General features: G+C 34.0%; 1 protein-coding gene across 1 annotated transcript; it reads right to left on the reverse strand.

Moving 5' to 3' along the window:
* Nucleotides 1-26366: 26366 nt before the first annotated feature.
* Nucleotides 26367-107585, reverse strand: LOC149565585 (coatomer subunit alpha-1-like). Its single transcript, XM_089816350.1, has 5 exons — nt 107466-107585; nt 107230-107344; nt 30082-30342; nt 29393-29878; nt 26367-29296 (listed from the first exon to the last, which is right to left on the reverse strand). The coding sequence occupies exons 1-5, from the start codon at nt 107583-107585 to the stop codon at nt 26367-26369; spliced, it is 3912 nt and encodes a 1303-aa protein (XP_089672476.1).
* Between the last annotated feature and the right edge of the window lie 36594 nt (nt 107586-144179).

Genomic DNA, 144179 nt, shown 5'->3' on the forward strand with positions numbered 1-144179 from the left:
ACCAAAATGTGCCTAAGAAAGACTATGGAAAGTGTTACATTCCAAGTAATGATTGGTTGGGATGTACATCATAGACTAATGAAGATGATATTCATGAAGGGTTTCAGATAAAAGGCTACTATAATTATCAAAACAATGTTAATGATAATCAATGCATAAGATAAAGGCATTACAAAGGAATGAGATCAAAAGGAAAATATTCAAGGCAACAATAGTGAGTGTGATGAACAACTTTTTAAACCTTTGTCATAGTGTAACTATCAATATCTCTAAAAAAATTTGTAAATCTTTATCAAAATGCTAATTTCCATGAAAACAATGACATGGTATTAAACTTAATATTCATGTTCATTTCTAGGGCTTTGTGGTAGGGTTAAAGAAAGTTGAATCATTTCTTATGTAGATGGAATAAGTAAAAGAATGTCAGGTGGAAAAGTATGATCATGACAATCTTTAAAATTGTTCTAACTTTTCTTTCAACTAAGGACAACAACAAACAAGTGAAAAAGTACATGTGAGAAGCCTATGTACTAGTTATGTGTAAATGGAATAGAGATGTCCAATTGAGATCAATGATTGATTAAAGTATAATGAAAAACCTCTTAAAAGCTAGTTTACTACTATATCACATAGATTATAACCATATGGTAAAAAGCATGGAGAACCTTTATGGTAGAGGTATATAAGAACTAATTTAATGGATCATATGATAGAAAATTTAAAAAATAATAAGACATAGTGAGACAACAATCTTAATAAATCTAGTAATCATGTGTAATAGAATAGAAGACATTTAGTACTATTTATAGTAGCAGAAATAAATTCAAATGTTTCAAGGATCTTTTAACAAAACACCTAGTTCTGTATGTACAAGATGATTCACAATCAAATACTACAATGAGCTGTAAAGTTTTGAGTTAGTTCATAAAGGGATAACCACAGAGGAACAATCACAGTTCTAAAGCTATGAAGAGGAGCTCCAAATGCCATTTAGGTGGTGGTAGGTTGGTAGTTTACGGAAACTTATTATCTACTCCTATTTTTTCAATGTTGAACCCTATTAGAATAATTTTACAAGTTTCACCTAGCATGAACTGAGAATTCAACAAAAGCTTTCAAATATTTTTGCATACATGTCAGTGCACTAGTGATATATGGTGATTTTGAGGCTATACTATATCAATATATTATTATATTATTTTGACGAATGGTGATTTTTTCAATAAGAACCTAACAAATCTAGAGGTCCAAAGTTGTGCAATTGTCATAGCATTAAGGACAAGACATTGAAATAGTGAGGTTTTCCCTTTGGAGAATGTGATAGTTATAGCATTATGGCAATAGTAGTGTTAAAAAATATGACAATAGGTGCTCCAAAATTCTCAACCTAAATGAGCAAAAGGATTCCAAAAGTTGTCAAAATAATGAAGTTCATGGTTGTCTTGTTGGTAATGTGAAAGATGATTTGTATAGTAGACAAAGTGTAAAATTCAAGAAGTCAAAGAACAAAAAGGTTTAGGAAAGTAGTTTGTCATAGATGAACATTGGACATGCATCCCATTATCTTAAAGCACTGGCATAATACACTTTTAAGGATATTAATGCCATGAAAGTAGAGCCTTAAGACAAGAGACATGGATTGAATGAGGTCAAGAAATAGATATATAAAAGTTCTCTGTAATAGCTAAAAAACATTAGATACTTGCAGCCTGTATATTCACCATGCATTAGTTATAGTTTGTGACCAATTTTTGGAAGGTTTTGTAAATTTCTTCAAAGATACCTGTCTAATGCCAGTTTTGGAGTTGTTTATCATAAAAGGGCTGTAAGTCTTGTCTCCATCTTGGAATTTTCATGGTCTTTTGGATTTCAAGGCTACAGAACCTAATGTATTATATTATGCAAGCAAGGGCCTTGGAAGTGAGTGCAAAGAATTCTTTGACCAATCCCTAGGCAAGCTAGGCAATGCCCAGCTAGGGACTGTCAGCAAAGAAAGAGCTCTCGAGAGAAAAGCTTGAAGAATGAAGACTTTACCTTCTAAGGGATTGAAGAGGGGTATGAGTAGGTTATAACTTGTGGAGGAGGAGTCTTGATGAAGCATGGAAGGTTTCTTAAAAGTGGGGACAACAGGCAGCCAAGAAAACCCTACCAAACCCTCAATTTTGCTATTTTTGTTGTACAGCTTGTACGCACCTTGAGACCCTAAAAATCCTTGAGCATGGGTCCTATGTAGTAATTTTTCTTAAGGCTAGATGTGTTGAAACTTTAAGCCAAAGGGGCTATTGGCATTAGAAATCCAGGTGGAGGCCTAATTAGGGGCTCTCCTTATAGCCCTTTTGTGAAGAAATCTTGAAATTGGGTACAAAACCATTGTTGTTATCCATTCAAGCATAGTACAAGTGTTCCAATAAAAACTTATGATATCATGGAAACCATTTTTGGACTAGGAAGTGCTATGGTACCCTAGTAGACCTATAAAACCTTTGGAGGGATATTGTTCCTAGAAGAGTAAGGGAGTGATGCTACAAGTTTGGATTAGTTAACCTGGTGAGGAGGTTGGGCAAGGTCAGGGGATGTTCTAAGTAGCAAGAGATCCTATAGACCACATAGGTGTAAAGAAAACACCAAGATCCACATATAATATACAAGGTTGCACAAGGACAGGGGTACTTGGGGTACTTAGGGCATAGGTATGGGTACAGGTATGGGTACAACTATTTTTTATAATAAGGGATGGGGGTACTTGGGTATGTCAAACTTTATTTTTAATTATACTTTTATATTTATAGAAAACCTGAATTTATGAGTCATGACAATGATTTTTCAAATCAAGAACAATGATAAAGTTTGCAACTGTAATGTACTATTTTAAGTTTCAGATTTGTTATATGTTTGTAATAATAATTTATGATAAATTTTTAGATGCATAACATAGAAGGTAGGTTTAAACATGAACAAGAAGATCATAAATCATATGAAAATGACATATTTCAAATGATAAATTTCTAGCTTTAACACTAATAAAGTTTATTGTTGATCAATATTGTATCAAAGTTTCAAACTAATTAGGTATAACAGAGAAGGAAAACTTTAAACATGAACAAGAACATAAATCATATGACGATGACATATTGGAAATGATAAACTTATGCTTAAATAGTGATAAAGTTTATTGTTAATTAATATTCTATCAAAGTTTCAAATTGATTAGGTATTGATTTAAGCTTGATAAACAACGAGCTAATACACAAACAAAAAACTGAAAAAAAATTCCAAAATCTCAATCAAGGTCCTTAGCTACGATGCTCTCCACTGAGTACCTAGTACATGGGATACATGTACCCATTACTTGGGTACGTGGGTATGAGTACCAGGGGTGTCATACATGAAGGAACATATAATATATTATGATAATCAATAATGTCATCCATGAACAAACAAATAATATAAAATGATAACCAATAATGCCATAAATTAACAAACACATAATATATTATGACAACCAATAATGTCATACATGAAAAAACATATCATATATTAACCAATAATTTCATAAGTATCCATTGTTGTTATCCATTCAAGCATAGTACAAGTGTTCCAATAAAAACTTATGATATCATGGAAACCATTTTTGGACTAGGAAGTGCTATGGTACCCTAGTAGACCTATAAAACCTTTGGAGGGATATTGTTCCTAGAAGAGTAAGGGAGTGATGCTACAAGTTTGGATTAGTTAACCTGGTGAGGAGGTTGGGCAAGGTCAGGGGATGTTCTAAGTAGCAAGAGATCCTATAGACCACATAGGTGTAAAGAAAACACCAAGATCCACATATAATATACAAGGTTGCACAAGGACAGGGGTACTTGGGGTACTTAGGGCATAGGTATGGGTACAGGTATGGGTACAACTATTTTTTATAATAAGGGATGGGGGTACTTGGGTATGTCAAACTTTATTTTTAATTATACTTTTATATTTATAGAAAACCTGAATTTATGAGTCATGACAATGATTTTTCAAATCAAGAACAATGATAAAGTTTGCAACTGTAATGTACTATTTTAAGTTTCAGATTTGTTATATGTTTGTAATAATAATTTATGATAAATTTTTAGATGCATAACATAGAAGGTAGGTTTAAACATGAACAAGAAGATCATAAATCATATGAAAATGACATATTTCAAATGATAAATTTCTAGCTTTAACACTAATAAAGTTTATTGTTGATCAATATTGTATCAAAGTTTCAAACTAATTAGGTATAACAGAGAAGGAAAACTTTAAACATGAACAAGAACATAAATCATATGACGATGACATATTGGAAATGATAAACTTATGCTTAAATAGTGATAAAGTTTATTGTTAATTAATATTCTATCAAAGTTTCAAATTGATTAGGTATTGATTTAAGCTTGATAAACAACGAGCTAATACACAAACAAAAAACTGAAAAAAAATTCCAAAATCTCAATCAAGGTCCTTAGCTACGATGCTCTCCACTGAGTACCTAGTACATGGGATACATGTACCCATTACTTGGGTACGTGGGTATGAGTACCAGGGGTGTCATACATGAAGGAACATATAATATATTATGATAATCAATAATGTCATCCATGAACAAACAAATAATATAAAATGATAACCAATAATGCCATAAATTAACAAACACATAATATATTATGACAACCAATAATGTCATACATGAAAAAACATATCATATATTAACCAATAATTTCATAAGTCTAATGATGTCATACATCAAATAAATGTCATACATCAAATATAAAATGTCATATATACATCAAATGTATATCAAATATGTCCACTGACATAAAACCAACATATATGTCCACTGATGTCTATACATGTATGTCTATCAACTATATCTTCTCCTTCCCATGAGGGGAAGGAAACAAATATCTAGAGGTCTTCGGTCATCATGTGGAGGGAGATGATGGTGATGATGGGGTCTTCCTCACATGCTCACTCGTCCTCTTGTTGAGGCTCTTCTCCAACTCAAGAATATACGAACAAATTAGAAATGAATCAATAATTATTATACATTTAAATCAAATATATGTACACACAAAATTAATTATTTTCTTACGAACATCATATAGTCACTCTACAAGTCCACTCGAAGGCTCATGGACGATCGGGTGTAACAAGATCCTACAAAAATTTAATCAATATAATCACTTATAAATAAAATTAGAAATTTTGATCCTAACTATTATAAACAATAACTAAAACCAAAAAAAACTTTGATACCTCAATCAATGGCTGTGAACTAGCCATAGCTGCAACCACTCCACAATTGACAGACTGCTGAAGATGAGGAGGAGTCTAAGATGTCAAGAGTTTCATGTCATACAATAAACATTACATGTAGCACAAAACATGAAACAAATATAATCAAATGAATTAAATTAACATGAAACAAATGTACCTCTATGAAGCTCATATCATGTCTAGGCTCAAAGTTCGTAGTGAATGCCGACAATCCTGTAGAGAACTGATGCACATGCATAATTTTTTTTGTCAACCCTTCATATGATTACTTAATAAATATATGTATTAATTTAAATGATTAAATTGATACATACCTTTGGACTCATCAACAAGATGAAAAATGGGGCCAGGGGATCGCTACTAGGCCTGCCAACAATCTAACCTTGAATTTTGAACAATGTCAATACATGCTAATTAATTAGTCATTTACTATACATATGAAATGTGATCAAATTAGTTTATTATAATTGTAATTTACCTATGTGTCAATGCCAAATGTCTCATTCAGGAACTTATCAGTCACTAGCGCATCATCCGCACCATCTCCAGCATGACTGCCAAATGTGCATAAGGCTTCACATGATGTGCACATGTGACCGCAATGTGTAGAAGGATCCTCCTCAACTAATGGAATCGTGCAATGAATGAGGGTCTGTGTCAAAGTACTAATAGTCCCTAGAGTGTTGGCCTCTACACATTCCTTTAGAACTGAAGGAATAGTCATATGCTCACCCTGTGGCTTGACCACAGGTGCCCTAACTACATTAGGGTCACAATGTGCCCCCAACCTCTCAAATGATGACCCCCCACCTCTACCCTGAGAGTCTAATATATCAAAATAATTGGGGATCTCCCCAAAGAAAAAATCAGAATACAATTTCCTTAAGAAATACATTGGGACCTCGTGATTATTGCAAGGAGAGGCATCAAAAACCATCCACCATCTATCCCAAAAATTATTTCTAATACCATCATGTAATCACCAATGGATGGGGAATCATTTAGTTGTCTCTCTAACAATATCTTGTTCACTAGGATTTCTAAATAATGCACAAATCCTCCCTTTTGGTATATCATTTAAAAAAAAATCTTGATATGATAATTTATTTGCATAATATCTTTTTTGTTCATCCCTCTTAACTTGCCAAATCTCTAACTAACCACTAATAGAAGCTATGTGGGTCTTAATGGACTTGAGGGAGGATGTCAATTGAGCTCTCATTGGATTGGTTTGTCCACAAGCTTTCAACCTACCAATGAGTGCTTCTAATTCAGTTTTTCCTCATTCTATTTCATTTATTATGTTTTCTTGTGTGCCAAGAGGAGGTCTTCCAATTGGTGCAGGTTGTAGAATTTGTTGCTCTTGTTGTGGAGGGTTTTGGTTTGGATCTTGTTGAGGGTTTTGGTTTTGATCTTATTGGGGATTTTTCAGTTCATTATTTACATTTTTTGATAAGAAATCAATTGAAATATAAATAAATAAACAAATTTAAAGAAAAACTTTAAAAAAACCTACAAAAAAATACAAAAAACATATTAAAAAATGGAAAAACAAGGTCAGACAACACACAGTGTGCTTGTGATCTTGAACTTTGACGGCAAGGAGGCATATTGACAAGGTAGGTGGTGAAAACCTTCAATTTTTTGAAATTGCATACGTGCTATGAGAAGAAGTTGGAAAATGAAGATAAAATGAATGGGCTGCACGTTTGCAGCCCATTTATAATAATTGGGGTTTTTTAAAAGCATGTACGTCCTATGGCTCGAAATACCCAAGCCATAGCATGTGCGTGCTATAGCTCGTACGTGCTATTTAATGTTAGAAAAAAATGGTGTCACCTTTTTGGCACCACAACTTGGTGCACTTACGCTGTAGTTTAATAGTTTGCTTTGATTTGGAAATACATAGTTTGAGTTAACAATAAGGTTTAAGTTTTGGTTCAATGTAAGTTTTTGGATATATGAGATTCACAATTTACCCTTACAAATTAGCCCATTCTCGTTTTAGAACAATTTGCACAATTTACCCTTAACCCATGAAATTCCCAAGTTCACAATTTAATATCATAAGATGACTTTTAAAACTATTAATTTAAAAAAAAAAATTATTATTATTAGTCATCAAATAAAATTACTACGATCTTATTAATAATCCAAAATCCTCAAATAATGATATCTTTAAATAAATAATTTTAGACTCAATAAATTCTATCTTTTGTTAATCAAAACTTAACTTAAAATAAATAAATTAAGTAAAATTAATAATTATTTAAACAAAACTATATTAATAAATTTATTAATTATTAATTATGTTAATAATTAATAAAACTTAATAATAATATTAATAATAATTAATATTTAAATTTTATAATAATTAAATTTAATAATAATAAAAAATTAAAACAAAACATACGATTCATATTATTAAGCCTGCAAGCTTACTCATTGTCACAACAACCCTGCTACCATGATAGTAGGTGTACTTGTTGTTCACGATAGTAAGCCTGTTGTGCGACCTTTAATGGCCGTCGACAGTCCCACACTGCCATGGTGGGGAGAATGGTGAGAGGTGGGAGTTTGATGGCCCCGCCTCCCCACTAAATATTATTTTATTAATTTTTATTAATTTTTTTAAAATAAATTTGTTTAAACAATCCTCCCCCCCCAATATCACATTTTATATATATAAGGAATTCTATCAATATTCTGATAGAGAAAATACGACAAAATAATTGAATTTGCAATCTAAAATTTCTATTTCTTTCAAAAACCTTCCTAGTTTTATTAACAACTTATAAATCTACAAAATGAGGGTTTTAATGATATTTTTAATCCTCATGTATATAGAAGAAATCAATATGCATACCAGTAATTTCAAAATAAAATATTGAAAAATTTGTCACAATGAAATTTGGACAAACAATTTAACAAGCATGATGATGACATGAATTCAAAGAACTGTAATTCACTAGGTAAATAAAACATGAAGTTCTACCTGGTTCTAATGCTAATTCACAAACACCTAAAGATTGTGAGAGAAATCTCTTCTCTCAAAACTTTCTCTCTGAAAATTTTCTCCAAAATTCTCAGTCCCTACGAAATGAACTCTCAATCTCTGATATGGAGTTCTTCCCTAAAATTGGGGCACTGATTGTGCAATCACATGAGGGAACTCATTGATCACAATCTTTTAACTCTTTATTAACTTTTTCAAATATTCTTGCATACTTTATGCAATTTAAAATATCTTTAATAATTTAATTACTCTTTCACTCTTTAATTTATTTTCAAAGCATTTTTTTGATAAAATATTTACTAACTAAAGTAATAATAATATTTAGCATTTATTTAAAAATGATCTCCTAAATATATTATTATTAAATTAAATAAATATTATTACACTCTAAAATTAGACTATATTTTTCTCTTTAAATTTAATTCTTTTTATTTATTTAATTTCTCAATTAATTAAGTATAATTAAATATTAAAATTATCATAATAGTTTTCCATTAAATCAAATCATTAATTAATCTTTTAATTTGACTTTAATTATAGAAAAATACCAAAGACCTACAAGATGAAATATGGAAACCCATCATAAAATACCACATACAAGATCAAACTTAAGGGTTATAATCACGAATTTACGTCATATGAAAAATTTGGAAGGTAATCATCTCAGATACTTTTCCTAATTTTCTAGGACAATTGTTTTAAATGTTAGGATTTGGACTCAAGAATTTATTTCCCCTCTTTTACCATTGAGATATTGTGATAGGGTATGCTCATCCTGGAAATTCAGAGAAGTCAATACCCAATACTTGTAATCTATATAGAATCCATGCATGTACAAACACATATATTCTAAACTAAACAGGCAATGGTAGGAAGTGGTGCATTGTGTAGATCCCGACTAGCAGGTGACTATGACTCCCTTCTTTAACTACATCAGAAACATCATAGATAAAGAAAATATACATGTGCACCATACACATCAGTATGGGGTAAGTATCCATAAGAAAAAACATATAATAATCCATATAACTAATATCATCAAATAACTGAAATCACTGTAATAATCATCATCAAGATATAATCATGCATACATGAAGTAACTAGTACCAAGTAGTCTCATCATAAAATCAACTGAATATGAAACAATATCTAATAATATGAAAGATAATGCTACTAATCATCAAGCATAAACTGGCCTAAAAGAGCTTGGCAATAATAACAAAATGTAAATTAGGGGTAGGCACTATATCCACCCCGTAGACTCAGGCTTAATTTTGAAAGCCTATAAACAAGTAGGGATATAAATCTCGTAAGCCAGATGCATCATCCCATGTAGCTGATGACTCATCAGTAGGGTCCCGTTGGACCCTTACCTACTCTATGGTTTGACCCTTAGGGGTCAAATCCTACTGCTCTAGAATGCAAACTAGCTCCAAAGCCAACTGCCTATCCTCTACTTGTAAAGTATTCCAATCAAGAAAATGTATTGCATCAGGGATACATTGTCTAAATACAGAAACATGAAAAATATTATGAACACGAGCTAGGTTGGGCAACAATGCAAGATGGTAGGCAATTGGACCTATCCTCTCAAGAATTTCAAATGGTCCCATAAAGAGAGGTGCTAGCTTCAAAGCCTTTCCATAATGGATTAGACTCTTCCATGGATGCACTCTCAAGAAAAAATTCTCTCCCATAGCAAACTGCTTATCTGTCTTATGAGCATTGACATAGTTTTCTATCCATCCTGTGTTGTAGAATGTGCTCACAGATGCACACTACCTATTGCTCCATATCTCTAAGCATCTCAAGACTTAATAGGATTTGATCCTAAAGACTATCCCAACTCAAGGGTGTATGACAAGGATGACCATACAAGGCCTGAAAAGGTGTCATGCCAATAGAACTGTGATATTTGTTGTTATAAGAAAACTTCACTAGGTAAAGATAATCCTCCCAAAGAGTTTGTCTATCCATCACATACATCCTCAAAATATCCTCCAAAACTTGATTCATTCTCTTGGTCTACCCCTTTGTCTCTGGGTGATAGGTTGAGTTGAAGTTCAACTACACTCCAAGATCATGCTATAGTGATGTCCAAAATGTAGAAGTGAATATAGGATCCCTATCTAAAATGATCTTATGGGGAATTCCATGTAGTCTCATGATATCACACATGAAGACATTAGCTATAGAAGTTGCGGTGTAGAATGACCTCATCAGTGAAAAATGTGCCACCTTAGTTAACTGATCAATAGTAACCATGATAGCGTCATGTTGATGAGTAGTCATAGGCAATCCTATTATGAAATCCATAGAGATGATATACCACTTCCATGAAGGAATGAGATTTGGCTGTAAAAGCCCTACTAAATGCCGGTGCTTTGCTTTAACTCTCTGACACTTAAGACATCTAGCCACAAATCAATGAAATAACACTTCATCCCTATCCAATAGAATAGACGTTGCAAGTCTACATGCATCTTTTTGACACCTGGATGTGTTGAGTAAGGTTCATGATGAGCCTCTGATAGGATCAATGTACAAAGCTCATCCAGTAGTAGTACATAGATCCTTTCTGAATTTCACAAAAGACCATCTAACTCCAACACATAATCTAAAAACCTGCCCTCCAACAGTCTCCCTGAATCTATCTCTTTACTCACCTCCTATTACCAAATATCTGTAGGGAGTGCTTGAAGTATACGACTCCTCAAATCCACACTAAGAGTCATAGATAGAGTCACACGTCTCTTATGATTCAAAGCATCAGCTGCCACATTCTCCTTTCTTTGAATATACTTCACCTCAAAGTCATACTCACAAAGAAAATCCATCCAACGCCTTTTCCTAGCATTTAGATTAGGTTGTGTAAATATATACTGTAGACTGCGATTATCACTATGAAGTTCAAATCTATGTCCCAGCAAGAAGTGTCTCCATCTTAGTAAGGCATGAACTATTGCAACTAACTCAAGATCATGCATAGGATAGTTCAACTCATGATCCTTGAGCTTGCACAATTCATATGCAATCACCCATCCATCCTGCATCAATACTACTCAAATCCCCTCAAGGGAAGCATTTGTACACACCATGAAGTCACTTGTTGGATTAGGTATCGATAAAATAGGTGCATTGGTCAAAAGCTCCTTGAGCTTCCAAAATGCTTCCTCGCATTTCTCCATCCATAAAAACTTCTTTCCTTTCCTCTAAAGGGAAGTGATAGGATGTGCTATTTTGGAGAAGTTTTGGATGAATTTGTGATAATAACCAGCTATACCCATGAAACTATGAATTTTTGACATGGTAGTAGGTGTGGGCCAATCTACCATTTCCTGAATCTTTGCAAGGTCTATAGAGATACCTGCACCTAATATGATGTTCCCTAAATACTGTATCTCTGATTGAAAGAAATCACACTTTGCCGAGTTGGCATAAAGTTGATTATCTCTCAAGCACTGCAAAACCAAATGCAGATGTACCTCATGCTCCTTTTGGGATCTAGAATATATCAATATATCATCTAGGAATATGAGTACAAATTTGTCAAGATAGGAACGAAGCACTCCATTTATCAAACACATGAAAACTGATGGAGTGTTCATCAGCCCAAATGGGACTATTGTGAACTTGTAGTGCCCATAGTGGGCTCAAAAGGTGGTCTTATGAATATCACCATCGTGAATGTGAAGCTGATGGTATCCTAACTTAAGATCAATTTTGGAGAACATTATAGCTCTCTTAATCTGATCAAATAAATTGTCAATTCTTGGTAAAGGATACAACCTGTTCTTTATTGTCACCTTGTTCAATTGTCTATAATCAATACATAGGCACAATGAAACATCCTTCTTCTTCAAAAAGAGCACTGGAGCTCCCCATGTTGATACACTCAGCCAGATACTACCCTTGGCCAAAAGGTCCTCAAGCTATAGGCACAACTCACTCAATTCCTAAGTGGTCATATGATAAGGAGCCCTAGAAATAGGCTTCGCTCCTTGAATGAGATCAATGCTAAAATCAATATCTCTCTTTGAGGGCATGCCCATAATCTCAGTAGGTAAGAAATCTGCATATTCTTGTAGAACAGTGTGGTCTATAGTCTTTCCCACAAGGTCTTCTTCTTCCAATTTGCTTATCGTAATAGCAAACACCTGACATCCCTTATAGAAGCTCTACTTTAATTGCATAGTGGATATAATTTGTACAAAAAAACCTAAAGTACAAGAGAAAAAGGAGGTTAAGAGTCCTTATACCATATATTAATTTTTTTTAAAGACATTTATAATGTGTTTGAGTCCATAAGCTGAAACGTAAAGGCTAGAGAAGCCATTTGTAATAAGTGTCAAAATTGTGCAAGGAGGCCTCAAATTGGTCAAGAAGGTAAAAATATGAATGAATTCCTTATAAATGATGAAATTGATGTAAAATGTCCATTTAAGTCCATTTTAGGGTTATTCAAGTGCCCATGCAATTCTTTGTCAAATCTAGACTTACACTTCAAAAGTTGTAATGTGAAAAGTGCATAAAGTGCATAAAAATTGTCAAAGTTGCATAACAACTTAAAAGAATATAAGAAGATGGTTTGGAAGTTAGAACCAACCAAAAAAACTATAAAAATGGATGTATGGTCAAACCAAATGAATAATGGAAGGAAAGAGATACATTTGAAATAAATTTGGTGAAATTCTAAGTTGTTATTTTTATTGACTTTTCAGTTTTAGTGTTGGTTCTAGGTCTTGTATAGCCATGCACGACTTGGAAACCATGTATAATCTATATTTTTGGATATAAGGATGAATATTTTCCCTTCTCATTTTTTTTGGATTAGTTTTATTTCTTTTGAAGAAGTTAGGCACATTTTAGTGAAAGTGGTTATTTATAGATTTTGGATTTCTTGGCAGTAGTCATGTTGTAGCATTTGGTACTAACACATATGGAATAGTTAAAATCTCTAAATAGACTCATTGGATAGATATGTGAATATAATTTCATTTCCTTTTTGGTTGAGTCATTTTCAATCATATTTATGGAAGTTATGACTGTTTTAGTGTAAACTATTTTTTGATATCTTCAATGAAGTTGTAGACATAGATTTGCATGCATGTAATGATTTATAGATTGGAATAATTAATGGATTATAGATTTGAAAACTAGACTCATAAATTTTCATTTCTAAATTGGTTTGGTTTCATTTTGAGTTTTTTTGAGAAATATATCGTTTTCCCTAGGCAGGGTTTTGAGTTTTACTTCTGCATTTTTACAGTAAAATTGGGTCTTGATACAGAGATGGGCTCAACTTTGGATATGATTTAGAAGGAATAATTTTAAATAATTCCTCCAAAGGGTTGGAAAGAAAGTTTTTGGAACAAATGTTATGAATAATGGAACTCAAAATAGAAACTAGGCTATGGGAATGAGAGAATATTAAGCTTGGTTGTGTTTAACCTCATAAAATGCCTCTATGTTGAATGTTTAATGTTAGTCCAATTTACATCAATCATTTTTAGAGATATAGGTATTTGTATCCCCATAATCTCTACATCCTTCCCTTGATCATCCTAACACACAATGGTCTTTTTCCTGCAATTCATACTAGCCCTATAAGAGCCAAGCTAATCCATACCTAAGACCACATCGTAAAAGCCAAGAGGAATTACTCGAAGGTAAACTGACATCAAAAACCCTCCTAAGCTTAGTTCACACTTCTAAACTATGGAATTTATGAAAACCCTAGCACCTGAGGCTAGTTCCACTTGTCAACCCAAATCTTGCTTAACCACTTCTAGCTTACACTTAGCAACTAATGATGGTGAAATAAAAGAGTTTGTGTCACCTAAATCAAAAAATACAGAGAGAGGTGTACCTTAGATAGCTCTTGTAGCCTCAACCATGGTCCCCTAATGGTCTACTTGATGGTGGTCTATCGCTGCAAATACCCTATGAGCTCTACTTACATATCTAACTATGGGCTTAGATGCTGCTAGCCTAGAACCTGCATACTGAGATGCATGCTATGGGTAGTGGGCTACAATGTGTTCAAACACAAGAATAACATCTGATGCCTCTTTGAGATCCCCTCCCTACTAGAGGTGCACTTGACTACTAGTGACTATCCCTACTAGAAAAAGACTAGTTTCTCTATACATGCTAAGTGTTCTGATTTTTCCTATTGTGTTGTGCATTTTGATTGTGATAGTTCTTAGAGTTAGAACCACCGCCACCACTCTATGCCTAAGGGTATGATCCCTTCTATTTCTATTTTTGCTGAGGTTACTCTTGGTTCTAATTCCCTTTAGGAAAATGAGGTTTCCTATTCCCACTTGAGTTGTGGTTACTCTTAGATCTTGATACCATAGGTCCTCCCACAAAACCCCCATTTCCTAGGTTAACACTCTGTCTACAAGAATGGATCGATGTATTGCATCTTTGAGGGTTTTAGGTTCAAATACCTTAACACCCCCAACTAGATAGTTGTTCAAGCCTTTGATGAAATGTTGTGCCAACTATGCTGGGTTATCACTAATTCCCACATAGGGCATGAGCTCATAGAACTTGCACTCATACTTTTCTATGATCATCGTGAACTATCTTAGGTTGTGAAATTCATTTCCTCTCTGCTAGTTTCATTCCTCTGGTAGGAATTGCTCATGGAAGTTTTCCAAGAATAACTCCTATGTGACATTGTTCATGTTTATACCCAATTTCTTCTCTTCAATAGTCCACCAAGTGGCTCCAAAGATTTCCAAGTTGGTAATAGAAACCTTTCTTTGACATTATTGTCAAAATCCTGAATAGCAAAAACCTTATCAAGAGCAATAAGCCACTACTCAGCTACATAACCTAAACCAATCCCATTAAAGGGCTTAACCTTGGACCTTTGAAGGTCTTACATTTGAGTAGCTACAATTGATCTCTGACGGTCCCTCCAAGGGCTCCTAGATCTAGGTCTATGCTCATATCCTACCTGGTGTGCCCCATCCTAACCAACACCCTAAAGAGGAGGTAGGTGGTTAATGATGGTTTTCATCATTTATCTTAGGTCAACTTCCTCTGAGTCAGCCTAGTGCTCTCTATGGTTCTGTTCCTGATGCTCACTATCATGCTCTCCCCTATCCTCTTCCTGATTAGACCCTTCATGGATAGACTTAGGTACATTGATGTTTCTAGCTTGTCCATGACCTCTACCATGACCAAGGCTATGGCCTCTAACAAAAGATCCTGTCCTAGATACCATCCTACAATAATATCCAAGATACAAGATGCTATAATAACCATAAAACATACTATTGTATAACATACATAAAAGACACATGTTTTGAAAATAGTATAAGTTCAATTTTCAGTTTTACATAATTTAGGTTAGGGTATATTTGAGTTTTGAAGTTTAAGTGTTCAAGTTTGAGAGTATATAACTAATAGTTAAATTTTGTTTTAGTTCAACTAGTTCAAGTTTTTAGTTTGAAAAAATATACATATCAGTTTAAATTTTGTTTTAGTTCAACTAGCTAACAACTAGTGGCATTCCAATATGCCTAGAGCTCCCAATGTAGAACTTTGGCTGATACTAGATGTAACACCCTGCCAAGGGATCCAAAAGAACTAACCTTAAGTTTTGCTAAGTTTGCCAATTTTGTTTTTTTAAAAATAATAACATGCACAACAATCATAAAGTAGCAGAAGCAATACCATACAATCCTACATAAGAAAACATAACAGATTACATTTCTTAAGGATCCCAAGATGTTGAATCACATTTAGATTTAAATAATACTAAGTCCAATAATTAACACATCCACATAAAAGAATAACTATGAGTTCCATCCATTTAAGTAATATACATTTGTTTTGAATGCCACTTGGCAATAAAATTTGGAATGAACAATCATCCATTGTACATGTCATGTGGTATGAAAGGCTAAAAGAATATACATTTATAAAAATAGATTACGTCATCATTTTCAGATTCATGAAACAAAGTAAAATACAATAAGTGAAATCATCCATCATAAAGATATAACCATCCATCATAGAATGAAAGGAAATGCAGACAAGGAACTCTAGCCATGGCATCTATACACAAATCTCAATGGTAAAAGTAAAAAGCACTACTACCCAGACTTGTGGTAACCCAAAAAGGTCCACTCCCATTGCATTGAGGAGATAGTCTCAAGTCCCAAACATGATATCAATCCAAAAATAAAAAGTAATATCTATGTCAAAGAAAACCCTAAAAGTAATCTAACTCAAGGGCCCCAAGATAATACGACATCTAGACCCAGAGGCATGCAAAGACACGTAGAAAATCTACTATGCAAGTGGACAAGTGTCATCACATGAATCAATTCTAGAGTAACCTTGGCAGTCTAACTTGACCCCAACCCCTAGTGACTCTATGCAATACTAGTATCCTTTCATACTAACAAGGCATACTAATGATGCATGGTCGCAACCAAGAATCCTCTCTACTTCCATCCTATTTTATACTAGCCCTCGAGGCATGGGTGAGGAAAGACAAAGACTCTTATTAGGTTCATTTTACTCTCATTTAGTGTAGTGTTTTCACTTATTAAACAACTTACAATGGGTTACCCTGGTAGCCACTTTGGGCCTTAACCTCCATTGCAAGACACTTCCCAACATTACATATAGATAGCCTACCCTAAGCTCATAAAAGTACAAATCAAAGAATCATAGTATTTCACCTCATTCCTATACAAGTGACTGGAAAGCATCAAAAGACAACTCATAATAACACCCCAGTTCTTTACAAGGAACTAGAAGACATCCCAAAAATAATTGATCGATGTCTCAAGCTTAAGTCAACTATGCCATAACATTCATCTTGTTATCACACAAGAAAGTAGAAGCAATAATGAATAATAGATCTAAAACTCATCATAAAGCATACCAAACACATTACCATGGTTGAGTTTAATAAATCAAGATCAAATCATCATAATATCACAAACACATAACTCCCAAGCCTCTGGTAGATGTCCTAAGACTGGTCAAAACTCTTGTCAACCCAAACCCAAAACATGAGACAACATACAAATAATAGTGTAGTTTCGTAGTTTGGTTTGATTTGGAAACACATAGTCTGAGTTAACAGTAAGGTTTAAATTTTCGTTCAATGTAAGTTTTTAGATATATATGAGATTCACAGTTTACCCTTACAAATTAGCCCATTCTCATTTTAGAACAATTTGCACAATTTACACTTAACCCATGAAATTACCTAGTTTAGAATTTAATATCATATGATGACTTTTAAAATAATTATCTATTTAATTTTTTAAAAAAAAATAATTATTAGTCATCAAATAAAATTACTATGATCTTATTAATAATCGAAAATCCTCAAATAATAATATCTTTAAATAAATAATTTTAGACTCTTAATAAATTATATCTTTTATTAATTAAAACTTAACTTAAAATAAATAAATTAATAATTATTTAAACAAAACTATATTAATAAATTTATTCATTATTAATTAAGTTAATAATTAATAAAATTTACTAAGAATATTATTAATAATTAATATTTAAATTTAGTAATAATAAAAAATTAAAACAAAACATACGATTGATATTATTAAGCCCGTAGGCTTACTTGTTGCTACGACAGCCTTGCTACTGTGATAGTAGGTGTACCTATTGTTCATGATAGCAAGCCTATCGTGTGACCTTAAATGGCCGTTGGTAGTCCCACACTACCGTAGTGGGGAGAATGGTGAGAGGTAGGGGTTTGATGGCCCTGCCTCCCCACTAAATATTATTTTATTTTATTTTATTTATTTTTTAAAAATAAATTTGTTTAAATAGTCCTTCCCCCCGTATCACATATTAAGGAATTCTATCAGTACTCTGATAGAGAAATATGACAAACTAATTGAATTTTCAATCTAAAATTTCCATTTCTTTCAAACCCTTCCCAATTTAATTAACAACTTATAAATCTATAGAACAAGGGTTTTTACTGATATTTTTAATCCTCACGTATATAAAAGAAATCAATACGCATACCACTAATTTCAAAATGAAATATTGAAAGATTCGTCACAATGAAATTTGGACAAATAATTTAACAAGCATGATGAAGTGAGGAATTTGAAGAACCATAATTCACTAGGGGAATAAATTAGGAGGCTCTACCTAGTTCTGATGCTAATTCGCAAACACCCGAAGATTGTGAGAGAAATCACTTCTCTCAAAACCTTCTCTCTGAAAATTCCCTTCTCCAAAATTTGTGGTCCCTTGAAATGAACTCTCAATCTTTGATATGGAGTTCTTCCCTAAAATCGAGGCACTGATTGTGCGATCAAGCAAGGGAACTCATTGATCAAAATCTTTTACCTCTTTATTAACTTTTTCAAATATTCATGCATACTTTATGTAATTTAAAATATCTTTAATAATTTAATTTCTCTTTCACTCTTTAGTTTATTTTCAAAGTGATTTTTTGATAAAATATTTATTAACTTAAATAATAATAATATTTAACATTACTTCAAAAATGATCTCCTAAATCTATTATTATTAAATTAAATAAATATTATTACACTCTAAAATTAGACTATAATTTTCTCTTTAATCCTTTTTATTTAATTAATTTCTCAATTAATTAAACATAATTAAATATTGAAATTATCATAATAATTTTCCATTAAATTAAATCGTTAATTAATCTTTTAGTTTGACTTAATAAACAAAAAAATCACCAAAGACCTACAAGGTGGAATATGAAAACCCATCATAAAATATCACATGCAAGATCAAACTTAAGGGTTATAATCATGAATTTATATCATATGACAAATTTGGAAGGTAATCATCTCAGATACTTGTCCTAATTTTCTAGGACAATTGGTTTAAAGGTTAGGATTTGGACTCAAGAATTTATCTCCCCTCTCTTACTATTGAGATATTGTGGTAGGGTACGCTCATCCTAGCAATTTAGGAAAGTCAATACCCAATACCTATAATCTACATAAAATCCATGCATGTACAAACACATATATTCTAAACTAAATAGACAATGGCAGGAAGTGGTGCATCATGTAGATCCTGACTAGTAGGTGACTACAACTTCCTTCCTTAACCACATCAGAAATGTCATACATAAAAAAAATATACATGCACACCATACACATGTAGTACAGGGTAAGTATCCATAAGAAAACACATATAATAATCCATCTAACTAACATCATCAAATAACTAAAATCATTGTAATAATCATCATCAAGTTATAATCATGCATACATGAAGTAACTAGTACCAAGTAGTCTCATCATAAAATCAACTGAATATGAAACAATATCTGATAATCTGAAAGATAATGCCACTAATCATCAAGCATAAATTGGCCTAAAATAGTTCAGCAATAATAACAAAATGTAAATTAGGGGTAAGCACTACAATGTGCAAGATCATGATGGACCAAACTATGTCGTTAAATGGCAATTAAAAATCAAGACATCATTGTTAGTCAACTTGATGTGTAATCTTGAACTAGTTATATACCTTATATCAATTTTTTTTTAAAGAATGACATCTCTACTAAATTAAATGTAGTTTCTAAAATACTAGCCCTTTTTTGATAAAAAGATAATTTACTTAGTCAAATTTTGGAATTTTAATAAAAAATTACAAAAAATTTAGGAAAAAATAAGAAGGATGTATATGTTTGGCCACCTTAATCACAATAAACTGATAATATTTATTTTTAAGGTTCTAGATATAAGAAGTAGACTCATTATCAGATGTGATGCGTATATTTTTGTAATTTTATTCTAAGTAAATAAGTAATTTTTAACTTTCCACTACAACATTTTTTGGAATAAAAAAGTCTCACGTCTGACCATATTAAATCCTTCAAAACTATAAAAACAAATTCCTCACATTAAAAACATATAATATGACATGTCTTTCAAAAGTTGACAAGGTTATACTATTTTAAAGTTAACTTTTTTTTAATCAGCATGTAAATCAACACTTTATAGGTAACTTCATTAGACAATAAGTAATAATTAGTTACTCAACTCATTATTTTGATAGCAATTATATTGATGGAAAGTTGATAAGATAAGATGAGATAATGATAATTTCCTTAAGAAACTATTTTCATATCATCAAATTAAGATGAAAAGTTTTATTTAATCACATCACCACTTTTTGGCCCCTTTTGATCCTACACATACCCACAATTTACATGTTCATCATCACACACATGTTTAAGAACATCTTTAGCATAATAAACTTTAACAAATGATGAATTCAAGTCGTTTGTGCCACAAGAAACATCGTGAACCAATGGGTTTTCTCTTAGACATTCATTCTCTTCTTTAAATAACCAGTTCTCTTCCTCTAATTTCTTAAATTTATTCTCCAAGTCTATATTCTGTTTCTTAATCTCAATATTTTCATCTTCTAATATTTTCATCTCTTTGCTAAAATTTCATTCTTTTTCTTAATATCATCAAATTTCTTCAGCCTTTTTTTTCCAATTCATCATTTTCCTTTTTAATCTTAACAAACACTTTTATCTTTTCCTCTAATTCCTTATTTTCTTCTTTTAATTTCTAGAAATCTATCAAAAGAGCATTATTTTCCCTTTTCAAAAATTCCATTAAAATTCCATTTTCTTTTACTTTCCTTTTGGCCATTTTCCCTATGAAAATAAACAAATTTGACTTACCTTATTCAGTTTAACTTCTGTTGCCTCCTCTTTCTTGATATCCTTTCACATACATCACAAATACAATGATAAATTCAACACAATAATCTATGCAGCCATTCATTCTAGCTCTCTAAGATCTTAAACCATGAGTTCTATATCACTTTGTGCAGGATTTAAGAAATAAAACATTCACAAAATACACACAAAAATCTGCTACAGAAGAGAAGAAATCATCTTTTATTCAATTGCAAAATCAATGACATTACAAGGATTTATATCTCTCATAGAATGAGACGCTTCTACAATCTTCTAAACTTACAAACTTATTGATGTGATCTATTATTGAGTTGCACACATAACTACCCTTTGCAGATTTATTTTTAAATAAACTAAATTCTAACTTCTTTCTTTTACATGCATCTACATGCATTGATAGATAATTGCAAAGTTCTATTTCAAAAGACTAATGGAAATAGTTCTATAACTCCAAACTAGTTGGTGGATGTGCAGTTTAGATTTAGTTGACTACTTACATGGTGGAGGAACTTGTTTGCATGAATTGTGATTTATTTGTAGACTATAGTTATAATTGTAGGCCAATTAAACTTCAGTTTAAACTAAACATTAGGGAGAAATCATGTATTTTCCAACAAATTATACATTGACAAAGAATAATATATATTAGATTTAAGAACATTCAAATATCTATGATAAAGAGGAATTTCTAAAACAAAGGGGAAGACCCTATTAGTAAATTTTGTTAAAGAGGGAATTCCTTGTTATATTTGAACAAAGACCAAATGTTAAATCTTGTAATTAATAAAATTATTTGGCTAAAGTATTTTACCAATACAAAAAAAAATCTTTAAAATTAAATCAAATTTAATATGCTAAGCAAGTAGGGTCTTCCTCAAATGCTATGTTCATCTACAATGTTGTAAACCAATAACCACTTAGATTTCTATTTTTGAGTTGCTATAGTTATCCTCTTTGCACAAGGAGATCTTAGAAAAGTATTTATGTGCAGCTAGTGTCCCCACAAACATTGATATTTATAAGTTTCAAGCTATGGTTTAAAAAATGACAAATTCTAAAATTGCATGGGTTCTAAACTATTGTTTTCTTTGTCTTAATTTTGTGTATGACACCTTGAATTCATTAGCCAATCATTGGTAAGATAAATAATTTAGAATTTAATAATTAAAAAAATTAACTTGTATACTCAAATACTAATAAAATTAGTAGTAAACAATTGCATTCCTCAACTTGAAGGAATTTGGAATAGTTGCTTTAGAAAATGGGGCATTACCCTCAAGGACAATATTTATTGTGCAATTTCATAAACCATTTCTTCCTTGCAATGGAGATTAAGTGCTTTATTAATATTCAATAATTTCAATAAAAATATAGATGATAGAAATATAGATTTTTTTTTAAGTATGTAACTTCAAATTTCAATTTATCACCATGGGGCAGACTTGATAAATCGAGAGAGAGAGAGAGAGAGAGAGAGAGAGAGAGAGAGAGAGATATTTATTTTAGAAGTTTTCATATAGCTCACAAACATTGATAATGTTTTCTTGTTAATGATTAATAAATATGAGATTATAATAAGTAGGTTTTCAAATTTAGATTAATTTTATAGATTTTCAATAAAAAACAAATAGTTCAAAATAATATCTATTTAGGAAAATGCATTGGTATGTTTATAGTTAAGTTGTTGGAACTTCATAATTTTAGCATTGCTTATTTTTTATAGTAAAAAGAAGTCAAAATGGGGGCTGACCTAAAGAATAAGCTAAAACAACATAAAGTTACTTACCACACATTCTCATCGTACCCAAAAACCCATAGGCTGACAAACAGACTCGACATTAGAAATATACATTATTAATATAGTGTTCATTCCTATAAGTGCACCCCTAGCGCACCTCTCTCCTTAGAATTCCCCATGTGAATTTTTGGTGACACCTCTAAATTACTCCTATCACTTTTTATTTTGATTTTACCTATTGAAAGAGTAGGGGAGGTAATAGTATTCTGGACTCTATAGTCATCCCACAGTTTAGCAACCTGAACAATGTGGGTTTCACCTTTAAGAGTGTTAGAAACACCATGGGGCCACTTTACTTGTAGTGTCATCTTCAATATATTTTCCATGATTTGCCTTCCTTTTCTGCCTCTTGGTGGGTTATTTAATTTTCCCACTACCTATAGAGTTTGAGCTAATGGTACACTCATGTTTCTCCTTAGGATTACCCTACTTCACATTCCTTCTAGTCCATAAGAATCTTCTTGTAAGGAAGCAAAGGTGCGTAGAATCACTTCCTACACTAATCTTTGAGAGGACAATTATGCAAATTCAACTAACTATTGTAGAGATCTCAAGAAATGCATAATGATATAATAAAAATAACAATGAACACATAACACAATGATTACCATGGGGAAAACCCTTCTAGGAGAAAAACCCCACCCTCCAAAACATGCACAATGTATTATCAAACTAAGATGATTACAATACACGTGCAATGCAAGTTCTTACAAGAGTGCATCACCACAACTCAAACCTGGAGAGACTTTTTCTAGCACCCTGTCTTGCAAACTAAACTCAATGACCCAAACACCTCCCCAAGCCCTCTGTTTATAGTGATCTTACAACCCATAAACCACTTGTGGTTTTACAAAACCATGGGAAAAACTACCATGCCACATGTTACCCATTTTTGAAAATTACATTTCCAAGATGGAAAAAAAAAAACTAGGTTAAAATAGTAATCCCATCCATAATTACCATGCTAAATGTTACCCATTTTTGACAATTACATTTTTAAAATAGTAATCCCATCTATAATTTTGTCTTTTAGTTTAGACCCTCATAATAGTCATAAAACAAGCTAACTATGCTCTAAAAATGGCCCTCCTATATTCTACGATTGACAAGGCACCTTTTGGTATTTTATACATTCTTTTCCAAGATATAAACAAGTGGAAAACTTCCACAAACAAATTCTAGAATTTTCCAAAAAAAGATTGCAAGGTTGAGACACATGTTCTCGACACTTCTCATACGCTCACTAATACTAACATCTTTCTCCATTTTAATTTGTTGGAGAATATAGAAGGGGATAGGATTAGGGCTTTTGGTAATCAAAAACCAAGCCAACCCCAACATTGATGGAGATGGATGGTGATGGGTTGGGTTGGAGAACATGGTATTTTTTGTTAAAACATAAGTTATATCTATATTTTAATTAAGTAAGGTCATTTTGTCTTTATGTTCAACATATATATATATATATATATATATATATATATATATATATATATATATATATATATATATATATATATATATATATATATATATATATATATATATATATATATATATATATTTACTATGTTAAAAACTATAAATTAAATAATGAATAGATGCAATATTACAATCATTTCTGATACTATGGTTAAGAATTTATGTTCAGATGAAGAAGCACAAAATAAAGAGTAATTTTTTGAAGTTTAAAAAATAATAAACACTCATTTTTTTTTAAGACCTATTCATGTATAAATATATATTTAACTATGAAAGGAATCAAAATAGAAAAATATATAGCATGTCTAGAGAAAAATGTCAAAACCTATTACAATATATGAACAAAGAATCTTATAATCCATCATTATGAAATTTCAATGTCTTACATATATGAATGGCTAGAAACTTTTAAGCAATATAACCATTGTATATAGAGAAGGAAGAAAGTGGTGGAAGACCACTCTTCAAAATAGGAAGATTAATCATTTTTTAGTACACAAACTAAGAATAACTTGAGTGACAAGTCTAAGATGTCTAAATGTTAGATTAGCAACTAAGAATGAAATGATCAACTTACTTTATCCAAAGCACCTTATTTTAATTGTGCTTTATCTATAAGTGCCTTTTTTTAATCATCACCATTTTAGTCTCACCATTTTTAGTCTAAGTGTGAAGATTTGATGCGAGTGCATCCAAAATAAACTATTAATTTTAGATAGCTCATTCAATAACAAATTGTACATGATTTCTGTTACTTTATCCTTCTCAAATACACATCTCAGAACTTTAAGTCAAAAATATATACACATGTCCTACAACATATCTCATACCCAAATCTAATTCTAAAATGGATCATAACCAAGTACATACGCATAGGGTTAGGGTTTTTTGTGAGACCATTCATTTTCAAAAATCTATTACAATTTCACATGTTACAACACTCTAAATCATAGCTTCAACTTACTCAAACCTGCACATCCAACATAGCTACATGATAACTTAAAGCACAATACAACTTTAATTATTATATTAAACCCAAAAATAATATAACAATACAACTTTAATAATTATATTAAAACTCAGAACTTTTAAAATTAATAATAAAATCTAGTAAAGAAGTTATTCTCAATTCAAACTTAAACTAATTCTGCTAGTCTAAATTTTGTATTTGTAAATTAAAATAAATAAACAATGGTTTGCAGCTGTTAACCAGATCCAATGAAAGCTTATTTCTAGTACATTAAATCATTCTTCCAATTTATAGAAGCTGCTATTTGTAATCCCTAGACTTTATTTGCATACTTGGTCACAGGGAAACAGATACCCTCCTCTCTCTTATTTCAATGAAGCTTCAGATAAAATGAAAAAGGTTGTTTAAATTAACCTACTCATGTAAAACTATAACTATTGGCATATTAATTTGAAACAAATATCCTGTAAGGTCAAGGTTTCATCAAAAAATTGTTTGAATTCGTTACTGTCAAAATGGATATGCAAAATCAACAAATCTGACAAATAACAGAGCAAAACTATTATACAGCTGAACCTGCAAGCCATGCAAGCCATCCCACGCTGGTGGTAAATAAACGCAAATTTTAAAAGAACAGCTCCGAACATTGCTTCGATGGCAACAAATCTCCAAATAGATCATAATCAATAACTGGCAATTCATTCACAAGTGTAAACTCAGAAATAGACTTACCTAAAGGTACATATGAAAGTATATATGAACTCCCAGTTCCCATCATACAGAGTCTGATTTCACCTTGCAATATATGAAGAACATTTAAAAAATAATAAGATATTCATAATTGAATACTGACACATCTAACAAAACATCATCTCTTCTTTTTGCTTTCCATTTAGTGTCTGCATCTCTCCAACATCATATCTAAATTATCTAAATTACCGTTACATGGCTATCAAGTTTGAAATGCAAATGGAAGCATTTCTTCTAGCTATTACTTGGAATCAACTGTGTGTAAGATGTCTCCACTTGCATTGAAAAGAAAATGTAAATCCATGGCCGTGGAAAGCCAAGTTCACCTTGTTTGAGTAGCAGAACAAAGTAATCCAGATGCAGCTGAACCCACAATTGAAAGATCGCATATTGTACAAAGCTTTCCACACATACTAGGAACAAACTCTGATGTGCAATATGGACAGGAAACACTTTTCTGTCCATGGTATATTGGAGTAAAACTTGAACCACAAACAACAAAAGGATTCCTGAAGTCATAGTTTAGCTGCTTTGCATCTTGCAACTTTGTCTCACAAGCCTGAAGGACTTGCCTAGCTTTTGCTGCATGGTTTGTTGGAGGGTCAGTTTCTAAGAGCCGGCGTGCCATGTTTGCAGCTGTACTGTAATTCCCACTCTTGTAACAGATGCCCATTGCATTCAGCAAAGCCAATCTTAAATGAACTGTCTCGAGTTTGCAATGAGTGAAATAAGCAGCAAGCTCTTGTTGCCGGACAGGGTCATCTTTGATTTCTTTTCTCTTGACCTCCATTCGAAGACCAAGAACATATTCTTTGGCAATTCCAATCAAAATTTTCACCTCATCGACTTCCTTTCTTGTGTTGACAACAATAACTGGGATTGTGTGTAGTATGTTCAAAAATAGCCTCAACGCTTCACTGAACTTACCTTCTGTAGTAGCCCTATATGCTGCTCTTAGTTTCTCCTCAAGTACAGAAAGACTGCAAACCAAGGCTGGGGGACCCCTAACATTTGGACTCCCACTATCACTCCAACCTCCCTCTACTGCTAATTGAACTACAGGGGCAGAAGCAAGGGCAGGAAGGAACACGTGGCTGCCAATATACAGATCCAAAATTATAGGCTTCAATGGAAAGAAATTGCTAATCCCAAGTTGACGATTTAGCAACCGCAAAGCTGTCTCAAAATTGCCTGCAGCTGCATGCTCACCAGCAAGAGAAGATCTTTGGATCCAAATTTGACTAACCGGCATACCTTTTGTTGGGGTTACAAACAACATATTTTGAGTGATTCCAACATCTTGAGGAAGTTCAAGCTCCTCCATGACCCATCCTACTTCTTCAACATCTCCACCTGTAACTTCTTTATCATCTGGCATTATAACTTGGACATTTTCCCTTTCATTGTTTTCTATAGCAATGTCTTCACCCCAATCAGCACCATTCCCTGGGTCCTCTTCTTCATAAGCTGCAGTGGCATGAGAATTTTCCAAATTGCCTTCAAAAATACCTTTGGTAACTCTAAGCAGAGGCCAAGCACCGCCACGCAGAATGGGTACAGGAGGCATCAGAAGCGATGATTTCTTTCCTGAAGGTATTGTTGGAAGATTGCCACCCAAATCAGCTGAAAGAGTGTCAGTAATATCCGTAAGACCATGAACAGACGCAGTGACATAAGCAAGTCCTAGATGACCAGACTCCTGCAGAATCTTGATGTGCTCTTCAATGTCACCCAAGTACAATGCATTGTTAAACTGACCCATTACATCATCTCTTATTTCTGCAATCCTCATCATCTTTTTCAGCTTATCTAAATTGCCTGTAATCAGATACAAAAAGGAAAGCCGTTCAAAATTCTTTGTCTTTTGATGTGCATACTCTGCAATATCAGCATTACCCTGCCAAAGCGCTTCAACTCCAAGCTTATGCCAGTGTTCCTTGTCATCAATCTCTTTTGCAGAAGCAACAGCTATTTCAATGTTCCCACTCTCCACAGCCAAGTTGAATCGAGTCTTCTCATCTTTAGCAAAGTAAAGTGCCACTTCTGGAAATCCCTTCTGTTGCAGGTAACCTATGATGGCATGTCCATACAGCTGAGAATTCTTAATCATGTTCATCACATCTCCATATTTTTTCTTCATCAATGCTAGTTTGAATACACACTCACTAGTGCCTATCTTTATAACTCGGTTCTTACCATCTACATCTAGGCAATACAAAGAATCTCCAGAAACCTTTGTTATGTATACTGGAACATCAATCGTTCTGATGATACCACTATCTCCATTTGGCAAGCAATATTTTATATGATTCAAAGTTGAGTAAATAAAGATGTCATTGTCATCCCAAGCCCCACTCTTAACACGTATAGTCTCACGTATTTTGCATCTATCTGACAAGTTCTTGCTTGCAATTATGACTGCACGCTTACTGAGCAAGGCCACATTCTCCATATCACTAGACCAAACTATGTACTTGACATCTGATGCACTAATTTCCCCTATGTTTGTTCTCTGTTGCAGATCAAAAAGAATCACACCAGCTTCTGATCTAAAAAGTAGCTTGTCTGTTCCTGCACGGAAAATTGTATCTGCACTGAATGGAAGATCGTACTTTTTTGTCACCTCATTATTCAAGTTCTTTATAATAACCTGATTATGGCTCTTGTCAAGAACAGCAAACCTATTCCTTGCAACAAACACAGCAGAACCTCCTGCTCCTCTCTTTGCCTCCTGTACTGTATCAGTTCTACCGAGACTATCACTGGGCACAACATAAAGCTCATAAGCATCATCATCAACATCTGAACATATTAAAACAGCTTTCTCTGTTGGACTGTATGACAAAGATCTTGGCCCATGAATTGGGCCACTGGAACCATTTTTGCGAATTCGTATTAATGGATTGTCTTTTTGAGTTGCAAAATCGTAAGTACGGAGGAAATGATCCTTGACATAGAGTAGAAAAGCCCCAGAGACAACATAGGCAGGCCTCTCTCTCTGCAATTTGAAGACCATTAACCCACTGTCATGACCAGCTGCCAGAAGATTCACTTCTGGATGTGCAGAAAGAATCCAAAACCGATCATACTCTCTACGAAAGGTTCGGAGACATGTACGCTTGGACGCATCCCAAACTCGGATACTTTTGTCTACAGAATTAGAAACAATAATGTCTTGGTGTGAATGGAACAACACACAAGATACATCATGTGTATGCCCTCTTAGAGTGCCAACTTCCCAAGCCCTTGATTCTGATTTACAGGAAACGGGCATTACTTTTCCTGGATGATAAACAAAAGAGATAAAACTCAAAACTTTAGTGGTCATTGAAAGGAAAGAAAACATACCAGTCATCCGCCAAAATTTGACTTGGCCGTCATCTGCACCAGACACAACAAGTGGTAAGCTAGGATGAAACGAAGCCCAGTTTACACCACGATCATGTCCCTCGAGAACAAACCTCACAATGATACCGTCACTTCCTCCAAAGATATCAGTGCTCATCTGCGCCCGTCCAGCAGCTGAAATATTATTTTTCCTTAAATTACTTATATCCCATACACGAATAGTTTGATCCAATGATGCAGAAACAACCAGATCCTCCTTGGGATGGAAAGATGCAGACATCACATAATGGTTGTGACCACTAAGAACAGCTATGCAAACTTGAGATTGCCAATTCCAGATCCTTATCGTCTGATCATCACTTGCACTAGCAATCCAAGGATACTTGTTATGGAAATGAACCGTGCGGATGTAATCAAGATGCCCTACGAGTGTAAAAAGGCTTTGCCGCACCTTGTAGTTCCATACCCTTACCTTGAAATCATCACCTGAAACCAATTGGGTTTGTCAGATTCTTCTACATTGCTTAGTTTTTATTTCAGCAGACCACATTCATCTCATATACAAGCATCTCCACTCATTCTGTAGTTTAACTGATAACCCGCATGCCATTCAATCAAGATCTAACTGATCACACACATGGCATTCAATTTAGATCTATCCCATTCAATGTAGATTTAACATTCCTTACCTCCAGACACAAATAATGGCTGCAATTTGTGAAAATGTAGACCTCGAACAGGCCCATCATGCTCATCAAAGCTGTCTATCAGAGTTCCAATCCGATAGTCCCATAACTCAATGACTCCGCTGTAAAGACTGGCAAGGATCCATGTCCTTTTGGGATGAAAGCTTAGCCCAAGTACCCTATCGCTCTTGCGATCAATGGTTTTACCCTTTGCTTTATTGCCCGTGGATTCAAATGTGATCAACATTTTGCATGCACACTGGTCTGTTAAAATGAAGCATTAAAATTTCAGATGAAGGACTCCAACTTACATGGTTCGTCCACGCAAATACTCTTAAACAATCTAACTTTTAAAGAAAAAAACCAATCCAGTTTAATTGTCAAGCAGATGGTCTACACAACATCAATATATAGTGCTTTCAAAAGAATCAGCATATGCATCACTAGAGCAGATTATATAAATGTTGACAACCTCTATCACAATTTTTTTGTGTGTGAATATATATCAAAATGCCTATCCAGTAAATATATATGAATAGTAAGCAGCGACGAAGATCCAAAAAAATTGTATGGCAATAGAGCTATGCGTAAACAGCGTTGAGGCAGAAGTACTGTTTCAAATAAACAGAGCAGAATAAAGTATCAGTCATGATATGAATTCCATGATGAGATGGTAACCTGATGTGTGATACTTTATAAAGAATGCGCTTCCTTGAGTATTAAGTTAAATAAAACGGGGAAGGGTTTTATTTATACGTTTCATTATCGAAGATCAATGGATGAGAAAATTCAAGATAGGGTAATACCTATAAATCTTTGGATTGACGAGGAACAAAGTGTAGAATAAATAAATAAATGCTAATATCATTTACACTCTCTCTATATATATATTCAAATTTTATTTGATATAGAAAGAAGTGTTAGTAAATTGATAATTTTATAAGATATGTTTATAAATTAATATAATTGATTTTTTTTAAAGTAAGGTGTAAATTATGATAATACTTATTGTTACTATTTTCAATTTAAAACTTATGTTTAATGTCTTAGACTTATATTTCAAAGTTTTATGAATAAATTACAATGTTGATTAACATGTCTACATATTTTAATACATAAAATATTCATAATTTTTGTGTATCAATAAAATCTTAAAAATTTAAAATACTTGCTGCGATCATCAGCATTATATAAGATTTTTCCTTGTGTTAGCATTGACAGGATTTTGTCCTCTTCTTTTGTATTAGATTTTTTTATATGAAAAAAATTTAGTGTAGATATTCTTTAAATTACAATTCACAAAAAGAAATAATTTGATAAAGTTGCTAATATTTTTGTTGTTCTCACTTTTTTTTTATGTCACATTTATCTTTTTAACATAATTACATGTCATTGTATTTTGAATCTAAGTTTTTTCTCCAAGCATGTATTTTTGCATATGCTTCAATTTTTTCCCCTTGTCTATGTATTTCTCTTTAATATTGCATCCTATTAATTTCCATAACTATTCATCACCATAGTACTAAGGAGATTTTACATGTTTCTATAGTCCTATTTTTAAATAACCTTAAAGATTTGTGTGGACTATATCTTTTAACATGACACAAATCTATTAACCTTTACATTGTAGGTTGCATATTATAGTTTATAATTAATAAATATTATTGTGCATAAAATAAGACACCATTGTGCAAATTGAATAGAACTATAACATTACTAGACACTTACCAAGGTATTAGATATATACCACTTAGATAAGATAGCCACATAGGACAAGATCATATGTGGTACCTTCTTAAATAATATTGTACTCAAATGGATACACACAATTTTCTTACCATCTTGAGATATTTCTAAAAAATTCTAAAAATAAACAATATCAATTTTCAACTCTGTAGCCAATAGTGGCATGTTGTGATGGTTAAGTTGTTGTGTAGTTATCCTTGCCATCAAGGTTCAAATCTCATGGGGATGAGGTCCCCCCGTTTGTGGCCTCACTGGTTCATAGCTCCAGGTCAAAGCGTTTACCCCTCTTTATTAAAAAAAAAAATTTCAACTCTGTGATCTCTATCTTAAATAATTTATTGGATTCATTATTCATCTAGAAAGTACATGAATTACATCTACACATCAATTTTATTCATGCTATTATACAACCCATAAATAAATTAGAATATATGAAACTGAACTTTCAATTTAAGTTAACATATTTTATACAACAACTCTCTACCCAGAGGTTATGCAACAAATTGTCTATGATATTGTTCAATTTGGGATCCTATCTATCATTGAAACCAAGAATTGGAAGAATCTCTTGGACTAGTATGTCTATATCTCTAGCAAACACATTAACTTCAAAAAAGTAAAGTTTACTTCTTTAATATTGAGACACCCTTGCAAAATCATATCATCCATATCCTAGGCTATTAGACAAAGTCCCTCCAATCACCTACATGGGGCTCTCTCTCACTATATAGGAAGTTAGTCAATAGTTTTTTAATTCTCTTTTGGAAAGGATGCATAGAAAGTTGGAAGGCTAGAAAGGGAAGGTCCTTAGTAGTGTCGCTCAACTACAACTCCTTTATGCTTCTCTTCAAGACATCCTTGTAGATACTTCATATCTATTTTTAAAACTTCAAGCTCTATGGCACAAGTTTTGGAGATGATTCAAAGGAGTTTCATATGGACTAGAGTAGTAGAAAAAAACTAGGATCAACCTAGTCAATTGGCAGACTGTATGCAAACCCAAAGTTATGGGAGGCTTGAGTGTTAGAAAAGTGAGAGACCTCAAAAATGCATCTGTTAATAAAATTGGTTGGCATTTGGCCCAAGGCTTGGGAGGTTGGTGCAACAGATAATGAAATTCAAATACTTTGGTGACTCTCCCTTCACCTCCCATCTTTTTGACATGAACCTTCCCTATGGCTCTAAGATTCTGAACAATGTGATAAGAAATTGAACATCTCTCCAGAGGGGTCTGTGATGGCTACTTAGCAAGGGAGATAAAATCATATTCTGGGAGGCTAATTGGATGGGGGGTAAGTGTCTTATCTTTAGTAAATTTTTTCACCTCAGGAATGAGTTAAAGGACAATGTTGGTCATTTTGTCAAATATTATTTCACTCCCTCCCATAAATGGAAACATGTCAACCATAATTAGAGGGTACCTCCCTAGGACTTAATGCTAATTAAGGAATTACAAGACCTTATTAACCTCTTTAGGACCCTGATCACACCTTCCTAGGATAGATTCATCTAAGATAGAAATTCATCAGGTAAATTCTCTATTCACTCCTCTTATATTCTGCTAATTGACTTTAGGCTTCCATGGTTTGTTGGGATAAGGTTTGGATCCAACTACTCGCCCCCAAAATTGACTTCTTATGGTAGTCCACTCTCCATGAGAAACTACTCATTATACTTGATAAACTAAGGATGTGATTTCAATTTCCTAATAGATCTATTCTTTGCAAACATGCAAAAGAAGATATTTATCACCTTTTTGTTTATTGTCCATATGTCTCACAAATATGGGTTTCCCTTTTGAGCATGTTTAACCTTTCTTAGGACTTTGGGAGATGTATTTATCATTTTGTTGTCAACTAGATGATCTCATTGACCGACCCACCCATCAGCTTCTCTTGAAATTTTTACCTCTTCATGTTGTCTGGAATGTTTGGAAGGAAGGGAACAATAGGATTTTTATGGAGAGAGATGAAAGTGGTAGGGATAATTTTCATGATTGTTAAGTAGTTGTGTGAAAATTTCTTTATTTCTACTTTGAAGAAACCTAAAAGATCCTCCTCCCCTTGCAATTTTTAGGTGATGACTAATTGATAGCTCTCAATGGTTTCTAACCATTTGGATAAATCTCAACTTCTATCCTATGTTAATACATATTGGCATCCCCCTCAATGTCATGATTTCTTTAAACACAATTTTGATGGGGCATCTATGACTAGGATTGAAGTGAGTGGAGATATTATTCATGATGGAGAGGGGAGGTTGATTATGGCATATTTGAGAAACTTTGGCACAACTCCTCTAATATGGAAGAAGCCTTGGACCTCTTCTAGGGTGTCAAATTCATAGCTCATTTGGGGAATCACAAGAATTAGGTGGAAGGAGACTCCAAACTTGTCATTGGTGTTCTTAATTAGCAATCAAAGGCAGGTTGACAAATGACAAGGGTGTTGTCAGATAGGTTTCTTATCCTTGGAAAAATGAAAGAATTTATCATTTACCACACTTACCAAGAAAGAAATAAGGTGGTCAATAAAATCGTAGGCTTGGGACTAGAGTTGATTGGACTATAGTGTTGGAAAAAACTAGAGCCCCTACCAATGGAAATCCAAACCCTTTTAAAGAATGAAGATACATGTAACCACATGCATAATAATGTGGTTAGAAATGCTTCCTAGCTGGCCTAAAAAGGATTTTTGGTATGTAGACTAGGGGTAATGATATCGATTGGTATTTCACCTTCTTAGATATTATTATATTATATGGAATTTAGTATGAAACTATTCCCAAATAGATTTTAGGAAAGATTTTGGACCACATCATCAAGTATGATTAAGGATGTCACTATAATGATGAATCAAAAAGCCCTCTTTTTCATTATTTTATTAATTCCCAATGTCACTTCATTTATGAAGGGGTTCTTTAGATTTATCCTTCTCATGTGTTAGAGTACCACAGCAATGTGAATTATGATTAGACTAGCCATAATTATCTAGAAATGCTTGTTTATTAATTATTTCACTACTAAACTTATTTTTACCAAACATAACCTCTACAAGCACAATTACAACTTTCTCCACATTTTTTATTGCATAGGTGATGGGTCTTTACCTGGAAGTAAGAAGATGGAATCAAGTTACTAAGGTTGCAAACAAAAATGGCATGAACAAATTATTTAAAGTAGGCGGGGATGTAGTTTTCTTGAGTGGTAGTTTCAATAAGGAAAAAATATTAGGTCTATGAAACAATGACTACTACCCAGTCATGAAGTATCTTACCCTGGAGGGTCACTATAAAGTGGCTTATTACTACCACTTCCCCCTATTAAATCACTTTCATTACCACAAGCAATTTCCCTCCCTTTCTTTTTACTACATGATCTTGAAGCTTCGGTTATGGATGTGCATAAGTGTAGATGGGAAGGGAAAAAAAATAGTATCCTTCACTAGGGTCTTATTTACTATTAGGATTAATGAGACAAAAGTAATAATTATATACAAATAGAACCAATATTAGAAAATAATAAAGCACACAAAAGAGAATACAAGACACAATAATTTAATGTGGTTCACCCAATACCTGTGCTATATCCACCAATAATGAGTCCAATATTATTGTTATCTAATGATTTTGACTTGATTAGAAACTGAAATCCCTTATAGCTTAATACCACTGCAATAAGCTACTAAGTCATCATACATAATTAAATCTTTAACCCTAATCCATTTTATACAAGTTTTTTTGTTTCTTGTAAAATTAGAGATAGAATAAGTTGTCTAATAGAAAAATAGCTCCTAGTGTCTTTTACAATAATATAGTTATTTGAGCTTTCCTAGGGCTCTACGTCTAGATCCTGCAAGAGACATTACCCCTTGACCTCATCTTGAGAACATTGTCCTCATACACCCATAGAAAAATTTGGGGCAAACCATGTTGAATGAAGTAGGGAAAATGTTAACCTCTGAATCAGAATAGACTCCATATAATACAAATCTCCCATTTGGAGACTAATCAGACTCTACAAAAATAACCTCCACCTTGGAGATTGATCAAAAACTTATAGCTCCCATTTGAATGTAAAACCACTCTAGACTCTATTGTTCTTTCATTATGTTTAGTCTAGAAGACTGACTGAAGCTGGAGAGGAGTTCAACTTCTCCCTTGTAACTTCCTTTGTAAACATATTAGCTAGATTATCATCTATATGTATTTTTTCTAGATTTGATTGTCCACCATCCAAAACCAACTAAGTGAAATAGTAGCATAGCTTTATGTATTTTTTTTTATAATGTAAATCAAAATTCTTCACAATATGAGTAGAACTCTAGCTATCTATAAAAAAATAATTATCCCTTTGTGGGTGTCCAATTCTTCCATAAAAAACTGAAGTCATATCATCTCCTTGGCCACCTCTATTAGCTACATAATATTCCTCTATAGTGCATAAAGTATTCACCTACTCATTTTTTTCCCACTAACACTATATACATATCCCATAGTACTTCACCTGGTATTAGGATGCCCTACCAAATTTGAGTCAACGTAGCCCTGTAAACTAGTAGTAGAGCCCCTAAAATGTTAACATTTACTAGATGTTTCTCTAAAATATCTAAGAATCCATTTGATTGCATTCCAATTCTCAGTCCTATGAATGACTCATATTCCTACTAACAAGTCCTACTGCATGTACAATATTTGGCCTAGTACATACCATGTGTTTTTGGAAACATCGCCTTAGTCAATTTAAAATGACTAAGAAAAGGTGTGCTAATAGATTTGATATTCTTTATATAGAAATGTTGCAACACCTTCTCAATATAATTAGCTTGAGATAAATTCAAATTCTTATTCTTCCTATCTCTACAAATATTTTTACTAAGGATTTTTCTACCTTTAAATCCTTCATAGAAAATTAATGTGCTAACTCAACTGTCTCAACTTCATGATATGATCCATGTTAGACCCAACTACAAGTATATCATCAACATAAAAATAAACTAATGTAGCTATCATCACCAACCTCTTAAAATATTTACACAATGATGAGAATGACACCTAGTGTATCTGTTCTCATTCATAAAGCTATCAAATTTAAGATATGATTCCTAAGGTACTTGCTTTAAGTCATACAAGAACTTTTCTTCAATCTGCACACTAAACACTCCTTACCTTTGACCACAAATCCATGTGGTTGTTCCATATCTATTTCTTCATCTAAATCACCATTAAGAAATTTTTCTTTAACATAAATTAATGTCAATGAAAATCTTTACTAGCCACAATAGTGAAAAGAATATGAATAGAAGTCATTTTAACAACTAGAGAAAATATCTCATCAAAATCAATGCCCTTTTTCTATGAAAATCCTTTGACAACTAACTTGTCTTTAAATATTTGATTACATTCATCCTCTTCTTTCACCTTGTAAACCTATTTATTATATAAACCCTTTTTACCTATAGGTAACTAACATAAAGCCCAAGTCTAATTTTTTACCAAAGAGCTCATTTGTTTTTTCATTGTACAACTCCCACTTAAGCTTTGTATCCACCTACATAGCTTCATCAAAATATTCAGGTTTGTACCATCATATGTTGATAAAATAGAGTATAGAGAGAAAACTATTTCTGGAGGTCTACGCAGCCTTGTTGATCATCTAACATTCACTAGGGTTTGTAGTATTTTTTGTTGTAGAGCATGAGGAACTATTTAACCATAATCTTTTAGAATATCATTTAGTACTACATAATTATTTTCCTTCTTCTCACATTTCTACAACAAACCTTTGTACAACACTTTCTCATTGAATATGATATCCCTTCTTCTTACAAATTTATGATTTTCAAAATCCCAAAGCCTATAACCAAAGTCATCAATGTCATGTCCAAAAAATATACACATTTATTTGATTTAGCTTCCAGTTTGATTCTATTTTCATAATCTATATGTGTAAATACTTCACAACCAAAGGTTCTTATAAAAGAATGAATCACCTTCCTACTAGTTCATGCTTCCTCTAGAAAACCACAACCTAGGGACCTCTATTGATCAGATTAGTAGTATTGAAAACCTCTACCCACATGTTTTAGGGTCTAGTATGCAACCTCATACTCATTGTAACACTCAATATCATTATCTTCAATAATCTTCAAACTCATTTCTGTAATACTCAACATTATTATCAGATTTTAGAAATTTTAGCCTTTAGACATTCTCATTTTCAACCAAGCATTTCCATTTCTTAAAAGTTATAAATATATCATATTTTATCCATGGAAATAAATCCATACTTTTCTAGTTGCACCATCATTGAATGTAACATAATAATGAGAGATACCAAATGAAGATACCTAAACTAGTCCCCATACATCTATATGCAAAAGCTTTAACTTCTCATTTTACTTTTCCTTCCTGCTCTTTACAAAACTAACTCTCTTTTGTTTTTCACACACACAACTTTCACAAAAAATCATATTGCTAGAATTTAGACTTGGTATAACTTTCTTTGAATGGATAAATTTCATACATTCCTCACTCATGTGCCCAATTCTATTGCATCTCTATGTTATTCAAGAATCTACAACAAATATTTTTTCTCCCTAGTCAACTAGAACAACTATTTCTAAAAATATATTTTTCTCTAAAACAATTAAAGTACAAGGAGTGATATAACCTTAACAAAGATATAAGGTGCCTACTTTCACACATTTTTCCACTACTAAGGAACCTTTTGAAACCTTGATAATTTTATCATCAAAAGTAATTGTGTGACCCTCACCACCTAGATGCCTCGCTCAAATTAAATTCATACTTAGCCTTAGAACATGTATTACCTCTTGTAGTAGTAAATGATTCCTATTTTGAAACTTAATCTTAATTTCCCCCTTTCCAACATTCTATAAACATTCATTATCTCCCAAATAAACTAGCCCAAAATCCCCTTGGACACAATCAAGAAAATAACCTATATGGGGAGTAGCAGAAATGAAGCCCTTGAATCTGAAACCCATGAATCATCAACATTTTCTAAGGAAAGAAGAAAAATGAAAGTGTTTTTCCTATTTTTGAAATTACTTGTCAATTGATGTCAAAATTTGAGGCATTTAGAGATTCACTATAAAAAAAAAACTTCAAAAATAAAAATTGTGTGTTCAGAATCTACTTTTTGAATATGTAATTTATTTGTGTACCCATATAATAGATTTTTTTTTTTGGTATGGATCTTTAAAAACTTTTTTTTCAAAATGCATGTTTCAGGACCATACCACACTCATGTACGAACATCATAATTTGACACAAATAAATAATTTTTTGTAAATCCTTTTAAAGGGAGAACTACCTAATACACCTATGATTGATCATAATATTTTTCCATAACTTTGTATTGAATAATTTTATTATTATTAATTATTAATTGGCTATAAAGGTAAATGTTAAAACCTCTCATCTATGGACACCATAATTTTATCAAAATTTTACTTTTTTCAAAAAAAAAAAATTTAACTTCAAAATTAATTTAAGAAAAATCATAAAACAAAAAAGTTAGTAAAGTTTTAGTAGACATTTCTATTTTACATTTAGGTACCACTTTTGATTAAAATATAATAAAAAAATAGTAAATAAAATCATAAAACTATAAAATTTATATTTTTGAAATTAGGATAGTGAGAACTCTAATGGGTTTTTGTTTCGTAAGAAAATTTGATCGAAAACCCTCTAAAAATTATGGTAAGGCGTGAATTTGTTAGTTCAATGCCTTAGCCAAATCTTGAGAGGTCAAGGCATAAGCTTGGTCTCACCAAGCCTATCCTGAACCAAAATTTGAATTATGAGGAAAAATTCCTACCCCATGTTGTAAGAAACGAGCACCCATTATTTGAAATTCAAAATATGGGTTCCCATTTTGAAAAAGTAAAATCAGCATCCCATTTTGAAAAAGTAAAATCAGCATTAAAAACAAATTTAAAATCCTCCCTCCCCCTCCCAAAATAAAAATTTTGATTTTTTAGAAATGGGTACCCATTTCTAAAAATTTCAAAATTTTTATTTTTTCAAAAAAGGGTACCTATTTTTTGAAAATAAAAAATGGGTACCTGATTTTAAAAAAATGAGTGCCCATTTTTTGAATTTTGGATCAGGCACTCGAACCTAATATGGGTACCCATCTCTAAAAGAGAAATATCTCAATCTATGGACTTCTGCAAAATTGAGATTCAACTTCTTGCTTCTACCCCCATATTTCCTTTTTGTTTGTTGCCTTTATTGTTCTTTTGAGACTATAAATATTTCTTCTTATTCCCTAGTTTCCTACAATACCAACAATCTCTTATCCTCTAGATTGAGACCTCTTTCCCTTTAATTTTCCTCTTGAGTTCCCATGATTTCCAAAATTGTGTCCTCTTTCATTAATTTTACCTCTTCTTTGTCTACTCAAGACACTCCTAATGTAGATCTACCTAAGCTTTTCCTATGAATTTCCTTACTCAAAATAACAACAACCACATAATCAAAATTTAAGGTATTAGAATGAGAAGAAAAATTACTCACAACCATTACCAAGTCATTCCTTCTTTTATACAAAGTGTAGACAAAATCAAGAGAGCCCTAATTAATTGATCAAAATTGACATTCACATAAGATAGTTAACTTGTAATTGCATTAAACTCATTTAAATGATCAAAGATCCACCTTCTACCATTTTGATATTAAATAAATGCTTCATGATAAATAACTTGTTTGAAGCAAAAGTTTTTTCATACCAATTTGCTAAGGTTTGCATCAACTCTTTAGTCATACTTTCTTTCCTAATATTAAATATCACCAATTATGTCAGGTATAATCAAACACTTCCAAGTGCCTTTCTATCTAAAATATCCCAATCCTCATCTGTCATAACTGTCTCTTTCTCAAAATTTACTTGCAATAGCTTCCATTAACTCTTGTAATAAAGATAGTCCTCCATTTAATTTTTTCATAACTAAAAGCTTTTCCCATTGAAATTATCAACCTTTATCTTACCCTTGATTGTCATTACTCCAATTCAACCTACAGACTTTCTTCCAAATGATAACTAAAATAATGTTGCTCTAATACAAATTGTTAGGATTAATGAGACAAAAATAAAATTACATATAAATAAAATCAATATTAGAAAATAATTAAACACATAGGAGAGAACACTAGATACAATGATTTAATGTGGTTCACCCAATCCCTAGTCTACGTTGACCAATACAGAGTCCCACATTGTTATCATCAAGTAATTTCACCTTGATTACAATCTGCAATTCCTTGCAGCTCAATTCCTTTGCAAGAAGCTACTAAATAATTATACATAATGAAATACCTAACCCTAAGCCATTTTATACAAGCTTTTTGTCAGTTACAAAATTAGGGCTAGAATAAGTTGTCCAATAGAATAATATCTCCTAACACCTTTTACAATAATAAAGCCATTTGAGATTTCCTAGGGCTTTGCCCTTTAAAACCTAACCCTTACAACTCAATACCACTACAAGAAGCTACTAAATCATCATACATAATAAAATACCTAACCCTAAGCCATTTTATACAAGATTTTTATCACTTAGAAAATTAGGACTAGAATAAGTTATCCAATAGAACAATAACTCCTACTATGTTTTACAATAATAAAGTCATTTGAGTTTGCCTAGGGCTCTATCCCTATAAACCCCCTTGGGGAGTTTCCCTAAGACCCCACCCTATATCACAATAGGGAGTGCACCTAGGACCCTACCACATGACCTTGCAAGGGGTGTTTCCCCTTGACTGTGTCTTGGGGGTGCTGCCCTCAAACCAACATAGACAAATATTGGGGGAAATCATGCTAAATGAAGTAGGAAAACAAATAATCTCTTAGTCTGATTAAGCTCCACATAAAAAAATTTACCATCTATATATTTTTCTTCATGCCATGTGTCCTCATAATATTGTTTTGGTTAACCCCCCATACACAATACTGCCCCAATGCTATGTTGACTTACATTCCCAATTCGCCCACTATTTCCCAAGATTCCCCTTCCTCTAGTGGCTTGAAACCCAATAACCCCCACTATGTTGTGCTCTTAATTAAACCCTAAAATGGATCTTGTTGTCAACTTGGGAAGAATTGGTATGGAATTTACTAGAGGTAAGAGATGCTCTCAAATGATTTCCTCAAATCCTAGTAAGAAAAAAAGGATGCAGACATATGAGAGCCTAGAAGAGGTGGTTTTGGACTTTGATTCAAAGGGAAGTAAGGAGAAGGGGAAGCAGGTTAGAAAAATATGGAAAGCTAGGAGAATCCATTACATTGAGGATGTAGAGGAGGAAAGTACAAAGTCACCCCCATGGATGGAGGAGTTCCCTTGGGATAAAGACATCACTCATATTTTGACAAGTTTTAGTCTAGACACAATTGATCTAACTATTAGAAAGGAGGCCATGTGCACCAACGATAACTTCCCCATGACTACCACTTCTCCCCTCAATAAGAAGAAGAAGTAGGATCCCCTTGCTCACCAGTTACCCTTAGTTTTCCCCACTATTTAGCCCCCTCCCTTGGTTACCCCCACCTCCTTAGGCTTCCCCACCTATCCAAGACTTCCCCCTTCCACCACTTTGGAGAAAACTATAGTTTTGAAGGTTGAAGATGAGATAAGGAACTTGTGGGTGGAAATGGAGAAACTAAAGAATGGTGTATTAGAACTTGATCTATATTTCAACACATTAGAAGATTTTTTAGTTAAAGTTATGCATGTGGAAATGATGACCCTCTATCTCTTACACTACAAGAAGGTGGAGGGTAAAGTGGAATTGGGACTTAGTAATTTCTAGAAGCTCTATAGGCTTGTCTTCAATGATTGGCTGAATGTATTGCTACAAAAACCACCCCTCTAGGTAGAGAAGGACAAATGGGGATTCAACCTTACTTTGTGCTAATTTTATTTTTTTTGGTTTATTTTATGCTTTAGTTTAAGCCCTATGTGGATCTATTATGTGGATTATAGAAACTTTTATTATCAATGACATCTATGCTACTAGATTAGTTTTTTTATATAGTTTGATAACTATTTTCTATAGATGGTTAGATCGTTAGGTGTTGAAATCTCATAACATTGTGTTTTTTATTTTAAACATGGGTTGGTTTGTGGACTACTCATCAACAAATAGTGATTATGTTACTTTGTTTGTTCTTTGGGCTAGTCACCAAATTTGGATTCTTTTTAATATAAAAAACCATAGGCTAAGTAAATGGGAGAATGTATAAACTATTAATATTTTTGTAAATTAAATAAAGGAACTATAATATTTGGTGTTGGGTACAATGACTGAGAATAATTTTGGTGAAATAAAGTTTTATATTGTTATGTGTAAATAAATTCAAGGCTATAATATTAAATTTAACTAAAAAATTATAAAGTTATTATTGCCTTTAGATTATTTTGTGGAAATAGATATATTTTAATGTCATGGGTCTACTTTATAATTGGTATTTTCAAGTTAATGGAGTGTGTGAATTGGATAGCTAATTTTTATTGAGATTTTATTTATTTTATCATTAGAACTTGGGATATTTATAAATAAATTGGGAAAATGGATTATAATGAAAAAATTCTCCTAGGCTGATCACATTTATTATCTTGACGCTAAAATTGCATACATTGAAAATCTAATAGTGTGTAAAAGGCTAGATGTATATTGGGATATAATATGGGGGTGAGCCTTTGGTGTAGGAGCACCTAGTTAGGCTAAAGGGTAGACCAAGGGCTTGTTTGGTGTTTAGTGATTGTAGTGCTACTAGCCACACCACTAAAGTAATAATAGGATCAACCCATTCCTAAGGTGGGGTCAAATAGGTTTGAAGAGTCCCACAATGCAATATTGCTCCTAATTGCTCAAAAAGTGCTCATTTGGCTCCATAGAGCACTTTTGGGTTTTGAGGGCCAAATAGGTAAATAAAGTGTTTTAGGGCCCTTATTAGGTGTTTTGGATCCATATTAGGCCTTTTGGAAAGTTTGGTAGCAAGTAGAGTAAGTTTGGGTAGATAATTTGCAAAATTGCAAAAATTGCTCATTTCTTGCAAAGTTATCATTGACAAGTTTTGCAACTTTTATGCAAAAAGAGAAACTTATTTGTGGGATCCCTTCAACCAATTGAAGTAGTTGGAAACTTAAATTACAAGCATATATAAGGTTGAACTCAACATTTTCAAGAAGTTGGAAGAAGGTGAAATGACAATGTACGAAATTTAATCAACATTTTCTTTATTACAACAGTTTCTTGTTTTGAGTATTTTTTCATGCTTTTTATAGATTAGGTTTAGGGTTTTCTATGTTGGAATTATTAGTGGATCTTTTACTTCATTTCTCTTTTTAGCTTGTATGTTCAAATAAACTATTTTGTAAGTTAGCAGGTTGTTGTTCTGAACTAGGCAACTAGAACAAAATGGGGTCTTAGGGTCATTTCCCACTATATGAAATATATGGCCTTTTTAGATGTGGAACTACACTCCTTGTAAATTATGTACATAAAAATAGATCCCATGGGAAGCACAACAAGAATTTTTAGCATGATGCCCTAGGCAAAAAAACCATGTTTGGTTAGGGATCACAAATCAGAAAAATAGCATTTGGAGAGGATTGAAAGGTCTGATTCTTTAATCCAAGAACATGATGAGTAAGTAGATGGTAAGGGCTAATTCCAATCTAGAGGAGTCTTGGTAAGGAATTTTAGGAGGTTTAAAACCTGACCAACACCAAAATCCTTGAAACCTTCAAATTAAGCCTAAAATTGTGCTTGGGTTGTATAGACAAGTTGGGGGCTTAAGAGTTTAAAAAAAAATTCAAGTACTCTGAAAAGGGTATCTAGAAAGCTATTTTTTCTTTGGTCATTTTTAAGGGATTTTTAAAATATCTCAATTTTTGTGTGTTTAGAAGGCTAATTCTTGTAACCTTTTTCCAAGAAACTGAGTACAAATTGACTTATGGATTACAATTCAAATAAGGTTTTGCAATTGTTTTGGGTGTATTATGTTGATGAGTAACCTAAGTCATTTCTAGGTATTCATTTGACCAAATGGAATGGTCCAAGGAGCATTGGGGTTATTTGTGTGTTTGTGGAAGTTTAAGCAATCTCGTACTAACTTATTAATGCACACCAGTTGAAGAAGTAGAATCTCTTTGATAGAATCCTTAGAGGCATAGGGTGTGAAAGAAGCCTTGTTTTATTAGGTGGAAGACCTAAGAAGATCCTAGAGAGCTTATGGTTTGTGAGGAAGATTGGTTGTCACATCAGCCTCTTCATGAAACTATTAAACATTAGAGGAGAACAAATAGAAGTCATTTTCTACTTTATACACTTGGCTATATATTTTTGACCAAATAAATAGAACACATCTTTAAAAGGATCATGATAAAACAATAAATATTTATACATATGTTCACATTTTGTGATATGAATTAGGTAGAAAAACATGTGTAAGGAAAAATTTCTAAACTAGATGAGTTCTATATTCAAATAATATTTCTTTGACCCTTGGATATTCTCTCCTTATGTACACATAGTAAGAATGATTTGAACTATGACATTATCTCATTTATGAAATTTCCTCTCCAAGATCATTAAAATTGGACTCCAACTTATGCAAGGATATCTGAATATATATTTCCTAAGACAAAAAATAACACCTTGTGAATCAAGAATAGCATTTATTTTTAAATTCAATTACCTTTTCTATAATGCTAGTGCCATAATGGCATATGCATTGGCTCTACATAAAATTATTTAACATTCAACTATCTTTTATCATATCAATGTTAGAAAGGCATATGTATTGTCTATACAAATAAAGCATTTAGCATTCAACTATATTTATTATGTCAACACTAGAATGACAGATCTATTTTCTATGCATATAAATGTTTTAAAATTCCAACTTGTTTTTAAAATACCAAGGCTAGTTTAAAAATAACATTGGCTTTGATATTTACAAATAATCATACATTGACCCAGTGAATCATCCAATAAGACCAACATGGTCAAGATAAAGGGTGTAGAGTAATAACCATTGAACTATGGTTTATTCTTGCATAATAAAAGAAAATAACCATTAGCAATGCAAGCGAGTAATTATGAATTTTTAAAACCTGTATTAGCTTATGATAGTCCTTAATGTACTCTTTTGTCAAGTTAGTATCTACTACATTTTCTTCTTCATTTTTGTTGACCATAACTAACACTCAACTAATGCTATTTACTCGAGAAACTCTAAAGTTCCTCAATCTTCTTCTTTAACTCCTTCATTGTCCTAGATAAATTGGCACTTGATCAAGCTTAGTATTTTATTCAACTTCTTGTTTTCTTTTCTACACATCAAACAATATATATATATTTCACCTTATATAATGATTAAACAATATGTTATCTTTTTAAAGACTAACTAATCAAGTAGTCTATGTAATTCCTACATACTTTCTCCTTATTATTCAACAAACTCACTAGTTCATCTAGTCATCTTTCTTTTCAAATCCTCTTCATCAATCACTTGATATAGCACTCTACATTGTTAGTAAATGTCACTCTAGTAGGTTTTACATCAATGACAATATAACAATTTCTCTAATTGTAGTTTCTAACAATCTTCCTCTTTAGCATTGATGACAACACCTCTAGTAACCATGAAAATGAAAAATGCTCCACTTGATTTATCATTAACAATTTCCTCTATGATTTAATATAGATCTTCATTGATATCCTTGGTTTCATTCTAATTCTCATCTTGCACTTACTTAAAATTCTCCCTCCATAATATTAATTGTATATTATTCAATGCTAACACCAATTGTATTTACAACTATATTGGTTCCCTCCATCATATCTCTTCTTGTGAGTTAGCTTCTCCCTCTCTCACTGGATGAATGGTAACTATACATATTCTCCCTCTTTATATGTATCTTGAATGATAACTATATATATATTGTCTCTTTGACAACAATGCTAAAGACATCATCCATTCACATACATTGAACCCTCTCCATATTATTCTCTGATTGATTTCCAAGGTCAATTTCTCTTTCATGTTTGAATTGAATCCTTGTGTTGTCCCATATGCTCATGCTTCAGTCCATATTTTCATAATCATTTGGATAATCCTAAATTGTAACCTTCTACATCAATGTGTAAGATATATTGATCATAACATTTGATGCAATACAACATCTTTTCTCAGCTTTCTTTAGATATGGGAATGACCCCTAACTTACCTCTTAGATACTAAAATAAATCCTTTGGTAATTCCTTAGTGAATACATTACAACTATCTTCTCCTTTGTGCGTACATACTCTAGTATCACTTCTTTGTTTTGTACCAACTCTCTCAAGTAATGATGCTTGATAGCAAAGTGTTTTGTCTTTGTGTACATCATGTGATTCTTTGATACATTTATAGCACCTATGTTATCACAATATATCACAATAGGTTCAGTAAATTCTTCCTTCATATCTTTCAACAATTTCTTGATGCACTCAACATTTGAATAATTAACTACTACATCAACATATTTAGCCTCTGTTGTTGATTGAGAAATAAAGTTTTTCTTCTTTATTGTCCATGAAATTGGTCTCTTGCCTATAAAGAAAGTGCCTCAACTTGTACTATTTTTTTCATCAATGTTTCCAACCCAACCAGCATTTGTGTAAAACTTTAACTCAAGATTTTCACTCTTCTTGTACCATAATTCATAGTCTTATGTTTCTTTCATATATTTTAGTATCCTTTTCACATCCATCATGTGATTATCTCTAGGATTAGTAGAAAATATGGCAACAATACCAACTGCTGATACAATGTTAGGTTTGCAATGTACAACACATTTAAAATTTCTAATTATTAACCTATACAATGCTTTACTTACTTTAGTAGAATCATCATTCTTTGAAAGTTTATGCCCAATAACCAAAAGTGTTCCAACTGGTCTTGAGTCTTCCATTCCAAAGGTCTTCAATATATCCTTAATATAGTTTGATTGACTCCAAACATTGGCATCTCAAATTCTTTCTTCATCTCATTAGCAAATTATTTACACAAATAATCATGTCCTTTAAGTATGATATCATCAACAAAAAATTCAGCTAGCAATATCTTGTTCTTAGATTCAGTTTCCACGTATAGATTTCTATTGTCATTAGTTCTTGCAAAACTAAGTTTTGCCAAATAATTGTGTAGCCTTTCATACCAAGATCTAGGGGATTTGTTCAAACCATATAGTGATTTGTGTAGTTTTCATACCATATTCTTATTGCTAGGATAAAAAAACCCTTTAGGTTGATCAATGTAGACTTTTCCTTCTAAGACTCCATTCAAGAATGCAAATTTGACATCAATTTGGTATACCTTGAATCCTTTGTAAGAAACATATGCAAGAGAATTTCTCACTCCTTCTAACCTAGAAATGAGGGAAAATATATTTCCATAGTCAACTCCTTCATCTTGTGCATATCCCTTACTTACTATTCTTTCCTTGTTCCTTGTGACTTCACCTTTCTTATTATGTTTGTTTCTAAATACCCATTTGGTTCCAATCAAATTCATGTCCTTTTTCCTTGGTACCAATGTCCATGTCTTATTCTTCTCTATTTGATCAATTTCCTCATTCATTTCATTAATCCAAGCTTCGTTCTTTAGTGAATCTTTAATTGATTTAGGTTCAAACTTACATAGAAAAACATGTATCATTCTTCAACTTACTTCTTGTCACAACTCCTAAATCTTTTCTTCCAATTATTTGGTCAAGTGCATGGTTCCTCCTTACATACTTTGCTAAGATAGGTAATGGTCTTCTCTCTTCTTGTATTTCACTTAGTTTTGTAGGTTTATCTACTTTAGGTATCTCTTGCTACAATGTGACATGGTCTATTTGGTGTTTAATTTCTTCTCTCTAATGTTCATCTTCTTCTGTTTGTGAGTCAACTCCTACAACTTGATGCTCAATAGAGCTTTTTTGCTAGCCTTGGCATTGCCTAGCTTGTAATGTTTGATAATTTGTTTCTCTACTTCAGGTAAAGTACTAGATTCTCCTTCATAGATGTATACACAATTTTTATACTCTTCAAGTTATTTATTACATTTTTCTTCAATTTATTTCTCCAAATTCATCAACTCAAACATTTTCACTTTTCACAATTATGTTAATGTTACAATTCAAACACTTATATGCTTTATTTTTAGTGGAATATCCTCAGAATATACCTTCATCACTCTTTGCATCAAATTTTCCTTTCCATGCATCTTTCAATATCTAAACTTGCTTCCAAAAGCTTTAAAATAATTGACATTAGGTGCATAGCCATACCAAAGTTCAAAATTTGTTTGTACCTTTCTTAACTTGAACTTAGTTTGGAGTATACAATATAGTACTTACAACTTCTCTCCAATACTTTTTGTGAAAACTTCTTCTCCATCATTAGTGTTCTGGCACAATCCATGATCGATCTATTCCTTCTTCCACCTATCTTATTTTTTAGTGGAGACCTTGGTGCACTCGTTTGTCTCTTGATTTCTTTCTCATTACATAATATGTTCAAATCGTATGATTTGAATTCACCTCCTCTATCTGATCTCAAGTACTCCAAACTCTTTCCTATTTCTTTTCCAACTCTAGCCAAATAACCCTTAAACATTTGAAATGTATCAAATTTTTCTTTAAGAAACATCACAATCATCATTCTAGAAAAATCATCAAAAAATAGAATAAAGTATTTTTCACCATAATAGATTTGCACTCCAATAGGACCACATAAATCAACATGAACCGACTCTAGAATATCATTAGAATAATCACTTTTTCTCTTGAAACTAAACTTTTTCATTTTTCCCATTTGAAATTTTTTGTACATCACCTTGTCAAGTTTTTCAATCTTGGTAATCCTCTTACTCTTTTCACCTTACTAATACTTACTAAATTATCAAAGTTAACATGACATAACCTCCTATGCCCTAACCAAACATCTTCAAATTTTGCAAATAGACAAGTATCTTTAAATAGGTCTAGATAGAAAAATTTACCTCTAGATTGGTTGTAACTTCTAATTATTTTACCATTAGCATCATAAATATTTTCCTTTCTATTTTAGAATTAAACTTGGTAGCTTGAACTGTTTAATTGTGCTACACTTAATAAGCTATATTTTAATTCATCAAGCCATTATGTATTATCACATATGATCTTATCATTTAGTATAATTTATCCTTTAACTTCCACATAATATGGTGCATCATTTCCAAACTTAACACTACTTCTATTATAATGTTCTAACTTTTCAAACTTACTTGTATCACCAGTCATATGATGTGAAAAGAAACCATCAATCATTCATATGTCATTCTTGTTCATTTGTGAAACTGATGCAGTGTTCTCATCTTTATTAGATTTATATTTCATTGCAACATAAACAACTTCTTGATCATTTTCATTGGTATTACTATCAGAACCATCTTCTTCATCAATGTACCATAATTCCTTACCTTTTTCTTTGTAATCTTTGTTACCTATGTTGTCTCTCCTTCCTTGATATTTTTTGTCCTTCCTTTTTTCATTCTCATCTATGTCAAGACATCTTGAAGTAATATGACAAACTTGGTTACATGGAAAATAGATAATAGGGCGTTTACCTTTGTATTTGCCTTCTTCTCTTGGTAGCCTTCTTGCCAATAATGCTTCAAGATCATCATCTAATTCACTATCACTATCCACATGTATTCTCTTCTTCTTTCTTTTAGATCCATCAAGGGTTAGTTGAGATTTGAAAGAACATTCAACACTAGATGTTGTATAGTTTTCAAAATTTTGACAATTCAAATGTAGTGAGTCTACTAATTAGACTCTCCAATGTTAGATCATTACTAGGTATAAATCTCATTTTATCAATTGAACATAATCTAAATTCATAGATAAGTAAATTCCTCAATACCTTACTTATCATAGTCTCATCATATATGATATCTCCAACTCATCTAACAACATTCACAACCTCTTTGATTTAGCTACAATATCATGCAACCATTTCTCCTTCTTTATGTCATCAAATTTTCCTCTCAAGCTTTCAACTTTATCTCTCAACACATTTTTGTCTCCTCCATGGATTTGTGTCAACTTGTACCACACTTTATTTGAATTAATACACTCTTTCATATCATCAAATTCAACATAACTCAAGGAAGATGTTATATCTATCATCATTTGATTATGCTCCTTCTTCTCCTACATTTGTTCAACAAGCATAGGTCTAGATACTTCAATATATTCATTTACCAGTTAATATAATGCAACATATCCAACTCCACATAATTGTAGTTTCATCAATCATTGTCATGCTAGGAAGTTCTCCTTTTCAACTTAGGCACCTCTCTTTTGTAAATTTTTATCTTTAGCTTAAGTCCTTCAAAACTTTACTTACAAGCACCAAAGCTCTGATACCAATTTTTAGAATATTTAGAATAAGTGAGTGGGGGAGTGAATAAGTTATCCAAGAGTCTAGATGTACCAATTCAAATTTTACTAACCTAAAAAAACTTAATCAATCTTATAAAACCACTTAATCCCTATAGAAACTCATCAGTAGCATAACCTATTCATTCATTACTTAACTCTTTATTCAGTATATGCTAGCTAACAATAAATAAAAAATAATGAATAGAATGCATCACACATTTAATATTCACACATATATTACACTAGGATTTAATGTAGAAAATCAATTTGGAAAAAAACCACCATTAACATGCTAAAACTTTTCACTCTTCTAAAGTGAGATTGGTTAAGATCCAACCATATAGAAGGTTACAAAGCACATTTTTAGGTGTAACCCTATTAAAGGATTTAATCACCCTTTTAGGAGTGACTTGGTTAGAGGACTTTGGATCATTCCATTATACTATCACCTTGATTAAAGGGATTACAAAATGATTGATAGGTCCAATTTGATTAAAGGATTTTGACTACCACAATGGTTAGAAACCAAAATAAGTTTGATCTATAAAGATACAACTCACTTTACAAATTTAGATCTCTATTTGGTTCATTGATTGTACTTCATTATAATCTACTTCACTGATATGCTTGGCAAATCTTCAAAAAATCACATGCCACCAATCTTCTCACCTTTTCTCTACTACTCTATTCTTCACAATTTCTCCTCAAAACTTGCCAATAAAAAAAAAACCAACCTTAGAAAATATATTGTATACATCCTTAAATATGTAGATTTGATCTTTTTTCTTCTTAAACATCACCATAGATCTTATGGTTTGATTAAATTCAATGAATCTATCCATCATTTTTTCCTTATCCTCATTTCTTAATACTTATAGAAACTTCTCTTTATATCCTTTCCTTTGATCGCATAACAAACTCAATTTGGGCATTTAATATGCCAACTAATTAATCCTTATCATTCACACATTTTGATTAATCCAAAAATGCAACTATGTTAGCCTCAAACCCAATGCTTTCAAAAAATGTTAATTTTTTGACACTCGACCATCGCTATGTTCTTTTTCTTGGTCATCACTGTGTAGATTAGTCAATATTGTTCTATCTTTCTCAACTTTCACTGGCTCACTCGATGTTCAGTATGCATAGTTGCTACTACATTTACTTCTTCATATTTCTTGTCCATTATTAAAACTTAGCTAATTTATATTTACTTGACAAACTCTAAAGATCCTTAATCTTCTACTTCAACTTCTTCATTAACCTAGTGAAATTATGACTGAATGAGTCTTAGTATTTTATTCAACTTCTTGTTTTCTATTCTACACATAAACTCAACTATCATCTTCACTTCATATAATAATTAAACAATAAATTATTTTGTCAAAATAATAACTAATCAAGTGCTCATTTTAATTCAAACATACTTGCTCCTCATTACCCTACAACTTCACTAGGTCATCTAGTAATCTCTCTTTTCAAATCATCTTTAACAATCAACTATGGAACTCTACACTATTATTAAATGTCTCTCCAATAGATTTCACATCAATAAAAACATAATAATTATTCCAATTGTACTTTCCAATAGCTAGCCATTGGAAGATAGGTGTATGGAAGGTATCTTGACCCTAGCTAGCTACTTAGAATATGCTCTAACACTAGGATGCTCAGTGGTTGGAAAGTGGTGCCACTAGCCTAATTCCCAAGGTAGAGAGGGTCTTTCTTGGTAGATATTTTGTGGGGATACTTAAGTATCCACGATTGTGAGGTTAAGCCCAATGGAAATGTGTCTCCTCTCCTCCAATAGTCAAGGCTTGTACAACTCAAGGACAAAGTTTTTATGAAAACATCTAAATTTGGGTACTTTAAATTATATTTATACTCTACATTTTCATTTTTAAGTATTATAGTTTAAAGATGAAATGGTTTAAAACATCTAAATTTAGGTACTTTACATTATATTTATGCTCTACATTTTCATTTAAGTATTATAGTTTAAAGATGAAATGGTTAGTTTCCCTTTATTGGATTAAAGGAGTTAATTTAGTTAATTATTTACTTGTTTCTGTATAAATAGAAAGGAAAACAATATCTATGCATAAGTAGTTATAACTGTCTTTAATGTTACATTAAAGAAAAATGTTATTTTTAGCTATGTTGAATTCATTAATTTAGTATGACTTTTCAACATGTTACATGAGGATATGTGTAGGATCATAAGGGGCCAAAAGTGGCAATATGAAAAAAAATCACTTTTCATCTAAATTTGACAAAATGGAAAAGGGTTTCTTAAGTACATTATCATATTTTCATCAATATAATTTCTACCAGACTATGAGTTCATAAGTAATTATTACTTATTTTCAAATGAAGCTACTTATAAGTGTTGATTTACATACTAATTGAAAAAAAAGTTATAACTTTAAAATAGTATAATTTTTTCAAAATTTGAAAGATGTGTCACATTCCACGCTTTTCATACTATGAGGAAATTTTTTTTTAAAATTATTTTTTTATAATTTTGAATAAGTTACAATGGTCAAACACAAGGGTTTTTGTATTCAAAAAATGTTGTAGAAAAAATTAAAAAGAATTATTTACCTACAATAAAAATTATAGAGAAATATGCATCACATCTGAGTATGAGTCTACTTCTCATATCTAGAATCTTTAAAAATATTATCATTTAATTGTAATTAAGAAAATTATACATACACATACTTCTTATTTTTTCTTAATATTTTCATGATTTTTCATTGAAATTCAAAATTTTGACCAATTAAATTATTATTTTTATCAAGAAAGGGCTATTTTACAAACTACATTCAATTTACTACATATTTTATTCTTATATATTTCCTAATTTTTCATTGCCACTTAAGGCCATAGTTTGGCCCACCATGATCCAACACATACTCACGAATGACACATTGAAAGAAATGTTGTCACCCCAACCATTTCTTTGTTCTAAAAATTGTGCCCAAATTTGACTACTTACAATGTTCTATGTTCAAATATAATGAGACATTAGCACATGCTCTAATAAAAATCAAGGAAAGGACTAGGTGGACACTTCTCAGAAAGAAAATCATAAGAAAATAGTTGATCCAAATATAGAATGATAAAAAAATATTTCCACTCATGAAATATCATGTACCTTGTAAAGGGTAGGATAAACCATAGGAAGAGAATCAACATGATCCTATGGATAGGGTGTATGATTTCCTTAAAAAATTATGATAAAATGACTCCTTGTACCCTTAGTAGAGGGAATGAACTTTGTAAATAAATTTATAGTTGCAATTGCAACAAAGAAATTCTATCTCATTCAATGAGAATAATGAGAACTAATGACATTTTGTAGTTATTCATTTCTTGAGAAAAAAATTATTATCATATCTTTTCTTTCTCACATGCTAAACATATGCATGTAAATATATTATTGACAAATAGATCGAATATATTTTAGGAAATTTAAATCAAACAAAATGAAAATAGTGAAATTCCCAACAACATGTTTCAAAATTACGTATTCAAAGAGGTTCACTCTGAGGGTTCCATGGACTAGTTGGTCCAAGTATTACTTGACATAGAAAGTAGAATAGATAAAATAGAAAAGAGATTAAATGAACTAGTAACCCAACTAGGGGAAGAATAGGAAGGCACTCATTCTTAACCCCATCCTAAAGTTGAGCTTGAACAATCTACTCACAGAGAACAAGAAAATACACCCCTTTTAACATAATTGGAAAATGAAAAGAGAAAGAAAATAACCACTGAGTTGTCTTCTTATATTAAGAAGATCAAACTGCTTAGTTCTTTAGGATTTGAGTCTTGGGATATCGTTGAGGAGTAGGTGACTGAAATGCAAAAGTACTTGAGCATTAGGAGTTTCTCTAAATACTCAAAGGTTGTTTGGAGAATACACAAGCTTACTAGGGAAGGTGCTACATGGTGGAAAGGTAGTAAAATAAAATTGAACATTAAGACCATTGAAATTATGTGGGATAATTTTTTCACCATCTTTAAAAACCAATGGTTACCTCGAGCATTTTATGATCAAAAGGTATTAGATTTTCAAAATATCAAGAAAGGGGACCTAATCATAAATGGGTATATTTGGAAAGGCTCACCTAAATTTTGAAGTATGCTCATGCCTACTAGTAAGCCATGAACTTCAAGGTTAGAAAATTTATCATGGAGTTGAATAACAAGATTGGGGGAGCTTTTGATGTGCTAGCACCCTGAACCATGGAGGAGGCCTTTGAAAAGGACACCTGACAAGAAAAAAAGGTAAAGAAGGATGATCCCATCTATGATAACAATAGGAAGACCAATTAGAGTATATATATTTCTAAACTAGGAACTCATAAGAGGATTTTTAAGATCTTTTTAACTAGCGAACACAACTTCAAGGGAAACAAAAAAGAGAACTCTCATAACAACAATGCTAATAATTAAAAAGAAAATAAAGGACTAGCTAAAAATTGTTTCATTTTTGGTAGAGACCATTATGCCAACAAGTTTCCTAATAAGGGGGAAAAATAACTAGTAAGTGTGTTCTCCCTTTCCACCACAACAAACTACCTTCCAATAGAGGATTCATAACAACTATCTAGTAGAACATAAACTAGGCCTCATAGAAACCCTGGGTAAGATATATATGGAAACCCCATTTCTATATTAATTGACACTAGAGCCACAAAGTGTTTTATATCTCCAAAATATTAAGTAGATTTCCAAAAAGAATTAGATTTATGAAAAATCCATGGATTATTGAACATACAAACTAGTCAAGGGTTTGAGTAGACCAGTGCAAGATTTAAGACCGAGGTACACTTTCCAAACTTCTCTTCCAAGGTTAATCTATATGTAGCACCTCTAGGGTCCCATGACTTTATCATTGGGATAATTTGGTTATGCAAGAACAAGGTGAAAGTGAACTATCTAGAAAAAATAATAGAATGCATAAATGACCTAGAAAATCTAGTAATCATTCAAGGAATATTACATGGAGTGAAAACATGTCAAACATTAACAATGAAAATTAAGAGATGTGGAAGAAAAGGGTGTGAAATATTTTTAGTATTAATGGAGGATCTAAAGAAAATCTAGGAAAAAGTATATCAAGATGAATACATTCATGAGGATGGTGAGATTAGGGAAGGGATGAAGGAATGGTTCGCAGAAAAATACCCCTCTTAGGAACTATCAATACATGTTTCCAAAAGAACTAGCTAGCTTACCGGCTTCTATAGTATTTGATTTTACCATAGATTTGGTACTAGCAATAGAGTACATATCAAGAGCTCCATATAGAATGACTACTACAAAAATGATGGTGTTACAAGTATAGTTAAAGGAAATACTATATAAAAAGATCATCCATCCTAGCATCTCTCCTTGGGGAGCCCTAGTATAGTTTGTGAAGAAAAAGCATGGAACCATGAGGTTATGCAATAACTATAGGATGCTAAGTAAGGTCACCATAATTAATATTAGATACCTACTTCCCTAGATAGATGATTTATTTGATTAGATGAGAGGAGCCACAATGTTTTCTAAAATTGATATCAAAATGGGTTACCGCCAATTTTGGATTAAGGAGGAAGACATTCATAATATTTCTTTTAGAACATGTTATGGACATTATCAGTTCACAAATATACCTTTTAAGTTGAATAATATCCCAACAAAATTTATGAATCTTATGAGTAATATATTCCAAGATTGTTTGGATAAGATTTTTTTAGTATTCATTGATGATATTCTTGTTTATTATTGGTGTGAGGAGTTAAAAAAACACTTATAGATAGTCCTATATAGGTTGCGTGAACACAAGTTTTATGAGGAATTTTCAAAGTGCTCTTTTTATAAAAAACAATCAATATCTAGGGAGTATTATATAAGAAAAAGGAATTTTAGTAGATCCCACAAAGATCAAGGCAATCAAGGAATGGACAATGTCAAGGAGTATGTTAGAGGTCATAAGCTTCATGGGTTTAACTAGTTTTCTATAGGAAATTGGTTGGGGAATTCTTACAAAAAGAATACCCAATAACTACCATGTAAAAAAGTGTAAAGTTTGTTTGGTCAAAGAAATGCTAAGAGATGTTTGAATATTTCAAAGAGAAACTAGCTATTACACCAATACTCAATATAGAAGACTTTAACAATTATATTGGGGCTATCACTAATACATTGGAAAAAGGATTGGGGGTGTCTTGATGAAAGAAGATCAAGTCATTTCTTATGAATCTAGGAAGTTATAGAAATATGAGAAGCATTATGCACCACATGACTTAGAATTAGCATCCATTGTGCATGCTCTATAGATGCAAATATGGTATCTAATTGGAAAACCATTTGAGCTCATATTAGATCATCACATATTGAAGGACATATTTACTCAACAAAATCATAACACTCACCAAAGATTATGGTTAGAATTATTAGTGGACTATGATTTTGAGATCAACTATATCAAGGGGAAAGAAAATTGAGTAAGTAACACCTTGAGTGGGTGAAGGCATATCTCTTCTATAATAACAATAAGTAATGGGCTTATAGAGAAAGTCCTTCAAAGTCTACCAAGAGGTTATTTCTATAATTAAGTTTGTCAAAACCTTCAAAGGGAACCTCATGACATCAAATACAAAGGTTATTGAATGGAAATAGATGGTCTCTTGAGATATAAGGGAATGAAGTACATACCTAAGGATTTTGAAATATAGAAAATAATTTTGAGGGAAATCCATATTGCCCCATTTTAAGGACACTCGAGAATTTAAAAAATGCTAGCCATTATGAAACCACTATATTTTTGGAAGGACATGAAGCATGAAATTGTTGAGTTTATTATAGATGTTGGAATTACAATAGGAAAGGTAAACCTATGCGGGGGGTGGGGGGTGGGGGGGTGAATCAATAGTTTAAGCTTTGACCCATAAAAGCATTCACCATGCATCCATCTCATACATTCACTAAGTGGGTTGAAATACCATGTAAAGCATGTACTTCTAAATCATGAAAATGAGTAAACATAAACACATAGATAACACCGGATATGATTACCCAAAAACCTTCCAATAAGAAGGTTAAACTGGGGTGGGGATGACACCCACAAATCTTCACTACTATAGTAATAAAGTGTATCCAATGAAGGTTACAATGTTTTGATCATGAGACATTATCTACCCTATGAAAGGTCTACCCTGCTAAAGGCTTAGAAAGACTATTAGGTCTCACCTTGTTAGAATGAATTAGCATTGATCTTGTAGTTAGCACTTTGTTGCTTGATGACAAATCACCTCTATACTAATGCACTCTTGATCCTTCTTGATTAGATACCTCACTGTTGTATACTTTTTCTTTTCTCTATTCTCCTTTAATTGATTTAGTAATGCAATCTCAATTCACAATTCCTTAGTCACCATGAATGCTCTGTTTGCACATGCAAAATTCTCTCTTTGCTCCTTCCATACTTCTTCAATAGTTTAGGGTTTTTCCTCCTTGAGAAGACTTAGGTGACTTAGGGTTAGGTATGGATCAGTAATTTTGATTCATCCATTTTTCCACTTAATCCTTCCCTTTACCTGATTGGCTACATGTAATGTATTGGGAATCCAACTTAAGATTTGTCCTTATCTCCAAAGTATCATAATTCAATCTTTAAGTTAGCTCAAAAATGGTTACATAGTTGTTTGTGCCATTACAAAAAACTATGACAAAACTATCTTACTTAGCATCTAAAGTCTCCGATGCTTGGCATATACTGGTCTCTATAATGTGACTCAATATCTGTATCACTTGGCATGCTCTACTTACTCGGCTCCTAAATCACTTGGCATACACTATCTACTTGGCACTTAAGTGACTTGGTACATGAGTGACTTGACACTCACTATGAACTCGACATGCACTATTATATACATGTTGTGCTCAACATGTACTACTTGGTTGGCATGAACTAAGTAAATGACTTAAGTGTGTAGACACTCATTAGTCAAAACCAATATGAGATCAACAATCTCCCCCTTTGACATGAGTGTCAAAAATACTTGGTCATACATTAATATCCTTATTATTATGAGCATAACATATCTCTTATTCATCTTATGTACAAAACTTCAAAATTTCAAAATTTTATAACAACTTATCCCTCAAAATGTGATAACTCCCCCTGAGTTGATAGGTTTGGTTATGTTTGTACTCAAAATTTTGTACTCCTACTGAGTAAATGTGTCTCAACTGATACTCACTGATACTCTTTAATATATTTTTCTTTCTCCCCTTTTTCTTTACTACTTTATTTCTCCCCTTTTCTCATTTATTTATTATCGCCCTCTTTATTTCTCCCCCTTTTGACAATTATGTCAAATGGGATATACACTAATAGTGTGTTTGTCCAAGAAATATTTATGGACCTCTAGGATACTTTTGAGAGATACATCCCAATTTTCACATTCTACATCCAAAGACTTGATTGGGATAGCCAGCTCGGTAGCAAGGTGGACTAGGTCATCTAGTGTAAAAAGATTTGGGTCTTTCTTCATAAGAGTTTCTACGTAGCCTAACTCCTTGTGCAAAATCTCCATGTGGGGGGTCAATGTTGTTTGGATGCTGATCAGTTTTTCCCTTATATTGGCTTCACTTGTTGATAATGCAACTAACTGACTCTAGGTTTGTAGTAAAGTTTTGAAGTGCTTCTCACTTTGAGTTGGTGTCATAGGTAATTTTGCACCTAATGCATCAATTTGACTTTCCAAACTCAAAACGTGACTTCTTATCTCTTGTGTGAAGAGTATTGAATTGCATAGTTTAGTGTACAGTGAGAAAATATTCTCAAGTACCTTCTTCACACTCTCTACTGTAGTTTCTAATGCAACTTGTGTAAGTGTTGTCACCTAATATTTTCTCATTCACTTTGCTTTGAAATTTCTTTTCTGACCATTCTAATAGTTTTGCATTTGTGTCAAGGTTTGCATCACTTACCTTTTCCACTATAGTTTTTAGTTGTTAAATGGGTGGCTTTGTGTCATATGGAGTAGGAAAATTAAATGCATCTAAAAATATGTCTTTGATATCCAACAATTCTTGCTTCTACCTATGCTCCCTTCTGAGTAGTTCCTAATGCTTCTTTATAGCCAGGGCTTTGGAGTATGTCCATCTTCTCAATTATCATTGTGTCATAATCATAATTTGGTAACAGAATTTCTTCATCCAAGCTTACATCTCCATATTGTATTACTTCTTCAACCTTTGATGAAGTTGGACTCGGCACTGAGATTTTCAATGGTGTTGCATCTGTGCTTGGCTTCTAAAGAGTGTGATTAGGAGTGCTAGATTCTAGTAAAGTTACTAGTGCTTCAATGGCTTCTTGCTCCTTCATGTTTGGTGTCAACTTGGTCTCTTCAAGCTTGTCCTTAACTTCCACAATGCCTTAACTTACACCTTATACTTGTGTTGAAGGTGCAGATGAAACTATTTGACCTATTTGACTCTATTCTTCAGTAGTGGCTTGAGTTTCCACTATATCTGCTTCAACTATATCAACTTTTTTTGATATGGCTCCAGGGACTTTATCCAAAGGTTATACATTGGTGACTTGAGGGGTGATGGTAGGTGGTTCTTTTGTATTCATATCTTCTCTTGTAGTGTCAGTTATTGTTTTATACTACAATTCATCCACACTCACCAATATAGGATTATCACACATTTTTCCTGTAGTGTAGATTGATCAAGTATCTTTTTTCATATCTTCCTTTGTTAAGGGATTTTTTTTTTGAGCTGTGAGATTATAAATATCCTTTACTATTATTGTTATAGTATTTACACTTGTTTTTTGTTGAGGGCTGACATCTGGCAGTTGTGTATCTTTTACACTATGTTCTTCTTGCTGCTCTGCTTTAGCTATTGCCTAGTTATCTACTTTCATTTATGTATCTCCCTCAACAATGTCTTCATTTTTTCATCTTCTTCATCATCTTTTACCTCAATGGGTTCTTGTTCTCCTTCTTTTACTATAGCAAACCCATATGTTATCTTCCACATCTATGTGAACTTTTTCACAACATCTTCAATATTGTTTAGAAGTATGTTGAAGGCTCTATATTTTGGAACAAATTTGGTAGCATATTTCTTCATAGCCTTAGCAATTTTTGTCTTACTGAGTTCAAGCATGACTTGTGCAAGTGATGTCTCCCTTATTTGCCTTTTCAGGTTTAAAAAATAATGCTATTTCTACTCCACTCTCTCATATAATCTTTAAGGCATAGAATTAGCAATCTTTAGTGGGACTTTCTTAAAATTTTCCATCATGGCATAGATAGCTTCCTCCACTTGATTCTTATCAAGTTTACCAAGGTTATCAAAATAAATATGAGAAAATCATGTTAAATTTGCACTATTCTTAACATTTTCACATAGGATTTCTAAATCAGATAATGGGTTTTGACTCACCACTTTGAATTGGCTATTATCATCTGATTCTATTCTTTCTTCATCAGATGTAGCTTGTGCAATGTATTTCCTCCTTGGTCTTTTCTATACTTCTCCTCTCTACTCTATATGATTGGTCTTCTCTTTTGCCTTTAGTGCAATGACACATGCACTAGCCCTTGTAGTAGGTGTAGTAGGTTTGGGCTGACTTGATTTAGTAGTCTTCTTGGTTTTTGCCATTGATTGAGCCTTAGCCTTTCCCTTCTTTTGATCAGTAGGATTAGGTGCTTCCTTGGCTTCTTCCTCCTTGGCACCTTCAACAACTTTTGTCTCTTCCTCTTTTTGATCTTCACCCATTCCTTGTGTTATTGCAAGTGGTGCTTGGTTTTGGGTGCCTTCTTCCTCCTCATCCTCTTCCTCTACATCTTCTTCCTATTTTGCACCTTCACCAAATTTTTCTTTCAACTTCTTCACCAATTTCTCCTTCTTCTTTATAAAGAAGTAGTTTTTAGTTCCATAGTAATATTATACTTGTCCATCTCATCATTTCCAAATGCTTTTGCATTTTTATCAGTGTCTTCTGCAAGTAAATAAGTTATTGTTATAGAAGCTTCATCTACATTTATTTCATAACCTAATGGTCTCAACCATCTTACCCTTGGATTTGTTGCTTGAACAAAAGTATAGTCAGCATCCACTAGGAAGAAAACATCATCATAATGTTTTTCCACTAAAGATACTGAAATTCTCAATCTTTTCTTCATAGGCTGCTTAAAGTCCTCAAAGTAGTTGGTCATTATAGATTCAAAGTTTTCACCCAATTATTCAATGAACTCACCAATTTTTACTACCACCGACCTATTTTTTTTCTATTCAACTATGCCAAATGTAGGAAAAGTGTTTTGGACACAAAAGAAAATAGATATCAAAATAGAACCAAATTTACATTGAACACTCTTACTATTTCTTATTGCTCCTAGGTTCTCAATCAACTATTGTAGTTGTAGCTCTACAAGATCATATGTGTGATCTTTCTTGACAATCTAATAACCAACATCTACTACAATACAAGGCACACTATTCAATCTACTAGATTGGTAAAACTTATGTGCAATTACCCTAATTGCTAAGTCTATCAATGGATCTATAATGGTGTCAATTTTTATTCCTCTCTTATTACACACAACTCATGTATTCTTCTCAATAAGCTCTTTTGAATCACTCCTCAAAGTCTTAGGCTGATCTAGGGTTGGATACCCTATTACCCTATGGATTATCCTTTTGGTAATTTTGATAGGTCCATTATCTAACTAAAGTGAACTATCATGAATTCTGCTTAATACAATCCTAATCCATTAATTTTTAAACACATTCAGGAAATCTAAGGCACAAGTTAACCCTTTCTTTTCTAAAATTTTGTATTCTTCCCTTAACACACCATTCTTACAAAGTCTATCATATGCTTGCCTGATCTCCATGTCACCAATACTTCCAATTTTACAATTGTAATATTTCCTAACATCTTGAAACATTAAAAAATTCAATAGTATCATGGATAATGCACCAAAGGGGTCTTATTTATAAGCATTATTAGTTATGGCCTTGAATATCAGTTGTTTAACCTCATTACTAACCAGTTGAAAATTCAAAACTTTCTTTCCTTGTACATCCTTTGAACTAGATTCCATTATGCGAAACTAGGGTTTCCAAAAATATAAACAACATAATTCAGTACTTGATAAATACCTTACAAGATCTAATGAAATGGTGTTGAATTGTTGCTCAAATCTTTTGCAATCACTTTGAAATAAAAATTTTGATCGCCTTTTTCTCTTTTTTCTCTTTCTTGATTTTGAAATGATGTAAAATGAGTTGAAATCAATCAAATACCCTTTTGGAGTACTACAATCAATGCTAAGTTCTTATACAACTGTAAGCTTGGCATCGACCAATTTTAGGCTCACTTGGCATCCACTAGTCTTTCATTCATTTGGCAACCATTATGAGCTCGACATCAACTAGCCAGTCTGTTAGCTAGGCATCCTCTAATATTTCACTCAGTAGTCACAAGAAACTTCTCATGCTTAACAATAACATGAAAAATTTAAAGATTCCTAATAACATCTTGCATCTTTGTTCATGCTTATGTAATCTATATAGTACTAAATCCTTTGGAACTGATGTATGATATAACCTTTAAATAATAGTCCCACGTACCTCTTGATTGCTTAGTTTGATGAGGTGTGATCACCTGATCCATTGGGTGAAGTGATTCCTTCCCCATTTGATGTGTTGCAATCACCCTTTTTCTTCCATATCTTGTTTATTTCATTTTTGACATTTTCAACATTTGCCTTGCCTTTGCCTTTATCAGATTCACAACTTGGTGCCTTTGACCTTGTTGGACAATATTGACTAATGTGACCAATCTTCAAACAACTAGAACATGTGGTTTGACTCAACCACCTTTAGTAGTCACTTTTGAAGTGTGTCCTAATACAATTCTTAGGAACATGTCCATCTCATACATTTACTAAGTGAACTGAAATACCATGTAAAGCATGTACTTTTAAATCATGAAAATGAGTAAACATACACACATATATGACACCAGATATGATTACCTAGAAACCTTCCAATGAGAAGGTAAAATTGGGGTGGGGATGAAACCTAAAAATCTTCACTACTCAGTCAACTTCAAATGTCCATCTCATACATTCACTAAGTAAACTGAAATACCATGTAAAGCATGTACTTTTAAATCATAAAAATGAGTAAACATACACACATATATGACACCAGATATGATTACCCAAAAACCTTCCAATGAGAAGGTAAAATTGGGGTGGGGATGACACCTACAAATCTTCACTACTCAGTCAACTTCAAATGACCAGGTAAAGGTGTGCTAACAACTTTAGCATTGTCCATATATAGAAATGTTGCAATAACTTCTCAACATAATAAACTTGAGATAGCATCCATTTTCTATTCTTCCTATCTCTGCAAATCTTCATACCAAAGATTTGTTTTTCTACCCCCAAATCCTTCATAGAAAATGCATGTGCTAATAGGTATTTCAGCCCCCTAATATGATCCATATTAGACCCATCTACAAGCTTTAACATCGAGTTGCTCCAAATGCAAGTCTTTAGTAGCCACAATACTTAAAACAATATGGATAAAAGTCATTTTAACAACAGGAGAAAATATATGATCAAAATAAATACCTTTTTTCTATGCAAATCCTTTTACAACTAGTTCTTGGCTTTAAATCTTTTATTACCTCCTTCCTCTTCTTTCAACCTGTAAACCCACTTATTCTATAAAACCCTTTTACCTGCAAGCAACTTGCATATCCCATGTCTTATTTTTCAGCAAAGAGTTCATTTCTTCTTTCATTGCAGACTCCCACTGAATCTTAGTATCCACCTGCATAACTTCATCATAACATTTAGATTCACCGGCATCTATTAGTAAAATAGAATACAAAGAGAGAGAAAATATTTTTGGAGGTCTACTCATCCTTGTTGACCATCTAAAATTCACTATTGTGTGTGCTATTTGTTGTTGCAGTTGGTGCACATCATGAGGAATTACTAAAACATCATCTTTTGGAGTATCATCCAACACTACATAATCATCTTCTTTCTTCTTATGTTGCTACAATAGATCTTTGTACAACACTTTCTCATTGAATATGACATCCCTACTTCTTACAATTTTACAATTTTGAAAATCCTAAAGCCTATAACCAAATTTATTAATTCCATATCCAACAAATACATATTTTATGACTTAGCTTCTAGCTTGGTTCTATTTTCAAAATCTATATGAGTAAATTCTTTACAACCAAAGGTTTTGAGAAAATAATAACTCACCTTCTTACTAGTACATGCTTCCTCTGGAATACCATAATCTAAAGGAGTAGAGGAACCTCTATTAATCAAATATACAACAGTTTTGACAACCTCCACCCACATGTGCAAGGGCAACCCAACATGCAACCTCATGCTTCTTGCACACTCCATTATAGTCCTGTTCATGTGTTTAGCCATTCCATTTTTCTATGGAGTCCTTGGAATAGTTTTTTGTCTATAAATACCATTAATGGAGCAATAATCTTCAAATTCATGACTATAATACTCTCCACCATTATCAAATCTGAGATATTTTAATTTCTTACTAGTCTCATTTTCAACCAAGCATTTCCATTTCTTAAAAGTTTGAAATACATCAGATGTATGTCTAAGAAAATAAACCCATACCTTTCTAGTTGCATCATCAATAAATGTAACACATTAATGAGAGCCACCAAGGGAAGATACTTGAGCCAGTCCCCATACATCGATATGCACAAGCTCTAATTTCTCCTTTTTATTTTCCTTCTTAGTCTTCACAAAACTCACTCTTTTTTGTTTTCCATACACAAAACTTTTAAATAAATCCATATTAACACATTTTAGACCTAGTAAGACTTTCTTTAAATGAAGTACTTTCATACCTTTCTCACTCATGTGCCCAAGTCTGTTGTGCCAAAGCATTGTATCATAATTTACAGTAGCTATTTGTTCTCCCTATTCAACTGAAGCAATTGTTCCTGAACATTCATTTTTTCTCTAAAACAATTAAAGTAGACGGAAAAATATGACCTATAAAAAGATATAAGGTGCCTACTTTCACACCTTTTTCTATTACAAGGTAACCTTTTGAAATCTTCCAATTTTTATCATTAAAAGTGACTACACAACCCTTATCACCGAGTTGCCTTACTGAAATTAAATTCCTACTCAGCCTTGGAACATGTCTTACCTCATGTAGTAGCCAATGATTCCCATTCTAAAACTTAATCTTAACTTTTTCCCTTTCTAACAATCTATTAGGGTTCATTATCCCCCAAATAAACAAGTCCAAAATCCCCTTGGACATAATCAATGAACTAACCTCTATGAGGTGTAGCATGAAATGAAGCACTAGAATCTAAAACCCATAAATCTTCAACACTTTCTAAAGATAGAATCAAAGCATCCTCTTCAAATTTATTACCTACCACATTTGCCTCATTGTCTCCATCTAGTTTATCTCCTTCATTTTTCTTTTGAGTCCAACAATTTTTCTTTTTATGCCCTATTTTACCATAGTACTAGCAGTCATTTGGTCCTCTCGATTGAGACCTCCTCCCCATTGACTTTCCTCCTGATTTCTCATAATTTCTAGAATTATTTTCTCTCTTAGTCATTCTACCTCTGCTTTGTGCATTCAAAGCACTTCCTGATGTAGATCCACCTAAGGTTTTCCTATGAGTTTCCTCACTCAAAAAAATAGTGATCACATCATCATACTTTAGGGTACTAGATCTAGAAACAAAATTGCTCACAACCATTACCATGCCATTCTAGCTTTCAGGCAAAGAACACAAAATCAAGAGAGCCCTAATTTCTTCATCAAAATTAATACCCATAGAAGATAACTGAGCAGTAATAGTATTAAACTCATATAAATGATCTGCAATAGATCTATCTTCTGTCATTTTCATATTAAATAAATGTTTCATGAGAAATACCTTGTTTGAAGTGGAGGGCTTTTCATACAATTTCTTCAGGCTTTACATCAACTATTTTTTCATCTTTTCTTTTGCAATATTAAATGCCACTAATGGTGCCAATCATAATCAAATGCTTCCAAGTGCCTTTCTATCTAAAAGATCCTAGTCATTATTTGACATAGATCCCTAATTCTTGGTTTTTCCTTCCAATTGCTTCCATAAATCCTTTTGATAAAGATATTCCTCCATTTACATCTTTCACAACTGAAAGTTCCACCCAATAAACTTGTCAACCCTTAGCTTAACCTCATCTTCCATGGCTTCCACTCAACCATGAAACTCCCACTCAATCATGAGACTTTCCTATAGAGGATAACTAAAAAATAACCTCGCTCCGATACCAATTGTTAGGATTAAACCACAGACAAAAATAACAATTACATGCAAATATAAATAATATCAGAAAACAATAGATCACACATAAAAGAACATAATGCACCAAGATTTAACATGGTTCACCCAAACCTTGAGCTACATCCACCAAACAACAAGTCCAATATTTTTATGATCTAGTGATTACAACTTGATTACAATCCGTAATCCCTTACAGCTCAATACTGCCACAAGAACCAATTTTTGCATCACCTTATGAAACAAACCATAAGCCTTAGCCCTTTTATATAGGTCTTTTTGCCACTTGAGGATTATGAGTAATAATTACATATTAGCCCAGAATCTTGATAAAATAGGGCCCAATTTTTTTTTAGTACTTCTTTGATTAGTCACCACAAACTAACATGTCCTCCTTAAGAAGACTTAGGTGACTTAGGTTTAGGTATGAATCAATAGGTGTGATATATCCATCTATTTTTTTGCTTAATCCTTTCCTTTACCTAATTTTTTGCACGTGACGCATTGGGAATCCAACTTAAGATTTGTCCTTATCTCCAAAGTATTGTAATTGAATCTTTAAGTTAGCTAAAAAATGGTTTACCTAGTTGTTTGTGCCATTACAAACAACAATGAAAAAACTATCTTACTTGGCATCTGAAGTCTCTGATGCTTAGCATATACTAGTCTTTATATTGTGACTTAACATATGTATCAATCAACATGCTCTTCTTACTCAACTACCGAATCACTCAACATAAGCTATCTACTTGACGCTTGAGTGACTCGGTACATGAGTGACTTAGCACTCACTTTGAACTCGACATGCACTATTATATACATGTTGTGCTTAACATGTACTACTTGTTCGACATGAACCAAGTAAATGGTTTAAGTGTGTAGACACTCATTAGTCAAAACCAGTCTGAGATCAACATTAGGTTGTCTTGAATGTCAAAAGGTCATAGATAAACATATGTACCCAGTTGGGTTACTTTACCTAAAAAAATTTATAAAATGACAATGGTAGATAATCAGCATGGATTTTACCCAATGATTACCTATGACCATAAACAAGCATAGCACTATCCTCATAGTAGTTATCAATTAGCTAGAGTAACCGATTTCATCCTACGAAATTTAACTAATGGGGGTATCAAAAATTTCTTATAGGTTTGTAAAAGATATATTTAGACTTCATGGGGTTCTAGAGAAGATTATATATGACAGAGATGGTAGAATGACATCTAGGTTTTGGAAAACCTTATTTTCAACATAGGGGACAAAAATAAGCATCAATCTAGCCTATCATCTAGAAACTAGCAGCCAAATAGAAAGGATAAACTAGGTAGTAGAAGACCTTCTAAGGGTGTACTATATGGATCAACAATACCCTTATGAGATGTGTCTTCCCTTGGTTTAATTTTCTTATAATAGCTCATATTAGTCTACTATTAAGGTGGTACCATTTGAGGCTCTATATATGCATATGTGTATGGCATTTGCAAGTTAAAATAGATTTGAAGATCAAATCATTGTTTCTCTTGAGATGCTAAAAGAGTTACACAAATGCTAAAAGGACACATGAGGAGTTTAAGGTGGGAAAAAAGGTTCTCCTAAAGGTAAAACCCCAAGAAAGTACTACAAATTTTGGTAAAATTCCAAGTTATCTACAAGATATGTTGGATCCTTTGATGTATTGGAATTAATAAATTATATGTCCTAAAAAATTGCCCCATCTCCAAGCCCTTTCGCAAATGCATAATGTGTTTTATTTATCCTATCTTAAAAAATAGCCAATAATGATCATATTGTTATTGAAATTTCTTGTAGCTATGAGACCTAGGGGTGGTAGAATTAGAGCCACTCAAAATACTTGAGGTGCATAAGCTCTACATACAAAATTGAGACCTTACTTAGTGCAAGATCCATTGGGACCAATATGCTATTGAGAGTGCTACCTAGGAAGATTATGATGAGATTTTCCATACATTTACCTATCTTTTTCCAAAAACAGAAATTATAGTTGGCTATTATTACTTTATAATTTGAAACATTGTGACATGATGCTATTTAAGATTGTAAGATATATATTCATTTCATTATGGACATTCCTTGTGTATTTAATTTTAATATTCATTAGGGATGATTAAACATAGTGGGGGTATGTTACATTACTTTTTTAATTTACCTTTAAATATTTTATACAGCCATTAGGACTTCACACAAATAGGAGATGACTAGTTAAATTGGTTATTTCTTATGGTTTCATGTGAGTTGGAAATATTGGCTAATCATTCTAATGTTGTATAAATTAGAAATGGTTAGTTATCATAGTTATTTATTATGGTAATTTTTATTGCATTAAATAATTTGGAAATAGGCTACTACCATATTAAATTTCTTCTTGCAAGAGCACAACAAAGGTGGAAAGTATTTGTTAGCCGAAACTAATGATGTTGAAGAAATTGGAGACAATTCTTGTCAACAAGTCATACAAGTTTTTATATTGTTATTGATATCAAGCCTGCATTGGTAAGACATTATGATAATTCAATAGAGTGACATATCATTTGATTGATGAAGAGGATTCAAAGAAAGTATAGTGATGAAAAAAGTGTATGGATTTAAATGGGCACTTGATGAGTTAGAATTTGATAGTATAATGTTGATTTGATTGTTTTATATGATGTGATTAAGTATTGAGCTCATGCATAAAAAATTTATGAGGTTATAAAATGAGGAGACAAAGAAACATTAAGTTGCACCAAGCTAGTTAGTGAGGTTGATGGATGAAGGACTAGTTGTCACCGAACATATGTAATGTGAATAAGGATGAGCAGTAACCAAGAAAGAACAATGTTAACCAAGCTCAGTATTGACTAAGTGGATGAAATATTTACCAAGTAAGGGAAAGAAGAATTATTTCTAGAAGAATTCATTTGAGGCTGACATTTGATGAAAATATGGATTGATCGATAAATTTTGAAGATAAGGGTAGAGTTAGTTACAAGATCTACGATTGATAAAAATTAGAGAAATTATGATGAAGGATATTTAATGATTTTAAAGGAAGCACAAAGTTCAAGGTAAAAGTGTGATTCTTGAGTGTCTAGATTCAATGAATCTAAGCTAGTTGAGGATCAGACGATTTTGATTAAGCAAGAAAAAAAGGATAATTTGGTGAAGTAGAAATAAGTTGTATATTTAAGGTATGAAAAAATTGTTCATTGTGGCTAATCAAATTATTTATGAAAAATAAGATAGAAGGTGAAACTTAGTAGACTAGCATTGTGAGATCTAGTAAGTGAAGTACAAAGTTGATGCATGTATGTAAGTGAACCAGCTAGAAGGAAGTTGAAAAGGATGAATAAAGGACAAAGAATGACCAAAATTAAGACCTGATCAAGCAAAGGTAGTAGATATTTCAAATAGATCATTTCACTATTACTCTCTAATCATTGTAGTAGAAAATATCTTAACCAAGAAGGCTTAATAGTCTTATTTGTAAAGCCATTTATATGGTGACATTGAGTTAAATGTTAGTAAGTCCTTTAGAGAAGGCCACTCATATTAAGGAGTGATAAGGTCTAGGTGATCTTTGGTAGATATATATAACAATTAATACAATTACTATTAACAATCCAAAAAAATGTATATATAATCATTAAAAAAGGTTAGCTACTAATAGATCTCACTTCAGAAAAGAAAAAAATTTGCATTGTCAGTTCCTATGTGGCTTTTCTCTTAACAAGGTGTCCATGTTAAAAGTACTTGTATCACAATCTATGAATGTTGATTTTGTTGCATGTTATTTCCATGTTTACTATTTATTTATGAAGTTAATAATTTTACTTTAAAGATTGATTTGATAATATTGTCAAGGTTAATTTATTTTTATCAAACTTGTGATTGGGAAGATGAAGTTGTTAAGTTTCTAAAAAGTATTTTAAGGACTTGTAGATAACGGCTTATAACTAATTCACCCACCCTCTTAGTTATCTAACAACATTGATAGAAAGGGAATTGGGCATAAGGGCACCAACCTACCATTGAGCTAAAAGTTATGAATCCTAACCATTGTGGCCATGATAAAATGAGCTAGAAAAGAAAAGGTATACCAAACATCCACCATGAGATAACTTGGTCTACGCATTTAATAAGATATATTAAAGTATTCATTTGAGCATCTAAATGAATTAAGAATAATTGTTACCTTTAAGAATGGGTCAATCTCAATCCTTCTAGTACAATGGTACCCATGATACTTACATACATTTATACATGTACACACATGTATAAGTATGTAGCTATATATTCAAATATGATGTGCGTGTATGTATTATTAAAATACAACATATACATCAAATATGTTTATTTAAAATATTACATGATATATGTATATGTGTATGTTATATATACAAATATATGTAAATATAATAAGTACCATTATATTAAAATATAAGGCGTAAAATATTATTCCATCTTTTATCAATGCATTATTATTTAAAAATTTGATGATGCTTTATTCTTTTCAACTCTTTGAACTTACAAATCAAGAATGTAACTAATGTGTAATCTTAAAAATCATGTTGTGCATAAATCCCTTTGGAATATTATAATTTTAAAAATGATAATGTCTTGAAGAAAAAGGACAGAAAGTCATTCTAAATGACATGACATTCCTCTTCTTCACTCCTAATGAAATATAATAGTAGGAAGGATTTAAGTATATACATTTGAGGAGCCGATCCAAGCCAAACTCTAGAAATCTATCCCACATTTGTGTATTTACACTTTGTTGGGTCATACATCTTTCTATACTTTTTCCATTACATTTTTATGATTATGCAGCTCTAAGATTGAACTAGTTTTGAATAAGGATTTAAATATATTTTGAACCATGTCTATCGAATTAGGCCTATAAATATATGATTTCTAAAAGTTCTTAAGCCTTCTAGTCTACTTGAATTTAGGATCATAACTGACCAATTTAATGTGCATGTAGTTGGTCTAGATAAGAGTGTATTTACCTATTTCTTATTTATATTGTCTTTCAAAACTTCAATAAATTCAAAAAGACCCAAACATTGAGCTCTTATACAATGGTTAAAGTAATATGCCTCTATGATAAACTGGGGCACCTTTATAGTGTGTAAATGATCCAATTATTTTATGCCATGAGACTCTTTAATATCCACACAAGTCCAAGGTTGGGGAGAGAACTTATGACTATGGTAAACAAAAGTATTCAATATTTAAGGATGTAACCTCACCTATGAATCATCGAGGATGACCAAGTATGGTTGAGATGTAAGGTGTGGGCTGATATCAAATGATTGTGAAAAATATATACAAGTCAAGAAATAAAAATTATTAATAGATCAATCATTACATGAATTAAAAGAAAACTTAAATGGTAAACTAAGTTAGCTTGTGGTGAGAAGTAGGGTATAGTCTTATTTGTCAAGTCAAGCGGTAAGTGATCGAGTAAAAAGTACCCATGTAAATCCATGGCTAAGGTAGGTTAGTGGAAAATGTGTTTCTATGATCACTAGAGGTTGGGATATCTTTCAATCAGATGGATGGGTTGATGGGAAAGACTCCAGAGTCTAACCAACTATATAGTTGACACTCTAACAGTAGGATGCTCAAGTTGGTGTTCTTGTACTTGATCCCGTGTAGGGTAAGACCATTCTCAAAGTGAGAGGAGATACATATGGTCAGTTTTTGATAGGTTAAGCCTCTGATAATGCTTCTAAGTCATTATAGTTAGTGGGTATCTTTCCTCCTTTCATGTTTATTCATGTTTGGTTAGTTACATAATTATTTATGCGGTTGTTACATTTATTTTATTTTAGAGTTATAAAGTATTTTTAAATTGTATCAGGTATGAAGTGCTCTCTCTCTCTCTCTCTCTCTCTCTCTCTCTCACACACACACACACACACACACACACACACACACACACACACACACACACACACACACACACACACACAAAACAAAAACAAAAAACAAAAAAAAACACATTATGTATTGGTCAGTTATGATGATAGTTCATAAAAGCATTTGTTAGATAATGATTTCTCAATTTCATTTGTTAGTTAAGGCAAAACCTGGAAATCAATTAATCTATTAAAACTATTATACTCATGTATGTGAATATGTAAACTTGCTGATTTATATATTAAATGAGATGGTAGATATAGGGATTAAAAAAATTTGGTTGTTATACCTTCTTTCTTTCTTACATGGAAAATTGCTTGATTGACAAATAGTTGTAATGGTATACAAATTCCTATATACACACCATACTCTTAATATTTCAACTTTCTCAATAAATAAATGCTTACTAGATTTTTTTTGTTCTAATTTTATAGTTCTCATCTTGCCTACAATTCCTAAAAATTCTTGTAATCACAATATCAAATATTTGTAATAATATATGTCAAACATTTCATAAGAGTAAGCACAATTCAATCATGTCATTAGCACAAATAGAATATTCATACATCCTCCACAACATACTCATTTGAGTGTTCTACAAATTTTCATCATAGGAAATAATAGAGGATATTCATACAGTACACCATAGGACTACCAACATAAACCACATAGGTTAGCTAGTGTCATTGTAATAAAAGGGAAAACTAAAAATAAGAGTTCATAAATTCCAATTCGAAGCTAATTTAACATATACAAAATCAATAAAAAGTAAGGCATCTCTAATAATTATAAAATAGATTAACTACAAATCTTATGGAATATTTGTGACATTTTTTTTTTGAATTTCAAATCTATCTTTAACAAAAATTCAAAATGTCATCAATAACAAAATAGTCATAAAAATTAGAAAATAATCAATAACCATTATGATAAGTCAATTTAAGTAGAAGACAATAGTGACATATTGTGATTGTTAAGGTGTTTTGTTGTTATTCTTACCATCAAGGTTTGTTGGGGATGAGACAAAGTCTCCCATTTGTAGCCCCACTTATTCATAACTCTAGATCAAAACATTTATCCATCTTTAAAAGAAATTAAGTAAAAAATATAATATATGATAAGTAATAATAAAGTTATTTAGATATTAACCAAATATATAGTCAACAAAATTAATATTTCACTATCAACAAAATGCTCTTGTTTTGCAATCAATGTAACCTAGGTTATAGGGTTATTATAGTTTACACCATAAGGAAAATGGTCACTACATTACTAGTTTAATCATTTAATGATTGACAATTATATACATATCTATACATTATTGATTACTACATTTAACATTGCTCTTCTAAGCTTATTCAAAGATGTTTTTATTGGTAATTGATATCATAAAAAGACATTATGGTTCAATAACAACTACTACAATTGTGATATTGCTATCAGGATTTAACTATGTGATTTTTGAGTCAAACTCATTGACCCATGTTTCATTAGTAGTGATTCAACATGAATCCATCTCTCATGAGAATAAATGGAACACTTAGCACTCATTGGATCTAAGTGATGCACATAGGGGTGAAGCACCGAGACTTCTCGGAGATCACCCATCCTAGTACTACTCCAACCTAAATGCGCTTAACTAGGACAATGCTAGATATTTGCCACTATATTAGTTAATGACTTACCAAATATTGGTAATTATTAAATGTAGTTCAATTCATCATATAAATAAGCTCATTAGTTCCCTGTGCTTACATGAATAAGATCTCACGCACACTATTAAAGATTTTCTATAAGCACCATGATTTAAACTTACATATTTAGGTCTAAATAGTTACTTAAATTTAACGACATGTGCTTGTTACACTGTAGGCATTTCCATATGAAAGAATCTGAGCTAAATATGTCCATCAATGGTTGAAATAGTTAGAAATGAAAATGACTACCATTGTAGCAATCCTCACCGTTCATTGTAACTGACTTGTTTACATGGACGAGACAAATAAAAAGCACTTTTGCACTCCACATTGAAGATGTCATTGACAGAAGGTGGGGAGATCAAGGTGCCCATATTTGTTGACCCGATCAAGAATGGTGATGGCCACTAACCGGTGGCTGGATGGGCTTCCTCTCGTTCAATCAAAATATGTTTCTTTCCCTTTTTTTTTTTGATACTTTTGAGGGGAACTGGATTACTCAAGAACATTTATTGCATTGTTTGGAATGTATTTGCTAAGATTTTAAGACTAATTTGAATGTTCTTGTAATTTAAATAATAATTAAACTTTATTTTAAGAGAAGAGTTATTAATTATGAATATCCTTTTTATTCAAAATAAATAATCTTAGAAGCTTTAAGCTTAATAAACTATTTTCTTTGAGATAAATTTATGTTGTTATCATGAAAAGAAAATTTGACATTCATAAAAATGTCATTTGATCAAATTAGTAGAGTTTGATTGTCTTAAAGAGGAGTAATATCTTTTTTTAATTCTTTTTGAATTAATTCCTACAATTTACTAGGTTGCTAGATAACCATAGTACGAGAAGGATAGGGAGGAAAATTTCATCATCCAACTTGTTGCATACATCAATAAAGTTAGAGATACCCAAGGAAATGTCTCATTAAATTATTTGGTACAAATTTATTTATATAAGTATATAATTACCATTTAATTAATTGTGTAGTACTCTTATTTCAATATTTTATTTATTCATTGAGCCAAAAAATTATCACAAACTTGGATAATGTCTTTTATAAGCCAAATGGATTCCTCTTTAAAATCATTACATTTTTTAGTTTCACCGCTTTCTCACTTTTCATTTTTGTGTTGTTTCCCCTTGTAGACAAGCATCCACTTTTTAGTTTCTATTTGTGATATTAATAGTATTTATAAGAAATGTGGTATGTTTTAAATCATACTATTCATTAACATTTTACTTCTTTTATACAAATGTCTTGATATTGAGTTAATTAATATTATATAGAAAATATCAATCAAGATCTAGAGAGAGAGAGAGAGATAAATTTTATTAGATGAATATAGAGTGAGACAATGGAATAAAAACTGATAGAGAGATAGAAAGGGATACAAAGAGAGGGAGAGATAGATAGGAAGATATATAAAGAGATAGTGAGAAAGTGAGATAGATTGATAGAGATAACATGGATAAATAGAGGGACATTAGAAAATAGAGGAGGATATATATATAGAAGGAGAGATGAGATATAGTGAGACAAAGATGGGGAGAGAGAAACGGAGGGAGATAGGTAGAGAAAGAGGGATGTGGAGAGAGGTGGGGGAGGGGCGGGGGGCAGAGATAGGGAGATATAATGATAGACAGTAGAGAGAGATAGATACTAAGGAGATAGAGAAGATATGGAGATGGAGATCATAAAGAAGAGGGATATGGATAGGGGAGAGGAAGATATAAATAGAGATGAAGATAGAGTAATAAAATGTAATGTAGATATGCTTTGATACCACTGACAAAGGGCCACACCACCCTTACCAACTCACAACCAATAATGCAACAATATGAAGACAATTTTATTATACCTGAAAATTCAATAGCAATTACAATAACATTTTTTCAAGATCTCTCAAGATCCAATCCAAACCCAAGCTAGTCCAGATCCACACTCTGGTAGAAACCTCTGAGATCTCAACTTGTGCTCGCAAGCCACCAAGCAACCTCCTTGTTTCTAAACCGCAGTCACTAGCTCTTCTCACAAACTTAATCCAAGATCCAAGTGTAAATTGCCTCACATTCGACGCTCTGTCCACACTCACAACTCCATCACAATCCTACTGTAAACTGCCTCACATTCGACGCTCTGTCCACAAACTCAAGAAAACTCACTCTTCACTTCCTCCTCTCTCACAACTTTCAAGCTTTCCAAGCTTCTACTACTCAAGTTTCTCCTTCTCAAGCTTCTCCTTGAACTTCTACTCCTCAAGCTTCCCCTTGAGCTTCTACTCCTCAAGCTACTCCTTAATTTTTCACCTTCTTCTCGAGCTTCTCCTTGAGCTTGATTAGAAATTCTCATATGCTTTGCTTAAATAGGCACTTACCACCCTATGCATGACTTATCCACAACCTTCTAGAATTCCTCCTACACAATATCCACAACCTTCTAAAACTTCCATAACCTTCTAGAATTACAACTAAGCACCACGATGTGGCCCAATTAGAAAATTACATTTCCTTTATGGATCACAACAAATATTAAATGCAAGATTTAAGAAACTTTCCACGAGCTTCTAAGATGCCACCTACACACCTCGATTAATGTAATGACAACTTTTTTTTTTTTGTTTTTTTTTGCCTTTTTTTTTTCTTTTTCAAATTTTTTTTTTTTCCAATAATTTTCCAATGCAAGATGCTCCTGCATCAGACTCCCCTGGTAGATAGAAAAGTGTGTCCCACACTTGGACGCCAAAAAAAAAATCTACAACCATCTTCATCTTCACCAAAGGCTTCCACCTCAACAGAGACAAGAAAACCACCATACAAATCTTCCACATCTGCATCACTCTATCAAACACCAGCATCTCAACCATCCAATCAGCGTGCTCACTCCGAGAAACAAACTGAACATAATTCTTCATCAACAAACCCTCATTCACATCAGCAACTAGTGGATTGACAACCATAGCAACAAACCCCGCATCAACAACAAAAGACTCCATATCAGCACCAACATGTAGATCACCATCAATACATGTCAAACTCTCAACACCAGAAACCTCATTGCACACAACAAGATGCTCTGCAATACATAACTCACCTCCAACAACCGGATCATCCACCTCCAGGTGCTCCATAATCTCCATGTCAGATTCAACCAATTGATCATGAAAACCAACCTCCATCCCAACATTAGCAAGGTTAGGAATATCCTCAGCAACAACCTCTATTTTCTCTATAGGTTCTGCATCAGACTCCACAGACTGATCAGCAAAACCAACCTCTTCCATCTCAACCTTGTGATGCCATCTTCTCTCACGAACCTCCTTAACTTGATCAACCAATCTATCATCCAACCAAGAAATCATCTTAGAAAAATTCCTCTCCACTATATCATGGATTTTTGCAATCATCTTAGGGTCCAATCCTCTTAGAGCCATCTCCCAAGGTCTTCGTAAACCCTCTGCAACAAATCCTTCCTACGCTCCTTGTGACAACCTTGAATTGTTTGCAAGTCAGATCGCAACCTGCCACCTCGCACGAACAATCAGGAACCACATCACAAGTCTAGGACAACAGATTTGCAATCCACCAGCTCTCCACAATCATGCCTCAACAAGTTCAATCTTCCATCTCTGCATCAATCAATTAATCTGCATGTCCTCTCAAGGTCTTGGTGCAAACTGCCTCAGCTTCGACGATCTGTTTACACGCTCAGGAACTCTCACTCTAATAAACTTCACCCAACTAAGATCCTGGTACAAACTACCTCACACTTCGGCGATCTGCTTGTACACTCAGGAACTCCTGCTCTGATAAACTTCACCCAACCAAGGTCCTAGTACAAACTGCCTCACACTTCGGCGATCTGCTTGTACACTCAGGAACTCCCGCTCTGATACCACTAATGTAGATATGCTCTGATACCACTGAAAAAGGGCCACACCACCCTTACCAACTCACAACCAATAATGCAACAATATGAAGACAATTTTATTATACCTGAAAATTCAATAGCAATTACAATAACATTTTTTCAAGATCTCTCAAGATCCAATCCAAACCCAAGCTAGTCCAGATCCACACTCTGGTAGAAACCTCTGAGATCTCAACTTGTGCTCGCAAGCCACCAAGCAACCTCCTTGTTTCTAAACCGCAGTCACTAGCTCTTCTCACAAACTTAATCCAAGATCCAAGTGTAAATTGCCTCACATTCGGCGCTCTGTCCACACTCACAACTCCATCACAATCCTACTGTAAACTGCCTCACATTCGACGCTCTGTCCACAAACTCAAGAAAACTCACTCTTCACTTCCTCCTCTCTCACAACTTCCAAGCTTTCCAAGCTTCTACTACTCAAGTTTCTCCTTCTCAAGCTTCTCCTTGAGCTTCTACTCCTCAAGCTTCCCCTTGAGGTTCTATTTCTTGAGCTCCTTCTTGAGCTTGATTAGAAATGCTCATATGCTTTGCTTAAATAAGCACTTACCACCCTATGCATGACTTATCCACAACCTTCTAGAATTCCTCCTACACAATATCCACAACCTTCTAAAACTTCCATAACCTTCTAGAATTACAACTAAGCACCACGATGTGGCCCAATTAGAAAATTACATTTCCTTTATGGATCACAACAAATATTAAATGTAAGATTTAAGAAACTTTCCACGAGCTTCTAAGATGCCACCTACACACCTCGATTAATGTAATGACAACTTTTTTTTTTTTTTTTTTTTTTGCCTTTTGTTTTTCTTTTTCAATTTTTTTTTTTTTTTTCCAATAATTTTCCAATGCAAGATGCTCCTGCATCAAAATGGGATAAAAAACATAAAGAAATATAGATAGATTGATAGAGACATGAAACATAGAAAGGGAGAGACATAAACAAACAAATACTTAGCTTACCTTTCACATATCTACGGCGTACCCATTGCACACTAAAATACGATTGCTAGTAAATACCAATTTAAGTTATGGCAAAAGATGATAGGCCTAACATAGTTGTCAACTCTTTAAGCTTACAACCTTAAGAATATCTAGAGTTGAAGTGCATAATCTCAGAGAATATATGATATGCGCGCGTGGCAGAGAATGTTGTCTATTTAGGGAAATTTGGGCTAATGAAGCGTAAGTATGGAGAAATCTTTCTGAAATTGCATTTGATTTCTTTGCGGTTACATGCAGATATAAACTCTGACAGTTCTCTCATAATGGTAGTCTATTTTAACCACTGTATAGAATCTGATGTGCATGCAGAATATTAAAAAGCGAGAACATTATTACATGCCAGAGAATAGAAAATAGCATAGACTGGTTAAGCCGAAACAAGTTGATTAATTAAAGCTCTGATACAAAGAGCTGGTCGCCAATGCATATGAGTATGGAAGGACAATTGCCCAAAGTTTCTCTATTATTGTGGAATATGGAATGGGGGATTTTACAATTCTTTAAAGTCAGTATAAAGTATGACACTAATAAACGAAAGGAAGCTGTTATCTTCCCTACAAAATGTACATATGTCGTTGATGAAATTTCAAAAAATCGAAAATATAGTGAATATTTTGAAATTTTCAGCATTTAATCTTTATGATCTACATATTTTGTAATCGAAAATAACAAAAACATTTTAAAAAATCCACCGTTGTTATTCTACTATGACCTTATTATATTTGACTATTGCACTCTAACAAAGAAGAATTTGATCCTCAATAATGGGTTTGCTGTTTAGTTTCATCAATAAAGCATAAAACATTCTTAGCCACCCATACCAAAGATCAAGGACAAAGTCTATTTAAATTAATTGATTCCTAAAATAATAGATCATTTTGATATGCCTATAACATGGAAACTAAGTAAGAACAGAAATCATTAGACAAATAAGTGGGAAGCAATAGAACATGATCAACATAAATAAAGCTTCACGAAATTCATACCTGGTGGCATCTTAATCTCCCTAAAATCTCTTCCCAAATCTCATCTTCCGTTTATGAAGAAAGTGAAGGTTTCTGCCCACAACCCAACACCTCTCTGGTTTTGTCAAGCGCTACAAACCAAGTAAAGGAAGAATAGAATCGCCAATCAACTCTCCAGAATTCATTTAATGTACCCATGATTTCCGAATAAATTCATTTCAATCTGTGAAGAAAAAAACTGCAGGCAAGGGAAAACAGGCTCTCCCACAATCCTGTTGTAGTTTAACTCAAGAAAGAGAGCAAGATTCCCTCGTTACAAGAAACGATAACTGTCAGGGCCAGCATGGAATCTGCTAGAAAGAATGAGTGGATTGTTCACAATTTAAAGTGTAACGGATATGGGACCATTCAATTGTTTTATCTCTTTATTTATTGTCTTGCCGTTTCTTCGCATTCTATATTCTAAGAACTCGAATGTAGATTGGATGTATTCGCATGTCTGAAAGCTGAATTTCATGTCATTTTGACTGACCATTTAAAAATTTCTATTTTTGTTTAAGAATTCTTTTAATTATTCTTTTATATTAAGATGGAAAATATTTGAATTTGCCAAAAGAAATCTATAGATACGATGAGTTCACTTATGCTAACCTCACAAAAATTAGCCTTCAAAGACGGTTACAAAAAGTTGTGCCTGAATGTATTAAAAAGAAAATTCTCCCACTAATTGAAGTTTTAATCAAAGCTTTTAGAATGCATGAAATAAGTAATCATAATCACAATATATATATTGATCTCTAAAAATATTAAAATAAATTTTATGTTAGTTTGAAAAGGAGGCTGAGAGTATAAGGCGGTTTTGGTTACAAAGGACATTCACATCCATTTAATTTATATTCATTTTTGTTAATAGCATATCATCTTGGGATTGAGGAAATAGATGTGATTGAAAAAATAGACGTGAAGACAATGTTTTTGTAATGATGAATTTAAGAAAGAGATTTATATGACATAATAAGGAAAATCATAGTGAAAAGGATAAAGAACATTTAGTTTGTGATTTGAATAAATTTGTTTATGGTCTTAAACGATGTCTTATGATATTGTAGTACTAAAATATTAAAAAAATGTTAATTTTAGAATTTTAAATATCTAAATATGACCATTCAATCTATTATAAGATAAATTATGGTGATTTTGTACTCATTACTATATTAAATTTGATGATATTATTTTTAATGAAAATATTTTATTTGTTATATACAATTTTAGGTTTTAGTAGAGTTTGAGATTACTTAAGGTAGCCTTTTGCATACAGTATGGAAATCATAAAAGATAAAGCTAATAGAAGGTTTTGGTTGGGCTATATATATATATGGACTTTGTGTTGGAGAAGTTTCATAAGAACGATTGTATGTCACTTTGTGCTTATTTTAGAATTAGGATACATCATTTTGTTAAATAATATTCAACTTCTTATAATAAAATGGAATATATGATCAAATTGTGTTATGCTAGTATCTGGTTGAAAGCTTGATGTGTTGAATAGACTACATAAGACTGGACATTGGCCAAGAAATATGAATCCTTAAAAAAAACATTAATAATCTAAAATGATTACACTAGGATGTAATGATAAGGGTGCTAAGGTATTTGTATGGTACCTCTAAGTATTTCTTATGCTGTCATGATTATTCTATTAGAGAAAAATATTTAGTTTGTATTCATATAATTTTATTCAAATTGGACTAGAAATATGAACTATATAGAAGACCTACCCATAAAAAAATTTCCCCATTTTTCGTAGTGCATTTAGTCAAAATGTAGCGATGGATGTTCATACAATACATAAGCATAATACAAGGTAGAAATATATTCTTCTAATACAAGTTAAACAATATATTCTAGTTCCATTTTCTCAATATGGTATAGTATTGCAATGTGATGTTGAAAAAAGTTAACACTTTAAAGAATATTATAGATTCACTAACAAAGACAATGATTATGAAATAATTTAGAAGATATTATGGTTCTTTGGGCCCCTTAGTGTTTCTTTATGGATCCTAATACACTTATTAATATTATAACCTTTGATTTGTAACAAACATAAGTTTTGATAACATAGTTTAGGATTATGGCTTTCATATGAAAAATTGGTAGAATTTTGTAGTGGCATTGAGTTACAAAGCATTGTCAATTATAATGGGTTGAAATTATTGGATAAGAATATTGGACTCTATGATTGGTGGATATAGCCTAATATTGACAAATGTCTTCTTATTAGTACTTTTCGATAGGCTAAGTACTATTGTATCATGTTTTGACTTACTCATCTTAGATCGTTATCAAATTCTTTTATTTTGACCAATCACAGTATATAAAAAAAAAAATTCTTAAAGTTTTCAATATTTTTTTTTGATGAATAGTCCCTTCTTTATTAATTAAATATTAAAGTTACACATTCAAAAAAGGGGTCTAAGGGATACAAGATCACCCTATGAGAGTTCAAATGGAAAAATGGAAACATTATCAACTATTCATAAAAAAAACATTGAAATTGTTTTTAGGAGGCTAAAGTAGTGCCAGCTAAGGGAGGTGGATCCTATCAATCATGAAACCCCCATGCATTAGTGGGGTCGGAGGGTGTCTCAGGAGGAGCCCACCCATCATCATGAGTAGAAATATCTTGTTTATTTTCCTCTCCCTCTACCTTGGGAGGCAAAATTTCTAGTTCTAGGTAGGGGAATGACCATTTATAGTCAATAATAGGCACATGCCAACTAGGAATAGTAGGAGCAATAAGAGGAGCATCCAGGGACCACCTTGAGCCACATCATAGAGAGGTAAAGTAGTGGCAAAAAACATCCCAACCACTGGGAGAGTGGAAAGGGGCCTGGGAATGAAGGATCTAAGAGTAAAGGGTTGAGGAGCTACACCACTAGTGGCGACCATAGGGTAGAGTCTGATCTACCAAAGAGGAATCTAGTGACACCCATATATGGAGTGTTGTCCCAATTATTAAGAATCTCCTATAGGTGGGCCACCTCCAGAGCCATTTTTTTTATCTTGTACTTGAATCTATAACATTACATTATTATATATGCAAGCCTTAGTATACATAGAAACATTTATATCTAGAAAATTGTGCATGTAAAAAGAACAACATTTCTATCTTTTCAAAGAGTTAAAAGAATCTCTAGCCTAAAATAATACCAAATCTATGAGATTTTAAAAGGGATTCTAGTAGAGTCCCCGAGAAAAGTCATACACAAAGAAAATTTTTTTGACCTAAAAGGTCTGAAAAATGATGTATCGAGAGACAATACTTTTGAGAATATGAAAAAACCAAAAGATGTGCAAGAAAGACTCAAGTTTCCCATAAAATGGATAACATGGATTAGGAATGCCCCAATTCTTGTGCTAAGAACCTAGAGGCAAACCCTGGAAGAGGACAGACCAAGCAAAGTATGCAATCTTCAGCTCAATAATGGCTTTCCAAATAGTGTTAAACTTGTATCTCCAATTATGTTGTGTGAAATAGAGGTGCGAGTGCTGGTTGAGAGACTCAACCATAGGAAAATGAGGCACCAACCACAAATATATCATTTTTATCTTTTAATTGACAAGAGGAGTACCACTTCTAGTCCTTCCACCCAAGTTTGATTGGTTGAATGCCCAACATGTGAAGAAAGTGAGTGTTATAAATATTTAGGATAACTAAGAGGGGGGGAATCAGTCAATCAAGCTCCTTATGTACCATTTGAACAATAAAACAAATACTCATTATTATACTAATCTTTTTGTTGCTCGGTCTCTACTAAAAATATTGTCTTAAAGATAACTAGCTTTGTATTTAATGAAAATATTACCAAATGTAAAACATATAAAGAATTCAAAATAGATTTGACACAAAGATTTTTACGTGGAACCCCAATTTGGGAAAAACCACCAACTACATGTCACCACTTTTTCACTCTTTTGAAGTGAGCTCTATTAGGAGCCAACCTTGTTAAAGGTTACAAAGAAAACTATTATATATGACCTTGTTAAAGGATTTAATCATCCTATTAGAAGTGGCCTTACCAGAGGACTTTGATCATTCCATTTAGAACCTGGTCACTTAGTTAAAGGATTTACGGAGACTCTTAAGTCTTCCAAATGACTATTAGGTCAACCTCTATTAAAAGGATTTCAATACAAAATGTTTGCAATGATAAGAAAGAAAATAGTAGGTTTTGATCTATGTGGTTACAAACCACTTTTTCAGTTTCATATCTCTATTTAGTCTTTGTGCTGACTCAGTGATAAGCCTTCCAATTTTATCTCTAATCATGGTTCACTTGGAAACTCTTGTCATGTCCCTTTTTCAAATAATTAAAAATATAAATCTTTGCTAAAGCAGGCAGGCCCAAAAAGGTGAAGTTTCAACGAAAGGGGATAATATTTGGAAGCGAATGGACTAATAAATGAAAATTATTATTAAAATATGTTTTATTAACCCCTCTTGGACGTGAGTTAGGGTTATGCCCTCTTTTAAGGGGTTTGGAGGCATTTTGGGTTGATTCCAGAACTTGATTTTTGCTCATTTCTTTGTTGTTCTTCAGAGGTTGCCAAACCTGTGGAGAAGGAGACCCAAGAATGGGAGTTTGGAGGTTTCCAAGAAGGATAAGGATGGGAGTTTGAAGCTATTCCATGTGCATGCTCATGCAGAGTTTACTTTTGTGCTGAACAATGCAGATTTGTGGGTTTTCGGGTGTGCTTTTTGTAAGAGTTTGGTGTTTCCAGTTGAGTATTTCATATCAATTTGGGTTTCTGCTGTATATCAGACATTTAAATGTTAAAATAGAGCTGAATATATGTATTTGGTCATGATTACACTTCTATGATAGATTATTAGTGCTTTTGTGGTGTTTCCAGCTATTTTGTGTTGTTTTTGGGAGCTCGATGAGCATTGTTTTTGTCCTCTGTTTGGGAGCTGTTGTGTAAATTTTATATAGATCTAGAAATCTCATTTTGTAGGCTATTATGCTGCTGAAATTTCTATAAAAAATTCCACTTTCAGATTTATTAATAATATGTGAAGCTGTGAAGTTTTTGGCACTATTTCTGGCATACCCGATTTGGGGTTTATTGAGAAATTGGTGGATCTTTGAAATATTGGTTGTTTTATCTTAAAGATCTGATTAGAGGCTTGAAATATCATATAAAATCAGAAAAGGGACATTTTAGTGGTATCAGAGCTATGATCTTGCCAGCCTGAGGGTTTGTAGAAGTTTGCATCTCAGTTTTGACAACTACCCAAATCTTGCATGTCATAATTTATGGTTGCATGTTGCTTCTAATTAGCTACATGTCAAAATTTATGGTAACATGCTACTTCTAATCATTTTCATGTTAGTTCTTGGTGAATTTGGTGGTTGCATGTTGCTTCTAATCAGCTGCATGTCAAAATTTATGGTTGCATGCAACTAAGTGAAAGAGAAAAACGGATATTTGCAGCGAGAAAAGAATAAATTTTTTTTGATCAAACCTCCAGTTGAAAGTAAAAGTACAAAATTCAAGGAAGGAAAAAGTACGGCTGATCCAGATGAGATGGCAAAGAAATTCTTCCAAGACATCCAAGGTATTTGTCATAATTACTAGTTGTTGTAGCTACATATTGCAAGTAGTTTAAGTCTCATATTTGTATTGAATATTGCCAAATTAGTTGCACATTCATGTTAAGTTATTGTTTAGACAATCTGGAGTCTTTTTGTAAGCATTCTCTTTGATGCAAATTGAAACAAGAGTGCTTGCAGCAATCTGAAAAATTATATTAGTCATACGACCCCTTGCTTGGAAAGTGTTTGACGAAATGTCAAACAACTAAAGTATAAAGATTCTTGGTGTTTGAAGAAGTTATAACATATTGGGGTTACACTCTACTTTATCTAGAATGGACAGGTATAGTACAGAGTCTCAGAGGACACGATCTTGGACAATTGATATCCAGAGTCAGAACAGTAGAAAGGATGGTTATTTAGACATTCAAGATAAACTTAGGAAAATAAGCCATGACATGTTTGAACAGTTGGTTAAGCACCACCGTATGATGAATGACATGTTGTTTGACCCAGCTAAGGTGGATAAGTTGACTAGATGTCTATTTGGTAGTTTTTCTCATAGGGTAGATGACACAATTATCAAGAACTTGCATGAGGAGTTTAAGAAACTAGCTTATAGCGCAGTAGAGGTCTCAGATTCTATTTTTCCACAAGAGGTAGTGAGAAAGGATATTATGCAAATTGATAGTAATGGTCAACTTGATACTCAAATTGAGACAATTGTATACAAGTCATCAAAGGGTGATGTCACAGGTATTCAGGATGGTATAGTTACAACAGGTAGCGACTACAGCGTAGTGGGTTCAGATGATGATTATGAGTATTTTGTTGTGCATGATGGTGAGATACCTGGTAGAGATGAACAGACATTGAGCATTCATGAATTTGTTGAGAAAGAGTACTAGGCACAGTTAGATGCTTCATCACATGAGGTTGAGGCTGGTAGTATTTCATATGATTTGTCTAGCCAGCTGAAAGTGAACAAAGACAGTATTGAGATTTCATTATCTCATCATGACAGGTATGTGGAGTTAGTTGGTATTGGTTATATTACTCAGGTGAGGAGTTTGCTTGAGTTACTAGCTAATTCTAGTTTATGGATATGGACTCAAGATTGTTATATTGGTGTTTGGGATTCAGTTGACTGGAGATCTTTAACACTTTTTGGTAGTAGTGTTTGTTTGGGTGCTATCATGGATTTGATTAGAAGATTACACAGTGTTATCTTTTCTTGTGCTAGCAGCTTGTCTGATGTTGGTATTAGTTTTTATACACTAGTGTTGGGCTTTGTTCATATATCTAGTCGACCATACTTGTTGGAATGTGTTGATGATCTTTCATATTTGGCAGTGTGTACAGATGAGTCCCAGGAACATATTGGCATTGATGACATCCAGGAGGATGCAGTGCGCAGTTTTGAAGACTTAGTTTCCTTGGAAATTTCTTTTGGTACAGAGGAGTTGGACAGCAGTGCTACAATTTTTGATACTTCGTATGTTGATATGAGCTTTGGAGTTGATTCACAGGATATGGATGGTAATACTCTAGAGACTAGTAACTTTGAGGATACTCCTTTAGACAGTGCATCAGAGGAGGTTTGTAGGAGACAATCTAGCTAGTGCCATCATGTGTCTAATCAGTTGAGAGTTAGTGAGCGAGACATTGCTATCACTTGCCAGCATTTCAATGCTGCTCGTCAATTGTTAGCAGTTTATGGATGGGGTTCTGTGATGAGAAGGATGGCAGTTATCTTTCCTTGACAAAGATCCACTCTTTATGGGAGGCTATTCAGATTTTGAGATAGAATTATATGCAGTTGGTAGCCGACAGAGATTATCTTATGGAGTGGGTGAGTACAACATATGACACATTATTGGCCAAGGAAGATGAGGTGAGTGAGCTTACTCAGAAACTTGAGGTGACTTCTGAGATTCTTGAGAGCACATAGTTGGCTTTTGAGGAGTTGCAATTTCATTTGACTAAGGTGACCATGGAGTTGGAGCGACTGCAATCTTTACCAGATTTTGTCCAGTCACAAGCTGTGGTGTCTAGTGATCTGAGGATGTCCATGGTCGATATTGTCAGAGACAGTGGAGATGGGGATGCATCCATCCTTGATACTAACATTGGCATATCGGGTTCATTCCCACTAGAGTCAAGTTTAGTTGAGTTGGGTGCTGCAACAAATTGTTGTGGTATGCCTGACATGGTGGTGGCCTCTAGTACTAATGGAACGGAGACTAGAGATGTTGTATCAAAGATCATGTGTGATGTTGGTGAGCCAACAGTTGGCATGGTTCCTACTAGTAATATTACCCCCTTGTCAATGTCTTCGGAGGTAGTAGTCAATTCCAACTTGGTTAGTGATTGATTGCAGTTAGTTTCATCTGGATTGCAATCTAAGCCACCGACTGAGATTGGCGCATTCTATCAACACTACACTGTGAGGTATGCTCATCAATTTACCTTTGATGATCATGTTGATGAGATGATGATACAGAGATGTACTTTGGTTCCTAGTGCTTATCATTAGTTATGGGACGGTTTGACACCTCGGGATGAGAGTTGTGATGGGCATGACATGGCAATAGGTTCTATAGTTGACAGCTTGATAATACATGACTTAGAGCAGGAGTTTGGGAGTGATGCTTCAGCAATTGTTGTTACTAATTCTACTCCTTTGGCTATGACATCTCCTGACTTAGCTGGTGGTCAGTCATAGTGGGCTATATCACTTGTTCATGGAAAATTTGGTTTGGGTCCCATTTCTTGCTCTTTATCTTGTAATGTCTTTTCACCATCAATAGTGCATGGGAGTTATGGTTATGAGATAGTGGCCAGTGATTTGCAGAGCTGTGTTGACTGCAGGAGTTGTACAGTGTGTGGATTCTCCATACTTGGTACAATTTCATTCGAGAGTGTTCACCATTGTTGCAAAGTTGGATTGTACATTCCGTATAGGCCAGTGGGATGCGTTGATGGTATTTACTGTGTTGGTAGTTTGATTTGTCCACTTTACTTGGGTTCTGATGTTCTAAGAGTTTGTGTCTCATGGGTTTCTGACTATGGCAGTGGTGATTTTGGAGTTTGGTTGAGCTGTAATTGTCAGTTTGATTATGGATTCCTCTTGGTCATATTGCAGAGGATATTGCAGGAGCCTGTGTTAATTGGCAGTAGTATAGTTCATGACTACATTTGGGATCCAGGTGGATTGATTGGTTTATTGTTTAGCCATTGCTTGAGGACAAGCAATATTTGGGAGGGGAGGACTTGTCATGTCCCTTTTTCAAATAATTAAAAATAATAATCTTTGCTAAAGCAGGCAGGCCCAAAAAGGTGAAGTTTCAGTGAAAGGGGATAATATTTGGAAGTGAATGGACTAATAAATGAAAATTATTATTAAAATATGTTTTATTAACCCCTCTTGGATTTGAGTTAGGGTTATGCCCTCTTTTAAGGGGTTTGGAGGCATTTTGGGCTGATTCCAGAACTTGATTTTTGCTCATTTCTTTGTTGTTCTTCAGAGGCTGCCAAACCTATGGAGAAGGAGACCTAAGAATATGAGTTTTTAGGTTTCTAGGAAGGCTAAGGATGGTAGTTTGAAGCCATTCCATGTGCATGCTCATGCAAAGTTTGCTTTTGTGCTGAACAGTGCAGATTTGTGGGTTTTCGGGTGTGTTTTTTGTAAGAGTTTGGTGTTTTCGGTTGAGTATTTCATATTAGTTTGGGTTGCTGCTGTATATCAGACATATAGATGTTAAAATATATCTGAATATATTTATTTTTTCATGATTACACTTCTATGATAGATTATCAGTGCTTTTGTGGTGTTTTTGGCTATTTTGTGTTGTTTTCAGGAGCTCGATGAGCATTGTTTTTGTCCTCCATTTGGGAGCTGTTGTGTAAATGTTATACAGATCTAGAAATGTCATTTTGTAGGCTATTATGCTGCTGAAATTTTTATAAAAAAAGTCCACTTTCAGATTTATTAATAATATGTGAAGCTGTGAAGTTTTTGGCACTATTTTGGGCATATCCGATTTGGGGTTTATTGAGAAATTGGTGGATCTTTGAAATATTGGTTGTTTGATCTTAAATATCTAATTAGAGGCTTGAAATATCATATAAAATCAGAAAAGGGACATTTCAACTCTTCAATTAATTAGTCCACTCTTCTCAACGATACTTAAGCCTTCTACTTAGATTCACTTATCAATATCAACATCCTCTCTACAATCTTTCTCCTTTAGCTTCACATTCACTCACGCTTGTCCGTTTATGATCTAACTTGATCTGTATGCCTCTCTTCTCAAATGCACCTGCACATACACACACAACACCATTTTTTGGATTTTTACCTCTTTAAATAGGCAATTTTTTCTTTACCATTTCGTACCACCACTGTAGATCGTAGGGTTTACTATCAGGTTCAACTTGATTCATTGTATCTGTCCATCTTCTTGATCTTCTTCTAGAATCTATCTATTAGTTCTTTAGCTAATCTTTGCCTTGAATTTAATGGTCCAACTCATCAATCTTATCTTCAACACAATTTACATCTCCTAAGAAATCAACTGTATTGGCTTGCTCTCGCAATTTCCTTGAATTCATTCTCATACTGTCACTCAACAATCTCTAAATTTTGACACTTGGTCATCACTAAATTACTTAGTTTTTATAAATCTTTCTATCTTGACATCAACTATTTCACTCAATCAATGCTACTTCTCGGTCAGCACTAGATTTTCTCGACACTAACTACAGCTTAGTTGACACTAGCATTACTCCGTATTCCTTACCCTTTTACTCTATTGCTCAACTTGGCTTAGTTTTCTTAGAATAAACAATCACTTTTATTTCTAAAAGCCTATCTAATTAAATGTCCATTGTAACTCCCTTTTCATAACTCAACCTTTCCTCTAGGTGCTATTTTTATGAGAAAAATTGTCAAATCCTCATCATCAATCAAATAGATATGCCATTTAGATTAGGTGCAATATGTCTTATCAATAGATTTGACATAAATGACAAAAAAAAAAAATTCCAATTGTAAGTTTCCAATAATCTCCCTCTTTGGCATTGATGGCAACATCTCAATATCTCAATATGTAGCAATACCACTTTTTACCATACAATCCAAAATATTTCACTCTAATTCTCTTTTTAGATTTTTTCTCTCTCTGAAACAATTCTCCCTCTTTGGTAATCTCCCCCTTTTTAGTTTAGCAGTCTCTCCCTCTTTGACAAAAATGCCAAAGACATTAAGTTGTCTAAGCTTCGAACTCTTCATACATCTAGATTATGTACATTTTGCATGTCTGGTTGATTCATGTCATCTGTCTATGACTGATATGTTATGGTGTACTAAATTATCTACCTCAAGCATGTCCCAAAGTAGAGTTTTGTTGCATCAATATGTAAGATATTCTAATTAGCACATTTGATGAAATAGACCTTGTCTCCTTTAAGTATCTTTTTTTAGGGGAATCACCCCTAGTTTACCTCTACGATATTCATGAGAATCTTTAGGTAAGGGTTTTGTGAATATGTTAGCAATTTTTTCTTTAACTTATTCACATATTATAGCTTCACTTCTTTGTCTTGAACTAATTCCCTTGAGTAGTGATACTTGATATCAATGTGCTTTGTCTTAGTGTGCATTACTGTATTTTTTGAAATGTTGATAGCACTTGTGTTATCACAATAGATAACCACTAGATTTATAATTTTTTCTCTCATACCTTTCAGTAATTGTTTGATCCACATAATCTTTAAACAATTTACTACAACTGCCATGTACTTAGCTTCTGCTATTGATTGGGAAATAGAATTCTACTTCTTGCTTGTCCATGACACCAATCACTTTCCTAGAAAGAATGCACCTCGACTAGTGATTTTCTTGCCATCAATATTTCCTACCCAATCTAAGTCAGAACACTAGAGAAATTTGACTCATGTTGGTCTAATTTTTGACCAATTGATTTATCACTATATTTTTTGTCAAAATTTTGACCAAAGCTTGTAGATGTTGAAATTTTGATGATTTGTAGTTGAAATTGAACATTTTTTCCATTGCATCCTAGTGGATGCATTGGTAAAAATATTAAAAAATCTTTGGTAAAAAATATCACCAAGATTGGTCAAAAGTTCTACCAATTGTAAGAGTTTCCATTATGGTTTACCTTGGCTTGTTTGTTTGATGACCATTTAGGCTTGGATTTGCACTCATATGCTTTATGTCCATACTTCTGACAATTATAGCAATATCCATCAAATCTTTGAGTGCCCATGGTCTTGGTCTTGCATTCATGTGCATGATGTCCTTACTTGTTGCAATTGAAGCAATCTCCTTTGTATTTCTACTTAGGGCTTTGGTTGATAGTTTTACTCCTGTAGACATTAGTTATGACCCAACTTTCCACAATTATGACAAGTGGTTTTGTTATTCTTACCTTTATTGCTCCTTTGTTCACCACTTCTAGATGATTAACCTTCTTCAATAGTAGTGTAACCTAATCTAGTAGTATCATTGATAGGTCTTAGTGATTCCATCAATTTCTCAAAATATTTTATGGCTTCACTAGGCTTGTTAAGTTTTTCTCTTTTAGTTCTCATTTCATTCTGTAGTAGCTCATTTTGTGACTTCAAGGTTGTGATCTCAACTTCCTTTCCATTCATTCTATCTAACTGCATGTTAGCAAGATTTTGTACATCTGATGTCTTCTCTTCAATTCTATTAGACAATACCCTTTTGTCTTCTTCAACTATGATTTTTTCATCTTTAGCTCTCTTTTTATTTTCATTCATCTCACATAGTAGTACTAATTGAATATCTTTCTCTCTTTTGAGATTGTTGACTTCTTCATTTAGGGCTCCATTCTTTTCCATTAGATCTATGATTATTGCATCAAACTCTTTAGAGTTTCCTTATGCAAATAATCTAGTAGTGTTAATCTCTTTGTATTGTGTATCATTCTGTTGTATGGCTAAATATTTTATTTTCTTCAATGATTATTCTAGCACATCTCTTGCTTCATTCAACTGATGTAGGATAAGTTATTTTTCATTCTTCTAATTGTCAATGTTCTTTTCCAATAAGTAGACTTCCATCTTCAAGATCTTTCCTCTGAAGATATCAATATTTCTTCAAGAGAACCTTCACCTTGATACCAATTTTTTGGAATTACTTAATGGAAAAGGTGTATTCTAAGAGGTGAGGTGCGGGGGGTGTGTGTGTGAATCAACACTTCAAAAATTTAACCAAAATATGATCACCACACATTCATCTCAAAACCTAATATGTAAATTGAAATAACTATCCATGCATTTCATACATAACATAAAGTAAATAACATTTGAAACAAGATATTGGTTACCCAGAAACCCTCCAAAGGGAAGGTAAAACTGGGGTGGGGATTGTAATACCCCAAAATTGGCTTATTGCCACGATCACCAATTCTAGTATATTTCTGATCGATTCTAAAGTCCTATGTCACTAGGCAATTCTTATTCTGCTACTCGCTACTTGACTTAATTATCAAATGCAAAAAAACCTAAATCTGCATTAATAAGACTCTTTACTTAATTCCTATAGTATTGACTCACATTAGTCACATTAAACCTATTGATTAAGATTTAATTTAATTATTAAGTATTTATACTTTAATTTAATTAAATTATCTCCTAAGGCTAATGTACTATGGAATTAAATTTATTTAATTTGATAAATATGCTTATTTTAATTAATTAAACAAAATTATTTAGTTAAATGGAGAAGCTACTTATAATTAATTAAGTAAAGTTATTTAATTAAATGGGAAGCCATTCCTAATTAATTAAATAAAGTTATTTAATTAAATAAGAAAAGTGTCTCTAATTAATTAAATAGAATTATTTAATTAAATAGAAAAAGGTCATTATGAGAGCATATCTCATTTTATTAAATTAAATATCTCTCCTAATTTCTCTTCAGTTCAAGAATGGAAATTCCCAATTCACTGCTGATCAAATTAGAAGTGACCCAGATCACTTGCTTTTACACTAAAGTCTATTTGAGCTAACTAAATCTTACACTCAGATCTAAGTTAGTTAACTCTCTTTAATTTGGGAATCTTCCTTTATGACTGAACTTCATCTTCAATCCTGACAGTTGATTGAAATTGATCTCAACCATTTATGGATTCTAGGAAAGTCTATTTAAGAGACCCTTATCTCTTCATTTTTAGGAGGATGAATTAGAATTTGCATTGAATTGCTGTTAAAATTCATACTCACATTTGCTCAAATTTTTGCATACATCTTGCATTCTTAGTTTAAATTCATTTAGCTTAATTATGCATAGGTTAATCTAGTTTTGTTTCAATTGTTCCTAGATTAGAATGCATTTCTCATTCTAGATTAATCTGCACAATCATATAGATTAATTTCATTTCTTAAATCCTTCATTCTTAGAGGGTCTGGTTGCCTACATCTTAAATATGAGGATATTAAACGGAAAAATCCCTTTAGATAGAAGGCAACAGGTCAGCTTGTTGGATGATTTTCGGATGGACAATCCAATGTTCATTCCAGGATGAATCCTCATATAAAGACCATGTTGAAGTATGTGTGTGAAGCGTAAGGCCACATTTTGCATATACATTTTTGGCGCCCACCGTGGGGCTCGAGAAAATCAACTTTTCTAACCTCTTTTTGCATTTTTAAATCATTTTCGTATTCTCTATCTATACTGTTCCCTATAGATTCAAGAATCTTTGCGCGAGATTGTTCATTTTCATGAGAGGATCTAGAATCTTCACATGAAGATTCCTTTTGTATCATGTGAGAAAGTACTTGAGCACGCGAAACTTCATGCGACACCTATTTTCTTTGCACGGGCCGTAAAACAATTTTGCGCATGCTCCAAACAATTTCACGTGGCTATGACAGAGATTTTGCGCAAAATCTTGTGACAATAGTTTCAGTTTTAAGCATTATTTTTTGATCTTTAGATTGTTTGATTTCATTAATGCACTTGTTTTGATCTGTTCCTTTGGATTTCTTACAACATAACCATTGTTTGCAAGACATTAGCCAAAGACTCCTTTTAAAACCCACTCAAAAATAGACTGACTATTTTCTTGCAGGATGCTTGTCAAAGACCATATTTCAAACCCACAAAATAATGTGTGTCTTATTTTCCTACTTTCAAAACTAGTTTAATTAGGGGCTTGTGAACTTCCTAGGGTGCAAGATGAAAGAATAGGGGAATATGCTCTTCACTTCTTGGAGGTCATGACTAAGAGTGAATCAGAAACCTAGATGCTTCCGAAAGATGACATTCCAAAGAAGGCAAGCAGCTTGGTGGTTCTCCAAAGCTTGTTCTCTTCTATGATAAGACAATGATTTCCTTTAACATAATCAAAATCTTTAAGGAAGAATGAGTTTGGATTGATTAAGACAAGTTGCTAATTAATTTGTCTTGCATGTTTGGGAGAGGAAATAAGGTAGAGGATTATGCTCTTTCCCCTTGAGGGAAATTAGAAAGTCGGACCCTTAGATCTAAACCACCAGTCCATGTCAATCCTTTAGAGGGCCTACCAGAGTGATCCAACCTCTGGGAATGACCCAAGTGAGCACACTCCTTTCACCGAAGATTCCAATTCACTATAATCAAGATGCTTTGTAGAGCGAAAGACTCCAAAGCCGAATTAATTTCTTCCCCTTAATTCTTGATATCGCATATCAAGGGGAAGTTCTGTCTATGCACTGGTCAGCACTGGCCCCTAGCTTGATAAGCAAGTAGTGTGCACTTTCAGAAGCTAGTGTGTGCTACTGGCCTCAACTTCACTTGTAGAGCCACTAGGGATTAATTCAAACGGAAGCCAAGTAAAAACCTCTTAGTTAGAAGCCACCCGATTCACCTCCAAAAGGAGGCAAAAATCTTTGTGCAAGGAGGGGGAAGAATCTCTCCTATAGAACTCACCATAGGCATGCTACTGGATGTTTGAAGGTGGTATACATGCTCATCCCCTACCACAAGGGTGCTTGTTTAGTTTATACTATTGAGTCCTTTGAATATACCAAAAACACGGGCGCCCTCTAGGGGGTGACACGACTGTGTGAGGTACATGCATGCGCATAAGATGTGGGACAAAGGTTTTTCCTTCTCTACCAATTTTTTATTTCTAGGGATAAAGTGTTTTTGTTATCAAGTAATCAACAAAGTCCAAACCAGTTACAACAAAAAAAGGTCAAGACTCCCCTATCCCGTCGAGTTGCTTTGTCCTCGGCAAGATTATTTTCAACTACTGCTTGCTTCCCACTATCTTGTTTAAACACTTTTCTTGGATTGAAAACTTGAAACTTTGTCCAAACGTCTTACTCGATCAACCTTGCTGCCTATCCAATCATATTTGTCTAATAAATCTGTCTACTCTGTCCAAAAAGTCCAAAAATCTTGTCAAATTCAGTCACTATTGTAAAATTGGTCTTCCTTCTCGCGTGAAAACTTTTTTAGTCTCAGGTGAAATGATTTTTTCCTCGCACGAAATTATTTTGTTCTCGCACAAAATTTAACTACTGTTATGAGTCTTTACGTGACCCTCTGAACTTCCTCACATGAAATTAAACCACTGTCACTAACTTTCACGTGATCCAAGAAACTTCTTCATGGAGCTCAGAAAACTTCTTTGCTCAGCTTGTAAAGGTTTCTCACACAAGATCTTGTGTCAGCATTTCCACTTTTGGTCTGATTTAGCTATTTGCGGCCTGCACGCTACTTTTTTCTGCATCCGTTTGTCACTTTCTGTTTGCAAACATTCCTGAAATAGTGGCACTTTGCTTTGCTAAGGGCTTGTATCTTACACTTTGACTAGTCTCGTCTCATAAGTCATTTTTTTTGTCCTCGTCTTAACGCTTGGCATACTTTGTGTCACATTGGTCATAATATCTGGCTATTCTAGCCTTTAAATCAGACCATTTGTGCCTTAGTGAACAACATTCTTACTATTATCTTGTCCTTTTTGAGACTCAGTCTTAGTGTAGTCCTCATCGAGGTTCTAGCTTCTTGTCCTTATCTATGACTGTTGCAACCAGAAGCGGCAACATGTTTTATCCCCATAACCTTAGACGTGGTCGTGCTAGGGGTTGTAATCACGGTAGAGGTTGCTTACCTTTCATTACGCAATCTATATCTAGTTCGACTAGTGAGGCATCTTCATGATCTCCCTCACTTGCCAGGTCATCTCAAGTTCAACAAACATTTTCCATAAACCTGCAACAAATTAGGAATCCTTTGTACCAAGAGGAAATTGAGACAGGTAGAGATCCTATATTACCAAACATGATGTTTGATCCTTTTTTCAGAGGATCTTTTGAAACACAACACACTGAAATTAAACACGTTCCTACAATGATTAATTGTGAACCTGAACTTGGTAGTCATAGTCGACATCAAGAAACACCTAAGAATGAAAAAGAGAAAGAGAAAGACTATAACATCGATGAAGAATAGGAAGAGGTGGAAATAATTCCTGAACACATAGCAAAATGTTGAAGAGACAAAAACTTCCAAAAGGTCATGGTAATCTTATTCAATGAAGAGAAAGAAAAGTACTTTCTCAAACTTGCCCAAGAGGGAGCAAAGTTACCTTCTCATTTCAATGTGGAAACCATTGTCACACTGAAGAAGAAACTGAGACCTCTAAACTCCAAAAACAATTGAAAATTATGCAAGACCAATTGGCTTAGATGATGCATGAGAAAGAGAAACCCACAAAGACATACACATTGGATGCTCTTTGTCCATTTCTATTTGACAAAAGCATAAACATGCCGCCTTTCCCATGAGGCATAGAACTACCCAAATATGACAAGTACTTTGGTATTACTGATCCCCAAGATCACTTGTGAGAATTTGGTGCTTTATCTATGGATTTTATACACAATCAACAAGAACTGAGAAATTGTACATGATGGAGTTGTTGACAATGTCACACCCAAACTTGCTAAAGTTGCATTTAATCTCATAGATGGCCTCAAAATGACCAAAAATGCTAAGAAACCTCTTCCTAATAATAAGAAGTCTAGGAACAAATCGAGAAACTCTTGGAAAACACGCCCCAAGCGAGAGTATATGCCTTTGGGAGAACCTTTGGATGTGGTTTACAAAATATTGCTAAAGCATAAGCTTGTTTCACCAATGGATAACCCTCATCCCTATGATCCACAACCATGTCCACCATGGTGGAATGAGACCTCATTCTGTGAGTATCACCATAAAAAGGGACACAAAACTAGCAACTGTATAAAATTGCACCACAAAGTCCAAGACATGATTGATGCTAGTGATCTTGTGGTAGATGGACATAACAAAAATTTGGATCACAAGGCATTCAAAGAACCTTTCCCAGCTTATGAAAAAGGAGAGACTTCAAAACCACAACCCTACAACAAGGTCAACTATACATATTCCAATGATGACAATGTCATTGACATGGTTGAACCTATGGATTATGAATATTGTGATGTTATTACCATTAAGGGCAAGCAAGATAATGACAAACCCAAGACACCATTTGTCTTGAGGGGCCCTACTTCTGATGAAATGGATAATATGCTTTCAAAACACTGTGCTAATGTTTTTACTCGCTCACATGCCAAGTAGGTTCTCAAAGGCCATGTGCCTCCTACTTTAGATCTTGAACAACACAAAGATAAAATGCTTGCTGGTCCATCAGGCAAAGGTGCAAAACCCACAACGAACTTGACTGCAACCAGTTATAGCATTCTCGATCAATTGAAATGAACTAATGCTCAGATTTCCATCTTTGAGCTACTTAAAATCTTGCTTGCTCACAGGCAGATTCTAGATAAAGCCTTCTCTGAGGCAGATGTTCCCCGAGATCTTGATCTTGAGTGATTTCAATCCATGGTAGGTCACCTAACCTCACCATATCTTATGAATTTTTTCTGAGGAAGATGACAACTTGCTAAGTCACCCAAACAATCAACCTCTACACATCGAGGTTTTGGTCCATCAGACACGCGTTCATTGGGTACTCATTGATAATAGTGTTGGCCTAAATATTGTCTCTACTACTCTACTTAGACAATTGAACTATTCTGAGGACTCTGTTGATCCTCGACAAAAGATCACTATCAAAGCATATGACCAAGTGGAAAAAAAAGTCTCTAGGTCTTGTGGTTTTACCATTTCACGTCGGTCCTATTGAAAGGGATGTCACCTATCAAGTGCTTGACATTCCCTTGGCCTACAACATTCTGTTAGGATGGCCATGGATACATGAGATGCATGTTGTGCCATCCACATACCACCAATGCATTAAGTTCCCATTTCATGGCTCCGAAGTTACTATTCCTGCCACTACTAGCTACACCTACAATATGCTCAAAGGTACTGAAACTTTCATCCCTGCTAACTGTGAGTCCATTGATTATCACAACAATAAGCTGAAACAAATTGAGCAATCATTCAAACTAAAAGAAACTGGTATGGGAGAGTACCACATTGAAATAGTGATGTCATTAATGTCTCTCCCAAAGTCTCCTCAACATTATGGGAGGCCCTCAGAAGCAAAGAAGTTGTTCGTGCTAACACCTCAGACCAAGTATAATGGTGCTTTTTTCAAGGCTATAGTTCCCTTAGAAGATGAAAGTGAAAACAGAACCATTGCTGCATGGCTTTACAGAGAAGAGGCTCCAGTGGACCTAACAGAACAAGCTTGAGAAATCACTCCTAAGAGAAATATGGACGTGGTCTTAGGCTTATGTAGCATTTTGGTTACAAGGGAATTGGCCCTATTGGGTGCAATAACAATGGCCTAATTGATCCTATCAAAGAAAGAGATCGAAGCAACCATGATACAACTAGCCTAGGGTTTAAGAAGGTCCTTTTCCATTTGGGATCAAATAAATTCATCCCCAAACTTGAGAGTTCATCTGAAAATGAGTCACAAGTTGAGTCAAATACTCAAGAGGAAGAATATGATGATGAGGATTCCTATCCTCATCCTATCCCTTATGATCTTAGTAAATTCTTTGTTGAGCCAGATGAATTTGTGCCACGTGTTAGCACTGTGGATGATAGTGATTCTTTTGAGGACAATACTGAGCAATTCAAATATCATTCTGAAAAGGGAGAATCTAGTCAGTCATTCCGTGTTGAGTATTTGTGTAAGAACCCAAAGGATGAAGGTGACTATGTCCCTATCAATGTTGGGTAGTTTTATAATCTCTCACCATGCAACACTGATTCTAAGGAATATGACTTTGAATCTGTTTCAGAAGTGACTACTGATAAAGAAATTGACCAAGTGCATGTCTATGAAAACCAAATCAAAGTGGGTGAAACATCTAGGGTTAGGTCACATGGGTCAGATCCAACTAGTGTCCTAGAATCGTCAATTACTAACATTCATACTTCGAGGCATTTGAACACATCTGTGGATGAGGTCGTCGTAGGTTTCAAATTTCTAGTCCAAGCACTTAATGACTATACTATGAACGTGACTATACTGTGAATGCAATTGAACTAGTCACTACTCTCTCACTCACACATCCCAAGCTTATAGACTAGAACCCTAATACATCTAGCAAAGTCCCCACGTTCCAGAATGACTATGCTCTCTCCTATTACCTAAACATTATTGAACCCATAACATCTTCCACCAATGAGCAAAGCATCAACATGACTAAGGCTGGCATCAAATATCTCAGTCACACAATTCAAAAGAAAAAATGCAAAAGGTCTAATGGTGAAAACCATATTGTGGTAGTGTCAGAACCCAAAAAAGTAAAAATAAAAGACGTATCTAAGGGTGAAAACCTCTCTGAGGTGCCCATGGATGAGATATTTGATGTACTTCTCAGTCACTTTTAGGAGAGATCATCAGTTTTGATAGAGCTGACGCAACCAAATAACCTGGGCATAGAAGAACATCCTCATATGATACATCTAGCACAATCACTGTCACCTGAAGAGAAGGAACAATTCATTGCCTTTTTCAAGAAAAAGAAAATAAATTTTGCCTAGACATACTCTAACATTCCAAGATTGGATCTTGGTCTTATCATGCATCATTTGTCCATAGCACCAAGCATCAAACTAGTTAAATAGAAGCTTCAGAAAATGCACCCTCACATTGCATTGCTCGTCAAAGCAGAATTGGAGAAACTCCTAAAGGTTGGTTTCATCCGTGCAATTGATTATACTGAATGGATATCCAATATTGTTCTAGTTTCCAAGCATGATAAATCTATCAGGGTTTGTACAGACTTTCGTGATCTTAACTTGGCATGTTCTAAAGATGACTTTCTGCTCCCTAATATTGATATGATCATGGACATGACGGTCGGCTATGAGATGTACTCACTTATGGATGGTTTTTTTTGGATATAATCAGATAAAAATCATGCAAGAAGACCAGGAGAAAATGGCTTTCACATGTGCATGGGGAACCTTTTGTTGGAATGTGATGCCATTTGGTTTGAAGAATGCTGGTGCTACATATCAATAGGCTGTTACTACAATTTTCCATGACATGATGCATAGAACCATGGAGGACTACGTTGATGATACCTTGGTCAAAAGTGCTAAATGCAATACTCATCTACAAGATTTGGGTCCCATCTTAGATCGTATGCAAAATTTCAGTCTTCACCTCAATCCTAAGAAATGTGCATTTGGTGTCACATCAGGGAAGTTGTTGGGATACATTGTTTTTGCAACAGGAATTGAGGTAGATCCAGAGAAAGTACAAGCAATAATGGACATGCCACCACCTCGAAACATTAGTCAGATGATACGGCTACAAGGAAGGCTTCAATCTATTCATAGGTTTATTTCACAATTGGTGGATAGATCACAACCCTTTAGAAAGACCTTACATAAGGGTGTGAAATTCAATTGGAGCCAGGACTGTGAACAAAGCTTAACATAGATTAAACAATATCTTGTCAATCCACCAATCTTCATGGGAAGCCTTTTCTTTTATACATTTTAGCCACTGAAACATCTTTGGGCATCCTATTGGCTCAGGAAGATAATGACAAAAAAGAAAGAGCTATTTACTACTTGAGCCAAACATTGGTCTCTTATGAGAAGAACTAAAACATTATTGAGAAAGCTTGTTTGACAGTTATCTTTGCTTCCCAGAAGTTGAGACACTACATGCTTGCCCACACTACATGGCTCGTGGCTAAAATAAACCCACTAAAGTACTAGCTGAGTATGGCAGCTCTCACAGGAAGATTGGCTAAATGGGTTATGATACTTAGTGAGTTTGACATCCAATATGGTGAATGCAAGGCTATTAAGGGACAGGCAATTTCAAACCAGCTAGCTAAGGTACCCATATAGAGTCTTTTACCAATGAACATTGATTTCTCAAATGAGTCAATTTTAACACTCATGCACAATACATGGGTTATGTTCTTTGATGGGTCCTTCACACAACAAGGATCAGGTACTAGATTACTCTTCATTACACCACAGAGATACTCATTGCCCAAAGCGTATAAGATTATGTTTCCTTGTACAAACAACATTGCTGAATATGAGGCTTTGATCAATGGCATGAAAATTGCAGTTGAATGAAGAGTGGATTAGTTAGATATCATTGGTGACTCTCAGCTTGTTATCAACTAGGTTAATGATGTGTACCAAACAAAGGATGAGAAACTAATTCCTTACAAGTGCATGGTTCATGACTTAAAGAAGTATTTTGCATACATCACTTTCCAGCAAGTTCCTTGAGAAAATAATAAAGTGACTAATGCCATGGCCACTTTGGCCTCTCTACTACAAATGCCTAAAACTGATCTCCGACATGAGTTCTTGGTGGAAGCATTACAGTACCCAGCCTATGACATCCCTGATTCTAAGATGATTTGTTCCAGTATATGACAAGAATCATGTCACTACCATCACATCTATTCCTACCTTCATAATCAAACCATTTTGGAAGGTTTGACCCAGAATGAGAAACGTTACCTAATCTATAATGTTTCACATTATGTCAATATTACTGACGATCTATATAGGAGAGGTCTCAACAGAACACTCCTTAGGTGTTTAGAACCCGAAGATTCCAAATGCACACTAATTGACATTCATGAGGGCATTTACAAATCTCATTCTAATGGCTTGACACTAGCTCGCAAACTCCTTCATGCTGGTTACTACTGGCCCAAAATGGAGCAAGAAGCTATCAAGTATGCTAGGTCCTACAAGTAGTGTCAGTTACACGGGAATCTCATCCACGCTCCAACCAGAGAGTTGATTCCCTCTACTACAACATGGCCATTTCAACAATGGGCCTTCAACTTGGTAGGACAGATCCACCCAATCTCCTCTAATGGACATAAGTTCATTATCATGGCTACAGATTATTTCATGAAGTGGGTAGAGGCAGTACCTCTCATAGTTGCTGATGGCAAAACTATATCACTTTTCATCACAAACTAAATCATCTATAGATATGGTGTACCATCCTTAATCATTATTGACAATGGAGGAAAATTCAAGAATAAAGACCTCAAGGAATTGTGCAAGAAATTCAAAACCACACAACATTGGTCTTCCATTTATTACCCCTAGGGTAATGGCCAAGCTAAGGCATCCAATAAAATGATCCTCAAAATTCTTCATCACACAGTCAGTAAGTCAGGGAGAGACTGGCATATCCAAATCAACCCAGCCTTGTGGGCATATAGAACAAGCATCAAAAATCCAACGGGCATGACTCCCTTTGCTTTGGTGTATGGAGTGGATGTTGTGCTTCTAATAGAGGTTGAGATTCCTACCTTGAGAATCTCTATGAAGGGCCTTATCACTGAAGATGACTATAGGATAGCTCGGCTTCAAGAGCTTGTGTTACTGGATGAATGATGACAAGTGGCATGTGATCATCTGCGAGCATATCAACAAAGAATGGAGAGAAGCTACAATCAAAAGGTCAAGCCACGTGACTTCCAGCTGGGTGATCTCATCCTGAGAGAGAACCCCAAGAATAAAAAACAATGAGTACAAAAAGGAAAGTTTGAACCAAACTAGCTTAGTCTGTACATCACCACTGCAGTATATGGATCTAGCACCTATCAGCTTTCTACAACTGAAGGAGAAGTGCTTAAGGAACCTGTCAACACTCTCCACCTAAAGTAGTTTTACAGTTGACCTGAAATTAGTAAGCTCTTTGTACATATCTATATGTCCTAAAAAAATCTAAAAATAAAAAAAAGTCCTTAAAAAAATTTAAAAAAATTGTTACCCTGGTGAAAACCTAGCAAATAGGTTCCTTGGTAATACCAAAAAAAGTGAAAAATCTCAAAAATACAAAAAAATCAAAAAGAGGAAAATACAAAAAATTGAAAAACAAGAACAGTGCCATTGATGAAAACCTAGAAACAGGCACCATGGTAGCAAAAAAAGAGAAATTTTTGCCAAGAAGGTGAAAACCTAGTAAACGGGTGCCTCTTGTTCCCAATGCTCCATCTTGCAGCGCATCTTCTGGCTATTCTATATAGTTGCTTTCATGCTTTCACTTTCTTGCTTTCTACTCATGTATCCATGGATTGAGTCTTGTCATAGCTCGAGGTCATTCCCCCTTAGTGTCACTCTTTTCAAGATTCTTCTCATAGGATCTTCTTCACAACAGTCACCAGTGGTCCTCACTGTGTCTGCCTACTATCACTAGTGTCACTCTTTTCGAGATTTTCCTCATAGGATCTCCTTCATGACAGTCACCAGTGGTCCTCGCTGCATCTACCTACTATCGTTAGTGTCACTCTTTTCAAGATTCTCCTCATAGGATCTCCTTCGCAACAGTCATCAATGGTCCTCACTGCATTTGCCTACTGTCGCTAGTGTCACTCTTTTCGAGATTCTCCTCATAGGATCTCCTTTGTGACAGTCACTAGTGGTCCTCACTGTGTTTGCCTACTATCACTAGTGTCATTATTTTCAAGATTCTCCTCATAGGATCTCCTTCAACAACAGTCACTAGTGGTCCTCATTACGTTTACCTATTGTTGCTTGGGTTTTCTCTCTAGATTCCTTTATGGAAGATCTCTCTTGCATCAGTCATCGGTTGTCCTGGCTATGTTTGTCTATTGTCAGTCAATCCCCTTTTGGTTCTTCATCTTGAAGATTCCTCTTTGACCTTAGTCACCAGTTGTTCTAACCATGTCTGCCTACTGTTGTCACCCTATTGAAGAGATTTCTTCCAAACATGTTCTGGACACTAACATTTGACATCAATCACAAAAACATTGAACTCAAAAAAAAGACATACTTGTTTGGATATGCTGAGCATTTTTTTTGTTTGCTTCATTTTTTTCTTTATCATATCTCCTCGAGCAACTCGATGATGTCATCTTCAAATAGAGAAGCAATGACTAGGGGCATGATCTTTTCTTTGCTTTCTGTCTGTGGTTTAGTTCCAACAAGTTGATACATTCCTATAAAAGGGGTGTCCACTATAAGAGCCTCCATCTTGTATTGGATGGCCATGTATACCTCGACTCCTTTTATATGAATACATCAATAATGTTGGTTCTTCTCCTTGTTTGTTGGAGTAAACTCTTCATGCTACAGTAAATATTGATACTCATCCTACTAAGTGAACGTACGGGTCACTGTGAGTATATCTAGCACACTTCTGTCTTAGGTTATGAATGCAAGGGTCATTGTGGACAGAATAAATACTAAATACTTAGCATAAGATGGATCTCCCATGTGTCTGGCATGTTTGTATGCAAGCAAAATTCAGGTCATCCTAGCATTTATGCTTTGATGCTTATATTAACTTGCTACATTAAAAGGGACAAATGTTCTAGTCATTCTGGCTTCTTGTGCCTCGAATGCTTACATTTAATTTTGACAAACCAATAACATATGTTATATTCATATTTCTATGATTGCAATGTCAATGGGAATTGTATGACCTATGAGCTTTTTTCTATATCTGATGGTGATTAAATATCGTGCTCCTCAATGGAATACCTATCACTGTCAAGCAACAAACATGCAACACTACGTGAGATATCAGTCCTTTTCCATATGCATCCCATACATATAACTGATGATATCTACGCTAAATAATCACATCACATCATTGCACTCATATCAAAGTATGAATTGACATCTCATATACATCAAAGTAAATAAAAATAGACAATGACATGTACACAGGGATACTCGGCTCAATATCTCATATATATATATATATATATATATATATCAAAATAATGGATTAGTACAAAAAATGGGCGCTACTTGAGCGTAATTGATAAAAAATGATACATGTGGTGCTGGCACACTAGTTGATACATAGCCAAAAATCAAAATTAGAGTCAAGCACAGAGTGTCTAACTCTGTCCCATACCCTCGCCTCCAGGAGGAGCAGGAGCAGTAGGTGGCAGAGGTGACGGTGGCATCTTTGGTCTGCTAGGAGGTTGTGCACCTCCAAACTCTCGTGCATACTGAGAAAAGTGCTGAACCTGCAGTATCTCATCTAGTACTATACTCGTATATACAACATAATAGTAGGTAGGTTGAGCTAATTGAAAGTGGGTCTCATCCTGCGCTAGCTCCAATCTTTGCTTAACAGTCTCCGCACACTCTCTCAATCGATCTATCTCTCGCTATCTCTCCACTAGCTACGCATCTCGGACTGCCACTAAAATCTATAGATCCCCCAACTGTCAGGAGGCCTGACGAATCCGCTCTCAATACCGTCATACCGTGTCCTGCACCCCACCTACCAGCTGATCTGGCATATCCTCATCCAGCATCTTCGGTGCCTGCCACTATGGTGGCGCCTCCTGCTGTGGTGGCAGCTACTACTATGGAGCCTCTTGTTGAGGGGCTTGCTCCTCTATCCTCTATCTTTGCTACTGACTTGGTAGCTGTACCTATGCCTGCTGCTATTGGGGCACCTACCTCTATGCTTGCCCTACCATCCCCAATGGATCTGTAAAGTGTGAGAATGGATGGCTGATCAAAAATGCCTGATACGCAGGCGTCATCCCTGTATCTCCTATCGCTGGCAGGTAGTCCCACTGAACTATAGCTAGGCTATGAATATCTATCATGGATCACCTTGGATCCATCCGTGGTGGCCATCCCCGCTCAACATCTTTCTACAACTTGGCATAGGCACAGTACTCAACAAAAATTCCCTATGGTCAGCCACACTGCCACCATACTCATGAGATCAAAAATCTCTCTATGACTGATGTGGTCCTACTCACCAGAGGTCAAGAACTAAACATCCATGGTAACTCTTTGGTGGCATCATCCTAGTCCTCTGTCTCTTGCCAAGGTCTCCATACAATAGACAGTAGGTCATCAAGATGTATCCTCTAGTGCTCAGTCTTACCCAGGTGGACCTGGGTAATGTGCCCTCGATATCTACATATATAGGGCTCCATGGGCTCTCTGGCATCCTCAAAAATGGGCCTACATACGGGAAGGTGCTCACATGCCCATACTTATAGGATGCACACTCCAACTACCATCATCTTCTTCTCATGGAAGATGACCTCGTGCATCTCATGGAAAAGATGGGCCAACATGCACTGACCCCACCCAAAGATCTCGGGTGCCTCCAACATCCTGTGAAGCATGGTTCCCCACGTGCACTCAAAACCATGTTGTCCTATGTTAGGACATAAGAAGCAACTCAAAAATATAGCCAGCATAGATGCCAGCCTGTGCATTGGTCCATAGGTGTGCATCAGCTCATCCCAGCTGATGGCCTTGCCCCTCGGTAGCTCTCTCCCAAACACAATGGATAGTGCCTCTATCCCTACTATGGGAACTATATCATAAATGACTCAAGCACCGTGAAAGGGGATCCTTAGTATCCTCCATATATCCTCTGGGGTGATCGTCATCTCACCCATTGGTAAATGAAAAGTGTTCATCTCCAAATGGAAATGCTCCACCAAAGCTATTAGTAAGTCGTGATTCACCATCACAGCTAGAATTTGACATAATGAAGACAAACCCAATTGAGCAATGTGTACCCGATCAACATCATCAAGACTCTGCAATAACTCCCCATATGCTGGATAATGTGATCTGAATGTGACATCACCAAAGACCTCCTACACACACAACAAAAATGACAAATGAAACAATCTAGTCAAAATGATACAGTAAAACAAATTAAAATGCAATTTTTGAGCACAAAATTGAAACTTTTAAGCATGACTGTCACGGGATTTCGCGCGAAGTTCATGAAATATCATGCGAAGCTGTGAAATTTTTCGTGAAGTTTTCCAAGTCTCACGTGAAGATCTTAAACCTCACACAAAGAATCACATCATCGTGTGAGAGAAGATCTTCATGCGCAAAAAATGAATTCCCTTCGTGCGAAGAATTTTGTTCTTTGCATGAGAGATAAGTGCCTCCCATGCGAAGAAACAACGTGCCTTGTTTCTTTGCACAAAGAAAGAAGACCTTCACGTGAAAGAAGATAGGTCTCACATGAAGACCATATAGACAACCCTAAAACATACTAAAATATGCAATAAATGACCTTGTAAAGCATGAAAGTGAAAGTACGAAGATGGGAAATCGAAGACTCATTGGTGGTCCATAGTTTGCTGGCCAGCTATGTCATCTGGAACACTCAAAATGATGGTATCTCACGTTCACTACCATATCTCTCTTAGAGCTCAAAATCACTAGAAGACAAAAGCACAAATGAGTTTGAAAATGACACCTTGGACCCTTATATAGTTGTTGATCAAATTTTTCAAAGTGCTCTGATTTGTGCAAAAATCACCCCCTGGCTAATTGGACCGTTCTAAATCCATTTTTGGGATCGAGTTTAAAATCTAACACACCTAAGTGCCTTAAAAATACATTATAAAGTTTTGGGGACCGTCGTGATCAAACGCTTATGCAGTCTAAATTTATCTGATATCTTGGGATTCCTAGAATCCTTTCAATTCTAAATTCTTCATATTTTCAAAATTCATTTTGAAAATCTTCAACTCAAGTCAAATTTGCTTAATTCTAGTCAAATAATGGTCAAAATTGGTTGTCTAGACCTTAGAAGCATGCTAAAATGACTCTAAATCATCTTTTGATCATTCTGATCTCTTCCATATCCTACTGAATCTTGGATTTCTCCAATATCTTTTATGCTACCTACATCATATTTATGGTGTGTCATCTTTTGATTTTTCTCCTAAGGGGGTAGGATGATTACATCATTGAAATAAATGTAACTCAATCTCAATCTCATTGCTTGGGACATCTGGTTCACATCTTATGCCCTTATCATTTGAGGCATCTCATCACTCAGGGCATTTTTCTCCCTCTTATCTGGCATCTTTTCCATCTATCTTATCTTTTCATCAAATTGATCAACCTTATAACAACCCTTCTCAGAGTTTGATGGACTAGTATTGGGATAGTCTAAACCCCAACTCCTGAGGATTAAGCCTTGTTCTGGGGATGATTCTAAGACTCATAATTGGATCTTATCAACTCGGGTATCTAGGTGTTCTATTTGGATCTTTGAAGGTTACACTTTGTTCTGGAGATGATCTTATAAATGCTTATCAATCTTAGGTATCTAGGTGTTCTATTTGGATCCTTGAAGGTTAAGCCCCATTCTGGAGATAATCTTCTAAATGCTTATCAATCTCGGGTATCTAGGTGTTCTATCTGGATCCTTGAAGGTTAAGCTCTATTCTGGAGATAATCTTCTAAATGCTTATCAATCTCAAGTATATAGGTTTTCTATTTGGATCCTTGAAGTTCAAACTTTTTTCTAAAGAAACCTTTTAAATGCTTATCAATTTTAGGTATCTAGGCATTCTGTTTAGATTCCTTGGGATTAAGCTTTGTTCTAGAGATAGTAGTTAAAAGATTATCAATTGGTCTTCGTATCATCAACTTTGGAATCAATCTCATCTTCACATCATGCTTTCTAATTTTCTTTGAATTGAACGTGTTGTTTGCACATTCATTCAAAGAGGGGGAAAATGTAATACCCCAAAATTGGCTTATTGCCACGATCACCAATTCTGGTATATTTCCGATCGATTCTAAAGTCCTATGTCACTAGGCAATTCTTATTCTGCTACTCACTACTTGACTTAATTGTCAAATGCAGAAAAACCTAAATCTGCATTAATCAGAGTCTTTACTTAATTCTTATAGTATTGACTCACATTAGTCACATTAAACCTATTGATTGATATTTAATTTAATTATTAAGTATTTATACTTTAATTTAATTAAATTATCTCCTAAGGCTAATGTACTATGGAATTAAATTTATTTAATTTGATAAATATGCCTATTTTAATTAATTAAATAAAATTATTTAATTAAATGGAGAAGCTACTTATAATTAACTAAGCAAAGTTATTTAATTAAATGGGAAGTCATTCCTAATTAATTAAATGAAGTTATTTAATTAAATAAGAACAGTGTCTTTAATTAATTAAATAAAATTATTTAATTAAATGGAAAAAGATAATTATGAGAGCATATCTCATTTTATTAAATTAAATATCTCTCCTAATTTCTCTTTAGTTCAAGAATGGAAATTTCCAGTTCACTATTGATCAAATTAAAAGTGACCCAGATCACTTGCTTTTACACTAAAGTCTATCTGAGCTTACTAACTCTTACACTCAGATCTGAGTTAGTTAACTCCTTTTAATTTGGGAATCTTCCTTTATGACTAAACTTCATCTTCAATCTTGACAGTTGATATAAATTGATCTCAACCATTGATGGATTCCAAGAAAATCTATTTAAGATACCCTCATCTCTTCATTTTTAGGAGGATGAATTGGAATTTGCATCGAATTGCTATTGAAATTCATACTCACATTTGCTCTCATTTTTGCATACATCTTGCATTCTTAGTTTAAATTCATTTAGCTTAATTATGCATAGGTTAATCTAGTTTTGTTTCAATTGTTCCTAGATTAGAATGAATTTCTCATTCTAGATTAATCTGCACAATCATATAGATTAATTTCATTTCTTAAATCCTTCATTCTTAGAGGGTCTGGTTGCCTACACCTCAAATCTAAGGATATTAAATAGGCAAAATCCCTTTAGATACAAGGCAACAGGTCAGCTTGTTGGATGATTTTTGGATGGACAATCCAATGTTCATTCCGGGATGAATCCTCATATAAAGACCATGTGTGTGTGAACCGTAAGGCCACATTTCACATATACATGGATGACATCCACAAATCTTCACTACTGTAGTTGTAAAGTGTACCCAATTATGGTTACAATTGTTTGATCAAAATATGTGATCTATGTTATGAGGAATCTACCCTATCAAAGGCTACAAAGACTATTAACTCAAAATGAAGTAAGTACTCGGTTAAGAGATTTTGCAAAAGTTTGTTAGAAATTGAAACCTTTTAAGGCTACTCTATTAGGAGTTCTCTCTGCATCACTTGTTAAAATGATTCAACACCATGATCCTTTAGTTAGCACCTTACTTCTAGATGTCAAATCTTTTCTTTCCTAATGAATACTTAATCATCCTAATCAAATATATCTCCTCTTCTTTCTCTCTACCATGTTCTATTCTCTCTAATTAATTATGGAGTTCATCCCTCTATCTCAACCTCCTTAGTCACCATGAATTCTCTCTTTGCACTTAGCATTCATTTACTTCCCTTCTTCACACATACACTTCATCATAAAAACTCTTTTAGGGTTTTCCTCCTTAAGTAGACATTGGTGGACTAGGGTTAGGTTAGAATCGATGAGTATGGTTGATCCATATTTCCTCTTAGAACATCCCTTTTTTTTATTGGTTTCATCTCATGCATAGGGACTCACAATGTACATTCATCCTTATCTTCTAGAATAATAAAACAATCATTTGGTAAGCTCAAAAATTATTTACATAGAAGTTTGTACCATTACAAAAAACTATGCCAAAAATTGTATACTCGGCACCTAAAGACTCTGATGCTCGGCACTCACTATATCTTCAATGTTGTAATTTGGCTTCTAAATAGCTCAACATCCACTATTTACTTGGCACCTAAATCACTTGGCATGTATATACTTTCTTTGCACTTGAGTGACTTAGCACATACTATCTGCTCAGCACATACTAGTACTCGACACTAACTAGTTATATTGTTCAACATGCACTATCTAACAACTTATGCTTGACTTACTCTTTGCACTTGGATAGCACTATAATTTTGCTAGAGTATGACTTAAGTTTTTTTTCATTGCCCTGTCAAAACCAAAATGAGATCAACATTGTAGTTATACCTTGTAGTTATTTCTAATGTGAAAATTTTAAAATATTGTAGTTATACCTTGTAGCTTGCATGTATTGTTTTCATCAATTTCATTACAGTCACTTTCATAACTTTATAAAATAGTCTAGGCTAAAGAGTGGTCTCTTGCATCAACTTCAAAAAAAAAATCTATTCATCCATGAATTCATGTTAGATGCATCTTTTCATAGTGAATCTTTCATTGATTTGTATCGTGTCTCATTCATTTTAGAAGTAGTATCCTTAGATAACTTGTATCTAGCTACCATTGGTGTATCAACTCATCTTCATTCATTCATACCAAATTTCTTCAAAATCTCCTTTGATGTAGGGGCATCTAAGTTTGCTAAATATTTTGGCATTTTAGTGGAAGATTGGATATGATCATTCATCTCTATGGTGCTTCTTGGTTAGAGGCTTGACTGAATGGTCTCAATGGGGAGAGTTGGTGCTTAGTTGAAGGAGAAGCATTGCTCATTCATTATTTATGTTTGTATTGGCGGAGGAGCTTGATCACTAGAGGATCTCAATTGCTTGAGGAACTTAGTCAATGGAGGTTCTTAGCTGCTGAAGGAACTTGATAAAGATTATGGTGCTTAGTGATTCTTGGTGAGCTTGGAAGTGTTTTTTTTTGGTAGTTCCTAAATTTCTAATGTTTACTAACACTTGGTTGTGTGGTTATCATGGGTTAACACAAGGATTAAAATTTTGTATTTAATATTTATTGCAAGAAAATTTATGGCTTAAATATGCATTTAATATGAGGGTTTATTTAATTTCTAACTTGCTAGGCCAACCTCTATCTTAGTTGGGTATAAGTAGGGGGTTCAGGGGAGTCTTTAGTCATTATGCATTTAGCATGAGGTAATTGAGATAAGTAAATTTTGTGTGAAGAGCTAGTAGTCACGGCTTGGGAAGCTAGGAGATTTTTTGATGGCTTGGGAGAAATTTTTTAGATCTCACTGGAGGTTTCTATCAGAGCGTTGTTGTGTTATAGATCTAGTCTAGCTAGGGTTTTGGTTTGATCTTGAGGGATATTATAGAACTATTACTTTATTTGTATTTGATTGTAACTACGAAGGCCTTACATCCTGCCACATTGCATGCAATCAATTATTTTATGATAAAAGAGTTGTGTTTTGTATCAAATATTGTATTTTGTGTTGTGTTTTTGATGTGTGGTTTTTTTTTAAGGTCTGGGACATCTCCTTTGAGGATTCTCCTATCTTGCACTACATTAGATGGTATCAAAGAAAAGGTTAATCTTATAGAGATGAGTTTAATTTTGTGCTGGATTGTTCATTTTAAAGTCCTAGATATCTTTTTTGTGAGGTGGTAAATCATGGTTTTGACTTACTATTATAGAGGACTTGTAGATAGATCTTGGCATAAAGTGATGGTTACAAAGATTGAAGGTTGATCTTGTTGGAGCATGATTGTAGAAAGTTTCTGTGATTTATATTGTAGATCTATGTTCTTAGACTTTTGAATTTTTTCCTAGTTGTTTGTGTGAGATGGCAGGTTGCAATCTAACTTTTAAAAAAAAATGGGTTTGTCACAAGATGATTGGGTTGGATTTGTTGCAAAGGGCTTGCAAAGATCTTGGAAGATGCCTCCAAGAACATTGGGGCCTAGGGAAATTGAAGATATTCATGATGTGGTGAAGATGAAGATTTCAAAGGAATTTTCTTGAATGGATGTTTCTTTGTCTAATCAAGTTAAGGAAAGGATGTTTGAGCTTTGTAGATATTTAAGGAGCTAGAGTCTACCAATTCAAAAGTGAGATGTTTGGGCGGTTAGAAGACTTATTTGAGAATGAAGAGGACATAGCAAGGTCAAGGTGGAGGTTGGATTTGTTAATCAATTTGTAGAGTTTTATATAAAACATGTAGAGAAACTTGTAGTTGTTGTAGAATATGTTCCTAACCTTGTTGGATCTATGATGGAGATCAATTTTTAAGACCAGTTGGTTTATTTTGAAATGGAAATTATAGAGCACTTGATCATGGATAATTAGGTTGTTGTTGGTGATGATTTATATGTTGCAAAACATCTTGTTGTGGGAAATGAAATTGCTAATGTTAAGAGTCTAGCATATGTTGTTGAGGAATTAAATATCATTTCTGATAAGATTAGAGACCTACACATTTCTATAGATGTTTATACATGTGTAGAGTTGGATGAACCTATTGTTTATATGGATTGTTGTGATAAGTTGAGGATCCTATTCATGGGTTACATTATTGTTCAGTTTATTCCTATGAGTGAATATGTTGATTGGTTTTTTATAGACTTGTGAAGGAGGAATTAGTTGATGGACTTGCTCATTTTCTTGGCTTTATGGATTGAAAAACCTTGGGTGAAGATGAAGTGGAAGTATGGTTTTAATGATGGAACAAAGTGTGGGACATAGTTTTGTTTATACCCCAAGAGACTAATGCAAGGGAATATGAGGTTTGTGAACATTTTGGCATTTTTAGTAGAAGACTAGAGATACTCAGTCAACTCTATGGTGCTTCTTTGTTAGACATTTTATTGAACAATCTTGGTGGGGAGACTCGGTGCTTAGTTAAAGGAGAAGCATTTCTTAGTCATCAATGAGTTGTTGTATTAGTGGAGCAACTCGATCCCTAGAGGATCTCAACTACTGAAGGAAATCATTAATTGAAGGTGCTCAGTTGTTGAAGGGAATTTGAAAATCTGATGGTGCTTAGTGATGTTTGGTGAGCTCCAAAGGTGTATTTTTTTTTTTGCAATGCCTGGATTTCTCTTTTTTTCTTACACACATTTGTGTGGTTATCATGGGTTAACATGAGTGTTAAAGTTTCATATTTAATTTTTTTAGGAAGCTAACTTGTGGCTTAGTTGGGTATAATTAAGGGGGTTTATAGGAGTCTCGAGACATGATTCATTCAGCATGGAGTAGTTAAGAGGAGTGAAGTTTGTGAGTAGAGATAGTAGTTGCAACTTGGGAAAAAAGGAGATTTCTTGGTGTCTTAGGAGCACAAGTTTAGATCTTTTTGGAGGTTTCTATTAGAATAATTTTATATTATAGAATTGGACTAGCTAGGGTTTGGGTTGGAATTGAGGGATATTGCAAAACTATTACTTGCTTTTTATTTGGCCATAATCAGGAAGGCCTTACAACCCATCACATTGAATGTAATGATTTATTTTATGAATAAATAGATGTGTTTTGTATCAGATCTTGTATCTTCTATTATGTTATAATTATTTGGTTATTTTCTAGGGGCTAGGACATCTCCTTTAGGGATTCCCCTTACTTGAATTGCATCATCCTTAATGTACCTAGACAATATCACATATTTACATCCTTTTATTTGATGAATTTGCAAACCAATGAAAAACTTGATCTACCCAAACATTGGCATCTCAAACTATTTCATTGGATCATAAAATTATCTTCACAATCATTTCCACCAAATATGTTATCATCAACAAATATTTCAACAATGGGTACTTTTTTTAGTTTCACTCCTTAAGTACACATGACTGCTTTCACTTGTTTTAAAAACTCTAATATGAATCAAATATGAATTCAGGCTTTTGTACTATGCTCTTATTTCTTTCTTCAATATATATAGCTCCTTATTCAACTTGCACACCAAATTTTTTTGATTTGGCTTTACAAATCCTTTTGGTTGTTCAATATATACCTCTTCTTCTAGTATTTCATTCAAAAATACAGAGTTAGTATCCATTTGATATACCTTTAATTTCTTGTATGATGCATATGCTAATAGAGTTTTGTCTCCTAATCTTTCTATAGGTCCAAAGGTCTCGCCATAATCAATAACTTCTTCTTAAGATAACTATTATAAACTAATTTGGCATTGTTTCTTACTTCCCCATTCTCGTTCAGTTTGTTTATGAAAATCCACTTTGTTCCAATTACATTCTTGTGTATAGGTCTTGGTACTAATGTCTATGTATTTTTCTTCTCGATCTAGTATATTTCTTCATTCATATCATTGACCCAATCTTTATTTTTAAGTGCATCTTTCAAAGTTCTTGGCTCAAATTCAGCAATAAAACAAGTATTATTTGTAATGCCCTGCTCGAAGATCCTTGGAACAAGGATCTAATACAAGCCAAGATTTTTTTTTTTAACGAGTATGAATGCATATGAAAACATCATACAAGGATCACCAAGATCACAATGGAAGACTTCACCACAATCCTGGCAACCAACGAATCTTCAAACGCCACTAGCAAACTAACACAAGAAAACAAAAGCCAACAACAACCACGCACAAGATGAGAGCTCAAAGAAACGACCACTCATCAAAAAAACACCAAGTTGGGGTAGAATGCAGAATCCTGAAGCCCTAAAAATTGGCTAAGTCTAGATTTTTGAAGCCCTAAAATTTCCTAGAATCTTTATCTTATCTCTGAGAGGTCAAAAACCTATCTCAAAAGATTCGTCACATATATTAAAATATATCTTATGTATAAGGAACTTATACTTAAATGATATATTTTAAACCCCAAGAGACTAACAACTGAAACACACACAAAAAAAATAAAAAAGCAACACCACAAGGTTGAAGAACACCGAAGAGGTATCCAAATCAACTCTCAAAAAGTTCAAACTAGATTGAAAAGTGCCCATTACCTTTCTGCACAGGTTTTTACAAAAACCAAGCAATACTTTAATACAGCATAGAAAAGTATCATGCAAAATTTCTAAAGAAGGAAGGTGACACTTTTAGGGACTAGGTGATACTTCTCCCAAACACATGTGATACTTTTAGGGTGTCACATGACATTTCTCACAGGAAGGTGTGATACTTTCCAGTATTGTGCGATATTTCTCCAAGAGGCATGTGTTAGAATTAGAGGATGCACAATAGAGTTTCAATGGGCGTGTGATACATTTTTGTGTCACACCATGCTAATAAAATGTCACCCATAGAAACAAAAAAACACTTAAGAAACACACAAAAGGAAAAAAAAATAGAGAAAAATAGAGTTCAAAACCTCCACACTAAGGAGTACCAGATCCACATAGATCGAGGAGCGAACACTCAAGTGCATAATCAAAAATATGCCAAAGAATCAAGAAGGAAGAACATCTATCCATCTAAAACATAGAAATAATAGAACATATTGAAAACAACATTGTAGTGAAGAGAAATAACATCACCAAACTTGAACAACCAGACTAAGTACATGGTTTCTCCCAATCGTCAATGGCATCATAAGGTCATCATGGGCCCTAGCCATCCCCTGCGCATAACATCCCAAGCCACTGATCAAATCATTGGTACTATCATAATAGGGACATCACTACTAAACATGCCAATAACGAAAAGTATAAGGAAATCTAACATGCTAGTAGTACAATAGAAGATAAACCTGCAAGTAGATAACATCACCTATCACATGCTAATAAACATAATAAGGAAATCTAACATGCTAACCAATAAGAAATAGATAATCCAATACAAAATTCACATCATCTAGTCATATGCTAAACATGATAACATGGGAATGCATAAAATAAACTAACATCAACTAAACATGATATCCAAGCATTCTAATGAAAGCATAAATAATAAGAAAGCATACTTTGGAACCTGAAGCATCAAGTGAAAACATCCAGCAACGGTTGCACTAGGATAAGAGACTGTCTCTGTACACCGATCCCTAGTAGTGGTGAAGGTAGCTATGACTCCCAACCATGTGGAACCCATAGGTCCACACTCACCGTGCTAATGGAGATAAAGATCCAACCATAAACACACACAAAACAATCATCCATGGCTAACACTCATGTTAGATAGTATGATGGCTATAACCAAGAACTTAAGACAATGCAAGGAGTACAGGTCCTGGTTAGACACTCAATAGGCTACTAAGTAGGGGCTGACATCATGGAGAGTCGCTTGGCATTGACAAGCCAACCAAGCTCAGATCTGTGCAGACTCAACTCCCTCAACGAAAGGCTCATATGTTGTGTAGACTCAACTCCCTCAACGGAAGGCTCATACACTGAAGTATTATTTTATTATCTTTAATTTTAATAACACTCACACATTTTATTTAGTTATCACTTACTTAAAACTTCCTCTACCAACCCTATGGTGTCATGACACCAGGCTATGAGATAGAAGCTCCCTCTATATGCTACCCTACCCTACCCATGCTCATCCTATGACAAGTGCCCTTGGGCATGCATACTCCCATCCCAAGCCCAATGATCATAACTTCTAAAAGTACTACAGAAGATCGAGCCTCACAAGTCACCTGATAAATGTATGCACACATACTCGTGTGTGGCACACCACCATTACAAAGATCAAAACACAAGGATAGGATGAGAACAAAATGCAAAATATAAGACCCAATTGAAAGCAACATGGGAAGGATAGATTCTACATGAATCCCAAAGCTAATAAAACCATACATCATGAAATCACTCAACTGGCCTTAATCTAGGAGTGTAGATTCTACACAAATCCCAATGATGCAATAAGAACAAACATCATGAACTCACTCTACTGGCCTCAATTTGAGAGCATAGATTCTACATGAATCTTAGTGTCCACGAAATAATAACAAAGGTCCAAAAGAAACCATAAAACTAGGTATAAAATCACTCAACCAACCACAGTGTGAGGAGTACGGATGTGGCATGCATCCCATTGCAACATAAAAGTGCAACAAAGGTTTGACTAATATCTAAATAGATCATCAAGGTCCATGACCCACATTGTGCCAAGAAAATATGAGAAAATAGGGAAGCACGCAAAATGAGGTAAAAACCCCAAAATTTGGAAAACTTCAAAATTAAAACCCATTTGGCCTTTGGGCACAAAAACCCCAAAAATCCAAGAATAAATGAGTTCAAACATCGTATGAAAAAATAGCCAACATAATGGTGTAAAACCCCAAACCTTCATCTCAAAAAATAGGGAAATGTTCGTACCTACCCAACCAGGTAGGACTAGCATACAAAAATGGAGGGGAACATTAGTTCTTAGCCTCCAAAAAAATGGCTACCAAAAACAAAAGTAGAAATAGAATAGAAACAATAAAAAAGGAAAGCCCTACCTCATAGCTAAAAAGGCAAAATGGGAATCTGAACCATAAAATAAATAACTCACACAAGTAGCTAAAAATTGCAGCAATCCAAGGTTTCCCCGAGCTAGATCTAACGAGCACAACCTTGTGATGATCCAACGCTCGTAGCTCCCACAATGAACAAAATAGTAAATCCTCATGAAGAGGATTTTGGGTTTTACTCTCCAACTTTCTAATTCAAAAGTGAGAAGTGAGGAATTAATTTCCTTTTTGGATATTTATTCACTTTTCAAGTGAATAATTGATTAGGGCAAATAACTAGCCAACCTATTTAGACCCCGAATCGACCCAAATGAAAACAAGCTATTCCAAGAAATAGGAATTCATCTATGGAAAAGGTGCCAGGAATTAAAATAAATCAATTAAAAAGCCTTAAAACCCAAAAACACATGAATTCCTTAATAACTTTCGCAACAATGCGAACCTCTAAATGCACAAACACGCTTATGGGTCTAATCACATAATGAAAATGAGTTCAAATTTAATAATCACCGAAAGGTTTAATAAAATAATTAAAATAAGGATATGTTGACCATACAAGGATGACATTGGTAAATATGAATGGTTGAATCACTAACTCCATGTACCACTGCTAGGGATATAAATCCTACACACTAAACAACATGATCAAGTGCAATTGCATATAATAACATAGCCGAAGTAATAAATGCATTAAATTACCTAATTTAACCATTTATTTAATTATATTAAAATAATCTATTTACATCACTCACATTTGCATAAAGCATAACAACGCAGGAATGAAGTAGATAACCATAGCATTAAATCCATCACCTAACATAATCAGAGGTATGTCCAAATACTAGATAACTAGATATCATCATAAAACACACTGTCATCTCAAAATAGCATCATCATGCAATATGATCAACTCAACAACATAGTAGTCTAAAATCTATGATACTAAAATCAAGGTATAACATTTGAACCTCAGGTCCTCTCAAATATAAAACATCACATCAGTAACAAATATCTCTCAGATCAAAATATAACAAGGTAAATGTCTACAACAAAACCAAATAATCCAACATGAACAATCCATTTCTAATTACTTAAGCATTTAATAATGATTGTTTAAACAATATTAAAAAGGTACTTAAAACACATAAGTGAACATAGACATAAACATGACTATCCATTGCTATAGGAACCTAGTCCAGTGTAGCATGGTAATAGTACATAGTGCAATCTTTGCACACATCTCAAGGTAATCATGGAACAACCTAATGATACCACATTGATCCTGGTAAGCACTGGCACAAACCTCGGTGAACCATAAATCATATCATAATCTTCTAAATCATTCAAAAGCATAATCAAAAAAACTGATATAGAAACATAAATCCAAACACCTCAACGATGTAGACCACTCATGGTCACAATCATGATCCATCACGAAAAAATATCAACAAGGTTGCATCCATTAGGATGACTAGCAAAAGTCAAATGGGAGAGGCACTACATTATCCTTCAACTTACTTGTAGTCATGACTCCAACACTATTGTCTCCACTAATTTGTTCAAGTGAATGGTTCTTTCTCACATACTTTTCTAGAACAAGTTCAAATTTTTCATCTCTAGTGTTATCGTTTCTCATTTGGGGCTTAGTATTCTACTAGGTTTGGTCTATCTATGGTCTGGGTAATGTAGGCTAATTCTCAATAGCTCTCTATTGTTTCTCTTGTGTAGTATTAGGTGCATCTTTGTATACATAATTTTTTTTGTAGTCCTTAGGTTCCTTCTTGCTCTCTTCATCATTCTTATCTACAAATTCATCAATTATCACATTTTCACTCTCAATCATAGTATTAGTAGCATTATTCAAACACTAGTAAGCCTTGCTCCTAGTGGAGTAACCTAGGAATATGCCTTCATCACCTTTAGAATGAAATTTCCCATTCCTTGTATCTTTATGGATATAACCTACTTCAAAAATATTTAGAAATAACTTACATTCAATGTATAACCATACCAAAGTTCATATAGTTTCTTTCTTGTTCCTTTCTTCAATTAAACTCATTTGAGATAATATAATGGAGTTCTTATGGCTTCTCTCTAGAACATTTGTGTAACACCTTTTCCAATCAGCAATATTCCAAAACAATCAACAATTGATTTATTTCTTCTTTCAACAACCCCATTTTGTTGTTGATTCCTCAGTGGAGATAGCTATCGCTTAATTTCATTCTCAATACAGAAGTTAGTGAATTCATTATATAAATAAATTCATCACCTCTATTAGATCTCAAGCATTTCAATTTTTTACTAGTTTCTTTTTCAACTCTAGTTTTATACCATTTAAACATTTAAAAAGCATTAGATTCAAACTTCAAAAAACACTATTTCCATCATTCTAGAATAATCATCAACAAGTAGTAATAAGTATCTATCTAAATAACAACTCTCAACTTTCATTGGTCCACATAAATCTATATGAACTAGCTCCAAAATATCACTAGAATAACACTATTTACTTGAAAAACTAGATTTAGTCATCTTACCAAGTTGACATTGTTTGCAAAAAAAATTCTTAGTTTTATGTAGATTTGGTAAGCCTCTCACTTTCTTTGTTCTACTAACTTTAACCATATTTTCCAATTTAATATGATATTATCTCTTGTGCCACAACTACACATCTCCAAATTTTGCAAATAGACATGTACTGATAGTAGAATCAAGGTAAAATAGTTTACCTCTTCTTTTTTCTCTAGTACCAATTAGATTTCCATTGTGAGCATAGACCTTTTCTTTTTTATTATGAAATTATAGCTTTTGACCTAGATTATACCACTAAGAAAAACTCAATAGATTATACTTTCATCCTTGAACCCAGTATGCATCATCACATCTGATTTTATCATTTGGCATCAATGTATATCTATCTTTCATAGGACATGGAGCATAATTCCCAAGTTTAATAGTTACACCATCATATTCCTCATGTTTATTAAACTTTCTTGTATTTCTGGTCATGTGATGTAAACATGAACTATTAATAATCCATGTATTAATCTTACTAATATGATAAATAAAGGATTTTTTTTTTTGTCATATATTTCTTCATTAGGATCTTCTCTAATGATAACCTACACTTCTTGCACTCCTTTCATCTTTTGTGCCTAACTTGGTGCACTCTTCCTTGGTAATGTACCATAACTTCTTCCCTTTTTTCTTGTAGTCCTTGTTCTTTCTATATTTTTTCTTGTTAAACTTTGTAGCTTTGATTAGACAATATATGTAATCGATATCAAGACACATCACTAGATATCAAGATAATCTAGAAATCATGCAAATAGAAACAAATGAATAAGTTAAAATTGGGGATGATTCAACACATTCCATAAAAGGAATTAAGACCTGCACCATTAAATTAAAATTAGGAAAATCTATTCATCTTTTTGGAGTTCTATATGTTCCAAGTATTAAAAGGAACTTAATATCTATATCAGCACTTGAATATGATGGTTATAGAATTACTTTCATGGAAGATAAAGTACTAGCATGGGAAAATAATTCAACTATAAAGAAGGCTCAAACTATAGGAGTAAGACAAGGACTCCTATATGAGCTTTGCACTAAGACAAATCATGCACTTGTTCATGAAACCTTAGATTCAAATGAAATATGGCATCAAAGATTATCTAATATCAAATTTTGTGACCTAACATCTATGGGGAAGTTGGTAATTGGAATGCACAAGTTAAATCAAATTCAAAAAGAATTTTGTAAAGGTTGTGCCTAGGGAATCATTTCTTCATAGTTTGAGAAAAACTAAAGATGTGTTAGAACTAGTACACTTTGACCTATATATGTAGACCCATGTCAATACCATCCTTAGGAGGTTTTTTGTACTGTGTGATTTTTTAATGAATTTTTGAGGAAAACATGGATATACTTCCTTAAGTGCAAATAATCTAAAGATATTCTTTCTAAATTCAAAGAATTAAAAACTATCACTGAAAAATCCTCAAGAAAGAAAATTAATATTCTAAGAATAGATCATGGGAAAGAATACACTTCTCAAATATTTAAAGAATTGTACAAACTTTTTGGGATTAAGAGGGAGTTTATATTTCCCTACAACCCACAATAGAATGGAATTGTTGAAAGGAAAAATAGAACTATTCTAGAAGTTGCTAGTGCTATGATATATAATCAAAACTTGAGCATATCATTTTGGGCTGAAGCATCTAATACAATAGTGTATATTCAAAATAGATGTCCTCATTGACATCTGGGCACCAATACTCCTAAAGAATCCTTTTCAAGTATGAAACCTAACATTGGTCATTTGAGGATATTTGGATGTCCTATGCATGTTCATGTACCTAAGGAGAAAAGGACAAAATTAGAACCTACGAGAAGCAAAGGAATCCTTTTTGGAATTATTATCATGAATCTCTTTACACAAGCTAAAGGAAGGAAATTTTAAACATAGACTTATAAATCCCTATACAAACATATAATTGGGTCTTAAATGTACCTTGTGAATACTAAACCAGATATCTGCTATGTTGTGAATGAATTGAGTCAGTTCAATTATGAACCTCGAGAAGTACATCTTGTTGCTTTAAAGAATATATTAAGATATCTTCAAGGAACTATTGGGAATTACCTTAAATATGAGAATACAAGCTTAGAGTTACATGGATATACTGATTTTGATTGGGTCAAAAGTGTAAAAGACTAGAAAAGCACATTAGGATGTTATTTTAGTTTAGGATTCGCTATGATCTCATTGATTTGCAGGAAGCAAGATTTAGTCGCTCAAAGTTCAACTAAGGAAAAACACATTACAGAAGAAATAGGAGCAAGTGTAGTGCCTCTCCCATTTTATTTTTGTAAGTCATTCTGATGGATGCAACCTTGATGATCTTGCCTAGTGAGTGATCATGATTGGGACCATGAGTGGTCTACACCCTGGAGGAAATTAGATTTATGTTATTGTGTTAGTTGCTTTGATTATGCTTATAGCTAATTTATGAGATTATGATGTGTTAGATGCTTTCATTGAAGTTTGTGCTAGTGGTTGCCAAGATTGGTGTAGTATCATGAAGGTGTTCTATAATTACCTTGAGATGTGTGTAGAGATTGCACTATGTATTATTATCTTGCTACACTAGACTAGGTTCCTATAGAAGTGGTTAGTCATGTATTTAACCATGTTCAGTTATTTCTTTTAAGTGCATTTTTATGTTGTTTAATCAACCATTACTAAATCCTTAAATTATTAGAAATGAATTATCCATGTTAGATTCATTGGTTATGTGCTACAAATAATTACTTTGTTCATTTTGGTAATTTATGTAAAATGGTTATTTAATGTAATTTAATGCATTTAGCACTTAGGCTATATTATTATATGCAATTGCACTTGATTGTGTTTTTTAGTGTGAAGGATTTATGTCCTTGGTAGTCGCACATGGAGTTAGTGATTCAATTGTTCATATCTAGCCAATGTCGTCCCTCTATGGTTGACATAACATATTTAATTGTTTAAATTAAATCCTCTAGTGATTTAATAAATATAGACTCATTTTCATTATGTGATTAGATCCATGAGTGTTTTCATCTATTTAGAGGTTCGCAATTATCGCAAAAGTTATCAAAGAATTATGTGATTTTGGTTTAAGGGAATTTTTGGCTTTATCTTATTTTATTTAATTCTCAACAGCTTTGTCATAGTTGAATTCCAATTACTTGGAATAGCCTATTTTTGTTTGGGTTGATTTAGGGTTTAACTAGGTGACTTGGTTATTTACCCTAATCCTTTATTTACTCAAAAAGTGAATAGGTGTCCAAAATAGAATTTTATTCCGAATTTCTCACTTTTTGAAATAGAAATTTATGAGAAAATTCCAAATCCTCTTCAAGAGGAAATTTTGTTTTGTTCATTGTGGGGGATACAAGCGTGAGATTGTCACGAGGTTGGTCTCATTAGATCCAGCTTAGGGAGACCTTCCATTGCCATGATTTTTGACAATTTCTATGAGGTTTTTATTTTACTATCCAAGTTCCTATATTTTCCCTTTTTGATGTCAAGTAGGGCTCTCCTATTTTATTGTTTCAGCTCTGTTTATGCTTCTATTTTTGGTAGTCATTTGGTTGAAGGTTAAGAACTAGTTTTCCCCTCCATTTTTGATTGCTATCTCTACCCAGTTGGTTGGGTATGAGCATTTCCCTCATTTTTAGGATGGGGATTTGGGGTTTCGCACCATTATGCTTGATGTTTTTGCATATAGTGTTCAAACCTAATTTTTATTGGATTTCTGTGGCTTGTTTACCTAAGTGTAGAATGGATTTTATTTTCATTTATTTTTGCCAACATTGGGTTTTTTAAGGTTTTCACCTCAATTTATGTGTTGCCTAATTTTCTCAAGTTTTCTTAGCATGGTGTTGGTTGTGGTTATTGATTATCCATAGGATTTCAATCCAACCATGGTTGAATCTTTATGTTTGCATTGGGATGCATGTTGCATTCATACTCCAGACTTTGTGTTCGATTGAGTGATTTTGTACCAAGTGTTATTGTTTCTGATCAAACTCTTGTTGTTATTACATGGACACTAGGATTTGTGTAGAATCCATACTCCCAAATTGAGGCCAGTTGAGTGAGTTCATGATGTTTAGTTTGGTTGCATCATTAGGATTCATGTATAATCCATACTTCTAGATTTAGGCTAGTGGAGTGAGTCATGACATTTAGTTTTATTGTTCATTGGGATTTGTGTAGAATCTATGCTCTCGAATTTAGGTCGGTTGAGTGATTTTGTGATACTTGGTATTTTTTCTTGTGTTCTCATCCAACCCTTGTTTATTATGATCTTCATGAAGTTGGTGTTCCCACACATGAGCACGCCCATGTGCATTTGTTGGTTCTTGTGAGACCCAAACTCTTGGGTGATTTAGATAGAGTTATGTTCATTAGGGTTAAGTTGGGAATATGCATTGCCTATGGGCACTCATCATGTGATGAGCATGGGTATGTAGGGTAGGCAATGGAGGGGCTTCTCTTGCAACCTTGTTGACTATTTCCCAAGGTGTCATGAAGGAGTTTCTAAGTAAGTCATAATTAAAGTTAAACTACAATTATTAAAATGTGATGCCTGTACAATTTATCTGAGGGCGAGTGTCTTATGGTTTAATTTTAAGAACACTTGGTGATGGCCTCCAAGGGAGTACCTTGAGAGTGTTTCTATACTAGTGTGATGGCCTTCAAGGGAGTACCTTGAGAGAGTTTCTAGACTAGGTTTAGTTTTGGAGTACCAAGCATATTGCTCTGCATTATAGTCCCTACATAGTTGAACCATAGAGCATCTGACCAAAATCTATTGTAATTACATTATTTCATGATCTTGGTTTTAGTCCTCTTTATTTTATGGTGTGAGTGTTAGCCATGGATGTTGTTTTATATGTGTTTGTGGTTAGATCACTATCTCTATTAGCATGATGGGAGTGGGCCTATGGGTACCATGTGGTTGGGATGCATAGCTACCTATACCACAGCTAGGGACTAGTGTACATAGACTATCTATTTCTAGTTGAGACCGATGCTTGATGTTCACTTGGTATTTTTTATTTTTTGGAGTTTGTTTCCTTGTGATTTATGTTTTTATTGGAATGTAAGGATATCATGTTTAGATGATGTTAGTTTTCATTCAATGTATTCCTTTATTATGATGTTTTAGCATATGATTAGATGATGTGATTCACTACTAGGTGGAGTATATATGTTTTGATGGATTAGCATGTTAGATCTTCTTGTTCTTATGAAGTTAGTTATTTTTGTAGTATTAATACCCTCATAGGACAACTTTGACTATCGATTTGGTAGTTTGGGATGTTACATGTTGGGGATGGCTAGTGCCTTTGAGGTCTCATGATTCTATTATGGTTGGGAGGAACTGCACACTATTTTTAGTTGTATTGGTGCTTAGATATTTATGTTTTCCTTCATATGATTTTTGGTTACGAATCATGTATGTACATTGTGATGTTTCCTTTTGCATGTTCCTTCATATGTTGTTATGGATTAGATGGATAATTTTATTTCCATATTGTATTTCATGCTTTCAAGTGATGTTCTCTCAACTTTAGTGGTTCCAACACTCCCCGATGTGGAGTTTCTTACCTTTTTTTCCTTCTAGACTTAGTGTTTTGTCTTTTCATTTTGAACCTAGGTGATACAAAAAAAAGTATTACATCATAGTAGTGAGAAATATCATATGATACTAGTGAAGTATCGCCTAGCTATAGTAAGAAGTATGACCTAGCTATAGTAAGAAATATCACCTAACTATAGTAAAATGTAGTTTGATTTCTTGCAAAAACCTACTTGGGAAAACAACACCTATCTCCAAACTTTTTAGTTGAGATTTGAAGGTTTTTTTGGGTACCCTTTAGGATTACACACCTTTCTAGTTTAATAGTTTTTCTATAGGGTTCAAAATATATTGATTAAGTATAAGTTGACATATATTTAATTCTTTATACTTAAGATATATTTTACTATATGTGATGATTCATTTGAGATAGGTTCTGGACCTCTCCAAGTTAAGATAAAGATTCTTGGAAATTTCAAGGCTTTAGAAATATAGACTTAGCCAAATTTTAGGAGTTAGCATTATCTTTCAACATGGTGTCTAGTAGATGAGTGGATGTAACTTTAAGCCCTCATCTTCTAAATGATTGTTGTTGGTCTCTACTTGTGATTCTTGATTATGATATGATTAGTGGATATGAACTTGTATATCTAACCATGCTAGGAGATTTTTACTTTTGGTTTGAGGAGAAAAAATTCTCATGAATTGTTTGATCTTTGGTTTGTGAGTTGTAGTTTTGAGCTTGGAGACCTTTAGAAGTAGTTGAAAGACTTCCACTAGTGTAGGTGAACATGTGGGTCTTTCCATGTTCCCTATTCTTATCATCTTGTTGATGTTTCATCTTGCACTTGGTTACTTTATGTTTTTGTTAAGTAACTTATCTTTAGACAAAATTATTTAGTGCATGTTTTATGCTTGTGTTCCAAGGATCTTCAGGCAAGGCATTACATCTGGTATAAGAACCCATGTTCAAACATTGAGATCTTTGTATATATGTTTCTCATATGGTTGATGCTATGAATTTCTAAGTTTGAGTTCCTCTTGAGAGCTTGTGATCTTTGTTGCTTAGGTATCTACTTGTGTTGGACTTTCTTTTCCAGTAGATACAACTAGAGAAATAGGAGTAGAAGGAAGTGATTCTTTCCTTGTTTGGTAGATGAAATCAATGTGCCTTAGTATGGTAGGTTTTTTGTGTGACATCTTGGATGGAGCCATTGATTGGTGTCCATGTGTTGTCTTTGAGTGCCTCTTTTTGTTTCTCCTTGTGGAGTAAGGTACATTGTTTTCCCTATTTTCTCTTATTTGTAAGTAAATAAATGAATCTTATTGGTGATTCTATATTATGTCAATATAGTAATGAAATGTTTCTTTGCATTGAAAAATGAGTTTATATTGTGAATAATTACAAAGAAGTAGGTGTTATATTATATCCTTTGGGTTAATGACTTAAGTCCCCAAATTGATTTCTTCTTGAGCTTATGGAAATTGTATTAAAATTGATAGATATCTAAATGTTGCATTACATGGAAAATAATTAAGGAAATTATGGTAGTCTATATGTGCAAGAGGTTATTGTTGGTATATATCTTGATGTGTGTGAGTGTGTTCTCTAATGTTGCTAGGATGATGTATTCCTTAGTATTGTGTGGTGATTTATCCCTCTTGTGTGACTATTCTCAATCACCCCATGTAATGTGATTTGATTGATGCCTTATTTTATTTAGTTGGAGGTACTTTCCTCATGTTGTTGGGCTAGCATTGGTTTTTAGTTTTTTCCTCTCTTTGAATAGTCATAAAATTTCTCTATCACTCTCTTTGTGGCTATTGTCACACTTGACTTATTGTTGAAATAAGCACTTTTGTGATTTAATGTTAGAGTTGACAATCTCCCCATTTGGGCTTTTTGTGTTAGGATTAAACCATAGATAGAAATAACAATTACATGCAAATATAACCAATAAAAAATAATAATAAAACACATAGAAAAGAACACAAGGCACCAAGATTTAACATGGTTCACCCAATCCCTGGGCTACATCCACCAAATAGCAAGTCCAATATTTTTATGATCTAGTGATTACAACTTGATTACAATCTGTAATCCCTTACAGCTCAATACTGCTGCAAGAACCAATTTTGCATCACACCTTACGAAACAATCCCTAACCCTAAGCCCTTTGATACAATTATTTTAACCACTTTAGGGTTATAATTAATAATTACATGTCGGCCCAAAATCTTGATAAAATAGGGCCCAAATTTATTTTTTTGGGGTGATGCCCTGAACCCCAACAAATTTATGAAGTATGTATAGTACTTTCCTAATCAGTATCCATAATTCAACAATCTTCCAATTAGGGACTAATCAGGCTCCATACTAAACAAAAATCTCCCACTTGGAGATTGATCCTATAGCAATACCACTACCACATGGGCTCCCACTGGATCAAACCACCCTAGACTCTATTGTTCTTTTATTCATATTCATTCTAGAAGACCAACTGAAGCTGAAGAGGAGTTTAACTTCTCCCTTGTTACTACCTTTGTCAACATATCTGTTGGATTGTCATTAGTATGTATCTTCTCTAGCTTTAACTATCCATCCTCCAAAACTGATCGAATGAAATGGTACTGCAATTGTATGTGTTTGGTCTTTGAATGTAGAGCTGAATTCTTTGCAAGATGAATGGTACTTTGACTATCTATGAACAAATAATTATCCTTCTGAGGATGTCCCAATTCTTGCAAGAAGAACTAAAGCCATATCATCTCCCTAGCTACCTCTATAGTAGCTACATACTTTTCCTCTATAGTGGATAAAGCATTAACCTCTTGTAACCTAGAAACCTAGCTCACAGTTGTCTCACCAACAGTAAAGATGTAACCTATAGTACTCCTCCTGGTATGAATATCCCTTACCAAATCTTAGTCAACATAGCCCTGTAAATTAGTAGTAGAGCCCCAAAAATGTAAAAACTTAGTAGATGTTCCTCTCAAATATTAGAGAATCCACTTGACTGCATTTCAATGCTCAATTCTTGGATGACTCATATACTTGCTAACAATTCCCACTACATGTGCAATATTTGGCCTAGTACATACCATAGCATACATCAAGCTTTCTACAGTTGAAGCATAGGGTACCTTGGAAATCTTATCCTCCTCTTCCTGTGTCTTGGGAGACATCTCTTTAGTCAACTTCAAATGACTAGGTAAAGGTGTGCTGACATCTTTAGCATTCTCCATAGAGAAATGTTGCAACACCTTCTCAACATAATCATCCTAAGATAGCATCAATATTCTATTTTTCCTATCTCTACAGATCTTCATACCAAGGATTTGTTTTGCTGCCGCCAAATCCTTCATAGCAAATACATGTGTTAATTGGCATTTCAGCCCCTTAATGTGATCCATGTTAGACCCATCTACAAGCATATCATCAACATATAAACATAGAATAATGTAGCTATCATCATCCAACCTTTTAAAGTAGACACAATGATTTGAATGACACCTACTATAACTATGCTCATGCATAAAATTGTCAAATTTCAGATACCATTACCGAGGTGCTTGCTTCAAGCTATATAAACTTTTCTTCAATTTGCACACTAAGTTCTCCTTACCTTTGACCACAAATCCCTATGGCTAAGCCATATATATCTCTTCATCCAAATCACCATGAAGGAAGGTTGTTTTAAAATCTAGCTAATCTAAATGCAAATCTTCAATAGCCACTAGACTTAAAACAATATGGATAGAAGTAATTTTAATAACAAGAGAAAATATCTCATCAAAATCAATTCCCTTTTTCTATGCAAATCCTTTTACAACTAACCTAGCTTTAAATATTTTCTTAGCTCCATCCTCTTCTTTCAACCTATAAACCCACTTATTCTATAAAGCCTTTTTGCCTGTAGACAACTTCCACAAATCCCATGTCTTATTCTTTAGAAAAGAGTCCATTTCATCTTTCATTGTAGACTCCCACTGAATCTTAGTATCCACCTACATAGCTTCGTCATAACTTTTAGATTCACCAGCATTAGTAAGTAAAATAGAATACAAAGAGGGAGAGAATCTTTCTGGAGGTCTAATTTTTCTTGTTGATCGTCTAACATTTACTCCATTGTATATGGTATTTTTTGTTGCACATCATGAGGAATGGTTGGAACATCAGCTTTTGGAGTATCATCCAACACTACATAATCATCTTCTTTCTTCTCATGTTGCTGCAATAGATCTTTGTACAACACTTTCTCATTGAATATGACATCCTTGCTTCTTACAATTTTATGATTTTCAAAATCCCAAAGCCTATAACCAAATTCATTAATATCATATCCAAAAACTACACATTTCTTTGACTTAGCTTCTAGCTTGGTTCTATTTTTCAAAATCTATGTGAGCATATGCTTCACAATAGAAGGTTTTGAGAAAAGAATAACTCACCTTCTGACTAGTCCATGCCTCCTCTAGAATACCACATCCCAAAGGAATAGATGAATCTCTATTAATCAAATATACAATAGTATTGACAACCTCCACCCACATGTGTAAGGGAAACCTAGCATGCAACCTCATGCTCCTTGCGCGCTCCATTATAGTCCTATTCATGTGGTCAGCCACTCCATTTTCCTGTGGAGTCCTTGGAACAATTTTCTATCTATGAATACCATTAGTAGAGAAATAATCTTCAAATTCATGACTACAATACTCACCACCATTATCAAATCTGAGACATTTCAATTTTTTACTAGTCTCATTTTCAACCAAGCATTTCCATTTCTTAAAAGTTTGAAATACATCAGATTTTTTTCTAAGGAAATAAACCCATATTTTTCTAGTTGTATCATCAATAAATGTAACATAGTAATGAGAGCCACCAAGGCAAGATATCTGAGCTGTCCCCATACATCGATATGCACAAGCTCTAATTTCTCCCTTTTATTTTCCTTCCTAGTCTTTGCAAAACTAACTCTCTTTTTTTTTCCATATACACAACTTTCACATAAATCCATATTAAAACATTTTAGACCTGATAAAACTTTCTTTGAATGAAGTACTTTCATACCTTTCTCACTCATGTGCCCAAGTCTATTGTGCCACAACGATGTATCAGAATCTACAACAGCTTTTTATTCTCCCTACTTAACAACAACAATTGTTCCTGAACATTAATTTTTCTCTGAAACAATTAAAGTAGAAGAAATGATATGAATTGTACAAAGATATAAGATGCCTACTTTCACACCTTTTGCTACTACAAGGGAACCTTTTGAAACCTTCCAATTTTTTTCATTAAAAGTAACAACACAACCCTCATCCCCAAGTTGCCTTGCTAAAATTTAATTCCTACTTAGCCTTGGAACATGTCTTACCTCATGTAGTAGCCAATGATTCCCATTCTACAACTTAATCTTAATTTTTCCCTTTACAACAATATGACAGGGTTCATTATCCCCCAAATAAACAATCCCAAAATCCCCTTGGACATAATCAATGAAATAACCTCTATGAGGTGTAGCATGAAATGAAGCACTAAAATCTAAAACCTATGAATCATCAACACTTTCTAAAGATAGAAGCAAAGCATCCTTTTCAGATTTGTTACTTACCACATTTGCCTCCTTGTCTCCATCTGATTGTTCTCCTTCATTTTTCTTTTGATTCTAGCAAAAAATTTTTGTGTGCCCTAGTTTCCTACAATACCAACAATCGTTTGATCCTCTCGATTGAGACCTCCTCCCCTATGACTTTCCTCTTGATTTCCCACAATTTCCAAAATTACTTCCTCTCTCAGTCGTTCTACACCTGCTTTGTGCATTCAAAGCACTTCCTAATGTAGATCCACCTAAGGTTTTCCTATGAGTTTCCTCACTCAAAATAACACTAATTACATCATCATATTTTAGGGTACTAAATCCAGGAACATAATTACTCATAGCCATTACCAAGCCATTCTAGCTTTCAAGAAAAGAACACAAAATCAAGAGAGCCCTAATTTCTTCTTCAGTATTGATACCCATAGAAGATAACTGACTAGTAATAGTATTAAACTCATTTAAATGATCTATAATAGATCCACCTTCTGCCATTTTCATATTAAATAAATTATTAATGAGAAATACCTTGTTTGAAGCAGAGGGCTTTTCATATAGTGTCACTAGGGTTTTCATCAATTCTTACATTGTCTTTTCTTTTGTAATATTAATTGCCACTGATGTTTTCAGGTATAATCAAATGCTTCCAAGTGTCTTTCTATCCAAAAGATTCCATTCATCATTTGACATAGATCAATGATTCTTGGCTTTTCCTTCCAATGGCTTTCATAAATTGGAAGTTCTTCCCATTAAACCTATCAACCCTTAGCTTATCCTCATCTTCCATTGCTCCCACTCAACCATGAAACTTTCTTGTAGAGAATAACTAAAAAAATAACTAGGCTTTGTTACCACTTGTTATGATTAAACCACAAACAAAAATAACAATTACATGCAAACATAACTAATAACAGAAAATAATAGAACACATAGAAAAGAACACAAGGCACTAAGATTTAACATGGTTCACCCAATCTTTGGGCTACATCCACCAAACGGCAAGTCCAATATTTTTATGATCCAGTAATTACAACTTGATTACAATTTGTAATCCCTTATAGCTCAATACTACCACAAGAACCAATTTTGCATCACACCTTATGAAACAATCCCAAACCCTGAGCCCTTTTATACAAGTATTCTAACCACTTTAGGGTCATAATTAATAATTACATGTCAACCAAAAATCCTGATAAAATAGGGCCCAAAATTTTTTTTACCCCATGTAGTATTTACAATACTTTCCTGATCTGTCACCACAATCTAACATTTTGATTTTCTCTCTTGGTAACTATTCTACAAGTTTTCTACTACTGGCTAGTCTTGTGTTGTGACTCTATCATGTTCATCTCGAACCTCTAGTAGCATGTACAAGGGATAATATCATACAGAACATACTAGCATGTTTGTGATTGAGATAAAAAAGTTAGTATGATTGGATGGTTTAAATGATGATTAAACATAATGTATTCTACAAAGAAATTTGGAAATATATGTACTTGTTTTATGGTAAGTGGCTCTTGAACCCTTGCTTCAAAAACCTTTCAGTTTCATTGTGCATTAATGATTGTATTATAATTAACTAAAAAAATTATGAAATAGAATTAATTATGGTTTCAATGTGTTAATTACCTTTCATTTCATGTCTTATGCCATTTTGGACAATATGTCTTCTCTTTGGTTGTTTTGGATATTGCATCTAATGCTTGTCTTGGTAACTAAAACTGTCTAATTTTTCCTATGATCTTTAATATTAAGTGGTGATTTAGAATCTTAGGTCTTAGGACTCTCTAAAATCCATCATGTTGTATGTCTCATCCATATCTTTCTATCTCATTTTGAATGGAGCTAATCTGAGTTTGGACATGAAAGTTATGGCCTCCAAAGTGAAGGAAAATTTTGTGTTGATTTGAAATTTTGTGTGAGTAAACAAGTTGTCATGCATTTTCTTGTCTAGAACATTGTATTGTCTTGCCTGGTTATGTGAGAAACCTTGTGTGACAATTTGATATTTCAAAATGTTTCTTGGGGACCAACCGAAACCTCTTTTGGACTTCAAAAGATGTAGATTGATGTTCTAAGTACCCTTTATCGAGCAGAGGCCAATTCAATCATGACATATCATATTTATGGTCATTGGAGAAGTTTAACCCTTCATATTATTCTTAAAGGAGGATTTAATAAACTTCATAATGTACTAGGTACTTAGTTGGGATTCATGCTTGGGTTTGTGTGTTCCCTATAACACCAATTTGCCTTTGTGAGATGAAGTATATATTGTGAGTGTTCCTTGCTTAAGGTTGATATTGCCTTGGTCATTTGGGAGTAACTCAGTCCTTTTGGTGAGTCTATATCCTCCTTTTGGAGATTGACTTTGGTGCATCTCTACTGTTAGGAACCTGTGTGTTCCTTCTGTTTATTTTGTTAGAGTAGTGTTGTTGGACGCATATGCTTTGTAAGTCGTCCCGTGATTATATTTTATTATCCCACATGCATAGGTAGTATTACTTTTCTAGATCGTACCCAGTATATAAGAATAGGTTGAGGCCCTTGATGGGTACGGACGAATTTATTGTATTGAGCTTGCTCAAAGGAGGTTACCCCCTCGAAGTGGCCTGCGATCAGTAGATTCATTCTGAGTTCTGCTATCACTTGGTATTCTGTTATTTCGAGCATTCTTACGATATTGCTATAAGGAGGTTCTTCACATCTGGTATCAGAGCACTCTCTTGGGCTCGCTGGGTGGAAATTACATCAAATTTTTTTTTTCTGTCGTGACCTTCAGGTTCCTCTCACTTCTAATATCTCTTGTTATTGCAATAACTCTTTTCAGTTGTTCTGTCTGTGAGTGAATTTTTCTAAGAACACCCATTTCCTATATGAGTTTTACCCAAATCCAAGTTTGCCGTAACTAAAAAAGTTTTTGTTTCTCATCTTCTACCCATTCCAAAAAAAAAAAAAAAAAAAAAAAAAAAAAAAAAAAAAAACCTTGTTTTATGGTTGTTACGCGTACAGGAGCAAAAATCATGGAAGAGGAAATTGCATCCCTCAAAACCAAACTTCAAGATCTGGATGACAAAATTTTGGGTCTTAACTTTCAGCAGTCAGCCATGAGCCGAAACCATTCAGGAGATACTGGGTCCTCTTCTGGCAATTTCCGTGGACCAAAGCTTGATTTTCCACGCTTCGATGGTTCTGATCCGACTGGATGGATCTATAGGGCAGAGCAGTATTTCAGCTTGCATAATACTTTGGATAACCACAAAGTCCCCCTTGCATCTTTTCATTTGGAACATGAAGCTCTTCAATGGTTCCGTTGGTACATCAAGGCTAATGTAGGCCCAACGTGGAGCGAATTGTGCACCCTCATTTTGGAGCGCTTTGGCCCTAGTTCCTTTGATGATTTCACAGGAGCACTCACTAAACTGCGTCAAACAGGCACTGTAAGAGAATACCAGACAGAGTTTGAAAAATTAGCTAATCACACAGAGGGCTTGTCTGATGAATTCTTCCGTAGTTGTTTTGTCAGTGGTCTGAAGGATGCACTTCGCTCAGAAGTCAAAATGTTTCGACCTACTACAATGATGGAAGCCCTTGGGTTGGCTAAGTTAGCGGAAGACAAGATTAGTGCTCTACAACGCTCCAGATCTAATTTTGTTCCATTCAAAAATACAGGTTCTCACAACCCTCTAGTCATACCAGCTCCCAGAACTACTCCAATCAAGCACTTGTCTGAAACAGAGATGCGAGTCAGGCGAGACAAAGGGCTTTGTTATAATTGTGATGAGAAATGGTCTCGGGGCCATAGATGTGTTCAGCAAAAGCTCTATCTCTTGGATGTGGATTCTCCACCGGAACTGGAAGAATATGTAGATGCTCAGGAAACAGTGGATGATGAGGTTGAGCCTCACCAGCCTAAACCTCCTTCACCAGAAGCTCCACCAGAGATATCTGTCCATGCTTTGGCAGGAGTCACTACTCCACAAACCATGCAGGTCCAGGGTTTCTTCAAGAAGATCCCTCTTACTATACTCATTGATTCTGGTAGCACTCATAACTTCATTGATCCACGAATAGCCAAACAGGCTGATTGCTTTATCCATCCCTGCTCTAGCTTTGAAGTCATGATTGCCAATGGGGGCACTTTACCTTGTAAAGGGAAATGTCGTAATGTGCGTCTCTCTATTGGAGATTATAACATGCGCTCTGACATGTTTGCCTTACCCTTAGGTGGCTGTGATGTGGTTTTGGGTGCCCAATGGTTACGCACTCTTGGCCCCATTCTCTGGGATTTTGCTGAACTTTGGATGCAGTTTTCAGCCGAGGGGCACCAACACACTTTGAAAGGCTTACAACCAGGGTCTCTCAGCATCATCAGTTCACACCGTATGGAAAAACTTCTTAAGAAGAATTCACATGGTGTCATCGCTCAGCTCCATTCCATTCAGATGCAGCCATCAGCAGTCTCTAGCACTCCTGCCGATCTCCAACACATTTTGGACAAGTATTCTGGTATATTTGCTGAACCTGTGGGATTACCTCCTTCTCGTCCAGAGGACCACCGTATTCAGCTCCTTCCTGGCAGTGTTCCGCCCAACATCAGGCCCTACCGCTACCCATTTCATCAGAAGACCGAAATTGAGATACTTGTCCGTGACTTACTGAAGCAAGGTATTATTCGCCCTAGTACCAGTTCCTTTTCTTCTCCAGTTCTGCTTGTTCGCAAAAAAGATGGGTCATGGCGACTCTGCATTGATTTCCGAGCACTTAATCATCTCACTATAAAGGACAAGTTTCCCATTCCAGTTGTTGATGAACTTCTTAATGAACTTCATGGGGCTCATTTTTTCTCCAAGTTAGATCTTCGTTCTGGGTATCATCAAATTCGGGTTCATGAGGAGGATATACCTAAAACTGCCTTCCGCACACATGATGGTCACTATGAATTTTTAGTCATGCCCTTCGGCCTCACGAATGCTCCTTCAACATTTCAGGCAGTGATGAATAACATATTTCGACCATACCTCTGGAAATTCATTCTAGTCTTCTTTGATGATATCCTCATATATAGCAAAACTTGGGTTGAGCATCTCCATCATCTGGAGCTTGTCTTGCAACTTCTCTCTGATCATCAACTCTGTGCAAAACTATCTAAATGTGTGTTTGGCCAGGAGGAAGTGGAGTATCTCGGGCATATTGTTGCACACCATGGAGTGCGGGTGGATCCTACAAAAATAGATGCCATGAAAACTTGGCCACATCCTAAAACTCTCAAGAGCCTTCGGGGTTTTTTGGGGTTGACTGGCTACTACCGCAAGTTTGTCAAAGATTACGGGAAAATTGCAGCACCATTGACAGCTCTGTTAAAAAAGGATGCCTTCTCCTGGACCCCTGTTGCTGAGACTGCATTTGAACAACTGAAACAGGCTATGTGCAGTACACCTGTTCTCGCGATGCCAGATTTTTCCAAACCCTTCACTATTGAGAGTGATGCTTGCAGCAATGGATTGGGTGCTGTTCTCCTGCAAGATGACCATCCTATTGCGTTCACTAGCAAAGCCCTCTCTGGTAAGAATCTAGCCCTCTCTACTTATTAAAAAGAAATGATGGCTATTTTGCATGCTGTACAGAAGTGGCGGCCATACCTCTTAGGGAGTCATTTTTGCATCAGAACCGATCACCAAAGTCTGAAATACTTCCTGGAACAACGGGTATCCTCTCCTACACAACAGAAATGGGTCAGCAAACTCATGGGGTATGATTATGAGATCACCTACAAGAAGGGTAAGGAGAATATTGTGGCAGATGCTCTTTCTCACACATTTGATAATCAAGCTTCCCTTTCCGCTATTTCTATGCCCATTCCCAATTGGTTAGCGTCTGTTCAGCAGGGCTATGATAGTGACTCTTCTTTATCTCAAATCATTCACCAGCTAGCCAATAATCCTTCTGCTATACCACATTACTCTTGGGATGGTGCTTCTCTTCGATACAAGGGTCGGCTAGTGCTTCCTCAGAACCCAGCTCTACATCAGGCTATTTTTTATGAACTCCATGCTTCTCCTTCAGCAGGGCACTCAGGCTTCCTCAAAACTTATGAGCGAGCAAGGAGAAACTTCTTTTGGAAAGGGATGAAACAGACGATTCAACAGATGGTGGCTGAATGTGATACTTGCCAATGCCACAAGGGTGAAACGACCCACCTTCCTGGCTTGCTCGAACCATTGCCCATCCCTACACAGATTTGGACTGATATTTCTATGGATTTCATTGAAGGGCTTCCTAAATCCGGTGGCAAGACAGTGATCTTGGTTGTGGTTGATCGTCTCTCAAAATATAGTCATTTTTGTGCCCTCAGCCACCCCTATACTGCCTCCTCTGTTGCACAAATCTTCATGGACCAGATATTTCGTCTTCATGGACTCCCTTCTTCCATTGTCTCTGATCGTGATGCAACTTTTACCAGTCATTTTTGGACTGAACTGTTTCAGAAAACTGGCACCAAACTGAAGATGAGTTCGGGCTATCACCCACAAACTGATGGTCAAACTGAAATTGTCAATAAATGCTTGGAAACTTATCTTCGTTGCTTCACTTCCGAGCAGCAACATCAGTGGGCCAAGTGGCTCCCTTTAGCTGAATGGTGGTACAATACCTCTTACCACACTGCCTCTAAAATGACTCCATATGAAGCAGTCTATGGTCAGGCACCTCTAGTGCTCCTTCCCTACACTCCCAACAGCTCACCAGTCCAGGCAGTTGACATAGTTCTCCGCAGCAGGGATCAGATTCTTCGTACCTTACAGGATAATCTTCACATGGCCCGTAATCGGATGAAACAGCAAGCAGATCAACACCGTTCTGAGCGCTCATTTCAAGTTGGGGATATGGTTTTTCTTCATCTACAGCCATACAAACAATCCTCCCTAAAGCTGAAAGGGCGTCATAAGCTGGCCCCAAAATTTTATGGGCCTTATAAGGTTCTGCAGAAGATTGGTTCAGTTGCTTATAAACTGGAACTTCCTCCTTCTTCCCACATTCATCCAGTCTTTCATGTTTCTTGTCTAAAGAAAGTTCTGGGTACCACTGTCAGAGCACAAACTACTCTCCCTGAAATGGATACGGAAGGATCCATTATCCTGGAGCCGGTGGCAATCATTGACCAGCGCACTCGCCAGCTTCGTTCTCGCTCCATCTCTGAGGTCTTGATTCAGTGGCATGGCATGCAACCAGAGGATGCTACCTGGGAACCCCTTCTTCAGATTCAACAACAATTTCCACACCTTAAGCTTTGAGGACAAAGCTTTTTTCTAAGGGAGAGGGGATGTTGGGAACCTGTGTGTTCCTTCTGTTTATTTTGTTAGAGTAGTGTTGTTGGACGCATATGCTTTGTAAGTCGTCCCGTGAGTATATTTTATTATCCCACATGCATAGGTAGTATTACTTTTCTAGATCGTACCCAGTATATAAGAATAGGTTGAGGCCCTTGATGGGTACGGACGAATTTATTGTATTGAGCTTGCTCAAAGGAGGTTACCCCCTCGAAGTGGCCTGCGATCAGTAGATTCATTCTGAGTTCTGCTATCACTTGGTATTCTGTTATTTCGAGCATTCTCACGATATTGCTATAAGGAGGTTCTTCACATCTACAGTCTTGCCTCTCTTGAGAAAGTAGGCTAGCATAGTTATTCCACTAGCTCAGTTAGTGTTGGATGAGTATTTTGTTGGTTAGTGGAATTGTGAGTTTCCCTAATGCATCTTGGGTTGATTTAGTGCAAAGGTTGAGAGGGACTCCCTGTCAGTTCTAATACACTATAGTTTCTACCTCCCTAATCTTGTACCTTCAAGAGGATTGTCTTATTCAAGTTGCTCATTGATAGTTGACTTGAGGCTAGAGTTTGAGTTTAGCAATAGGTTAGATGTAGTACTCCCAAGATGTTGCTAAAGGTACATGGTATTGTTGGACACATGTTACCATCTTATGAGTTGGTATGAAGATATTACACAATTTTTTTCATTGATGAAATTCTTTGCAACCTACTAGAAAGGTAATATCTTGTCTGATTGGGTTAAGTAACCCTAGTTCCTAGTAGTTGATCTTTTGTATCATAGAGACTAAGTGCTCCTATGCTTGGTCTTCAGTAGTGGTGAGTATCCTATTGGAGTGTGCAATTTTTTTAGTAAATCATCACCCTATATGTTCAAAGGGTGAGTTTATGTGGATTCAAGGATGCTCTTGTGTGACATGATAGTATTCTTGGAAATTTTGGGATGGTTATTCCCCATGATTCTAACTCTTGTTGTAAGTGTGCAGTGTTTGATCATATTTTTTAGTCACTTGGTAGGTGCATATGTTATTTGGGCACCGATCGACAAGGTAGAGTGGTTTTTTCCATACCTTGTAGTGTTGACTTTATGGCTAGATGGATTTTCCTCTAGCACATGGGAAGTTCCTTATTGAAGGACCTTGTGTTAATGTGACACCTATTGTCTTTTGGATAACCTATTTGGGGGTTGACAAGAAGGTTTGTGAATGTTGGAGTGATTTGGGTTTGACTTGTGGAGAGCTTGTTGAGTTGTTCCTATTGCTTAATTTTGATTTTACACTCGATGTGTGTTTATTCTCTATTCATAGATTATAGGCTTCTAAGAGTAAGCCTAGTCTTTTGCGGGAATGATGTAGTGCCTGTCCCATTTGATTTTTGTAAGTCATCCTGATGGACACAACCTTGATGATCTTACTTAGTGAGTGATCATGATTAGGACCACGAGTGGTCTACACCCTTTAGGTGATTAGATTTATAGTATTGTATTGGTTGCTTTGATTGTGCAATTTATGAGATTATGATTTGTTAGATGGTTTCACTAAGGTTTGTGCCAGTGGTTACCAAGATTGGTGTGGTATCATGATGTTGTTCCATGATTACCTTGAGATGTGTTCAGAAACTTCAAAGATTGCACTATGTATTATTATCCTACTACACTGGACTAGGTTCATGTAGCAATGGTTAGTCATGTCTTTGACCATGTACAATTATGTTTTTAAAATTCCTTTTTATGTTGTTTAATAAAATATTATTAAATACTTCAATTATTAGAAATGAATTGTCCATTTTGGATTCATCTTTTATGTGCTATGGATTTTTTTTTTGGCAAAAGTGGACAAGCCACTGAATATATTTATAAAATAAAATTGACTCAAGAGCTCAACTAGGAAAGAATCAGTAAGAAAACCTAGAATCTTCACTGAATACAATATATTAAAGCATTGATATATATAAAATTACTATGTTAATGGAATTAAAGTTCCATGTTTACAAGTTGGATTTGATACTTCATCCAAGACCAAAATCGAGCAAAGAACAAGAAGTTATCAAAATTTCAAAAAATTGATAAACTATAAGGAACTAAATCTCACTCCTCCATCGCTACATAGTCAAAATTAGCACACAAGGCCAAAGAATTTGCATCACGAACATCACATCCCTAGCTAGATTTGGGAAAGGGTTGAGGATAAGATTCCCAACCCAACCCATGAATCTCACCCCAAGTGGAAGAAGATACAACACTATTTACCACATTCTACCCAAAATCTAGAGCATCATAAGTATGTTGGAATAATTGCCAATATTCCCCTTTAGGATTTGTGACATGGCTTAATTAACTCTTGTGTTCTATAAGTCTAGTGGTTATTTCAAGCATTGACAGGTCAATATTTTGGTGCAACAAGAAACTCTAGTTGTAACAAGTGGTATCAAAGCTTGGTCATAGGTTTGAATCTCCTCATGTAACACTGAGTGGGGATTGTTGGAATAAACACCAACATTCCCCTTTGAGATTCATGACATGGCTTAACTACCTCCTATTTTCTATAAGTCTAGTGGTTGCATTGGGCATTGATAGGTTGATCTTTTGGTGCAACGACAACTCTAGCTTGTAACAGAGTAGACTGCACTCGATTTAAACATAGAAAATCATTGGAGGAAGAATCCCCCAATACACCTGAGACCAAGTGTTGACCTTCCAAGAAAAAATTATTCACATCTTGAGACCCACCAAACCAATGTTAAGAGTCAAGGGTTAGCTAAGATAGAAGCCAAAGACTAGGCGACAGTGAGACAAATTTATTTGGAAGCTCTAATGGGTCCAAAATAGCATGCCTTGTTTGCTTAAAATGCTCTTCTAGTTGGAAGTCCAATACCCTCA

Source organism: Cupressus sempervirens, chromosome 3 (genome assembly GCF_028749045.1).
Source record: "Cupressus sempervirens isolate cs-2001-9-10 chromosome 3, ASM2874904v1, whole genome shotgun sequence".
Lineage (NCBI taxonomy): Eukaryota > Viridiplantae > Streptophyta > Pinopsida > Cupressales > Cupressaceae > Cupressus > Cupressus sempervirens.

Bases quoted from the DNA above. Each gene is read 5' to 3' on its own strand.
- LOC149565585 (XM_089816350.1), bottom strand. From the start codon at position 107,585: ATGACGGTATTGAGAGCGGATTCGTCAGGCCTCCTGACAGTTGGGGGA. The intron at 107,345-107,465 runs GTGTGCGGAGAC...GAGATACTGCAG, and splicing joins GAGATAGATCGATTGAGAGA to GTTCAGCACTTTTCTCAGTA. The intron at 29,879-30,081 runs GTAAGGAATGTT...AATTGGTTTCAG, and splicing joins GCCATTATTTGTGTCTGGAG to GTGATGATTTCAAGGTAAGG.